Consider the following 121,896-nt stretch of genomic DNA (forward strand, 5'->3'; position numbering starts at 1 on the left):
GCAGTTTGGGAGCGACACATAGTGCCTCTGTTGGCCCCCTTCAAGGTCTCGTATCAGAGGAAATGATAAGGTGGAGATGGTTCCTCTGTACTGCTCTGTGTCAGTGGCAGGCTAACGGCCCTGTGGCGTGTGTGTGTGTGTGTGTGTGTGCGTGCATGCAGTACTTGCGTGCGTGTGTGTGTGAGGTGATGTTTTGGGTGATATTAGAGCAGGGGAACCCCAGCAGGGGAACTACCTCCTTTATGTTTGTTTGGCTGGCTTGGCTGACTGACTGGCTGACTGGCTGTTATGCTGGATAGTTGGATGTCTGCCTGTCTGGCTGACTGGCTAATTGGCTGGCTGGCTTACTGACTGGCTGGCTGATTAACTGATTGGCTCGCTGGCTGGCTGGCTTGTTGACTAGCTGGCTGAATGGGTTCTTTGCTGGCTAGTTGGCATCTGGCTGGCTGGTTTGCTGGCCTGCTGACTGACCGAGTGGAAGTTTGGTCGGCTGGTTGGATGTCCGGCTGACCGTCGTATCCACCGGAGCCCAGCCACGAGGACACAGGCGGAATATGAAGCAGCGCTCAGCAGCACTCTGCAACCACTGTCTGGTGGACAGTAACCCGCTGACCCAGTTAGCTACCAGTGAATGTTCTCACTAACATTAAGGGGGCGTTATGCATTCAGTGGGGAATGTTGCAGTATACAGCTTATGACTGTTTAACTGTATGAGTCTGGCTGGTTCCTCCTGTACATCTTGTTCTGCATTGGAAGGTGTCTGGGGTTAGCTGACGTGTAATTCATTTGACATCCAACAAGCTCTGGTGTTGGGGGTTTCATAGCCGACTTTGAACCTTAAAATTATTAACATCTTCACCGAACAGTTGCACAGGTTGGATTTACGGACATTAAAGCTGCCGGAAAGAAATAGCACGTCACTTGAGAAGGCCTTGAATGGCTGTGAAGAGCATGACGGACAGAAGCCGTATTGAGGAAGTGATAAGAAGAAAATGGGTCCAGATCTTTCTGTTTCAAATAGCTCCGCCACGCCACACTGTTGGCAGACAGAGACGGTTGGCTGGGGTGCCCCACACATGAACATGCCAAACAGTGTTAGAACCAAAGGATATAACACTCCGATCAGCAGTAATCCTTTCAATTCAAGCTTGTTCATGTTCGAATGTTCAGTCTCAGTCATTACGCACGATGCAGCCAAGCTGGCCGGCTCCACCCTTCACCAGCATTCCCCCTCGCCCAGTCCAAGTCTTGACCGTGTAAAATGTCTAGTTTTTTCTTTTCACTCTCCCCACTCACGACTGGACGTCTTATGGCGTGTACAGATACTGTGGATGGAGAGCTCGTCTTTCTGTGCCCTGCTTCTGCTATTCCTCTCCATTATTTTGGTTTTATGACATTTCAGAGCCAGCTGGCTGTGGCAGAAAGAAGAAGGGAAATAATCTCCTTATTGCTGCATGTGTTTTTGTGTGCCTGTGTGAGAGAGTGTGTTATGTACGCTGTCGTGGTATTTGCTTTCCACACGGGCTGAGTGGGATCATTATGGGATGTTCATGAGGCTTCCAACGCTAATTGGTGTTCCACTGAATACAGAAAATAACTCTTGAAAAATATGACTTCAGGCGATAGAAACGTAATTAGGAAGTTTGCCACTGTAAGCAGGAGCTCAGATCTGGTCCTGGCTGGTCGGTAGGAGTACAGGCCAGATATGCTTAACAAGAATAAACTCAGCATGATGTTTTCTGCCGTGAGAAACATGTTTTGAAATGTATTCAAAAGAAGAAAGAAAAAAAATACATAGTTTAACAGACATTATCTGTTTATTGTTAATCACTTTAATAGCATGTGTTAGTTATATTGGATTAGAAGGATTAAACCTGAGCTGCTGTAAGTTCGTTTTTTCTATTGGCAGTATTGAGCCATTAAATTCTATAAATGTCATGCAGAAAATCCTTTAAGGCCTTCATTCCAATTTATATAATTGGTTCATTTTAACTTCCCAATGTATTCTCCTAATCTGCAGTAATAATTGTGGACTAAAGATCATTTTAGGAATATAGTAAGGCATCATTACAACGCTGTCTCGATGTAAACATGATAAAGAATGAGCCATTCATTTTTGTACAAATAGGCAACATACTCAAGTAGTTTCTTGAAGAAAATGTGTATAAATTCAAATGAAATAAAGTATTTTAACATTTGACAGTTTTCTCTGTTTGTAGTATGTATTATACAGCATTTTCTCTATTTAGCTGCAGTACGGTATACTACTTCAAATGGCAAACTGACCTTTGCAAGAATGGTCACTTTTGATTTAACATTATCATCTGTCACCACCATGCATTTTCTCATGTTCATGTGAAGGGGTTTCTTTTCTTATACATTTGATCTTCTGGTGAATAAGACAGTTCAAAGGTCATCCTTTCATCTTAACTGGCCACGATCTTCATCCCTTGGCAATTTTCTTCAGGGCCCTTGTAAACAGTGGTTCAATACAATATTTCTAAAATATATCTGATGTGCGTCTCAGAGCTCTTTACAATTCTAAATAGGAGACTAAACGAGTTGAGAGGAAATTTCTAGTCACGTTTTGGGACTGGCTCATTTACGGCGATCAGTGTCTGGCTTTTAAGATGTATTTTTCTTTTCAGAGACGGCTTTAGCTTCTGTGTCCAGCGCCTGTCACAACGTCTTACTGCCCAGACCTCGGTGCCCTGTCACGACAGGGGGACTCACTCACAGTGCTGTAAATGAAATGCAATCTCATTCATAATGTAAGGTGATGCTGGCGGAGGACGGCACGGGTCCGGGAGCGCTGGAGGATAGCGCGGTGAGAGTGACACTGGACAGGACAGGCCCTCTGAGGGGGTCCAGGCGTGGCCCCCTCTCCGCCACGCTCGGATGGAGCCTCCACTCCTCTCCCCACAACCACCAGCTCATTGTCCCCTTCGGAGTGGCACCGAGGCCGGGGCAGTATGCCGAGTGGGGGGAGAGGCGGGCTGGGTGGTCTTGATGAAAGGGGGTGGGGGGGGGTGGTGTTGGGTGTTGTGTTAAAGGGGGAGGGGGCGATGGTTTGGAGGGGTGGGAGGACGAGAGGTTAGGGGAGGAGGGCGAGGGGAGTTTAATCCAAAGTCAGACCATGTCTGGCTGGCTAGGACCTGCTGGGGACGGTGGCAAGCTCGACATTCAGCCTCTCGGATTCTGACAGAACAAGTGTTGCATGAGATGTGAAGGATGGTGCTGGTCCGTCTCAAGACCCCTGGAGCAGGTGTTCCTCATCCAACCAGCCTTTGGCTGCAGCGGAGCGTGTTTGCACGGGTGTATGTTTGTGTGTGCGCACGTGGATGTGTGTGTGTGTGCGTGCGTGTGTGTGTATGTGTGTGTGAAGCCCCCTCCGATCCCCTTGGTGGTCCTGGGAGACAAAGCCAGCCCTGGACCAGACCCAAGCTCTAACATGTACCTGAGAGGCTGAGGAGATGTTGCTAATGATAATGGATGCCACCCTATTAACCATGAAACTGCTAATGGGACAGAACATGCCCTGATTGTTTGGGGAACGAGGAGTGGGGTCTCTACCAAAAATAGGCCACGGTAAAATATGAAACGCCCTGGTGGTCGAAAATATGTCCCCGTTTCCCGCTTGTTACAAGTGATTTAATTCTGTTTTCCAGACAATTTGTTCTAGTGGACTGTGGACAATTGGCTTATCGGTTGTGAAGGACGTTGTGATCCTGAACCCGTAACATCTGCCCTTTTTTTGGTATCCAGTGTGTTTCCATAGCAAAGTTAACTATAAAAACTGAAAGAGATATTATGGATGAACAATCTCTAAATTTCAGTGACAAAACCTTCAGTGGGGTTAGCTGAGGTTGTGACTGATCCCTGGCCAGTAGCACTGCCCGTAGTCACACCCTACATCCCTTACAAAGTCCACTGTTTCATAACAACCAGAGCCTGATGCGATTTCCTCAAAACTAGAGTACCGTGTAGAGAAAAAGTCATTTGCCACGCTGCCTCTCTTTTCCTGAAAACTCTTTGAATTCTCGGGCTAACCTTCCAGTCCATTACAGCTCATTGCGAGATCCGGAGAGGAGGGGAGAATAACTGTATCGCCTGATGACAGGTCATCCATCCCCTGCGGTCTCAGGACGCTTCCTACCGGAGAGCAGCGGCGACGAGGAGCAGAGCAGACCAAAGGTAATAGCTGCATGCCCTGGAACACAACGTGGAAAATGTGACTCAGGAAGCCGTCCTAAATGTTTTTTGAGGCCCTGTCGTAGACCGCTCTCGTCACCATCATCTGTGTCAAGTTAATGGGATGTCGGAGCTTTTGCAATCCATCCCAATTTGTGCAGTGGTGCCATCTCTGCGTGGAGGAAGTATAAGAGGTTGTTTCGTGAAGCTACAATCAGCACAATCAATGGAAGTCTGTGAGGAGAACTAGCATGTTAGCGATTTTCACAGACTTTCAGTCGCTTACACCAGCTAACAATATTGCTAATGCTACAGTGCCACTTCCTTTTGTGCGCAGATGCTTAAACATAACATCCACAGCTTCACCTAACTGTGGTGGTCAATAAAATGCCTCATTTCCACAATCTCTAAATATCCACTTGAAGGCAGAATAGGTGGTTTTCATTAAAGAGCATTCGGGTCTTAAATGACTTGGCTTCTACTGATTTGAGCTGTCTGTTTCTGACAGTTGCCTGGTTTTAATTCTTATATCATAAAATGTTTACCTAACCTGTTCATATATGCTTCTAGTTTAAATGAAGAAAGACCCACATGAAATAGGTTTACTAAATAATGTGTATTCTAACCATTATCACATATGCTCGTTACGTTCGATGGAAATGTATGTAAACATTATGTAGATTTTATGCATTCTGTCAAAACAGTATATTGTCTATTACTATTCTGTCATTACGGTATATATTGTCTGCCACTACTCTGTCATTACGGTATATATTGTCTACCACTATTCTGTCATTACGGTATATATTGTCTACCACTATTCTGTCAATACAGTATATATTGTCTACCACTATTCTGTCGTTACGGTATATATTGTCTACCACTATTTTGTAATTTCAGTATGTAAGGTGTATACTGTCGGCTACTTACAGTACTTGTGCATAGCAAATGAAGGCGATCAAGACTCCATTATGAGAGACGGGACTAATTATACACAACAAATTACAATTTTTCATAACAAGGCATTTTGATTTGATAGCCTATATTTTGGTCCTGTTTGACATGATGATGTCCAGCAGCAAGTGATTTCTCTGAAGATGGTGAGCTTGTTAAAGGCTCACAACTATCTCCTCAGGAAAACAGTATTATCACAGCCAGAAAGCACAATTGGAGGATTTTCCTTTTTATTATTTCGAAAAATAATGCAGAAAATATGTTGACCCATAGCAGCAGATATGGTGTAATTATCATGTTCTTGAAAGTGTCTTAAAGGAACGGTATGGACAGTAGAACTTAAGAGTTGATCACAAAATATAAAAATCCATTAAATGACATGAAAACGGGATCAAAAGAAGTGTCCGGGATGGATTTTCTTTTTTCGAAATGGGCCGGAATAATTTAAATTCTTCAGTATTACAGTCAAATCCCTGACTAATTTATTACTAAGAGGAAGAAATATGAAAGTTTCTCAAATTAACTCTCTCCTCTCCCCCCTGTCAGATTGGTGAGGACAAGGATAGCATGGCAACAATGCAAGGTGTACGGAGAGGAGATAATAACACTAACAAGCGTGGCTTAGGTGGGGAGGTCGGGAAACTCCTGGGACTCTGCCTCGGTGACAACCAATGTTCCCGAAAAGCAGCAGGAAGACTGGCTCGCCGGAAACTTTTCCCCCCTAATAGACACAAATGGCTTTACTCTCCCCTTTATGAGCCATTTTGTCTCGGCTTCCCAGGAAGCGCAGGTCCTCTGTGACAGCTTCTATTGGAATCTGAAGGACCGCTCAGGTCAGGCGACAGGGAGCGAAAAGATGCAGTATACCATCTCCATATAGGAGAACAGATTCTCTCTGCAGAGGGACGTGTGGTATTCCCACAGTAATGCTTTCTGAAATAGATGTATGGTGTGCTGTATGCCGCTGATGGAGGGATGTAAAACTGGAGGTGGAGAAGTGGTGATTTAATTTATTTTTTTATTTATTTTTTTAGATGGGGAGAGAGGTTGAATAAGAAATTGTTTGGAAGGGAGTACCAAGTAAAGTCTTCTGGGATACCTAGGACTTCTGGTCATTACTGTGCCACCGCGAGGAAAGAGTGAGGAGAGGACATGGGCATTCTGTAGTTAACAAAATGCAACCTCAGGGACAAAGCTGGCAGTCACACCAGTGACTCTTCGAAGAGTTAAAACCTTTCTCTTGTTTGCTCCTGACAAGAGCCGTCTGAAGAACTCTCATCTACCGTCATGACATTTGTAGGGTCCCTGGAGGGGGCCCCATGTCATACCTGGTTTAGAGTATTAGCTTGGACCCACTGGTGCAGAGGCTAATTATTCATTTCTCCCGCCGTCCCATCTGTTTAGCCGGGCAGGGCTGAGGCGTCAGAGAGAGGGGGACCGTAGCGAGGCCGGGAGAGCGGGCACGGGCGGGTACCCGGCAGGACTGTCGGAGCAGGAGGGGGTGAAAGCACCGGGCACTGTGGGGAGCATGCTGACTCCTCGCTCCTCCGGTCCGGCTCCTCTGACACTGTCTGCTGACTCCTCGCTCCTCCGGTCCAGCTCCTCTGACACGATATGCTGGCTCTTCGCTCCTCCGGTCCAGCTCCTCAGACACTGTCCGCTGGCGACACCCCAAAGCAAGCCCCGTGCTGAACCCCAAATTGTCAGGCGCCAGAAACAATGTGTTGCCCCTGGGTCTCTGAACTCCTCTTGTTATCTTCTCTGATGTATTGTATATCCCTTTACTACACAGAGAGAGAGAGAGAGAGAGAGAATGAGACAGATTGGTAGATAGGAAGAAAAGGAGAGAATGAAAGACAAAGGGAGAGAAAAAGAAAAATGAGAGAAGAAATGAAAGAGAGAATGGAGAAAAAGAGATGAATTAGAATTTAAGAGAAGACAACAGAAGACCCGGTAAGAAGCAACCGCGGCCTCTTCTAACGGGCAAGGCCACATGTCAGGCAAACTAACAGTGGTAAACAATCAGGGCTTACCGTGTGGAAAATGAACCAACAGTTATCTACGCTACTATTGGACTGTGCAGTCATGGCCTCCTGGCTCGCTAATATGAATAAATTACAGAACTTGGCAAAACCTGTCCCATCTATTTTTATTGACCCTTGAAGGCGCCAAAATGAAGGCTCACAATCTGTGTGTAAACATTAAAGACAGGTCATGACATGGACATTAACTTTTAATTTATTTAACGTTTTGTGATGTTGCAATAAACTGCTATTTCAACTCTGCAGGACCGGTATTTTTCCGAACATTATTTGTATTCATTTAAATGTAATCCACCAAAAACTGTGCTTTGCTATCTAGCTATTTTTATAGGTCTATCTATCTTTGTAGGTCTGGAGAGAATTGGTGACCCATGTTAGGTTTTTCTCCAGCCCCCTCAAGGTCCAGTCGGTTTGAGTGGCAAAGCCTTGACAAAGAACCTCACCAGCAAATAAATAAATGAGAAAAAAGAACGAGCAGGATGGAATAAAGGAAGAACCTGGCAGAGGGCCGGGCTGAAGCCAATCAGTCAGGCAGTCAGTCATGCACTTCCTCAATCAGTTCCCATTTACCCGGCCAGTCCAAGGCCTGCTCGCCTTCTGTCCATCACCATCATCACGTCCACTTCTCTGACCTGCCAGCACTCCCTCCTCCATTTATCCTCCTCCAGCGGTCGGACGGATGGAGGCTGAACTGAGGATGGAGCGGCCACACACACACATAAATATACGCATGGATGAAAATAATGGACACTCACTCAGACTCTCCAGCCAACCGTACTGAAATACTGCAGCAGACCACTAGATCGCTGAGGCTTGTTATAGTGCTTTCTTGTAGCGGAGTCCTTATATCTCACTTCCATCGCCAGTAATATTGTTTTATGCTGCCTTTGGAACGATGCCACCAGTTAACCCAAATAACACCATAGTTCCAAATAGGTAACAATTGTTCCAAATAGGTAACAATTATACTCACAACCTTTGGATTATTTTCTTTCTAATATGGCACATCTGTTCAAATGGTTAGGAAGTTTCACACCTACCTCAGAAACACGTAATGTGCCTGTGTGAGATCTGGCCTTCTCTCCTGGTGATCAAGTTGAGAACTCAGAAAAGGAACTTCAAAGGCGTTTTGTGTGAAGGGGCGGGGGGGGGGGGGGGATCGGGCAAATCCCTGCAACGAGACACACACCTGTCATTCATTTGCATCCCAGACAATGAATTATGAGAATTATTCCTCAGTTTGAAAAAATCATAAAATATTAATTCTAAGGGCATAAGAAATGATAAATTATATATAACACACTGACGTGTTTAAGAAATGTGCTGTATTATAATATAATTTGCATGGGGAGACTTTACTTTAGTGTCTAATGATGAGCGAGCCCATAACTGCGCCAGGCGTCTTTCATGAAGGACCGAGTCGGAGTTGTGTTTCCTTTTGTTCCCCCTGAAGAACGACTGTGTCTCCTCGGCGTCTCATTAATGTTTAAAAGGAATCTGTTTTAATTGTCAGCCTTTTGACAGGTTGATGGAGGCGAGGTGGAAATTAAGTTTTCTCCACCATGCATAATGCAATTTGGGAACCCATTGTTATTTTGAAAGAGCGACCGATGAGGTGAGGAACCGGTGAATAGGATCTTACACCGTCAGTAACTTTGAAATTCGCCGTACGTGGCGTGATTATAGTGGGGGGGGGGGGTTGATTGTGTTAGCGCACAGGCTGCATCCTCTAATCAAAAGATCTCTGAATCGACATGCCTGTGCCAAAGTGACATGGGACTTGACCAGAGTTTTACCAAAATCCAACACTTGGTCACCTTTAATGACCAGAAAGGGATGTGATGTTATTCCTTTTCTTTTCAATAAATATTTTTTTTTTTGTATTTCCAAATAAATAAACATTAAATATGCTGCCAAAATAAAAAGGAAGATGATAAACAGGAAATACAGACAGACAGTTAACAGGAAAAACACAAAGTAGATGAATAGAAAATACATCAGGAAAAATAAATAGACAACATACACAGACAAATGATACCCAGGATTCTGTCTACGGACAGACGATTAACAGGACATACAGACAATATGTGGACTCGGAGCGTGTGGGAAAACCACTTCTCCAAATCCCTAATCAAACTTGAAGTCGATGTCATGGCACCTTTAGGTCAGTCCATGTGCAGGAATAATCGGGTCTCACTGTGGTGCTGTGAAGACGTCAAACCAGAGGCACCCTTTTGATTTTTAACTGTTGACAAGATTCTGTGGAGTCTAATTCGCGCTTATGCCCTTGTCTCATCACAGAAAGTCTCAGCAGGCCTGGCAGAGTTGAAGATAGAGGTGTTCTGTCCGATGCACGTCTCGCCAAGCCGTCCTGGTTCTTATCATGCTGCTCGCTCAACCAGCAGGTGCTCCGCAGCGCCGGTGGGCTTCCACCAGCCAACAACCGGGATTGAGTTTTCAGACATCGACCTGGCCGGCGAGGAGGCAAGGCAACCCGTGGCTAACACCAACCACACCAACCCCGGATGATGCTGGGACAATTTGCATCAAGGCCCCTGGGCGTTTTCGGTTTACCACGCGCCAAGGTTTTTAAAGTCAATTCACATCTGTCACGTGGTTGCGGTGACGGCAGTTTCATGAATACTTTAATATGTTTCCTCAGATTTTGGTTTTGCATCCGTAGATTTCAAGAGCAAGTCGACATGAATCACATCGAAAGCGCAAACGATGAACAATGAACAGTGAACCCTTTCCCAGTCTTAACATGCGGTGGTGACTCTGCAAAAGGTGTCGACAGGAATAGGCAACCTCATGAACTCTGATTGGTTTTAACACAAGTGTTTACACTGCAAAGTGCACACAGTGATAGAGAAAGACAGAACCATGTGCACCAAACACCAGATCCGTGGAAAATCGCTGCTGGAAAAAATGTTGGCTCAAATTAAGAACTGGTCTGATGACTCTGCTTTCTGACGCACTCGAGAAAGTACCCCATCATTGCATCTCTCAGTTGAAGTCCTGTGGCTACAAGCATCACTATAAACAGTCTGCTACATCTAAAGTGTAGAAGGACCTGCACCTCATCCTTTTGACTCGGACTGGGGCTGTGTACCAATCGAATAGTCCCAGTTCAAACCACCCACGATTTCAAAGTGCGACGCTGCATCTCTCTCAGTCGAGATGCCGTGCACAGGTGAGCCAGCCTCGACTCACCTGTTTTTAAACGTAATATCGTCTCCCTCCAGGAGACGGCAGAGACCAGAGGCCTGCGGGGAGAGGAACACACACCCGCGCCGGGCCAGACGGGCCGACTTGGAGAGGGGGTCTCCCTGCCTGCGTTTCACTGTGTTTCACTTTCCCTTCAAAGTCGTACCTCACATGCATGCCTTAGGCGCCAGCACTCAGTCTCCCCCGCCTCCTCTTATCTCTTCTGACTTCTTGGGCTCCACTTGTTTATGAATGATTAATAAACGACAGATCCGTTTTAACAGCACAATGTGGGCGCCGGTTTGGCCGTGTCACTCTTGACATCGATGCCACAGGGAGGTGTGTCACCCCACCTCGCCCTGTCTCCCGCTCCCCAACCCCCCCCCCCCCCCAGAGCCCCGCTCCGCATCTTCTGTGCCAGCCCGTCTTCGGGTGATACTGTGATGATGTTCGGATGAATCACAGAATCCGGTGTAGCTAGCGCTTCCGCGGTTATTTTTAAAGGCTTAGTTACACCGTTCTTCAAAGCGGAGGTTTGAGGTCAAGCCAATCTGTGCCCAAGCAAAGACATGTTTTTCCTGTATTTCAGATCCACGATTACCTGATTCTTAGGAGTAGGGCGTAGGCTTTTTTTTTTCTAGAGTTTCCCATAGGAAAAGAGTTGCATTCCAAGTCAAGGCACTAGCTGTGTAAACACAGATATTTTCTGGTTTGTTTAGCATTTAGCAACACAGACAACGTACATCACCGCAGTAATAAGTGCTATTTTTCAACGTGAGAAAATGCATTTGATTGAAGGCTCTATATAAGCAGAGTCATACGACTGCACTCTACTGCTGTGTTCACAACAGCATACAGCCACACAGAAATCAGAGACACATCAACGGATGGCCTACTTCCTTCATTCCCCTCAACTCCAGTAGTTGGACTGCTAGCTGACAGAGCAGACAGGCACAGAGAGAGAGAGGGAGGGAGAGAGAGAGAAACTGGGAGAGCAAGAGGGAGAGAGGGAGAGAGACAGGGCTGACAGGCAAAGAGAGAGAGAGAGAGAGAGGCAAAACAAGGGAGAGAGGGAGACAGCAGCAAGAGAAGGAGAGTGAAAGAGAGAGGGAGACAGAGAGAGAGAGAGAGCATGAAGAGGGGAGGGAGAGAGCAAGACAGACAGACTGACAGACTGGAGGGAGGGAGTGGGAGGGAAAGAGAGAGACAGACAGACATAGAGAGAAAGAGAGAGAGAGAGAGAGAGAGACAGGAAAGAGGGAGAGTGAAAGAGAGAGAGATCAGCAGAGTGCAGCCGCCCCTTCTTCTCCTTGGTGTTTTTAATCACTTTGTTGTGAGATCAAATGAACTTGACAGACCAGGCTATCGGAACATTGCCTCTCTAAGGCGTAGTTTGCCTGCTCCCTCCCCCGGGGAACTCTGCAGGGCACTGACAGCTAATTGTTAATTGTTGGAGGGGCAACCTGGCAAAACGCAGCCTGTCTGCCTGCCCGCGCGTCAACGCTATAAGCCCGCGCGGCAGCCGTCCCTCCTCTTCTGCGCGTCCCCTGTTTTCCGCCGCACGACACAAACGCGACGAGGCCACGGCCGTGGGACACGTTTGTTGTCGATTGTCACCGCAAAATGTTATTAAAACACGAGGCCTCTCCAGTCGGCGTGTATTTTTAACCGTGTTAATGCATTTCCGGCATGTCAGCGGATGACAGCTCCGCTACAGGGCCTACCAGCTAGTCAGCCACGGGGGAAATTTACATGCATTTGAATTCGCCCTGCCAAGCACTGCCATCTCGGCCTGACAGTCCATTTAAGTAGGTGATAAGTTAATCTGCACTGCAACTGTGGAGAGGTTACAGTACTGAAGTCCTGAACCTCTTTGTGTGAATCATTTTGCCCGGGTTCCTGTGAAAAGACTGCTGATCACTTCTGTGATTGACGCCCACTCTTCTCTTTAAAAACATCAATATTAAGGGAGCCCGGACATCCTTGGAGCAGAACAGAGCAGAGTACATACCCATGTCTAGTACGGTATTACAACTACATTGTAAAATAAGAAGCAGGCACTAACATTACAACCCAAACTGAACCAATGGGGGCACTGGAGCAGTAAAGACGTACGTTGTGGGGGATGCTTTCAGTAACTCAGGTATTTTATCCAATTTAGGAACAAAGTAGACTCCAAGTTCTCTTGATGTGGACAATGAAACTCACTATAATTGCCTGTAACTTATAAATTGGTTTGAGTTAAAAGTGTTGTATGAAATACATAAATAATTATTATATATATATATATATAATCATTGTTTTTATTATTATTATTGTATTCTCTGTATTGTTGTGTACAACTCCAAGCTCTTTGTAGTGTTGTGTACAACTCCAAGCTCTTTGTAGTGTTGTATACAGGATACATTTTAGTTGTAGTGCTTTTGAGCAAGCCACTAAACCCCAATTTGTCTGGATATGAACATCTGCTAAATTACTCGAATATTCAGTTCAATGCAGTGCTCTGCACAGTTTAATTATCTGCAGTGATCTGCACAGTTTAATTATCTGCAGTGCTCTGCACAGTTTAATTATCTGCATTGTTCTGCACGGTTCCACCCGTTCCGCAGTGTCCTTCGCAACTCCACTCTCCGCAGTGTTCCATTGTTTCGTTTGGGTCCCTTTCCCCCTGCACCTCTGCTAACACCAGCTGACATTTCTGATACACAGAATGGTCATTATGACAAAATACCCAGAATGCTTCTGGGGTCCCAAGAGGTCCTATCCAGGCCCCATCACCTTCTTCCTTGTACACTGTCCCCGATGTCTCCCCATACAATGCATTAGGGCTCTGCTGAGAAGTAGTGTACAGCCTAAAAAATAGGCTGCCATTTGGGAAACAGTGTCCGTGTCAGAAAATCGACGTCACACAGTCCCGAAACCTCATTTACCCTTTAGGGTCAAGGTTCAACCAGAATTAGACCCCTCCGAGGTGGGGTGGAACCACTCTGTGTATGACCTCTGACCCCTGCGGTTGACATACGTAGCATAACATCATATGATGGAGACAAATCTGATGTTGCGTTGTGGTAGCCCGTTGACGAAGCCATGCCAGCATGTCAGATAACGCGTAAACATACTGAGACACACACACACACACACACACCCACACACGCACCCGCGCACAAACAGAGTTTGCTTTTAGGTCACTGTTTGTTTAGAAAGGAAGAGCCCGGCCTAGCAAGCACACAGCATATCTGCTAAACCGTGACCCTCTGCTCATGTCACAGTCTGCAGTCACAGGAAAGGTGGAGGGAGAGTTAATCGTTATCTCATAGTTATAAACCTAAATATTACGCTCAAGTTAACACACATATACATACACACACACACAAACTAATCAGACACACACATATACTGTACATGCACAACAACAACACACACATACGCATTTGCTCTTGCTTGTTGAGGACTTTTTTGGGACAGCAAGGTATTTCCATTGAAAATCCTGTCTTCTCCAACCACGAACCCAAAAACAAACCCTAACACTAACCCTGATTCTGATCATTACTCTTAGTCTAAAACTCATCAGAACCCATAGCTTTACCTAAAAATTCTTAAAAATGAGGACTGGCAAAATACCAGGCATGATTTACCATGGTTACCATAAACAGACATCTGGTTCTCACTGTTCCTCACAAGTATAGTTACACACACACACAAACACACACACACACGTAGACACACACACACACACAGTTTCACTTAGAAACATACAAATGTGTACCGACACATGCACAAAGTCACACACATCCACAGCTACACATCCACAGACTCATTGGCTAACACACACACACACACAAACACACGCATACATATGTCTTCGGCTTTCAGTGTTTTGTGTCTCATCCCCTCCCCAATTGGGACACACCAGCAGTGTAATCTTTCAGTCAAATTACATTAGAACTGCGTTCCAAATGGCCCCCCGGTTCCCCATAGTACTGAGTCAAATGCAACACGCTACTTAAGGAGTAGGATGCCATTTGGGAAGCACACTAACTGTTTACTCCATTTACAATGGCACAGCTGTCGAGTCTTGGGGGCCACTAGTTTTAGCTCAAGGCAGGGATCACTGCTCCTGATCCTAAGCACTATAGCTGCTTATTGCTGGGGCCATTCACGTTCACATGGATGGGAGGGACGTTGCTGTTAAGAGCCTGGGGTTACACCTAGCTTATGAATGTTTAATATGTTTAGAGAGCCAACGAACTCACTGCACACACTGCAGATGTGTTGAACACACCGTTCCGTCCACAGGATCTATAAGCCCACAAACAAACAGTAGTAGTAGGCGTTGTAATTGCAGCAGTAGTGGTAGTAGTGGCAGGATCAATCAATCAAATCTATTTCACATAGCCCTTTTCACATCAGCACAGAGTGCGTGTCACAGAGTGCTTGTACGAATACCCCACCTGAAACCCCAAAGGGCAAGCAGCAACGCAGGGTTTATGCACAGACTCCTAGAGAGATACCAGCAGTAACAGTAGTAGTACTATAAGTATCATTATTATTATTAGTAGTAATAGTGGTAGTGCTAGAAGCGGAAGTAGTAGTAGTAGTAGAAATAGTAGTAGTAGTGGTAGTAGTAGTAGCAGTAGTTCTAGTGGTAGTGGTAGTAGTAGTAGTAATAGTAGTAGTAGTAGAAATAGTAGTAGTAGTGGTAGTAGTAGTAGTAGCAGTAGTTCTAGTGGTAGTGGTAGTAGTAGTAGTAATAGTAGTAGTAGTAGAAATAGTAGTAGTAGTAGTGGTAGTGGTAATAGTAGTGGTAGTAGTAGTAGTAGTATTAATAGTAGTAGTGATATTAGTGGTAGTAGTAGTGGTAGTAGTAGTAGTAGTTTTAGTAATATTGGTAATAGAAGTAGTATGATTAGTATTTGCAGTATGTGTAATAGTGGTATGTACCAATCCATGTTTACATCAAAAATTCAGTTCAAACTGTGATTGGCTACAGGCTGTGTATCTGATTAGCATCAATATCCTGGACGTGTCACACTCTAATTGTTAGATAAACACATTCTGGGCTCTAAGTTCAGAAGGTGAAATCAGACTGACTCAGATGGTTTTCAACACCTTGTTTCCCATGATGGAACCAAGCTCACCATACAGGGATTGGGATCTACATATGTAGACTCTGTATTTGATCAGCTGGTTGCATGAAGGCTGTTCTTCAATGCTTGATACAGATCAGGGTGACTGGAATGGTTTGTCGGTGTGTGTGTGTCTGTGTATGTGTGTGTGTGTGTGTGTGTGTGTGGGTGTTGTGTGTACAGAGTGTGTGTGTGGGTGTATATGTGTGCGTGTGGTGTGTGTGTGGTGTGTGTGGTGTGTGTGTTGTGTGTGTTGTGTGTGTGTGTGTGTGTGTGTGTGTGTGCGCGCATGTGTGGGTGTGTGTGTGTGGTGTGTGTAAGAATAGAGGGCGTGTGGGGGCAGCAGTGGGGGGTGGTGGGAGGGTGTCTGTGTCATGTCTGATACCGTATCCATCATGGTTCTGGAGGTGTGGGGTTGAAGGATTCCACTGGGACGCCCTGACCCCGAAATAGTGTGGGGTCAATGGGGGGCAAGTAGAGCAAAGACACCCCCCTAACACCCCCAATGCCAACAGTCCTTCAGACATACAGGGTCAAATCCTTTACTTCGCTTAACAAATCAAAGACAGCCTTTATCACAGAGATGCAACATGACTGGTCCAAGATTAAGACGCTTTGGACTGATAGGAACGCATGGGAAACACACTGCTCATTTACCTTAACTGGTCCTCTAAAGTGAGTGAGAGGTGAGGGGAAAGAACAATATCTGTCTCCCTTTTTGGACGTGGAGTAAAACATAGAGGGACCCACACGAGAGACATCTCGCCGCAATAAAACAAACGTGGACTTGCGCTGTTGGTGTTTTTCAAGCCCTTGTCAATGTACAGATTGAACAAAAAAGCTGTTTCAGGGTAACAGCCTTTTCCCCTCTCATTCAATAAATGTCTCTGAAACACTTGATGGACAGGCCACCTCGTGAGAGGGAACATTTCATCTTTCTGGAGTTAAAGTCCTATTTGGTTCAACTGCTGGGGTTATGGTTGGTGAAGAGCATGGAGGCAGCCCAAATAGTACCCTATTCCCTGAGTAGTTCACTACTTTTTACCAACGCCCTTGTGTCTCTGTGCACTAAGTGCACTACTGTATAGGGTATAGGGTTGAAGGTTGCCATTTATGACACAGGCATTGGGTGTTGCTGCCTGGCCTGGCCGTTTACCACTCCACTGCCCCGGTGAGACAAATACTGTCTTCCACATAAACGGCACACTGTTCCCTATGTAGCGCACTACTTTTGACCAGAGTTTTGTATGCCCTGTCTAGAAAAAAGCACACGGTTTGGGACTCAAGCAGAGACAGAAACGTGAAAAGAAATCAATTAGGAGTAACAAGCAGCAAAGCCTCAGGAAAATAAGACAGAAATCATCCACTAGACTGAAGTAGAAAGACTTAAGTCGTTCATCACAGTGCAGCAAAGACTGAAATCCTCCTCTGAAACACATCCTCGATAGTGTAGCAGAAAGACAGAAATCCTCCTCGATAGTGTAGCAGAAAGACAGAAATCATTCTTGATTGTGCAGCAGAAAGATAGAAATCATCCTCAATAGTGTAGCAGAAAGACAGATATCATCTTTGATAGTGCAGCAGAAAGAAAGAAATCATGCTCAATAGTGTAGCAGAAAGACAGAATTCATCCTTGATAATGCAACACATAGACAAAAATCATCCTCGATAGTGCAACAGAAAGACTGAAACACAGCCTCGATAGTGCAACAGAAAGACAGAAATCATCCATGATAGTGTAGCAGAATGACGGAAATCATCCTTGATAATGAAGCAAAAAGATAGAAATCATCCTTGACAATGCAGGTGCAAGACTGAAATCATCCTCAATAGTGCAGCAGAAAGACTGATATCTTCCTTGATAGAGCAGCAGAAAGACTGATATCTTCCTTGATAGAGCAGCAGAAAGACTGATATCTTCCTTGATAGAGCAGCAGGAGGATTGAAATAATCCACTGTAGTGCCGCAGAAACAGTGAAATCATCCTTAATTAATAGTGCATCAGAAAGACTGAAACCATCTGCTATAGTGGAACAGAAAGACTGAAATCATTCACGGTAGTTGAGAGGAAAAACCGAAAACAGGAGAGAAGTAATTCACTATCAAGGAGCAAAGATTGAAATCATCTACTATAGTGGAACAGAAAGATTAAATCATCCACTATAATGTATCAGAAAGACTCAAAACAGGAGAGTAGTGATCTACTATAGTGAAGTGAAATTACAGAAAATTGGGCAGCTGCATTGCTTCTCACAAATGCCAAAAGTATCTTAATACAGTATCTGTTATAGCTTCAGGAACAACTGTATACACATGCAACCGGAAGCAGAGAAGAGAGGAGAGGACTGGAGAGAAGATAGGGGAGGAGAAGAGAGGACAGGAGAGGACAGGAACAGCGAAGATAGGGGAGGAGAATAGAGGACAGGGGAGAAGAGAGGAAGGAAAAGAGAGGACAGGAGAGGACAGGAACGGAGAAGAGAGGAGAGTAGACCTAGTAAGCATCTCTGTCTCTGTGACCGTACAGAGTCCAGAGAGGAACGACATGTAAGGTAATTGATGTTGTTTTTCATGGGTCAGTGTTCAGCCAAAATGTAACTGATGTATAATTACATATTAATTAACCTCTGATAGCCTCTGGAATGATTCTGGCTCCTCTTCTGGGACACTGAACTGGGAGGTCTGTCCATCCAGCCTCCTGGGCTTCCTCTCTGTGCAGGGACAACGTGTGTATTTGTGTGTGTGTGTGTGTGTGTGTGTCTGTCAGTGTGTGTTTGCATAATTGCACATTCCCAGACATGTGTTGAGGAGCACCAGAGGTTCTTGAACCAGCCATCCTGACCACTGGTCCCAAAGGACACTTCACTCCCCCCTGCTGGCCGCCGTTCGAAGGACAGCCTCTCCTCTGTCCTCTGGAGGCAGGAGGCAGATGTAAGCACGAACCTATAGACGTCTGGACACAACGCCAGCGTCCTCCACACACACAGACACACACTCTGGTCTGAAGAAGTGCATCACATAAGGACTAGAGCGCCACTAGGGAAGCATGCAGGGTAAACAGAGGAGGATTGTGTCCAGTATGAGGGATGGCAGAGCTGAGGAGGTGGAGGTGGGGAGGCGCAGCTGAGGAGGTGGAGGTGGGGAGGCGGAGCTGAGGGAGGTGGAGGTGGGGAGGCGGAGCTGAGGGAGGTGGAGGTGGGGAGGCGGAGCTGAGGAGGTGGAGGTGGGGAGGCGGAGCTGAGGAGGTGGAGGTGGGGAGGCGGTGCTGAGGGAGGCGGAGCTGAGGGAGGCGGAGCTGGTGCACAGTCAGGATTAATTCATTGAGAGAACAGAGTGGGCAGAGTCAGAAAATAGGATATCACATGTGGGGTGGCGGCTGTTAGGCACAAAATCAGGAAGTAAAACTTGCCATCTATCGTTTAGGGGCTTTTTAATTTCCCTATACTTGGTGTCATTCTTTACAGCCAGATGTATCTGTAGCCTAGAGATATGAGTATTGTGTTCCCCCTGAGTAACTTACCAATTACCTTTGTTTTAGTGCAATATTAACATATCAGTGAAAAATGCAACATTGCTATGAAATGTCAAAAAACACTGCTGCAGCCAGAGAGCACAGAAGACAATATACTCTTCAACCTCTATTTTAAAAAGTGAGACGAAAAACAAAATCAAGAGAAATAGTGAGATCAAAAGACAGAGAGGAAAGGAGAAAGAGAGAAAAAGAGCAAATGAAAGACGGAGAGAGAGTACAGAGAGAGACAGAGAGACAGAGAGAGAAAGAGAGTGACTGGAGCCGACACAGAGACTACAGACAGCTTCCTTCATTTGCCACTGTGACGTCTCAAGTGCACGGCCTCCCCCAGGGCCCGAGGCAGGCAGGCCAGGCGGCCACCGCGACCAACCCCCCAGGGCCGGTAATCTTCTGCTCTGCGTTGGGCAGTCAACAGCAGACAGACATAACACCATTAGCCTGGGCTCCACCAGCGCTCATTAGAACTGATCAATGCAGGGACGGACGCCACTGACACAGGCACACCTCCTGCCGGAGAGGGCCCCCGTAGAAGGGTCCCTTAAACCTCCCACTTCAAGGTTCCCCCGGTCCAGCGAGCCCCAGGATTTGGACATAGTATCAGGAGGAATTGAGAGAAAAGGGGGCTTAGCGTGTGATATACTGAAATATCATTGGCTTTGAATGGATGCGCGGAGGAAAGATCTTAGGAAGCCTTGTTCTGTTAATTGTCTGTGAAGGATGAGAGAGTGGAAAAAAGAGAGAGAGAAATGGATCAAGAATGATAAAATATTAGGGGGCGTACGCCAGCATGGGCACATACTGTAATGAAGTGTTTGGTCAGCTGAGTGATACTTATAAGATGTGTGATATTATTTCACACAAACTAATTAAATATGAGCAAAAGATTTGGAGGATAAAGAGGCCCTTCAAGAGATAATTCATTCTTAGCCATGACATTTTCTTTCTGATTACGAGGCTACAGTGTATGTAGTTCCCTGACAGAGCCCATTCAGCACCGCCGAAGTGAAATCGTTAAGACGCTTGTTAAAACCAGGAGACAGAGTCTGTAGTTCTCGCTTGTGTGCAGCAATGATGTGAGCATCCCTCCTCTTTCACAGGGAGTCTTTTAATCTCTGCCGAACAAAATGAAGAGGCACAACGTTTCCCAATTTATTTGCTTTTAAATTGGAGCTTTGGAGAAATCGGGAAAGAACGGGGGGGGGTGGGGGGAATAAAAGGAGCAAAAAAGAGAGAGAGAGAAAGAGAGAGAAAGAGAGAGAGAGAGAGAGAGAGAAAAAACTGACCTGCTGTTCCATGCGTTTGTAGCTGGAAGGTAAAGCCTGCTTATATTGAAGCAAAGTTCTGAAAATAAGCAAAGAACAGATTTATTGATTTTCGTTGGAGTCTGGGTGTAGAAAAAAGAAGGAATAAAGAAGTGCTCTTTGCCCGATATGTCCAAATGACATCCCCCGAGAGCTGCCTAATGGTGGGGGAGGGGAGGGGAGAAGGGGCAGGTGCCTAGCCCGTCTCATGGATAGAACTGCCCTTAGGCTAGGGCTAATGGTATTGGCTGAGCCCACTATAAGAAGCTCTTTTCTAATAGCCAACTTTGTGTGTGCCAGAAGACAGACAGTTATTGATTGGTCCAAATGCCCTTGAGTTGGCAACATCTGAAATGAAAATCCACCAGGCTAGCACAAACTTTCTGCCAGTTATGTTTCTGGAATGCGATGAAAAAGAAGGGGTTCATGCGGAGGGGTTAGGTGGGGGGTACAAAAAGACACGTCTGCTTTTGCTTCTGTAATACCTCCTTTTGTTTAAGTGTGTCTCTCTCACATGTGGATTGTGAGGACAATTACTATATTTCGCTCTGGCAATCACATCACACTAACAGGGAGCCGTCTCTTGAAAGTACTAATCATCTTATTGACATTGAACTCAGTGTCACTCAATATCTTTTGTCTGTATTTTGTATCATTGATAGATCCATAGAAGCAGACAGTTAAAAAAAAAGAAGGAATGTGTCTAGTAAATGAAAACCAAACACACACATTCCTTCTTACTCGATTCCGGGTTTGATGTTATTCAAGTAGGACAAGCTCAAATAACACTTCTTATGTTGTGATTCTGAACATAATGTCGTTATCCAGTGATGCTAAGCTACAGTACATGAATACCAACATTTACTTCTTTGTTGATCAGAAGCAACCACAGAGAATGCAAAGGAGCCCGCTAAATGACATTGATTCAAGCTCTAAATAGGACTTTAAATTGTATCCGTCACGGACACCTGATACGAGTACAACAAGCGTAACATCAGTACAGCATTTAAAAGGACGAAACAAATTTCTCCCATTTAAGGCAATTTATCTTTGAGGAATACCACAGGGCAAACATTGCAATCCAAATTAATCAGCAGTTGGGTTTCGCCGCTTAGAATTCTAGATTAGGCGGAGCATGTCCAGTGACTGGGACCCACACACCAATCACACTGCACCTGGGGAGAACCCCGGTTTTCACCAAATAAAAAAAAGACATATGAAAAAGAAAAGCGTTAAAAAAAAAAAGAAAACAACACGGAGCCAACAAATAGTTTTTTCCTATTTTTTTTTTTTTCAAAAGCCAGTCACAACTCACAAAGACCTTCATCCCCTCAGTGAGTTCAACATCAAACCAGCGACTCCGCTGAAAGTTGCATTTTGTGCCCATCGTTAAATACGAGATCTAATGCTGTTTATTTCTGTACTTTTCTCATTCACGTTTTTTGAAGGGGAATCCAGGCAGACTCCTGACTGGTTACAGAGCCTTTGTTTCAGCGAATTATCTGAAGTTGCTTTTCTAGATTTGTATGGCATCTCCAACTATCCTCTCCTCCAGCAGTTTCTTTTCATTTTAAATTTCTTTCATTCACCCTTTCCCTTCTCATCTTACTTCAATAAAGTACCCCAAATAAAAGTAAAACTACCACAAAGCATGACCTTAAAATCAGTGTTGAAAAGCTCCCATTCATTTATAGACTCCTCTGACACTACCAGTCAAAGAACATTGTCGGGATCGAAGATCCTCATCATTATTTTAAAGACAAGAGTCATACACACTGTATTCACCTCCTCATTACCATAAGCCAGCAATGTTGGTCAAGGCTGACAGAACCCGGGGAAGCGCAAGGTTGCGACCACACCATTAAAATGCGATTCCCAGGCAGAAAGGTGATGATATCATGATACCCAAGGTGAATCGGAACATGAATAGGTAACTATGAATAGATTATGACAGGTGACCTATGAACTTCTCTTGTCGAGACATCACTGGAATAACAAAACCAAGGAAATTAAACAAATTGTATTCAGGTGTGAGTTAGGGTTAGGGTACAGTATGTTGTCCCGGACAGTGATAAACGTGATGTTAACCGGATGATAAGAAAACACTGCATGACTTGTCTTGTATATGTTTGTTAATTCATTTTTCGGAATTGGTCAGGGTGGCATGTTACCGAGTATGGATTTATTGAGGTAATCACCTTCTATGACAAAAAAATTTTTTTGGTCCTGTGATTGGACGTCACTTGTGCTTCTTCTATATGGTTTTAATTGTTTTACTTAGATCTATTGATGCATGGCTCTATAATCTCCAGAGTGTTCCGTAATTAAATACTGAGTCCAAACAAATGTTGAAACCGCACAGAGAATGGAAGGCTAACAAAAATTATGATGAATGCTAATGTAGAGAGAGAAAGAAAGAAAGTAAGGGACAATGATAAAAAAAGAGACAGAATGAGAGAAAGAAACACAGAGAGGAAGGGGAAAAATATAAGAGATATGGATAGAGTGAATGAGGCTGTTGCAGTTCAAAGACCACACATATACAATCAGATTACAGCAAGTCAGATTAAGCCAGCAGACAGTGCCGAACTGTAGGTAGATAGAACAGTAAAACCCTTTTCTTATCCATGGTAATCCATTTTGAATATGATCAACAGGACAGAAACAATGAGATCAGCTTGCTTTGAATGGGGATTCTTGTTCCATGACCAACGAATTGGATTTCCTGTTATAAACACATGCTCATAATTTTGCACAATTTTAGAATATATTTAAACAAGAGTAATATTCCATATTTGACTAAGAGATCATTTTTAATCAACCATGATTGTACAGAGGATGTTTTCTTATATTCGTGTGTAGACACTCCTGTGATCACATACTTCTCTCAATACATTCAAAACATATATTTCATATATTTTCTGTTATATATTTTATTGTATTTGGTCTGACTTGATTTTAATGAGACACTGATAAACACACTTGCTAATATCATAATTTGAATATAATTATTTTTTGAGAGATGTAAAATATTTGTTGAATATGTAAAAGACTGAAGACAACTGTTTTAACTGCTGTTAACTGTCAAGGTTATTTCTGTATGATTTTCTCTGTCTCACAGCGAGAAGCGGTTAAACAAGAAAGAATATTGTTAGAATTACCATGTCACACATCTACACAGAGACCATGAAAAGACTGTAACCTCCCAAAGAGAAAGGGCAGCACACTCTTTTACACGCTTAGTGCTTTTCAAGAACGAGTTAAGGAAAAGGTGGGGCGGAATAGTAAGACGAAAGAGGAAAAACTAGTATTCTCTTGGCGATTTAAAGTAAAAATCCTTCAGTGGCGAAAGTGGGCAATACATCGTTTAAATGTAGGCATACTAGGACGTTTACTGTACCCTGATTTGGTTTGCACTAAGATGTTACGGCGCGTTGCAAGGGCCTCTGGGAGAGGGATTTTCCGCTCAGCCTCATTTTACAATGCTTTGCATTTGGAGCACTGCGTGCTAGCCCCGGCCACGCCACCCCTCCTACTACTCCTCCTGATCAAATATCGGACATCTATCTTCTTGAGGAAGCAGAGTAGAGCTATATGCTTTTACTCAACCATACGTGTGTATTTTCATGAGTCTAACAGCTCAGCCAAAAGGGGAGTCATTGTAAAAGTAGTCAACTCGGTCCCAATCAGTGGGGGGTTGGACTGGAGTGTCCAGGGATTGGAGAGAGTCAGAAACACCATTTAGCACTTTGCTGACCTTGAGCCCACCTTTTTTTTTTTCTTTTCTAATGTCCTTGTGGAGCAAAAAAAAAAAAAGAAATCCAGTCATTTTTGAGTCATTTTCCAGCCCCTCAGGAGGATAACGAACTGGAATGACGAGCGGCACTATCAAACCATACTCCGCTCTCTGTACAAGAACGAATGGCTGAAAGAACTAAGCTTGGTGAAGAAGCAGCATGTTTTTAGAGGTTTAATAATTTTGTAACTACAAGTCCTGAATGGAAAAACGGTTGTTGTTAGTGGTCGGAGAGCACATGTAGAAATGAAAAACATTATTCTAGGACCATATAAATACATGCTCTGAAACATTATATTAAAAAAAAATGCTAGAACCTATGACGTGTTCAAAAGAGGTGACACAAAGATATGTCAAAAAGGATGTACCAGGTGAAATAAATGTAAATAATACACCAATAAATTGGTAGGTATAAAAAGTTATACGAGCAATCAAAAACTCTTCAAAAGATATCCATAAATATATCATCAAAATGTAGGGGCGGAAGCATGACTACTCAGAAATGTCAACAATCTACCATTAACCATTATAATAAAACCAACATTAACCATTACCCTGAACCTTATTCCAAACCTAAACATAACTCAAACCTTAGCATGCAATGCTTGTCCACAGACAGTTTGTTGAAAGTTTGTTGATTCCTTACAATCCATAGAACATTAGCAGATGGAAATTGGTCGTCATTTTCCTTTGAAAATACTGAAACATATGTGTGTTACTGTCATTGGTGGAAAGGGAACCTCATGGAGCAGCTTGAAAAGTGATCATGTAGATACGGTTTTCATTGGAGCGGTACCATTTTAAAAGAAAGCATTTAACTAAGGAAACGCCATTTGCTCTACCCTCTGATGTGGGGAACTGGTTCGTCCGATTAGGATTAAACGCCCTTTCCCTGCCTGGCGCTAGACTTTGCTGCTTTCTTCACTGGTGGAGCCACTGGGCTCTCCTTCGCAATAGGAGTAAATGAGTCTGCACCTGTTTCAGAACTCAGATAATATACCTCTGGGGGATCGGCGTTGGGCGTAGGAATAGAAAGTACAAAGAATAAACAGAATATTACAGCGTAGCTACCTCCTGCAAGACAAAGTTGTTCTCAGCTCTAGGGAACATCTCTGTTTTGCACAACACCCAGCACAATATCCTGTCTAAAACAGAGAGAGATTACTGAATTCTGCCGTAGATTCTACATACACTGCAGTACAGCAACTTACAGACACACCCGTTGAATTCTAACAACTCAACTGTAGTCATATAAATATAAACCTTTTGGCCTCTCATTATTTTCCAAAATAGCATATACGTGATGTTTAGACATGACATGCTTCCCTCTCTAGGGAAGCTCACTGCAGAAATGGATCCCTGTACATAGGAGATATGAAGCCATCTCAGGACGACTACTGTAGTTCTAGCCAGTCCATTAACAGTACTTACTTGTAGTTCTAGTCAGTATTACCAGCACTTTATTGTAGTTCTAGCCAGTCCATTAGCAGTACTTTACTGTAGATAGAGCCAGTCCATTAGCAGTACGTTACTGACTAGAGTCATGGTAGAGACATGCTCCACCTCTGTGCATAAACAAATGGCTGAAAAACCTATGATTTTTTGATGAAAAAAAAAAACATTCTACAAAAACATTGCTGTTTGACTGAAAGCATTAAATGGCAAAAACACTGTATATCAGCGACACTAACACCACCTTCTCAGTGGGAACCCCCTGTAGAAGCTCAATGCACATTGGAGAAATCCAACCATTCCTGAACTTAACTGTATAGTCCATTAACATGGGATATACTTCACGAGATTCCAATTACGAAGGTTAGGTTTTGCACTTAAATGGCCCTTTAGTCAATTCAGGCCTCCTAAGGGCTCCTAAGCTGCGGGTCTTTGTGTGAGTGAGGGGGATATGAGGTCCTAGCTAGCTGCAACATATATACATTAGATGGGATAAGCAGATTCAGCCTCCAGGGAGAAGCTTTTAAAATGTGCCAGCACTTATCAGAACCTGTATCTGCACACACATGCACACACACACACGCACACACACGCACACACACACACGCTCACACACTTGCTTACACGAACACGCACTGGAGCACACCCTGACACACACACACACACATATATCCAAACACACCACACACGCCTCTCTCTCTCTCTCTCCCTCTCTCTCTATCTATCTCCCTCTCTCTCTCCCCCTCTCTCTCTCCCTCTCTCTCTCTCTCTCCCTCTCTTTCAGACAAAGCCTCTGCTCCGGAGTCTTTATCGGACACAATCAGCCATTAGGCCTGGTGTTCGGGCCTTTCATGTTGAAGTCTCTTAGAGCTGCGCGGCCTCATGCGATCAGGGTCAGATGTTCATCTGACGTTCAGGTCAAGTGCCGATGTCGAGGCATTGAGATCAGAGACGGTCCCCGTGACCTGGTTAGTGGTTCTGGCGCCCCCAGTACCTGGGCATTCATCCCACCCGCTTTCCTTTCCCCCCTATCGTGTCTCCGCCCCCCCTCGGTACGGCTTAATGTAGTCCGCCTTATTAAAACCTTCCTACTCTCACACGCTTGCGTTGTCTGACGGGCAGGAATGTTATTGCAACAAAACTGACAGTCAAATTAAGACACAGCGTCGGTACTTGACTGACAGGATTAAGGTTGGGACGATTGTTTTTAATCTCTCCCTTCTGTTGGAGCGGTGCAGAGCCTTCACCATTACGACACAATGTTTAATAGTGTGTCACACTGTTCAGATCACACGCATCAGGTCATATATTAAAAGGCAGTATTACTCTCATTAAATTCCCTTCAGTGTCTGTGCATCCAAAGACTAGGACTAAGAACTCTCAAAATGACATGTGCTATGACTGGAACCCTTATTCCAGGTCAGACACTTCATTGATTATCAATATTTCATTATGCTACGAGGATAGGCCATGCTTTCAGTTATAGACAGAGGGAGATGCACCATCTATGGTCAATAACCGAGCAGGAAAGGCAATATGAGAAGCTATTTATATATGTTTAAAGAAGGCTAGCTAGCAGAGGAGAGTCTACAACCAAATGAAGGATCAATGTGTTTAGTAAGCTACTTTAACTAGCACTTATACCAAAGATCTCCAGACAATCGGAACTCACTGTAAAATTCAACAAAATTCCTACAAACAAAAACATTTTATAGAAAATGACAGACTCCATTAACTTCTTGTCAGTCAGAAATACATCTCTTCAATGTCTGGTCCAACCAGACAGATGCGGCTTCAACGTCTTCTTTAACAGTACAACTTCTCTTCAATGTCTTTTCAAACAGAGGGATGTCTCTTCAATGTCTTTTCAACCAGAGGGATGTCTCCTCAACGTCTGGCCAACCAGACAGATGCGTCTTCAACGTCTTCTTTAACAGTACAACTTCTCTTCAATGTCTTTTCAACCAGAGGGATGTCTCCTCAACGTCTGGCCAACCAGACAGATGCGTCTTCAACGTCTTCTTTAACAGTACAACTTCTCTTCAATGTCTTTTCAACCAGAAGGACATCTCTTCAGTGTCTTGTGCTGAATGGGTTTCTTGCGGGGGGGGTTGTGGTGGATCACAGAAACAGTGAACATTTGAAGAAGGTATAGTACATCAAACACATTTGTCTTATATGCTTCATGACTATATAACTGTAACTGCAAAATCAAGATTTTTTTAAAATTATATTTAGATATAATCGGTTTAGACAAAATTGCATAATTTTTTATTTTTCCGTTGCTTCGTTTCTATCTTGCTTCAACTGAAATGGAAAAGGCACAAATCATTACCCAAAAACATTCAGTTCATTGGCAGAACCACCGTCCATTTGGAAATAGTTCAGCCCAATCCGTCTTTCTTCTTGGCTAGCACGACAGCGTCAGACACCTCCGCCCTGTTTCATTTAGGAGGAAGAAAGGACGTGGCGTGCTGGTGTGACGCTGTCCCTCAGATCAGCGGAGAGGAAAACGCCCGCGTCCTAAATTACATAACACTTTCAAAACACAGCACTGGGCAACTGTTGACCGTAGCAGCACAGGCCCTGGTCAAAGGTAGGGCACTACCAAGAAGAAATGGTGCCATTAGAGACTCATGCCAGCGCAGGGTTCACACGCAGAATGCCACCCAGCAAGTCGGGAGATGAAACAACTTCCTAATTCATTTCCAAAATGTATTGTGTCATCATCGGTACTTTTGACCAGTCGCCTTTATATGTACAGGGGAGGGGTATGTGTGTGGGGGGGGGGGGGGGGGTGCTTGGGTGGATTGTCGACCCCCTCCCTGCCGCCACCCGGCCCTGACATCAGAACGCAGCCCGGCCCCCCTCTCAACTCAGAACCCTTCTTCTTACACAGAGCATTATCACGCTAGCCTCTAATTATCCAATTAAACAGGGGAGTCAGTCGCGCGCGTTGCCTTGAAGTTGTGCTGATGAGCAGGGAGGACTGAGGCAGTGCTGCCCTCCCCACAGCTAACCGCACCCCAGACCTGCTGCTATGGCAGAGCAGCCGGAGTCCGGCTTGATCAAAAGCTGCCTACGCGGGAACAGAGAAGGAAGCGGGAGGGAGGCCGGGGGGGAGGAGGGGGGAGGCGGGGGGAGACGTGGGTACAGGCACGGTCCCCCACTGATGACATGCTCTGATGATGAAGGTCAGTCAAAACGGTGCCGTCGGGGGCTGCGGTTTAACTTCTTTTTTTTCCTTTTTTTTTTTGGCCTCCCTCAAAGTGAAAGGTGTCCCTGCTAAGTCCAAGCTCCTGCTAGCTGCGCAGTGGCCCCAGTAAATCAGGACCCTGCTAAGTCCGGCCCGCTTGGACTTTCTACAGTAATGAACTTGATCTGACAACGACAGCATCACCTCCCGCGGTTGAACTCAAACGAGGGAAATCAAGCCATCAAGGGCAGGCTGGCCGGATGTCCCTGTGTTACGGGAACAGGAACTGAGAAGGCCAAGATGTTTGGCTGTCCGGCATCTTCCTGGGCTGTGAGCATACTGACATGAGAAAGAGGGACAGGGATTATACTGACACGAGAGAGAAGGACAGGGATTATACTGACACGAGAGAGGGACAGGGATTATACTGACACGAGAGAGAAGGACTGGGATTATACTGACATGAGAGAGAGGGACAGGGATTATACTGACACGAGAGAGAGGGACAGGGATTATACTGACATGATAGAGAAGGACAGGGATTATACTGACATGAGAGAGAAGGACAGGGATTATACTGACATGAGAGAGAAGGACAGGGATTATACTGACATGAGAGAGAGGGACAGGGATTATACTGACACGAGAGAGAAGGACAGGGATTATACTGACACGAGAGAGAGGGACAGGGATTATACTGACATTTGAGAGAAGGACAGGGATTATACTGACATGAGAGAGAAGGACAGGGATTATACTGACACGAGAGAGAAGGACAGGGATTATACTGACACGAGAGAGAGGGACAGGGATTATACTGACACGAGAGAGAGGGACAGGGATTATACTGACATGAGAGAGAGGGACAGGGATTATACTGACATGAGAGAGAGGGACAGGGATTATACTGACATGAGAGAGAGAGGGACAGGGATTATACTGACATGAGAGAGGGACAGGAATTATACTGACATGAGAGAGGGACAGGGATTATACTGACATGAGAGAGGGACAGGGATTATACTGACACGAGAGAGGGACAGGGATTATACTGACATGAGAGAGAGGGACAGGGATTATACTGACATGAGAGAGAGGGACAGGGATTATACTGACATGAGAGAGAGGGACAGGGATTATACTGACATGAGAGAGAGGGACAGGGAGAGAGCGAGCGAGTTTAAGAGCAAAATGAGTGAGAGAGACAGGGACACAGAACAGAATATAGACACTGTATAGTGACATGAATGCATTGAGCCTTTGAAAGTTGAAGGACATCAGTCAACCTGTCCAAATGTTATTTCCATTTCCCTTATTCTGTATTCACTGTCGATCTGTCTATATACCTGCCTGTCCATCTGAATACCTGTCTATCTGTATACCTGCCTGTCTATCTGAATACCTGTTTGTCTGTCTATATACCTGCCTGTCTATCTGAATACATGTCTGTCTATATACCTTCCTGTCTATCTGAATACCTGTCTGTCTGTCTGTCCACATACCTGCCTATCTGTTTGTGACCTGGCTCTGTAGAGACTGCATGTTCAGTTGTAGAATATGTTTTGGCCTCAGTAATTCTCCCACTTGTTCTGAAAAGCCTGACATATCCCAACAGTGGGATCATCCAGACAAGACTAGCAGGTGGAGATGGAAGAAAGGCAAGCCCTCTGAGAGATGGAGAGGGCCTGAGCTCAGGCTCCTGGATGGGGCCGCAGCACGGCCACTTCGGGGCTCGAGGAACATGTCCCTGGTTCTCCCTGGCTCTCCCTGGACGGACATAATGAGTTTTATCAAGGTTTAAACCGCACAGCTCTCTGTCCCTCTCTCTCTCTCTCTGTCCCTATCGCTCTCCTTCTCTCTCTCTCTCTCGCTCTCTCTCTGTACAGTATGTCTCTCAGGTGATCAGAGAAAAGGGAGTTGGGGCTCTCCACACCGGACTCATTCCACCTCACAATAGAGCAAAGAATAATAGGAGCAATGGCCCCCTGTGCCTCAAACACTCTCCCTCTCTCTGACTCTCCCTCTCTCTGACTCTCCCTCTCTCTCTTACTCAGTTTATCTCCTCTCACTCTCTTTCTCAGTGTGTGACTCTTATTCTCTCTCTCCCCTCTCTCCCCTCTCTTTCCCCTTTCTCTCTCTCTCTCTCTATTTCCCTGGGTCTCTTTCATTTTCTGTATCCCTTTGGTCTCTCGCCTTGGCTCCCACCTGAGTGACTCCCTCAGTGACTATGGAGACACAGCAATTTGGAGCTCTGTTTCTGAAGCAGTAGGCCAGATCTTTCCGTCTCTCCGGGCCCCTCGCTATCATCCAGCCCCGGATGAGGACGTTCGGATGGTATTCATGTGGGGCAGAGACACGTCGAGCACTCAGGCCGTGCGAGAGACGGCCCCACTTAAATACGTCTCACTACATTTATGAATGTGTGATTATATAACGCTACTTCAGAAGGGGGCCTTACATAAGCCAGGGATAATTTAGATATGCAAATGCACTGGCCCCAAAACGAAAGAGGCCAGGGAAAGGTAAGGCCGGGGGGAGTCGGATGAGCTCGGCTCCTCTCAGCCCCGGCAGCCAATGAGCGAGCCACTCACCAACAAAATAGGCTTCATAGCCCTTAACTGCCTGTGACTGAAATACGTAGCAGAAAGCTCATCAAAATCAGGGCATGCTCATCTATATTTTAGATTTACTTGTTCTCCCGACAACTTCCACAGCTCACTGCCTGATCTCCGAATACAAAGAGCTCACACGCTGCTAATCTCACAAAGAACTCGAGTGGTATAAAACTGTACCGAACCCATCAAAGTTTGGACACACCTACATGGAGATGGAAACTTCCACTTCAGACACACGTTATTACCGAGGTTCACAAATGAATAGGTGGCCTTTACATGTTTGTTAAAATCATTTTCCACCGCCATATACAGTATGAATGCAGGGCATTGTTTCATTAAGCACATTATATAAGCAATAATAGTTATTTCACATCCAAAAATGACAGTTATATTTAGGAGACAGCGGTAAGCTGTCGTCTAAAACCCAGCGGGCATCCAATCTACGAACACACAAACAAACAAGAAAACGTCGATAAACAATTAGCGTCATTACGTGGCAGTGAACAGATTTTCTTTGGGAGGAAAGCTGCGTGCGACCTTTGCGATGACCTTTTGTGCGAGCATTAAACAAACGCCCACACGTCTTTGTTCTCCCGTAGACGTTAGCAAACACTTCCCGGACCCATGTGCTGCATGGGGCGTGCGGTTCTGAAGCTAAAGGTGCACGCGTTGAGAGATCGCACCGACGCAGCACCGGCCCGGCGCTTTCACACGACACTCCCACGTTCTATGCCGGCCGTGTCATATTTCCACCTGACCTGGGGAATATTTCGGCAATGCAATGCAACGAAATGTTTAGAGATACGGAGAGCACAACATTGAACATTCCTGGAGGTTGGCCAAACCCCAAATCTGTCTCCGTGTGCAGGAATCTCTGCCTGGGACGTGGTGTTCCCGACCAGCCAATAACCACCCTGCCTGTTAGGAGGATCTGGAACACGTTCTGTTCTGACTCCACTCTGGCGTTACAGTGCACGTTAAAAGTGCACGCTGAAAGCTATTCTTTCAATTATACTGTGTTCAGTCTAAGTGCTCGTTCCGCCGCAGACACAGGGTCTGTTGCTGAAGACTAAAATTGAAGTGTATTCCCTTTCACAGTATTAAACGCAGCTGGGCTTGTGTTTGTTGTTTTGCAGTAAAACTATAACCACACCTCACATCGTTTTAATACGACATCATAATATATCGCGATGCTTTAGCTGAAGTTGCAACATACGGTAAATCCACTGAATTTATACATTTATTAGACGTTTCCCTGGTATCAGTGCATCATTACCCTGTTCATCAAATCAAGTGTGTTTCTGTATAACAAAAACAGGTCTCTGTGATGTTGCCTGGTAGTTTAAACACAGCTTAATACTGCCACCCTGTGGTAGGCAGGTTTATTACACACGTTGGACGGTGAGTGGAGAATTTATCCAAAATTATGTCCAATTCAGATAATAAAAAATTCTGAGAATTTGGTACTGAAGAATTTGTTATGTCCGATTTAAAATGGCCATATAGACAATTGTGAGGAATATTAAAATCAATTGTTATGAAAGACAAAGTGTAACATATGATTCTAATTTGATAATCTAATAAGAGTCAAATGTCAAATACCGGGCACTTTTAATTGTCCTCTTCCACACACACACACACACACACAGATAAACAAAGACGTACACGTGTGGCAAAAGTGTGTTTGTGTGAAATGGATGCATGCTATTTTCATACCCCACCTAACGTGCCCTTGTCAGTTTCAGAAGGCCTGATGTACGCACGTGAAATGTAATCATTAGATACATTTCCATCAATACATTTTCACAGCTATTGTATCTTATTGACTTAGGGTGTCCGCGGTATATATACACAACTACTGTTCATTTAGAACTTCAAATGTGATTCCACACCAACACCACCAGAACCTGCTACAGTTTACTGATGAATACAACCCAATGTGCTATACTAGTGAACTGTTGTGTACTGGAGAATAATACCCAATGTGGTGTGTACTAGTTGACTTTGGGGTATTGTAGAATACTTTCATGACTAAGATTTACCAAAGTCTGCATAAGCATTGCAGTTCATGACAGGAGAAATAGTACAGTATTTGGACCAGTAAACCATTGTCTTTTTCTTCAAGTGGCCCTTCAGAAAGACATACGGCCAGACCCTTAGAAAGAAATAAAGGCAGGTCAAATCTAAAGACACAGGAAAAGGGTGGTTTAAAACATCCCCGGCTCGCCTTCGTCAAGTATGAGAAGTCCAGGCTGAAAAGTCACAGCAGACACTCCCCGCTGGGACTGAATCAAATATGAAACACAACAGTTAGAGTCCAAACAAGTTAATAGAACGTCCTTTTGGAGCCCTATCCACTAAAGCAATAGTAACTACGACAACCTTCTCAAAGGCTAAAATGTCCCAGTGGTCAAACACTCAATAAAGATTTGGCTACTTAAGAAGGTCGAAACAGCAAGCCGTTTAGTGCCCTGCCACATACCCGGCCAGAACGCTGCTTTGGGCATCAGTCTTATGGGGCATAACTCGATTTCTCCCGATGGCTGTTCCACGGGTGCCACGGTTGTGTGTGATCCAGTGATTTGCTTAGGCTAATTCAAAACGTAAATGGGACCGGGTGCGATGTGTCTTCATCACCTGACACCTAGGCACCAGTGTCCCCAATCCACTGCTCCACCTTCATGTCCTGGCGAAGGGGAGGGCTGATTTTCAGGTCTGGATGGATGGTGCAGGATTGCGTTAGGCTAGGTTAGGGGAGACTCAGGGGATCCACTGATGTTTTAAGCAGACGTTCTCCTGGAATGTCAGCACAGCTTGTAGGAGAAGACCGTGATAAACAATCACGTCTTCGACTTCAACACGGATCTTTGAGGTCATTACGTTCTCCATTGTTTTGTTAGCTTTGCTCTCTCTGTAATTTATCTATACATTTTATTTGTATAAATTCTGCTTCAGTGTTATCCCTCATAAAGTATAGTGTATGCGCTGTAGCGTTTGAAATGATCAAATACTTTACATGAACCACTCACAATCAAGATCTGCTTTGATCAAAAATCGGTTCCCATTTTTCTTTTTTTTTTACCCACTGAAATCTGATCATATTCAACATGTCAGTCAATTGCAACACGGACGGACTAGGTCCCAAATTAGTGAATGGTTTTGGTAATTAAAAGTTATTTCATGGCATAATGAGTCAATCATTTTCATACTACATATTTAATTCAGTGGGCAACAGGGTCCTTAAGGACATCACTGCCTTTCCTTGTCTGTTAACTGTCAGCTTTGAAAATAATAAAAAATAATAAAAAAAATCTGTCAAAGTTTGGAATGAGTGACTGCCTGGCTTCAAACATGGGCCCTAATTAAAGATGAAAGCGTCGTGTTGGCTGCTGAGTCCTTCTGACTGACTGATGGAGGGACACACGTCTCCTTCCACCATCCACTTCTCAATCAACGTGGCTGCTGATACTCACTCTGACGACGGAGCAGCAGAGGCCTTTCAAATGGAATCAGCATCACCTTTCATTTGATTTCTAAATCATCTGAACTTCCCGTCGTTAGGAGGGTTTCCCGTGGTTACGGACAGAAAGCCCCGGTTTTTTATTTTTTGGGGGGGGGGGTTCCGGCAAGTTGGTGACTTTCATGTTGATTGGAAATGTAATTTTGTCTTTGATCACGCAGATTAACTCAAAGCATTTGGCATTCGTACGACCTATTATAGAACATTTTAACAACTTCCTTAGTTTTCCCCCGAAAATGTGGATTCTGCATTTCCCCTTTATTCTCTTCTGATTCCAGGAATACTCCAAATTTTATTTTGGAAAAACCAAGGTGTATTTTGTCAATCCCCAGATTTTTTTTTTTTTTTTTTACCAAATCTCCTTTCACATGAACATTTACCTTAAGACAAGTCACAAAGCCTGTGAACAAAGAGGCAACTCCTATGTTCTTGTAGTGCCAGCCTTTAGTTGTACAGTATTCCTTTTGAAGTCTCACCACTCACTGTCTGGCAAATAACTAAGGCATTTTTATTTTGTTTGTTTGTTGCGCTTTGACTGACAAGCTTTGTTTGGTGTTTGTCAACTAAGCAATTGAGCCTGTAGTGCTGCGATTACAAGCTTACATCAAAGTTCCTTTTCCAGGCGGCATCCAGTGGCCTGCGAAGTCCCCGTAGACCTATCTGCTCTGACAGCACTCCACTCTGCTTTGCTCTGTTCCTACCCTGGTATGTGACAGTATGTGAGCACTGGGAGAGGAGAGTGAGAGCAAGAGGGGGGGTGGGGGGTGAAAAGAGAAAGGGGGAGAGAGAGAGAAAGGGAAAGTAAAGAAAGAAAGGTGAGGGGGAGAGAGAAGGGGATGGAGAGGGCACCAAGGGGGGGAGACAGGGAGGGAAAGGTGGGGAGAGAAGCCGAGATAGGGACAGAGAGAGATACCAATAGAGAGTGAGGGAGAGAGAGAGAGACACGGAGAGAGAGAGAAAGACAGGTGGACAGAGAGAAAGGGGGAGAGAGAGGGAAGAGAGAGACAGAGAGAGAGGTGTGGGAGAGGGAGACAATAAAAGACAGGGGAGATAAAGACAGAGAGAGAGGTGGGGGAGAGACACACTAAGAGACAGGGGAGAGAAGTGGGAGACAGGGACGAGAGGTGGGAGACAGGGACAACCACTAAGAGACAGGGGAGAGAGAGACAGCCAGAGGAGATCTACAGGTTCTACTCCATGGCCCAAAAGAATTACTGTTGTAGGCTTATTTGCGGGCTGCCATGCGCAGGAAGATAAACTTGATGAGGGCTTCTGCCAGACTTTTTTTTTCCCAGAGCCTTCCAACCCGACACTACTAATCTGGTCATCCCCAATCATCTCCTCTAGTAACAGCCTTCAACTCATGTCGCTAAAGCCCCCATATCTCTCCCAGGCCCAGGACCCTTGTGTTCCAACAATGCCCTCTCAGGCAGCCGCTTGGATTTCATCCTACGACACTGCCTGTGCGCTCTGTCTCTGCATGCTGCTCTGTCCAAGAGAGGAGTGCAGTGAAGCCCGGTCATTATACATGTGGAATAGAGCGATTATAGGCACAGGATTTCCATGAACTATCGGTGGCCCGAAACCCTACTCTGTAGTGGTTGGAATTTTCAAGACAAAAAGCTCATAGGAATTGGAATCAGGCCAGAGATGCTGAATGAGAGGAAACCTGCCACTGAGAAAAAGGAAATGGATGAGGACATAAACCGACGGCAACGATCCTGCCAATAAGATAACAGATCCAATTAAATGTCTAAACAGACATTAGGTGGCACTTCAGTGAAATTTAACTTTTCGCCGCTCAACTCATGTTTTAACGTTTTCAGCAAACCATGTTTCATTCTTCGTTTTATTTAGCATTGAAATACTATGAGAAGACTCAGACAATAGTCACTTTTTTCCCGTCATAGACAGAGACTGAGCCAGGGGAATAGAGTCCCCTCTAAAGTCTAACTGGCTGCTGTCTCTCTCCTTCCCTCTGTCAAGTCGAGTCCTCATATCTAATTTGAATGCTAATTATTTTGGTCAGTTTATAAACTATAGATCAACCTGATGTCATATTTTTTTTTTCCCCCACAGTGAACCAAGAAGAAGACTCCTGTGGGGTTTTGAATCACCTTGCCTTCCAAACCAGTCTCTTTCTTTCATTATCCAACAGATGACCTATCTGATATTCCTCTCTATCACCAGCTTATTTCTTGTTGCCAACCATCAGGAGAAAAAAAGAGCACCAAGTCTTTTTTATCTTCATTCTGCTGCTGCTTCTATCCTGTTTTCTTTCTTCCTTTCGTTTCTTTTTTTTTTTCAAAGATCGCTTGCCAATTGCTTTCTCTGGTGTACCCCAGAGGAGCGGGGCGTGTGTCTTCAGAACTGACAATTCTCACTTCTTTCATTGTGTTTTTTTCTTCTTTTTTTCTCTTCATTTCTATAAAATGAAAACATTGCATTAAGTCATTGGTAGTATGTGTAGTCTTTGCCCAGACTTTCACTGAGACAGAAATGATTAAAAAATATGTATTCTAGATAAAATCTGATTAACTAGAGTTGTTTGGCATAACATACAATTATACAGCTACGGAAACGTACTGGAATTCAGTTTTTTTCTATTAGAATTTTTTCATCACATGTGATGTTAAAGACTATATTTTGTTTCATAATTTTTTTACAAATAGTTAATGCCAAATAAAAACTGATTTTTTTTCTTACTACTCTTAGTCCTTAAAAGGACTTTATCCTTTCAAAGGAAAAAAAGAAGAGTTGAGATCCTTTTCATACTACATAATTAAAGTGCAACCTTTCTCCCCCTGCACATGAGGCACTCCAGAACAACAACACCACAAAGAGCATCTGTAATCGGCAGCTCCAGCCTTAGAGGGAGGTCTTCAGAGACACCCCCTTTCTGCTAATACCATTATCTCGGCTTCCCTGTGTCGAGGAACGTAAACACAACAAAAAAAGTCATTAGGTGGCCATTGTTCGCGATAATTACGGGCAAGACTTCGTGATAAGTACCGGCACTGCCGCGTGATCAAGTATAATTCAAGTCCGGGCGACAGAGTAACACATCAGCGAAGGTAAAGTGGGGACTGTAGGAAGTGAGTTGTTTCTTTACGACACGTGGACACCTCGTAATATTAGCTGCGCGTTTCATGTGTCGACAGACGAGACTGGGTTTCGTTTATCCCTGCATACTTATAGATGACACTCACGGCGTCCATACCCTGGCTGTCGGCATCCCTCTTTGTCCTGTCCATGCCAATTCAGCTGATTGTCTCTCATCCGCATTGGCAGTTTCTAAAGAAAGGTCTGCACCCAATTTGTATTGAGTATTTATTAAAATTCATGCTAGCCTCTGCACTTCTGCGTACGGGTGGGAAACAGGAGAAGAAGAAAAAAAAAAGCTGGTAAAAAAGTTAATTGTTTACCGTAATTCTCATGCAGATGAGGCCCTCGCGTATAGGAGTCCCTGATCTTCAATTATTTAAAATACATAAATGAACACTATAGAATGCAGCGTGGGACTCAGTGGCTAGTAAAGAATTAGGCAGAGTTTAATTTGTGGTAAACAAAGTAAGGGTATACACGGTCTCCCAGGAAAAGCTACGGTTGAACTAATTGGGAAAATATACACACATACAAGAGACGATTTGTGGTTAAGCCATAGAATTAAATAAAAACCGTAATGAGCAAAGATCTGGTTTCATGGGAACAGATATATAACATTACTGAACATGCAATCTGTAGATCGGAATAAACAGTAAAGCTATATATGCTTCCTAATCGCTTTGGGAAAACGTGTGGAACCAGGAATTCAACTTCACAAAATTAACTAAATGATGCTGTAAATTATAAATGTATAAAATAATAATCTTATTTCAGCACACGAATATATCAGGCTGTACTAGAGGTGACAACGTTGAAACAGTCAATTGTACTCCCACAAGAAGTCTTAGCCTGAGTCATTCACTTCCCCCAATGCACAATTCTATTACTTATACTTGAAACATTATCTACAGGGCTCTGGCAGAAACAAGTACTCATTTTCACGGTAGCACCCTGCAGTTTGTAAATACTGAAATTAAAATGTCCCCTAAAGAAAACAGTCAGAGAACTGTGGGCAAACAGAGAGACAAAATGCCAAAGTTGAAACAAGAGGCAAAACCCCCATGATTCACAGCAGAGAGGAATAGGTTGGTGGCTCCCTCTCCACTGAACTCAATCCATCAGAGCCTCCTAACAATCAGTGCTGAAACTGATCAATTAAGCGGAGTTGATTCAAAAGCAGTTTCTATTACCACGGACACGTTGACTAGAATTGAAATGAAAGAGTATCTTAGGCTGGAATTAATTCAAAACCACCATAGCAATGTTTACACAGTGTATATAGAATATTAATCCCATGAACACACGTCTGCTCCTGAAAAGTGAGAGCAGACCTGTGACACGGGTATCCATTGGTAGTAGTGTAGATGTTACGCAGTACCCAAGACCAGTCTGGCAGTAGTTGTAGGTTTTTCTACAGTACCCAAGACCAGTCTGGCAGTAGTTGTAGGTTTTTCTACAGTACCCAAGACCAGTCTGGCAGTAGTTGTAGGTTTTTCTACAGTAACCAAGACAGGTCGGTGAGTTTATTAGACCATTGGAAATACATCTGCTGTGTAAATACTGCTATGCTGCACTCCTTAACCATTCCCCAGTAGTTAGAAGAAGCTCACGTATGTAATTTAAGGTGGTGCAAATCTTAATCGTCATACTGATGGCAGTATTACTTGTTCAAGCAGGTATTTCATAATCAGCCTGATACCATGTTTTAGTAGAATGGCACTAAAAACGAGTTTCCTAAATTATGCCCTATCCCCTACATAGTGCCCTAATTCTGACCAGGGTTCATAGGGGTCTGGTCACAAGTAGGGCACTACATGGGATGCGGTTTCATTTTAGGACAGAACCATGTCTGTAGATTTACCTTAGAAAAGGATCAGATTGTAGGATTGCGAGTCGAACGTTACTAAACAGGGACATCTACTGGTTCATATAAATCATGAAGAAACTACTGACATAATTAATCCTTTCTTTCCCACTAGATGGCAGTGCCGAGTCAAGCACTTGAATACACGCACAAGTAAATAACGGAGCAAAACGTGTTTTTCAATGATTTTAATATTGCAACCCAGCTCTTAAAAGACATTGAGAATTTAGAGACGGACATTGAAAGGAAAACAAAAGACTAATAGGTCTGACCTAAAACTTTGTCAATAAACAGTTGTAAAAAGAGGCAGAGAGAATTAATTTGGGCAATTCCTCCAGATTGGAAAGAGACAGTTTGCATCTCACAAAACTACCAGAAATATTCCAACAATCAGACGTAGCTCTGTCTTCCAATATGTCAAAGGGGGTTTCTGAGAGGAGGGCAGCTCTTTGTGGTGACTGGAGCGGAATTAATGGAATTGAATTTAACACTGTAGGACCGTGTGTGTGATGTATTATACACCAGTCCACTTCCCTTCCAGGCATTACTATGAGCCCATCCTTCCCAGTTAAGGTCCCACCTTTTGCGTGTAAGGGACATTGTACCTTTTTTTAAGGTACATTTGATATGGTTAGTGTTTCCTGATGTTGCATCTACCGACAAAATATGTCAACAGGTTTTGAGAGAAAAGGCGAGTGGGCCGCTGGTCTGTCGGAACTCAGGTAATTTAAGAGACGAATTAGGGTGCCCGATATTGAAGCACAGCTGATGGTTGAGGTAATGCTCCGCTGGGGCACCCAGCCCCCACCTGATCTATACTTTTAAAACTATGGCAACGGTGAAATGCAGTGCTATTATATTTCAGTCTTAGAGGGCTGAAACATTTCCGCTTTTAATACTCTCCGTCAAATAATGGACTGATTCGGACTTACTGGGACAACAGGTGAGTGCAGTCACTACTACCAGGAAGGCAAACATCAGACGTTTCATCGGACCAGAGTTGAATTGCCATGATGTCATGAGGACATGCGCAGAAGGTGAGAGCGGGGCTAGCATGTAAACTATAACACAGTGGACGAAATACTAATTTATTTTATTGGGATTAATATATTGCCTATATTTTGAGGAGCGTTACTTAAAATGAAACGATCATTTGTGCTTCTTTATACTATTTAGTGTTCAAATGCATTTAAATCAATCTAATGTTAATTTAGATGTATTCACGTCTTTTAATCCTATGACATTGTCCCTGTTGAATCGAGATAATTATTTTTAATTACTTAATTGATTTTGGCACAACGACATCTTACGGATTGCACCATTTAAGATGTATCTACTGCTTAAAAGCAATACAAAATATATACACATTGTGAATGTAACTTTTCAGTTTAAAACATTATTTGACATGTAATACGTAATGTCCTTTGGCCGTATGTTCGGCAATGTACGTTTGCCTCAGAACGTGCAGTCACTTTAGCAAAGCATTTGCCTTAGTAAAAGTTGACCATAGGCAAATCGTAGTATTGATGTAGCAGGACTAGCGTATTACTTGTGTGTTGTTGTTATTATATGTGCAGGTTACATTTCACCACTGGAGTAAAGTGGTCCCTGAATGGCTCAGTAGATCAGAGTCCTTGCAACACCAAGATTGCGGGCTCAAAATCCCAGGGTCTTCCACACCAAACATCAATGTGTGAATTTACGATAAATCGCATTGGATTAAAACATTTGTGGATTATGTTTATCATGTTTAATGGAAACTAACTACTTCTTAATATTTTTGTTAAAATGTCAGTCTTTAATAAGGGTTTAACTTGATATCCATGCTTTGCATATTTTGGTATTTTCCACAATGTGGGCGGAGCTATGCACTTGTTATATTTGCATTGTAAAGACCTTCATATTTGAAATGGGTTATTTCCAACGAAATTACAGACGATATCACCTCTAATCACAGATAGAAGTCATTAATAAATGTCAGAAGTTAGTTTTACATAAATAAAATATTTTAACATTCACATAACGTTCTCAGAATGCAGTTATGGAAGGTCTGCAACAATACATAAATACTTTTACAATAGCTACATTTTCAAAAATATTACAAGTGTGGCAAATCAAAAATAAACAGTTTGAATAAACATGGTTTTAGCAAAAGTACAGTATCATACAAAAAAAATGGAATGAAGAGAGCACAGTTAAAATAATACTTGAATTTCATGACAAAATAATTATTATACATGATGTGAAATATACATTATTTTTCTCAATTTTGGCATTAAAAAATGTTGTCTATCAACGTACAGTATAGAATGAAGGATGGATTTGTAGTTACGGTGAGGACAAGTGCATAGCAAAATAGAAGATCATTTAATCCTGTTAAGGACAGGATGCTGTTAACACAAATCCAGACCAACTGGCATTTAAAAAACAACATTGAACAAAAATATGTTTAAGGCAAATATTCCGTCATTTAAAATTGGCATAGTCTGAGAAAATGTCAACAAAATCTTGTACCACCCGATAGCAAAAGTCATATTGTTCCTGTAGAAAGAGTTAGAAGAATGTTTAATTTAACTTAATTTGGTTTCAGTGGAATATGTTTAAAATGGCTTTCATGGAACAACGTTGTGTGAAACATTCAGATTTGTGCAAAATTACTCACCACGGTCTGAACCATGTGTGGCCTCTGCATTCGTAAACTCTTCACAGTTTGGAAGACGTCCAGTAGGCCTTCGGCCTTGACCCTCTCCAGGATATTGCTCAGTGCAATGAACGTACCGGTCCGCCCTGCGCCAGCACTACCAGGGCAAACCAAAATACCCACACAGGGTCACTTCTGTGACACTTCCCTTTCACCTAAGTCAACAGTAAGGTTTTAGCTAACAACGTTTTTGTAGGTTCGGTAGGTAGAGTTGTGTGGCTACCTGCAGTGTACGATGATGGGATGGTTTCCTGATTGCTGTTGTTGTCTCTGCACCGATGCGATGATGTCGATCATTCCTCTCCCCTCGGCGGGGATGCCGATCTCTGGCCAGCCGTGGAAGTGAAAGTGCCTGACGAGCCGTGTCTGCTTGTCCTGACAAGGGTTTTGCAAAAAAAATATCATGTGTTGTGTTTGAGATGCACATTTATATTCGGAGCATTGTTTAATGCTTAACGCTTAACGATTAGCAATTCGCTGACAGGATGAGTTTCGATGAACAAACCTATCTACTGTGAACAGTCACAGATTTACTTACGCAAGTAAGAGCAAAGCTGAACTATCAACTAAAATATCTTTACGTCCTTTGTGGTGTCAGGGCGTGTCCAACTCACCGGGCCGAAGGTGAGTACCAGGTCTCGTAGGCTGAAAGTGTCACACATGGTGTCCCCCTTAATCTCCACAGTGTAGTTTCCATAAGTCACAGAGCCTTCTGATGGCCAGTACTGGAAACACTTATCCTGCCGGCCGAAAAAACACACACAGAAAACCAAAACTGAAAGATTTGTCGAAAAAGGGCTGACTGACTGTACATAACCATCATAAAACATGTGTTGGACATTTTCAACAACATAAATAGTGTGAGTGGTCCAGCTTGGGTTCTTGATTGCTGAGGCAACGAGACGATAGTAGAAGAAGATATTAAGTAGGTAGCTGGTAGATTATTAGCTAGGAGGGAGGAATCAGCCTGAGGGAGTGAGTGAGGGAGAGGAGAGTCTACGTGAGGGAGGGAGAGTCTACCTGAGGGAGTGAGGGAGGGAGAGGAGAGTCTACCTGAGGGAGTGAGGGAGGGAGAGTCTTATCTGAGGGAGGGAGAGGGAGCCTACCTGCTCTCTTTCCTGTAGTTCAGTGAGCATGACGATGGAGTGACACTTCCATTCCCAGGCCATCCTCCAGAAGTCCTCCACAGTGTGAGACAGAGGGCCCTGGGTGGCTATGAAGTAGTCCTTCTGCCGGTAGCCCTGAAGTTCACACAGTCGTTATAGTAACGGTCGTCACAATGTCAACAGCTGTTATAATATTAACAGTCATTTTATGAACAGTTATTGTCATGTCAACAGTCAGTAAAATACCAACCACATTAAACAGTAGAGGTACCACTTCCTTGACAGCAGTTTGCCCTTCCACAACGGTTGCCTTTCCTGAACTAATGCAATTACTTTCCAGATTTCTTCATTATTTTCTTTTTCTGGCACTGACTTTGCTGATAGCTACTTTATTGAGTAAGGTACTTAGTATTATTGGCTACTGTAGGTGTCCCACTGAGCTATCTTAAGATTTATGCACTAACTGGAGGTCTGCTGCATGATGAAAATGTTAAAGGAAATCACTGTAGTATCATTATGAACAGGTAGAAAATAAAGTGCCAGCTTACATCTATAAAAGATGCATTGATGTAGTCCGTGAACTCCTGGCCTCTTCTCATGGAGAGAATCACTCGGTTGAAGTCGTCTGAAAAAGAGATTCCAGCTCAACATTCATATTCATGGTAGCTAACTACAAGGACAGTGTGAACAGTACTATCAATCACATTCAACGGAGAATGCTTTGAAGACAGCGCCGCTGAATATGGGGAGAAGGAATTGGATCATCTGTGATGCTGTCACTGGTGATTTATGAATAGATCTGCCATATTAGATGACAAAAAAAAAAAAAAACTTCTTAAATAGCAGCCTATTCCCTATATAGTGCCCTGCTTTCGTCTATAACCCTGTAGTCGCTGGTCAAAAGAAGTGCACTAAATAGGGAATAGGGCGCCATTTTGTGAATCGGCCTAAAATGTTCATCCAGATCCATTTCCCAAAGACTACTTGCGGGCAGAGAGCAACGAGAACGCATCACTCAACCCAGAAAACAGCAACACAATGAGCGAGCAATCAGATACCGATGACAAGATGTCTGACTAGAAGGTGTCTCAATGGCACTTCCATGTATCAGGGTTTAAATATATGAATACCAAATATGAGTAGGTGTATATACAAGTCTATTTCTGCATTAATGCAATTGAGGGTGTGGATTTTGGTGAGAGAAACAAGTTATTTAATAATAACTCTTGGATATGAGCACAGTATAATCTGTCATAGCGCCAGGAATACGACATGACCTAATTTAGCAAATGTACTAGCTAAACAGATCCGTTTATGATGCGTTTTAACCATAGAAATATAATAAACACAACCGTCTTGGAACCTCTGAACCTGGCAATTATGGTATCACGATGTGAGTGGGGACACTTTCATTACAATCCTGTGGTCCCAATGTTTCCCAGTGTTACTTACATGGAATGATCTGAAGGACCCGGTTTTTCTTCATGTTGGCAGGCAGATTTCCTGTTCTCATGTTCTCTTTCATTATCCGCATGTTGGTCAGTTTCTGAAGAGGAGCAGACAGGCATTAGACTGTTAATTTACATGTAAGACATTAGATTTTGAACAGTATCACACTTTGGCTGTGCTATCTTTATATGTCTTGGCCAATGACTTGTATGTCAGTGTGAATTCTAAAAACAACACAAGCTTCCTCATATTTTCTGGATGTCAGAGAGTTAGCAACCCGGGTCTCACTTTAAACTCCTCCTCCAGTCCCACTCTGTCAAAAGGGGCGTTGGTGTTGTGTAGTTTCTGCAGGTGTCCTTCCAGAGATGACACATCCAGCTCTGTGTCTCCGTAGAGGAAGTATTCCAACAGGGCCTGGTAGATGAATGAGTACTGCATCTGAATGAAAGACACACACACACACACATCTTTACTCCATATACTGAAGATGAATTGTCACTTTTTGCCACAGCCCTTCTTGAAACCCAGCGTGGCGTTCCACAGGGATTGATTTACTATACTATTTAGACCACCATACTAAAAGTGATTACAATGCTTACTGGATAATTGCTTTGTATTAATAGCAGGTTAAGAAAGATGACACTAGTACTAGTAACAGAAACCGATGTAAGGGGCCACTCACATCCGTCTGCACAAGCTGTGAGCGCTGGTCTCGTATCTTGGACACAAAACCAAAGACGTCTGTCTTTTGCTCCTGGTGCATCATATCTATCATGCCGTCAATCACGATGAAGGTCCCTGTCCGCCCCACACCAGCACTGCAGAGACATACCACAGACAGAGGCCGGGGGACAGAGTTGTACAAGGAGACAGAGTTGTACAAGGAGTTCCATCAAGCATCCGACAATATTAGCAAGACTGATCTGTCTTCAGAGAAAGGTGCTCAGGTAACATTTTATTTTTATAAAGTAATCCATCCACCGTCTCTCTCCGGTGTAAAAAATACCTGCAGTGGACTACGATGGGACCAGCAAAGGAAGGGTTGACGTTTTTGACCTTCTTGAGGAACTTGAGCATGCCGATGGGGGAGAAGGGGACCCCGAAGTCAGGCCAGCTGGTGAAGTGGAGCTGAGTGACCAGCCGCGAGGGCTTGCTGCCATCCGTAGCCTGCTACATGAAAAGACATGTTACCGCCTACTACTGCCATGGGCAGAATGGCCATTTGGCATGTCTGGAAGATGACAGACGGGCCGGTCCTTTATTTGCACAATTATAACTTAGAATTGTTTTGTTGATAAAGTAGACCTTGATAAAACAACACGGCTAAGTGGGGGGAAAATAAGCCATAAGCTGTGAAATAAGCTTTTTGTCCTCATTCGCACACGGACACAGCAAGAGTGTATAGAGTCAGCTCCTTTGTGATGGAAATTAACCTAGCCAATAATGTTACCCATAGACTGCCACTGTTCACCAATCATGTTTTATGTTTCTATAGCCTGTTGAAATCTACTCCTATACCCACAGCACTGCGACACAACAAGTTCACAGTGCACCTTTGATGTTTACGGGCAGTGCTTTAGTGGGTCCCGTAGGCTACATGTATTTACCGTGAAATATGAACCGTATGCCTTTGATGTACCACAGAAGAAGTGAATCCCTGTAGGATAGGCTTGCGCATACTTTCAAAACAAAAGGGCTGATTCTTCATTGTCAACCAAGTCCAACGCCCTGCTAATAGCTAGCATTGCTGTTTCAGTAGAACGTCCATGTAGCATTGTCATGTCACAACTTACATATTGTATGCAGAACTTGCGAATGGTGTAGTCCACAAGCACAGTAAAGTCTTCCACTGCCACACGAACATTGCCATAGGTCCAGCAGCCTTGGTCAGGCCAGTACTGGTAGCACTTATCCTAGTGGGAAACAGAAAGTTAGACAGGAACACAAAAGCCTTTAGTTTATTTAGCTCTGAGAAGACGTCCAAGAAAGCCATGATGCTCTCTGTCACTCTGCTCACACAAGCCAGGAAAAGCTTCCTCTGGCTGACAACCACAGTTAACTTGCAGATGCCCAACCCACCACCAGGTGTCACTAGATCGCAAAGTGACATGCAACCGAGATGAAGCTGGGCCTCCGTGAGACTCCGCAACGTTTGGTCCGGTGCAGTAACAGAACAGAACCCAATTACCGGTGATACAGTTGCACTGCAATGCTGAGCCTTGGTGGACTTCGGCTACACACAGGAGGTCCTATGGGAATTTATTCTAAACGTCGTCTTTAAGTAGGGGGGTGGCTGGTTAACTGTAGATTGTTAAGTCTACAGTTCATAGGTCAAACTGGAAAACATTCAATAACTTTATCTAAATTGTTTACAAGACGTGAAAAATATCGTAGTAATACATTATATTAGTTCATACACAGGGTAAATCTGTCTTAACTTCTTGGATCCCCCTGAGCCTTCAAAGTGCACAGAGTGAGAAGGGCTCCCTCCATGCGTGTTTTGAATGCATTATCGTCCTAAAGGTGACTTGTAAGACACTGAGCGCATTGGAGAATCTCAGGGCTTAATCTGCCAGCCAGCCAGTCAATCAGAATTAGCCTGTCTAAAACCACTTAATGAGAGTTTGCTGACTAATTATGATAAAGCCTTAGAGGGCTTCATTAGCCATTATTTAATCATTGATTCCGAGCTGCACAAAAGCTGATTTTAATCTCTTTCCTTTCTGTTTTTATTGATCTCTGCAGGGTACGTTTTCTTACTACACCCCACCCCCTCTGTCTCTCTCTCTCGCTATTGTTCTCTGCCCTCTCTCTCTCCTTTTTCTCTTTCCCTCTTGTTTTCTCTCTAAGGTGAATCTCATTGAAACTGCTGGGAGACCATATGGAGCCAGTTGACCTATAATGTTTAACGACAGGATGGGATGTGAGATGAGGCCTAAATGACTAGACTATGGAAGCCTACATTTCCAAGCCTTCTGGAAACTATTTTGTAACTAGTTCATATATTATGTATTGTCTTTACATTCGATTTATTTATTTGTTGTCTGACTTTTCTGTTTGTTCTGTGTATTTGTTGTGGCAAAAACATTTTCTCAAGTCAATAAAATAAATGTTTACCCATAATTTACAAGGTAATCACGACAGAGAAGACATTATCTTTCATAGCAACAACCAGGGAGCAATTAGAGTTAACTGCTTGCCCAGGGCCAGGACAACAGATCCTCCACAACCTACTCAGGGATTCAATCAAGCAACCATTCGTTTACTGGTCAGATGCTGTAATTTTTAGGCAACTGGGATTTGGCCAATAGATTCCGATTTAGGGTCTGATCAAACATGACTAACTTAGCATTCTACATGAGAGTCTAGGGATGTTTGCACTCTTCACCAAGCCTTTCTGCCTCAACCACGAATGAGCTAGCAGGCGCCAGACCCACCACTAGGAGTCTCCAGAGCACGACGGAAACAAGTCAGTCCTAACCCCTACCCCCGCCCTCCACAGATTCCCCAGGCACTGTCAAAGTTTTAAATGTTAGTGTCGAAATGACAGGCCAAAAGCCTCTTTAAGCCTTTAATAAATGACACGTATGTATCCTGGAGGGCAGGATAATCCCTGTAACAACAGTGATGAAATTACAGATGGAATACGGATGAAAAAGGACGTGTTTCTGGGGCTATTTCGGGAAAAAAAGCAAAGTGTACAGTTTTCAAACCCCGAGCGGTGAGAGGTTCTTGTTAGATTAATACACATTGTCGTGGTTTACTTCTTTTCTCTCTTTGAGGTTTGTCAGCATGACGATTGTTGCCGACTTCTGTTCCCATATCATCCTCCAGAAGTCTGCCACGGTCTCTTCCTTAGGACCTGGAAGACAACAGCCCATTACATTAGTTACCCATGACAGTCCGGTGGGATATAATGCCCCACCCCAAAGGTAGCGTTAACTCATTTGTTTGTCTGATTTCATATGGAGGATATGAGTGAGATGTTAATCAGGCGAACGCCAAAGCAGAACATTAATAGCTTCACCTTGTGCTGCAATGAATTTGCTTTGTCCCGTGTAGCCCTGAAAACAATGAAAACGCAGTGATTAGCAGAAAAAATTTTCAGTCAGCAAAATAGCCATCCTAACCCCAGTATGTGATGCGAGTATTCAGCCCTGTAATAAGACATACACGCCACAGATGGCAGCTTACATCAATATATGAAGCGTTGATATAGTCTGAACAGGGGTTTCCATCCAGTGGTGTCAACACCACACGGGAATGGTCATCTGCTCAGAAGATAAGCACAGTTTAGGACATCACAGAGAACTAGTGGGATAATAACTGGGCAACAATTCAACAGTTTCAATCCATTTTGAGAGCATGGTGAAAACAAGTCAATAATTGTTGTTAAAGCAAATTGTTTAAAGACAGTTAGGTTTTTAATTGAAATAATTATTGTTTGGTTATAAAAATGCCAGCGTTTACAGAAGACTGAAAAGTGACAGATCCTAGTATAGACAAAGAGGAACTCTAACTGTCAAAAGGAAGAAGAACACACAGAAACTAAACAGTATGGATCGTAGTTGTTTGGTGCCACTACAATCGACTACGTGGACATTTATAGGAAGTCACACATCACTTTATCTGAAAATAACTGAATAATGACACACACATGAAGTGCTAAATATATATGTCCATATATAGATATTTTAAGGTCGGTTTCACAAGCACAGATTAAACCTAGTCTATGACTCAAAAATTAAGTTCAATAGAAAACTCTTCTTTTTTTCCCCCCTAAACTTAATCTGTGTCTGTGAAACCAGCCCATAGTGTTTGACTCCAAATGTATATCTTCTATCATACAGTTTTAGAATGATCCTCTGTCATATAAATCTAGATGGAATAAGGTCTGGCCCCTCACATGGAAGGATGTTGGGATATCTGTTCTTGTCTTTGTTGTCTTCCCTGTTGGCTTCCTCACACGTCCCCTGGGTATATCCTCCGGGCAACGACTGAAAACAAGGCAGAACACACCATGGTCAGTCAGTCAGTCTGTGAACGTACCAGTCAAGTGAGCCAGTCAGTCAGTCAGCTACCCAGACTCCACGTGTTTAAGACAGTGGGTACAAGCAGACACGCCGCCGTCACTTCCCGACCGCCTGTACCTTTCAACAGCTCACAGTAAACACACGTAAAACAGAACGTCAGGCGAATGAAAACAAACGCCGACAGACTATTGAGCACGCTGCCGTCTGCTGCCCTAGATTGGTGACCTGTAGGGGCTTCGTGTGGCGCCCACTTCCTCTAAGTGGAAAAGTCCCCCGATCAGAGTTTACACCAATTCTGAATCATGAACTCATGGTTGAATCGGGACTTCCAAACAGGCCCTGAATCACAAACAGCAGATAGAACACGGGGAACGTGTGGGTGAGTCAGAGTGTGACACACCATCCCTCGCTGTGGTTAACACTGCTATTATTAAAGCCTGCCAATCACTGACGAACCTGCGCTGCGGTCAACAACACCCTATTACAGCTGAAGTGACAGTAACAGTCACAGCCGAGGCGGAGAAATAGATATTAGCAGTAATAATAGTAGTATTAGTAGTGACAGTGTGGGTAATAGTTGTTGTAGCAGTAATATTATAATAGTAGGGGAAGTAGTAATAGTTGTTGTAGCAGTAGTATTATAATAGTAGGGGAAGTAGTAATAGTTGTTGTAGCAGTAGTATTATAATAGTAGGGGAAGTAGTAATACTTGTTGTAGCAGTAGTATTATAATAGTAGGGGAAATAGTAATATTTGTTGTAGCAGTAGTATTATAATAGTAGGGGAAGTAGTAATAGTTGTTGTAGCAGTAGTATTATAGTAATGGGTATAGTAGTAATACTTTATTTCAGTTGTTATTTTGTCTGAAATACCTGACCTCTACCAGTTGACCTGAGGTGTCTCATCATACTATAGGCTTCTCTAGATAATGCATTTTCTGTTAGCATATATGCGTTATTGCTAATTTCAACACTCACACAGAGGCACTGACATGGAGTGATTTTGGGATCTTACCTGAAATCCTGTGTGTTTTAGTGTCTTCAAACACAACAACAGAGGATCCAGCATGTTATTTCAACGACTAAAGCTGAACCTATTTCAACGTTTTATCCCTAGAAATGGATGTGGATTTTCTGGACAGTTGGTGGATCGCCACACTCCGTTAACACACGGATAAAATCAATGCCTCAGTCTGACTGCGGCTTAACTCCTTACATTGAACTCTTCCCTGAAGAGTTTGCAGTCGTCCGCTGATCGTATCCTCGTTTCCTCCTCAAGACAGTCAACAGGGATAGGGATGTAGGTTTTAGATGTAGAAGGCGATCTGGGGAGCAACACCACGGTCTGCTGTTCTGTAGGGGAGAAACGGGGGACAGAGGACAGGTTCAGTTTATTTATCTAGAAGGGTGGTGTGAGAGAGGAGAGACAGAAAGTGGGGGAGAGAGAGGGAGGGAGAGAGAGAAGAGGGGGAGACCATGAGAAAAAGAGAGAGAAGACGGATGGAGATTAGATTCGATTCAACTTTATTGCCATTGAACAGTACGAGTTACAGTACCACGAAACGCAGTTAGCATCAAACCATGATGCTATGATGTATGTACAAGTGGGAAATGAATAGGTGAGCGTTGAGGCAAATGCAAGTACAAATAGCAATTCTGACTGTGAAACCAAGCAAGTTGGAGGTGTAAGGTAATGTAGTGTGTACCACTGAAATGTGGGGATTCCAGCGATGAGGTTTCCGGGGTAGACATGTGCATGTTTCAACCGATAAATATAAGTACAACGGCAATAGTAAGAGCAGGGAGCTCGAGATGTGGGGGGGCGGGGGGGGGGGGGCGCGAAAGTGAGAAGATGGGTTCACTTCAGTCACTAAGCATGAAGAGGAAGTGGTGAAACCATCATGTAAAGAGGTTGACAGGCACAGAGTGAAGAGAAGCACAACAGATGAAAAAAAAAAGATTTATATTTTTAAAGTTGTTTTTACAGCTTATGATAATTTTCCTACTGAAAGGTAATTTATACTCAGGTTGATGATAATAAACAGAGACATCCACTACATATAAACAAAGCTCTATTAAATTCGGGGGTGGCTTATGAACGTGCAAAACACATTAGCCAAAGTTTAATGGTAGAAACTGCATATCTCAACACTGCTCAGTGTTGCCGAGTTTTCATTGATCACCACTGAACGTCAATAGTAAGAAGGCAGGCACAGTCCTCTGCCAACAGAACCCAGACAAAGACCAGACCCACAGTTCAGAACAGTCCACAGCCAACAGAACCCAGACAAAGCCCGAACCCACACTTCAAAACAGACAACTCCAGAAGCTTCCCTTGCTTTTCTTAGAATCAGGAATTGGAGGGAAAAAAAATCAAGATTCCAAGTTCTGTGTTAGTGACATGAGCATCCTGTGACCTCAACATTTGCTGAGTTCCTCTCAACTCCACAACGCATAACAAAATCAAGCAGAGGCGGTAATTCTTTAAATCTCACAGTGAATGTTTTATGAAACTTAAATAAGCCACACCGACCGACTTCCCCCTGTGCGTGCAGACGGCGACTCGACACGGGCTGGCAGCAGGAAAATTACACCCACAGTCGAGACGTGGCGGCGTTTAAAAAAACGGGAGCGACCTTAACACCAATCCAATTAGTAAACCTGTCTCCACCCCTGTATACCTGACCTGATAAGGAGGGCGTGTTTGAGTCCTCTGAGATGTCAATGATGTCACCTGCACATCACGGGGATGAGTGGACAAACAGAGCGTCACATGCGAAGACTCACCGTCCTCTGTTAGCGTACATGGCAGGATGTTAAGTTGTTCACGAGCAGTGGAAATTCTGAGGCGTCTTTCTCAGAGTGTATTTTAATCATTCTGAATGAGAGCATCTGCGATGATACTAAGTAGACCATTAAAAAGTAGGACTTTTGTTTGTGAAAAACCCACTGTGAGTTGGAGTAGCGTGTCATAGTGAAGTGAAGGCTACTGAATGATGAACTACGTTATGACGAACTGGAGACCCTTTCTGGACCGCTCAGTAGAGCATGGCTCTGAAAATACTAGGGTTGTGGGTTCGATTCCACGGAGAGCCAGGGCCAAACAAATAGATAAATGAAAACTCATTAACTGTCTGGATAAGAGTGTCTGCTAAATGACTTGAATGTAAATACAATGGTACAATTGTTGAGCCCGGGTATCTATTTCATGCTTCACATGAAGTGTATTTATTACATTATACGGAACAGTACACACCAAAACACCTGAAGACGGAGAAATACAACATAACAGAGGTGGGATTCCAGCCGAGCCGCAGAGGACCAAATCTGCCTGGATGTCTACGTTCAAAATCTCCGACTAAAACACAGAAAGGGTTACCTTGTTCTTCCAGGAGGCCATTTGGTATCTTCTTGTCGACTGTGGTGACGACTGCCTTTCTCTGGTTTTTTAACCTGTCAGGTAGAGGAAGACAGAGAAACAGAGGCACAGAAATAGAGAGAGCAAATGGCAGAATGAAAGACAGAAAGCGATAGAGATAGACAGAGTGGGAGGAAGACGAAAAGGAGACAGAACAAGACAGATGAAAGGGCAAAGAAGACAAAAGAATCATTTCCGTTTCACAGACAAATTCACTCCAAGAACATCCTTTCAAGTTCCTAGCACTAAAAATTTAAAGTTACCTATGTTACTGTAACTGACTAAACGTTATAACTAAGTAGCAACACAAGTCCATAAGAAACAAAGTACTCAAACAGGCCAGTGCCATACCATCTGAAGCTGGAAAAGGTGTTCTTTCTCATTAGAGTCCAGGGTAGGCTTGGATCACAGAATAGTCAGTAGCATACAGCTACTGCTTGTAAGCATACAGCCTGTCTGTCTAGCTTTCAGTTTTACTGTTGCCAGCATGAGGCGTGAGCAATAGCTAGCAGTTCACTTCCTGGCTGGAGCTCCTCCTCCTGCTGGTGATTGAGGAAAGGAAGAATGACATCACCTTGGCCCTGGCCCTCAGTTGCTCTGTGTTGTAGCCCACACACACACACACTAACCCTGACCTGTCCTAAACACACACACAAACACACACCCCCCGCCCTGTGACTGTGGTACCTGAGGAAGTACCACGCCAGAAGAATGCTGATGACGATCAGCACAGACAGAACCAACACGATGGGCAGGACATGGTGGTTCTCTGCTGCTGTGTCTTCTGGAGACCAGGAAAAGAACAAGAATTACATGCCAATAAGCTCTCCATACTTCCCCTCCTCTTACACGTCCCGAAGTGGGAAGGAACTGACCGGCACATGCCACCTCCCTCGAGACCTCAAGCCCACCACGTCAATGAAATGTAGGGAACAAATGCACCCTTCGGTGGGAAGGGAAGGTCACTGGGACGCACTCATAGAGAGACAGCAAACAGAGAGACAGGAAGAGGCCAGCGATGGAACACAGGGTTAGATTAGGGCAACAGGCGGCCAGACCACAACGGTCTGTTCTGGTAGTTGTGTTTCTGTGCAGTGACGGCGGTTAGGGGTGGGGGTGTGTGTGTGTGTGGGGGGGGGGGGGGGGGGGGGGGCTCACCGAAAATGTTTTCCATTGGACAAACTGAGTTATTAGTTCAGACGATACCTGGGTGTTGTCAGGTTTTTAACGCGTGTTGCCCTAATGAACGCAGCCCGGCCGCGGAGGATGATGGCTGTGATTTACGGTTGGCCGGCAACCAGGCCCCTTTATTACGGACTGGCCAGACGCGCCATGTTATATCTGAGTTCAGCAAAATGAGTTCAGCAAAATGCATAAGGTTTGGCCACCTATTCCCTACAAAGTGCACTGCTTTTGATGAAGGGCTCTGGGCAAAAGTGGTGAACTATATTGGGACCAGGGTGCCATTTGGGACAAGTGTTTGGTCTAGTTAGAAAAGTATTGGGTTAATATAGACTTGGGAGGGAGGTGGGGGGGGGGGTCTGGCCCTCTGCTGTGACATTCACGGTCAGCCAAACGGCACCTTTGCCTGTCTACAAATGACAACAACACGCTGAATGACTGCCCCAGTAATCCCACTTAAGCCCCACCCTGATCCCGTAATCACAAAGAACGAGTGCTAAACAGTGCCTTGGCAGGCCGCTGTGCGTGTTTCGCAATGCACAAATTATACGTTAGTTTAGGAGTCATGAAAATATTTTGGACACAGAAACGGTTGTTAAGAGTCAGGGGGAACGTGAGTCGCGTCTGTTCTGGATTGGCGTCCTGTGTTCTTGGCCTGCTGCACACGCATGTTTTTGTATCATTCCCCATGAAACAATCACATATACTGGACTTACCATTGGTATCGTTTCCACTGGAAGAGTAATTTGTTGCTATCGTGGTTGCCACCAAAAACAGGACTGGGAACATTGTGGCTGTTGAGAGAAATGAACAGACAGACAGACAGAGAGACAGACAGAGAGGCATTAGGAGAGGTGGTAAGACAAAAGAGGTGATCGGAATGGTCAGAAACTATTACTGAAGAAAATGAGAGCCACCAAATTGGACTGCCTATTTTCTGGACTGGAATAATGATGGAGGTTTTAAAACAGGCAGGCATTGTTCTGTGTTCCAAAACAGCTGTCCTTCCCGAACAACTACTGACCTGTAGGTGTCAGCCCGGCCATCATGAAACCCAGTCCTGTGCCCCATCTCAAAACCAACAGTGACACCTCCCTTAACCCACTGCAGTTTGCCTACAGGCAGCGGTGTCAACATGGGCCTGAACCACGTCCTCCATCACCTAGACAACCCAAAGACACGCAAGGACACTGTAGGTGGACTTTGGTTCTACGTTAGGCACCATCATCACCCAGACGCGCAGTAAAACAGAAAACCCGTCCAACTGAACACGCCCAGCTTCTTCTGCCAGTGGACACTTCCTGACCAACAGGTCAAAACAAAAATCATCCATCAGCGCCATTTCATCCTTCAAGCACCCGGAGCGGAACGGCACAGTGTGTGATCCCACCTCATCTCTAGGCCCTCTACACCAACGGAACCTCAAACCACTCATCCGTCAGGCCACTTACGTTTACGGATGAGGTCCCTGACAGCCATGAGTCCCTCTGTCGTGGATCGCTTGTCCAGCCAGGGGCCAGGAGCCATGGAAATAACCTAAAGAAACTCTACACAGACCAAACTGGGGAGGTTGTTGGGTAGTACTTTAATCTGAGGGTCCCAAAAAATTTTCTGTAGATGCGTTACAGATTAGCTACTAACTTTCGGTAACATTTGAAATATCTACTAACCTTTACCCTAACGTTAACCTTTACCCTAACGTTAACCTTTACCCTAACGTTAACCTTTACCCTAACCTTAACCTTAACCCTTATTCTAAACCTAATCCTAAACTTAGCAAGCAGTTGCTTATCAACAATATAACAAGGGTCGGTCGGTCGAGAAATTCGCTCTTCTTGGCCGGCTCCACTTAGGGGGTCCGCCAAAACACCATGTAATCTTTGGGCAACGTGTCGCCACTACGGATTACTCATTCTCCCCATATATTAATAATGACGGATTATTGCTAAAATCTCCCCGTATTTTCCACCACCTACAACTCAGCTCCCATCGACACCCACTGTCGGAAGCTGTACTGATCATAATGTATGCTTTTTCATCAGAGACTCAACCTGCTTGCCCACCAAACTTCCTCTCCCTGATTGACTCAGATTTAAAGTTCATGCTGTAAATAATAGATGCCTGGTGGTGGCCAGGCTACTCACGGTCATTCAACACCTCTCCCCCCGCCCACCTTTTTGAAGGTCCAATCCCAATGTCCACACTCACAGACTCTGAGGCGTGTTTTCGCTAAGTCTGTGAGGGCTTAGGGCTGTCCCACTGTCGAATTGTCAAGTGCGCGAGGGCTCTTTCCCAGACATTTTGAGCCCTTTATGCACCTTTTCATAAGACCGCAGGAGAGGAATGACAAGAATGACAAGGAACGCAAGACTTGCCCACAGTTCATAGCGTTGTGATGTGAAACACGGGGGTTACCAGGGGAAGCCAGGATGCGAGAGAAAAATACAGGAAAAACCTGCCTTGTAAGGAAAGAACGGTAAACTACACTACATTAACAAGGATTTAAGATGGCACATAGAACACATTAAACATTGTAATGTACATTCTATCTGCTTCCTCCTATACATTGTCAATCAGACATCAACTCTTTAGTTGCACTTCTTATATTGCTCTCAGAATAATGATTCAAAAAATGGTATATATATATATATTGAGATCTGGGGCTATTCATACAAGATCTGCGGCTCTAGGCCCGGACGCCCAGGCCTGACGATGCCCCTGATGAAAAGCTAGGCTCTTAAAAGACGTGGACCGCAGTACACTGAAATGTAGTCGCTGGCTGATAATAAATTGTGATGTAATACCGTGACTGTCCACTTGGTGGCATAGTAGACTAACAGAACAAACACCAGTGAGCCGTTTCACTGCTTCCGCTATTGAAAGCATTAGTTAAACTTGGGATGTATTAAAAGAAATAAATCCATATTTTTACAAAAGATCTATCTGTAATGAATACTCAAATGCTGAACTCATGCATATGAGTTATCCAATAAACACATTTGTTTTTTGGTACATACAGTTTTTCTATATACAGTTCCAGAAAGAAATAAGAGAACACTGCACCTTTTTCTTTCCAAAAAAGTCTAAAAGAAAGGTTTTGAGTGAGGAACAGAAGGGTTAAAATTAAGAGACCACTGCAAATTGAACACTTCTGTTCCTCACTCAAAACTTTCCTTTTCAACTTTTTTTGGAAACGAAAGAAAAAGGTGCAGTGGTCTCTTAATTTTTCCCAGAGCTGTATGTATTTGCATATGTTTATTATCAAGGTATTAAATTATTCTTCCTTTCCGATTATAAATTACAACAGAATATGAAAGCTGTGCGCTCCTGAACAGATTAACACACATTCCCCACCACGGTTTTGAAAAACAAAGTTAAGCGGCTAGGCTTTGCCCTGGTCGCTTAACAACATTGAATAATTTTCTGCACACAGCTCCACACCGAGCCAGATAGGAAGCGGGTCGCACTAATCCCCAGCTGACTGGGATCCCAAGGCATTGGCTGTCTGGCTGGCTGGGGACGCCCGCCGGGAAGAGGGAGGGACCGGGGGGGGGGGGGGGTTCTGTAACCAGGCGTGAGATAAGCCGTGTTACCGGAGCATGGCGTGGGAGCAATCCCAGCAGTCCCTCTTCCATCGCTACGGTCACTTTGCACTCATTTATACCACCACTGCCACCATCCAACTGGAGTCCGGCCTGGACTGAGACACTGGAGGAATCCCAGCAGTCCCATCTCCCTCCACCAGGCTCCTGTAAGTCTGAAGCCAGCGGGCCCCATCTGGACTCTCGTCTGTCCCCGTGGCCCCAAGGTGCCTCTGACACAGATGCCAAAGATGTAGCACCTTGCCCGCTATCGACACGCTAAGCGCCTGTTTGCCGACTGACTACACCCCCGGAGGGCTCGGTCAGAAGAGAAACCCGCGGAGGATCCCGGAGATTCTTTGCCAGCGTTTGAGGTTCTCACGCCTCGACGAGAAGGAAGCAGGGACAGTGTGACAGCGTTACCCCTGTGCACACTGACTGAAACTCTGCGGGCCAAAGAAGTGTGAACTATAGGAAGCCAGAGTAGATTGTCAAATTGTGTGTATGTGTGTGTGTGTGTGTGTGTGTGTCAGGACAACCCAGATGATTTCTGTGTACTGAAGTGTCACCATTACCACATGTTGAACACAAGTACCCAGCCCTTTTCCTACCCCACTCCTCCCCCTGCCCTCCCCCACTACTCCCCCTGCCCTCCCCCACTACTCCCACATGCTGTGTTTCATGGGGCCTGTCATTGCTGCATAGGATCTGGGTCCATGGTATTTCCTGGGTGCATTAATAAAAGCTGACATTTCTCTCACTTCTCCCCCACTCCAGTCTTTCCCTTGTCCATCCCCTCGAGGGCTGGACATGGCAGACCCAAACTAATTCACCCAAATTGTTATGCAGGGTGAAATCAGCAAGCAGTTGTGTGACCGTCTTCACGTGTGTTTGCATGTGTCCAGATATCACAGCCACACCCAAATACCTCGACTTGGCTCAGTCTATCAAACGGACCTCATCAGTGGCATCATGGGATATGAGGACCATGTCTCTCATCACCAGCGGCATCATGGGATATGAGTGCCATGTCTCTTGTCTCCCTCTGCGTCATGGGATATGAATGACCTGGTTAAAAGACATCCCTATCCTCCATAATGACACATTGTATTCCACAGCTGTGGGGATGGATACTATCTAGCCCGGTAATATGGCAGGCATGGAGGCTTTCTCTGTTTGCCTTCCCTCACATTGATTGGCTCCTCGTTGTGCAGTGTGTCTGTCTACTACGTGCAGCTGCTTGTTGCGGAGGACTGAGAAAGAGCCTAAAGGACGGGTAAGGTCAATTGGGTCCAACATAACAGAGCTGGAAATTTACGCGCACTACACGACACGTGTCTCTGTAGTAAACCAAACACTTGTTTTGGTGACAGGGTTGAGAGGGAAGAATGTGTGTTCTAGAGGTCGGACTTCAGTCGGCCTTGTGACCTAACCAACATGTCACAGCAGTAGTGGGGAACTGAAAGTCCAGCATTCCTCAGCTGTGTCTTTGTGGATTCAGGATATAGCTAGTGCTCTAGTATCCAGACAATAGGGCGCCATTTGGGACGTACAGTGAGAGAGACCATTCCTTTTCCTCTACTGGTGACAGCAACGCCATTAAAATCCTCTCAGGGCAAATGCACCCGAATAAATGGAGAGGAATGACAAGAAAAAAGTGAGAGAGAGTGAGTGAGAGTGAGAGAGACGGAGGTGGAGGGCTAGATTGGTTATAGCCAGGCATTGACTTCACGGTGAGAAGCCACAGGAGTTTCTTACACTTACATCACCAGGATGGAGGGTTTGACTCCCAAAGGGAGCCAGTATGAAAATATGTGGAGGAGAACAGCTGCTTAACCCCTTCAATTCAGAAGGATCATGGTGACAACAAGGTTTTCCTCAAGTCGTGGCAAAGGTGTTGTGACATTACATCAAGGCCCCTGTAGGTGTCCGTGGTGAATGCCTGCCCCACAACCCAGGCGTCAGGACCCGAGGCAGTGACGCTGTGTGGATTTGAGTCGGCTGAACATTTCTTGTTAGTTATCCCAGCAGATGTTAGTTTTACAGGTTTCGGTTATCTAACATGACTGTTGCTTTAGTGTAGAAGGTTGTTTCAGCGTTTTAAGTGTGCACAAAATGTAAGCAAAATATTTACTGTGTTAGCAATGATCCCTGTACAAGGTCGTGCTAGCTACAGTACCTAGCTTGCTATTATGTTTCTAAACCCAGAGGAGCTGACCGGAAGATTTGCTGGGACAGTCCTACTGTATGCAAAACAATGTGTTACATACAAAACTGGAATACTCAACCAGCGCGGGATGCCATCTTGAATTCTGAGGGAACAGCCCCTTCATAAACAGCTTTTGGTGCTGCTACATCAAAGCACTGTTTCCAGACACTGGTCTGTCACACAAGAGAGGGAGTGTTTAAGGACGGCGAAAGAGAGAGAGAGAGAGAGAGAGAGAGAGAGAGAGAGAGAAAAGTACAAGAGGCAGCATACCTTTACTTCAGGCTTGCTACATTGCAAATATGAACAACTTATTATAACTTTAATTGCAGTGCCGTAAAAGGTAACATTTCACATGTGCATTTTAGGCGTTCGGCAGACAGTCTCACCCACGGTGATTTTACACATTTTAGGTAACAACAAAGCCCAGGGAGAAAATGAAAACATTTGCAACTACTTAAATACCATAACCTCTAAGCTAACTGCTGCTAGACTACTGCCTCTTGATAACAAATCATCACTGAAGCTCATGCATTAGTGCAATCATTCACATTTGAATGTGATTGGCTGATTCAGAAGATGAGGCGTTTATTCAACCTGGGTGGAGTTTGTGGTGCAGCAGGGCCTCCTGGGCTCCTTTCAGGGCTTCTTTGTCCTCTTCTGAAATGTATCTCACCCCCTTAGGTACCAAGCTACTTGCTTGCCTGTGCTGCGAGCCTCCAGACTGCTGTTATGAGTGTGTGTGAGTGTGTGTGAGTGTGCGTGTTTTACAGCACCACGCTACACGGTTCACTTCCTGTCGACATGGTGGTTCAGACACCATGGTGAATTAATGACTGCCTTGCTCCTTTCGGCTATTGTTGAGTGTGCAATCAGCAGCAAATTATAGACCCAGATGTCAGAAAAGGACAAGAGTCTTGTTACATGACAGATCAAACAGAATCCAGCCACGGTATTACAGCAAAACCATTGCATCAGTGTATTACAATATAGAGAAGCCAGTCTTATCCTTGTCCATTCCATTTTCTTGGGACACAAAGAGCCAACGTCCCTAAACAAGCGCATCCCAAATCACCTCCTACGCAAAAAGCCCCCGGTCAAATGAAGTGCATTAAAGAGGGAAGAGGATGGCATTTGGAACGGCTGCCCTTGTCTACTTGAATACGCCAGCTGTAGAGGAGTCTTTCAGGAAGTGCAGAAAGAGGCAGATCTGCCCCAAGGCTGGATGAACACGTTCGTAGGTAGGCAAACGGAAGAATGGATGGACTTCTCCTAGGAACTAAGTGCAAGATTGCATTAAAGCATCGTGAAGCTGAGTAGGAACACGAGAGACTGATGTATGGAGCGCTTTAAGACACAGCGTAGTCACATTTAACAGTCATTTGTCAGAGGCAATTGCCCGTGAATCTTAATTTAAATGTTTCCTTTCATTCGTTGGATCAGTTATTTTTTGGTGTTTCTTAGTGTCTAATTGTACATTTTAGAGATAGGTAGGCCTCGTTTGAAGCCACAACAAATGTGTTTTGACTGACATACAGTATGAGACCAGATCCCAAGGTCACAGGGAATTCCATGTACAGAATGTCTCCTCCAGCTTCCCCTTCCTTGGGAAAGGAGAACAACAGCAGAGCACAGGGGCTTTATGGTGGATTTGTTTGAGTAACGAACAATGTTTTAAACCTCCATTTTGGGTCTGGATGTGAAACATGACACTGCACTGCAGGTGCGTAATCTGTAAGTAGAATCAGTATCATACAGTATCTCAGCTAGTCATGTAATTTACAGTTTGAAGTTGAGGGGTACAGGGGTACAGGATAACATGGGGCGCATATTGAACATACAGTACATGACGCAGTACACCACTCAACGTTTGGGCTGGACAGCGGCAAAAATCGCAGACCGCACGTTTAATGTCCTGCCTTATGTTGTGTCTTGTAGTCGTGATCATGGAACACAAACAGAAGGTTCTGGGAGTCAAGGCCTGCTCACAGAAAACAACTGTCTCTGCAGATAGGTAGACTGGACCGTTGTACCAAATGTGTTCCTGTTCACACGGTTCTGAGCGGCTCAGTTGCCCGGCCCTCACCTAGCGGGGGGGTGTGACTTGAAGCACTTAATCAACACGTCTCTGGAGCGCCCCGTTTGTCGATGGTGTAAATGTACCGGCCTGTTAGGGTTAGTTAGTGTCATGTCATGTTATACGCTTTTTTTGCAGAATCCACGGAGAGCAGCTGGAGCTGGGGGATCCTCGCCTGCTCCTGTCTGTCCATGCGGAGTGTCCAGCCTTCAGGGAGACGGAGCAGCAGAGAGGAGGTGAGCAGACCTGGGTGGGCTCACCTCCTCTCACAAACACACACACACACACACACACAGTCCAATGGGAAGTGAAGTGTCCATCTGTTGTTGTCACAGTGTGATAACTAAGAATTCCAAACTGTTCCACCCCTACCAAAACACACCAAAACACACCACCCCCCGGTGTTGAAGCTCTGTGCTTTGGACGTGACCTTGGTACAATGTGAAGAAAACCAACCAATCGCTTTTCTCCTCTCACTGCCATGCCGTCTGTGTTCCTCCTGCTACCTGCTGGAGTGTCCTCATTAATCATGCCGGGTTACCGGCTGGGCCCTGCGCCCTACGCCCTACGCAGTGCCATCACCCATGGGGCCCTGTACCTGTAGGGACCGACGGGGTCTCTGAGACACGGACGCCGTGGGCTGCCTGTCAGCTTGGCTTCACGGCTCCTTGCTCAGCAGTGTTTCAGAACGCAACGTAGACAAGTTCTAACGTGGATCCCCTTTGGTCTTGTCCTGGACCCGTCCCGAGCTCGTACCTCATCGTCCTGCCCCGCAGCTCAGCTCGGGTCTGGCCATTGGTCTGTGCCTCGCTGACCTGGCGGCTGTGGTCATTACTCACGACGCGGTCTGCCGAAACACAGACGGAGCCTGAACCAGAAGGCAGCTTCAGTTTGAGACGAGGGGCTGGTTCAACACTAACCTGTCAGGTGAAAGGAGCTCCCCTCTCCCAGACCAGTCCCTCTCTCTCCGGGCCTCTGTGAAACAATGCCAGGAAACCCACTGTTGTTAACATCAAACCAGCTTTCTCTCACACATTAAGTGTGTGGTCAGCGACGCTTCCTGTCTCACTTTGCTGACTATAAGATTTAAAAAACCTGGCAATGTGAAGCGATGTACAAGTCCTTAAATGACTGACAACCTGTTAAGCACACACACACACACACACACACACACAACAGATTGTGGTTCTGCAGGGTATCAGAGTGCTGGACTACAGCCACAGACGCATGCGCGTGCACACACACACACACATTCCTCTTCCTCCACTAACCAATGAATTGAAAGGATTTGCTATGATAGATAAGAAGGTTTCCTGTAGCACGCATCATTTCCTGGTGTACAGGAAGAGTGTAATCAGGCAGCACATCAGCCTGGTCATGTCAGAACTCTGAGAAACATCTGTTTGACATCAGAACCCACTTACGGAGCCATGTTAAATACACCAAATGCCAGTCACTCACTTTCCCTGGCAAAATAGGCCCCTAATAACAAATGTTCCCCCTCGTGTTGGAGCACAGCATCTATTTAATCCTCCTGTCCTTGTCCCTCTCACTCCATCTCTCCTCCTCCCTCTCTCTCTCTCTCTCTCTCTCTCCCCATCTCTCTCACTCCATGGCTTTCCCTTTCCTCGTTCTCCCTCTGGTCCTCCATCTGACAGATTAGATCCCATTCTGACGCTGGATGGATTAATATGACAGATATAACACTAAGCTAAAATAACTCATGGGAGAAAGACGTTGGTCTTTAGTGGCAGATTTCTGTTGATCCCTCGTGAAAAGTCTCCAGGCGTCACCACTTCTGCCCCCCCCCTTCCTTCCTTCCTTCCTTCCTTCCTCATATATCACTCTCTCTTCCTCTACAGTATCGCCGTCTCCATCACCCCTTTCTCACACTCTTCCTCCACCTCTGCCTCGATCACTCGGTCCGTCTCTTTTTGTTATTTCTGCCTCCATCAATCCATCTCTCTCATTCTCCATCACCCCCCCCCCCCTCCCCCCCTCATCACTCCCTACCTGTTTGGTGCAAAGTGCGGGTAATCACAGTGTATGGGCGGATAATGACAAGTGTCAGGCGAGCTGGTTTAGTCACTTTCCCCACAGCTGCTGAGCATTAGGCTCCTCGTTGACAGCCTCCGATGCATCCCAGGGTCCCCGCTGTAATTGCTCAGACTCTGAATAATTGAAACCGGTGGAGGGGAGAATCCCCGAGGAGGACAAGACGGATGGCTTGTTGCGGCGAAGGATGATTGGCAGGTCTTGTGTGTGTGGGGGGGGGGGGGGGGGGGGGGGAGATGGAGAGAACGAGAGAGAGAAGCGGCGGAACTCACGAGGCGATGGACAGATAGCTGCGTGGCTTAAAGTGTGATAAGAGATTGCCACCACCAACATCCACCCAAGGTTATCTGGAATGCTGCTATTGACACACCCAGACCAGATCAATATCTGACCTGACACGCACCCCCCCAATCGGCCTTGGTCATTTGGTCAGTTCTGCGCATTCTAACCATGTAGCCGGGTGGAATGTCGTACCCTCCGAGGAATGGGAGGGGCTGGCGATGTGGGCTGCCACACTAGCCATGCTGGCATCATGCCAGGCTTTAGCTGGCCCGGTGCCTTGTCTAGAACGGTTTGTGTGAGGCCCGAAGCGTAGATCTGTGGAGATCAGGACAGATTTAGAGCCCCCGGTGTTTTCTAGAAGAGATATTAACAGAGACTCCAGGATAACCATTGCAGCTGGTACACACCAAGTGAAGCTAAGACACACACACACACACACACACACAGACACAAACACAGACACATACTAAACAGCACCGAAGCCAAAGCAGGCAGACCCAGGCCTAAATGGACATGTGGAGAGTAAGTATAAACCACATGTAAATATTGCACCAGTTCTTCAGTACTATTTAACTGAAATTCAGTGGTATGTCAATAATGTTTCATTAAGTTTTCATTACCAGTTCAGTAGTATTTCAACAGATTTTCACCAGTTTGTAGTAAGCTGTAAACTGTCCTACTTTAAAGTATGCTTGTAGTATTTCACTATCATTGCGTATGTTGTTTGAAGTGGCACGCCTTTTGTATTTCAGCAGTTTTTCCAGTAGGTTTGACTACCATTTCAGTAACGTTGATGTATTTCAGTAAACATTTCAGTATTATTAGTGTTACACCCTGGTGGAAACAGGTCAGACGCAAACAGCTGACATTTCCTAGTCAACAGGATGCTTTGGTAACATGGAGACGGTCTGGTCTTAATTGGTTAACATGCAATTACTTAAAAATCTGGCTCTTCCATCCTCCTTTTCTCTCTTTCCATCTCCCTGTATGGCTGTCTGTTGTTCTGTCTGTCTCTCCCACTCGGTTTCTCTCTCTCACACTGCCTCCAACCCACTCTCTCTCTCTCTCTCTCTCTCTCTCTCTCTCTCTCTCTCTCTCTCCGCCTCTCGGTCTCTCACTGCCTCTGCCGGCGTCTCACGGTCTCTCATTCTCTCTCTCCCTCTCTGACCATCTTCCCATGTGCTGTGTCGTCTGCTTGGATAACCGCAATACGACGGAACACCACTGTGTTACCATTGAGGCCCTAAGGATCCTCCACCAGAACTGGACCGGCCCACCCCTTTGATTGATAACAGTTATTAAAAGAATGCTGGTGTTCTCACACTAAACAATGGAGGCTACAGTACATTCATAAGCTATGACACTGCGTAGGCTTAAGAAGCTGACATAACTGTACCCAGAGACCCCCCCCCCCCCCCCCCCCCCCCACTGACGGGTCATATTCTCCTATCCTCTGGTACCTGCAGAGCCCGGTAGGAGATCCACACTGTTACATTAACATTGTATAACCCCGTAGTCTGGGTCATTTGGGCTTCGGCACAAGTCTTTAGGAACATTGGTTGTTCTCTGGCTCCACACTGAGAGGTATTGTTCTCCTCTGCGCAGCTAAGGCGTTCACACACTCATGCCTGCGCGTGCTCACACACACACACACACACACACACACACACAGGGTAGTTCCATTGTGTGGATCAGTCACTTGACAAACCCACTGACCCCGTTCTGAGGGGAAGCACTACATCCACTCCTCACTCAGAGACAAAAGACCCAGAGAGTGAGAGACAGAGAGTGAGAGACAGAGAGTGAGAGACGAGAGACAGAAAAGCAGAGCGAGAGATTCACATTGATTAGATGATTCCAGTATGTTTTTAACGTAAAATGTCACAGTGTGCCACAGCCGAAAGATCTGTGACCCAACGCCATGAGGAAAGGAGAAACCAATGCAACATAAACATATTTAACTAAACCATTAGTCATCTATTCTTCTAACGTTTTTACTTCAAGTTTTTCAGTTGTAAAGTTATTTTGGTTTTCACTGTTGCTGTTTATCATATTTCCTATGTCAACTAGCCAAAAAAAGCCCTTTAAATTGAAATGTAATCGACTGAGAGAGTTAAAGACAAATAAAGAGAAAGGGGGGAGTGAGAGATTATAGCACAATCCAATCAATGTACTGTAATCACAGCAGCAAGACGTGTGGCTCATTGTGATGGACAAACAACATTGGAAACATAACCAGCATGTCTGTATCGATATTTTGCCCTATAAATGTTCACATGAATACAATAATGTGCATAGATAATCATCTAACATTTAAAATACCTTTATCCTTATCAAAACCTTTCTTGGAATTTTAGATTGTTCTGCTGTAGCTCCAAGAACGTCCATTCTAGGTAAGCAAAGCTGGCCTACCGCAAACAAAGAACTGTCTTCTATGGTTGTGAGGTCCAGGGCCACTCTACCAACCAAGAATTCACTAAACGGGACAGACAACCATTTAGGATTCTAGACAGCCAGAATCCTGCCGAAGTATCTGATGTAAAAAACAGTCTTAGTCAGAACAATCAACCATTTAGAGAAGTCAGAACAATCTATACAGGCAGAACACTCAGAACACAGTCAGTACCATCTAAACAGGCAGAACAGTCAGAACACAGTCAGTACCATCTAAACAGGCAGAACAGTCAGAACACAGTCAGTACCATCTAAACAGGCAGAACAGTCAGAACACAGTCAGTACCATCTAAACAGGCAGAACAGTCAGAACACAGTCAGTACCATCTAAACAGGCAGAACAGTTGGAACATTCAAAACAGCCCAAACAGTCAGAACACAGTCAGTACCATCTAAAGAGTGAAAGCAGTCAGAACAGTCTAACCAGGCAGAACAGTCTGCCAGTAAATCTCAGTCTGAATGCATCTTTGTCGAGGGGCATCTGTCCAGTCAAATATACTCTAAGTCCATCTGTGTGATGCACTGAGCCAGAATTAATATTTTATTCAGATTAAAGTGAAAGGTCTAGTCAGTGAAAGCTGCACTAGATTTAACAGGATTTGAGGAATACTGAAGAGTCAGGGTGATACACAGTGTTAAGACACAGCTTTCTCTTTCCGCTTTTCTCCACAGCGTAGTGTTTTTTCTCCCAGATTCAACTCCGCAAAGAAAGCAAGGACAGGATGCGTGGGCACAACAAGCCTCTAGCTGAAGAACATTTTCAAAACATTTCTGAAGTTTCGGTGCAGATTGCCTTATCTTAACTTGAGACAGATTCTCACAGGAAAACACCATCCCATAACAAAAGGAAATGTAGGTATCGTTTGATTATAATTTATTTTCTCATCAAGGTGTTTTGTCAGGGGAAATCAAGTGTGACAATTTTAATTGCAAGTGTCAAAGTTTAAACAACTTTTGAATCACTACAAGTTAATAGTAACTGTTCACCGCTCAGTAAGAACCCGGCAAAAATATACAACAAGATATGACTTACAGAATGTCCATACAGAATGTCCTCTATCATCTATCATCGCTGGGAAGGTGTCCTTCAAAAGCTACATGTCCTTCATCTAGGTCAAGCAATGTATGGCAAGGAGTGTGTTTCTGCGTGTGTGTGTGTGTGTGTGTGTGTGTGTGTCTGTGTGTTCTGCAATGTAAGCACATGCTGTCTGCCATCTGGCTGTTAGATAGACTGTTTCTTTTCCTGTTCTTTTTTTCCCTCCCTCCCTCCGTCAAGAATTCATTATAACTCTCATTAAGAAATTCATCAGCTTTGCATCGAAAGATAGATTCTGGAAAAGGTTTGGCTAATCAACAGTCAAATTAATCAGCAGCTAAATATGGTTCATGCGATGAGGCCAGGTCCCCCGTTCTGAGCAAACGAACGCTCGGGCTCACAGAGAAATATCACACACACACGTGAGACCCTCTGGCATAAAACTGGGGCCGCCCAGTAAACTGATTCAACAGACATACTAACAGACACAAACACACACACACACACACACACAGACAAACACACAAACACTAACAGAGAAAAAAATATTTAGGGTAAAATCTATTTAAAGCAGTGTCTTCAACCAAATACTACATTTTCTCCTCAGAGTAAATCACACTTTCAAACTTAATTCCTGAGCCTCTTTGCTTGTGACGGACAAGTTTAATAATATCTGCAAGGGGAATCTGTCTGTAAACCCGTGAAATGTCATAAAATGTCAACGCACTGAGAAGGTACTGGGAATGTAAATAGGAAGCCAATAGGCACATGTGGACCCACAAAATAAAACCAGTTCTTAGTCTCTTAGATGGTCTTAGTCTCTCAGATGTTCTCATTGAACTACATAGATTTTTTGATTTGTAAATGTCGAGCATTCTGCTGGTTAGGCTAGACAGACACCACGCCTACATGTCCTTGACAATCCTGTTGTGCAAAGGCTTAAAAATAAAGTGTTGTTTTTATGTCAGACTTCATTTGCCCAAAAAGAAATGTCCTAACCCATGTATTACGATCTCTTGAACAATTCACATTCTGTTGTTGTTAATGCACTGTGAAATTTTTTAATGCACTGTAAAAATGTGCACTGTAAAGATTTGCACTGTAAAAATGTGTTTAAAATGTTTGATTCAATTACGGTTGAGTTTTCAACAGAGCAAATTAACAAATTACCATGTCATTTGATAAAGGATCATATGTTGTTATTATTATAATTATTATTATCACTCTTTTTTCAAACTCAAAAATACATTTAATCAACCCATACACATCATCCACATCCACATCCACACACACACATCATCCACATCATCCACATCCACATCATCCACATCCACACACACACACACACACACACATCATACACATCCACACACACACACACACACACACATCATACACATCCACACACACACATCATACACATCCACACACACAATTTACACACAGACACATTTTCTCTCACACATATTGCACATTCACACATACTGCACACACACTCTAAACACATGGTCCACCCTAGTATATGAATACACACACAGACACACACACGCCATACCCACAGACCTCAGCCTTCCTCTTTCTTCTTCTTGCTGTCATGTCAATGTTCTCTATAAAGACCAGGGAAACTCATTTGTGTAAAACTAACTGCCTACTAGTTTAAATGACCATGTAGAACTAACTGCCTACCAGTTTAAATGACCATGTAAAACTAACTGCCTACCAGTTTAAATGACCATGTAGAACTAACTGCCTACCAGTTTAAATGACCATGTAGAACTAACTGCCTACCAGTTTAAATGACCATGTAAAACAAACTGACTACTAGTTAAATGACCATGTAGAACTAACTGACTACTAGTTTAAATGATCATGTAAAACAAACTGACTACTAGTTTAAATGATCATGTAGAACTAACTGACTACTAGTTTAAATGACCATGTAGAACTAACTGACTACTAGTTTAAATGACCATGAGCCACACAGATTGATAGAAGACCAACAGATGACCAACTCAAATAAGATCGGGGCGCACTTTATTTTGCGGAGTAGGATGTCTTGAAGGCAAAAGCCAGTCAAAAACACTTGGCAGCAGAATGGCAGTCACCTCTTCTGAACCCAGATCAGTCGGTGCACCTGCCTACTCCATTTCCGTGCTGACCACTAAAGTCTCATAATGAGTTATCCAGGAAGCAGAAATTGACTTGCCAACAGAGGTTTTCATAGCTTGAAGTTTGCTGTGAATGTGTATATCTAACCAAAGTGTTTTGGGCCGGTGCCTCCGGCCAGTTCCTTGCCGTGGCAGCGTGTTCTGTACCTGGACTGGTGTGGATTCACAGCGTGCTGGTTCTTTGGGCTTCTCCTCTCAGATCCATAACAGCCTGTTGGTGTCCTGGCTCGATCCAGGCTCCGGTCACATTGCTCCTGGGAGTCCCGTAGGTCTTCAGAGGGATGTTCTGGTGCTCGGCCCGTGGAAGGGATGGCAGTCCTGTCTCTCGGACCAGGGAGGAGACAGGCTCAGTGGGCCGTGTCCAGTTCCCAGTGTCGTGTGTGTGTGTGTGTGTGTGTGTGTGTTGGAGCCAAGCAGCAACTCTCTCAGTTCTTCACATCCGGCTCTCCAGGCCCGCTCTGTCTATATACCCACAGCACACTGCTGCTAAAGGTATACTCCACACCTTTATTAGAGAGGTAGAAGAGAGACAGAGAGAGAGAGAGAGAGAGAGAAGTGTCAGACATCTAATTACGTGGGAATTATAGGAGAACAATGCCACTGGAGGCAGGGTTCAAAGAACCCTAAGCGAGGTGGCAGGAAAGAAAATCCTGCAATAAGTACATTTGCCATCCTATACAGACACTTTATGAGGGTTGATATGGTTCTGAAGCGATATTTTAGTAATGGATGTCTACCCCTACCTGGGATTTCTGTCACGTCACCCAGAGGCTACACCGCTTCGGTGGTAACAAGCAAAAAACTATCGGTGTAGGTTTGCAATTAGGCACATACAGTTCCACAAAGAGGGAATATTCAAAGAAGAAAATATGTTATGTAAATAAGAAGGACCCCAGTGGTGCTAATGAAGCATAGTTGCGTTAATGAGGCGTGACGGCCATGATGTCCATTGCGTTGGGTGTGTCACTGATTACATTCGCTGAGCTGTTAGTGGCTTTGACGCCCTGTATCATAATCTAGAGCTAGCAGGTTTGAGATGATAGCTTTTTCATCCAGTGGGGTTTTTAAATGCGATCCTGTATAAGACATGTACACACAAACACGCAGACACACACTCACACACCCACACGTATCTATAGGGAGAAACTGTGGTTTTGTAATATGCTTTCCGTATAATTCCATGGGGGGGAGGGGGGGGGTTGGGTAAAAGGGAGGGGGGGGCACCATGTATCCACCTGGGAAGGACACTGTGCCAAGCAAAGAATCCAAAAAAGGAGTGCGAGTGTATTCCAAGGTTCCATGGTTACTATGGTGACGCAGTTGTCTGGTCTGTAGCTATGGGGAAGTGCTGGGGGGTTTGACTGCTGTGAAGGTTTTTCCTTCTCCATATGCTGTTACCATAAACAACCAAGATCATTAGAAACAAAGACTACAAAGATTACATTATACATGAAAATTATAAATACTAAGCTTTATTGTTTATAAGATAAAGCTAAAATGTTATTTAAATGCTATATATTAACAGAGTTGGTTAAGGGAAAAAATGGTTTATAGAATTGGAAAACCCATTGGGAAGGCCCTTGACTTCTGCACTATGACATATCCACTATGATATCTGCAATATGACATATCCACTATGATATCTGTACTATGACATAACGACTATGAGGTCTGCACTATGACAAATCCACTATGATATATCCACTATGACATATTCACTATGAGGTCTGCACTATGACATATCCACTATCAGGTCTGCCCTATGACATATCCACTATGATATCTGCACTATGACATAACGACTATGAGGTCTGCACTATGACAAATCCACTATGATATATCCACTATGACATATTCACTATGAGGTCTGCACTATGACATATCCACTATCAGGTCTGCACTATGACATATCCACTATAATATCTGTACTAGGACTTCTGTACTATGACATTTGCACTATGACCTCTGCACTATGAATATTTAGTATATGTGTGTCTCCTTTTAGGATTTCCATGACAACATAAGTAATAGCTGAAATAAAAGATATTAAAAGATTTAACTCACACAGCTCTGTTCCAGACCAATAAGCTCACATTGCAGGTGTGAAAATGGTACAACATAAAAAATGCAGGACATCATCATTGCATCGCATGCAAATATTTACACATCACACAGTGGATGCCCATGGATTTGAAAGGCATTCCAAGACGCTATTTACATTCAAACGTGATTTCACACTGTATCATAGCGCATGATAAGTGAGTGTGTCAGAGCAGAGCCAACATATTCCCCGCCTGGATAACGAATCCCTTGAAAGTCCTCTCAACCGATACCATGAGATAACGAGATTTATTTAGATTTTTGACATCACAACCTCCTGGCTAACGCAGAAATCTAGAGCTGATCACTGTGCTCTACAACAAGCACACTCAGACAGACACACATAGACATTACACACACACACACACACACACACACACACACACACACACACACACACACACACACACACACACACACATAGACATTACACACACACACACAGACAGACACACATAGACATTACACACACACACACACACACACACACAGACAGACAGACACTCACATCACACTTCATGCTTTATAGTGTTTCCAGGATCAGAGAAAAAAAAAAAAACAAGGAGAGTACAGAAGAGATGAGAGCAGAACAGAACAAAAGAAAGAAAAAAGAGAGAAGAGTGGAATGGAAAGGAGCAGAAAAGGAGGGAATAGAGCGAAACAGAAGAGAACAGAATAGAGCAGAACAGAATAGAACAGAGCAAAACAGAGCAGAGGAAAACAGAGCAGAAAGCGCTCACCTTTACAGAGAATATGAAAGGGACCAGAACACAGACTGCCGACAGGGAGACCCTCGTTAAATCACGTTTTGTCCCCTTATATGTGTGGAACATTCCCAAATCCCATTATAAGGGTCACCAAGCTCGCCTCCTCACTGTCATTTCTCCCGCTCTCACACTATACATGCGTGGCCGCGTGGGGAGAGTAGTCCTGGTTCAGGGAGCTCCCACAGCGTAGCTACAAGGCTCCATTAACCCAGTCTGACGTGACCCAGCCGCACGCCACAGACTGAAGAGCAGACCAGAGCCCTGTTTTCAGAACACCAACAGGACAGAAAGGAGATATCTAATCTGGAAAAAATTTGATAATCGCAAACAAAATATCGGAGTTATCTAAAGCAACACTTTTTCGTTTTTTCCTTTATTAAAATCCCAAATGGCTTCACCCTCTCTGAACACACGCCTTGGTTTTGCTGTCATTTAAGCCACATTGTATTAGTGTGGCGAGGAGCGAACCCACTGGGACACGGGAGTGCCCCAAATGACTACCTATTCCCCACATTAAAAGTAGTGCACGAAGTAGGGGATGGGGTTCCGTTTGGGGCACGCCCAAGCCATCAAGGCCACGTTGAAGTGTATTAAAAGCCACTCACTCTCATGAGGTCTGCCGAGTTAGCGGTGCGAGTCAGCAGAGTAGCTCCCTCAGACCTGGATACAGGGCCAGGAAGGGCTGGGTCCTGAACTGACATGACCTCCCATCATCTTTATAAATCATCACAATGTATCACAATGGAATGAAATAGACTGCAACGGTTGCTGTCAGACACAATCCTCTTTGCCACAAACAGCCGCAATTCTCAACTTACAATTCTCAAACATCAGAAGTTGTTTTCAATTCATTTCCTAGAGCCTGGAGGCAAGATTAATGTCATATCCATTTATGGATGCTTAGCACAAATGTACATAGGCAAAATTTTAGTAACACGGTTTTCAACCCGACAGCCGTTATCGTACACTTTCAGTACAGGAAAAGGCATTGCAATCTTTCTGAATAGCGTTGAAAAGCACGATGTTACTGAGTCGCAGATTCTGCCAGGGACATTCACAAAGTCGGGATTAATACCACAGCACAGTGAATAACCTTTACAAAGAATTATGTTGTTGGCAATTAAATGTATATGTAACTGCCTGAATGTCAGCAATAGTAAACCACCCCAGAGCCCACTGCTGGCAAACTTCTGAAGGTAACCAGCGTCCTGGACCATTTCTGGATCGGAGCCCAGAAGATATTGCAAGAGGTGTTGCCATGAAACGCCCCGCTGGGTGGTGAAGGAGATGAGGTTATCCGTGAATATGTAGTGTTTTGAGAACCTCGGGCTGTTAGAAAGGCACATTAACATTGTATAGGCCTAAAACATGATAAATAAACACAATCTATGAAGCGTGAAAGTACACATGTGAGTAGTGTACGAGAGACGCATGGTTGAGTTTAAACGGTGTAGCTGTTGTTGTGCGCTAAATCAAAAATACTATTGAACAGATGAAAAAACTAAATGCCGCTCCTGGAGAGAGAGCCTGGACTGGGCACCATGAACTTTTGTCTTCCAGTCAATCCCAACCACAGGGACCACTCGTCACCTAAACGACCCAATCAGCTCCACCTGCCTGACCCAACGCTGCCTCACCCAACACTGCCTCACCAACCATGATGTTCTAATTGTCCCCCACTAACACACCACATTAAGTTTTGGACTTTTGTTTTAGAGGAGAGTTCAATGGAGAGTTTCTGCCAAGAAAAGAAACTCTACCAGAGGCAGTGTCTTAGACTGGGCACCACGAAGGATCTCTCTGGTCAGATCTCTCTCTGGTCAGATCTCTCTCTCTGGTCAGATCTCTCTCTCTGGTCAGATCTCTCTCTCTGGTCAGATCTCACTATGGTCAGATCTCACTATGGTCAGATCTCTCTGGCAGGCTGTTGTGTTTTAACTGTGGAGGTCCTGAGGGAACCATCAACCAACCACAGCAGGGGACGCATTATCGACGCACTGATGCATCCATTCTAACAGACTGATGTCTCCATTCTAACAGGCTGATGTCTCCATTCTAACAGGCTGATGTATCCATTCTAACAGGCTGATGTATCCATTCTAACAGGCTGATGTATCCATTCTAACAGGCTGATGCATCCATTCTAACAGGCTGATGCATCCATTCTAACAGGCTGATGTATCCATTCTAACAGGCTGATGCATCCATTCTAACAGGCTGATGTATCCATTCTAACAGGCTGATGTATCCATTCTAACAGGCTGATGCATCCATTCTAACAGGCTGATGTATCCATTCTAACAGGCTGATGTATCCATTCTAACAGGCTGATGTATCCATTCTAACAGGCTGATGTATCCATTCTAACAGGCTGATGTATCCATTCTAACAGGCTGATGAATCCATTCTAACAGGCTGCTGGTCTCCATTCTAACAGGCTGCTGGTTTCCATTCTAACAGGCTGCTGGTCTCCATTCTAACAGGCTGCTGGTTTCCATTCTAACAGGCTGCTGGTTTCCATTCTAACAGGCTGCTGATTTCCATTCTAACAGGCTGATGTCTCCTTTCTAACAGGCTGATGTCTCCTTTCTAACAGGCTGATGTCTCCTTTCTAACAGGCTGATGTCTCCTTTCTAACAGACTGATGTATCCATTCTAACAGGCTGATGTCTCCATTCTAACAGGCTGATGTATCCATTCTAACAGGCTGATGTATCCATTCTAACAGGCTGATGTATCCATTCTAACAGACTGATGTATCCATTCTAACAGACTGATGTATCCATTCTAACAGACTGATGTATCCATTCTAACAGACTGATGTATCCATTCTAACAGACTGATGTATCCATTCTAACAGACTGATGTATCCATTCTAACAGACTGATGTATCCATTCTAACAGACTGATGTATCCATTCTAACAGACTGATGTATCCATTCTAACAGACTGATGTATCCATTCTAACAGACTGATGTATCCATTCTAACAGACTGATGTATCCATTCTAACAGACTGATGTATCCATTCTAACAGAATGATGGTCTCCATTCTAACAGAATGATGGTCTCCATTCTAACAGACATCCATTCTGAGATAATTACATTGAGGTGGGACTCCACAACACCCTTCAGATTAAGTGTCATTCCTTTAGAGACTGAACGATCAGATATATGATCTTATAACATAATATGCAGAGTGTCAGATGTTTTCATCCAACAAAGTACTGTAGTAGTACTGTATTAACGGTTGTTCCTCAGCCACATACATCAACAACTGAGCCACTGTTCTAAACCACTGCTCAACTTCGGCTCAGCCACAACATAGACCAGTGTCTCCCAATCCTGGTCCTCTGGACCCAAAGGGGTGCACGTCTTAATTTTTGCCCAGGCACTCACACACCTGATTGAAATTAAACACTTGATGACAGGTTGATTATGTCAATCAAGTGTGTAACTGGTAGGGCAACGTTTGAATCAGGTGTGTGAGGAATAGGGCAAAAACAGAAACCTGCATTGTTTGGGGTTCCCAGGACTGGGAATGGGAAACACAGACACAGACACATAAGATGTCTTGCTGTTAAGATTAGTCTGCCAAATAACATTTCAACTTGTGATGAACATAACAAACAGGCTCTTGTTAAATATTTTATGACACCCCTTTGATGAGAGAAAAGCAACAAAACGGTAACAGACTTTTAATGATTCACAGTCTGCTAGGCTGCCTGTCCTTTCCTCTCCTGGAGGACAACACGGCAGGACGTCCTCTCCTCTCCTGGAGGGAAACAACAAGGCAGGACGTCCTGTCCTCTCCTGGAAGACAACAACACGGCAGAACGTCCTCTCCTCTCCTGGAGGACAAGAACACGGCAGGAGCGGAGGACCGACAAGCCTCAGTCGGCCTTTAAATCCGTACCCCCTTGTGAAGAGCACTAAGTTGGATCAGGGGCCATGGCAAGACGTTAGGAAACAGGGTGTCCTTTGGGAACTGCCAGGTCTCATTCTGATTAATGGTGTTTAGGGAATACCCGCAGGGAGAACAGGATGAGTCCTAGGTGAAAACCGCCAGCCTGAATTATAATAAATGAGTCGCATGGAACCAAATGCAGGTGTATGCTGTTTTATGTTTCTATATTTAGATGAGTCCCTACTGAGCTGTCTATGCAATGTTTGAGCTCAATGTAAGAGAAAGGGACGAAGGCTGCAGGATGTGTAAATGCGAAGTAGTCCCTATTTAGGTAGCCGTATGCATGGCTCCTAAGCAAGCGAAAGAAGTACAGTACAGTCCATAGCATGTTATTTGGCAAATAGATATAAGAGTAAAAGTGTAGCCTACAGGGAACTGCAACTGAAGAGGACGGTTTCCTGGATAGGTTTGGATTGAAGACCCTCCCCCAGCAACTGAGTCTCCATCTTGGATCTAAGCATCCAGGTCAGCCTGGATCAGTGATTGGCCAGTGGCCAGAATAAGCAGGGTGCGTATAATGTGATATCAGTCCACTCCCAAATCTGGCAGCTGTTGTTGAATTCATTTTCATAGAGAGCCAGACGGCTCCTATAGCCAAATCTTTCTCTTCTGTCACGAACACAAACACAGAGACAAAGACAAAGACACACACAGAAAACATACAAACTAAACTCTCTCTTTGTCTGTCTGTTCATTGCTCGCTCTCCATCTTTTGCTTTACCTCACAGTTTTTCTAGCGCTTTCACTCTCTCACGCTCTTTCTTGCCCCCACTCACTTTCACTCTCTCTCACTCTTTTTCACTCTCAAAACCCCGTTTAATTTCATCCTCAGAGAGATGGCGTAGACTGGCATTGTGTCGTCAGTGGCATTATTAACAGAGCGGATAAATGAATCCAGTGGTTGAATCCAGATCTTGGACGTGTTCTAAAAGACTCATACATCATGCATGAGTCATCACAATGGAAATGATGAAAGTCAAGAACCACTGAATAATCAAAGACAGGAGAGAACAGTCACACACACGACAAACAGTTGCTTTTGCAGCGTCGGTCTGCAATCAGTTGCTCTGGGGTCCACACCGCTGTGGAGAAAGTGTAGCGGCAGAAGGAATTATGGGAGTGTCACCGAGGACCCCGACAACCGTTTACAGGAGCACCCCGGAGAACCCGGGAATCCCGACATTTCGTCCACACGCTGCTGCGGAAACGTTCCTACCGCCGTGCTGGTCTTCAGTTTGCCAGGCCGACGGCGTCCCCCCACTGCTGTTATACAGGACGGAGCGCACCCAACCCAAAGGCCATCTCACGGTTAAACCAATCGACCGTGCACCCTAATATGCACCGTAGCTGTTCGGCACACCGGACCTCCATCACGCACTATCCCCGCGGGCGCGCACACTCGCTCACAACACTCAAAACACACGCATGCACTCACGCACACCATTTTAATACGTTTAATTTTTTAAGCCGTTATGCTTATCCAAAGCAACTTAATCCATTATTGATTGCATACATTTACTACCTATATACTGTACACATGTATTCTTTTTTTTTATAGGGGGGGGGAGTGGAAATGAATGAGCCAACAAGGATTTAATGGCCTGATTGGGACTGTAGCCAGGACACTGGCCACTCACTTCATTCATAGACGTTTTCAACAACATTTCGTTTATAGTGCTTTCAAACATTTAAGTACAAGATTGTATGTGATGAAGCCTGAAATTGTAAGAAATCCCTTTTTATTACTTTTACTTCAATCTATGGAGGAATGGTAAGATAAAAAATTTAAAAAAGAGTCATAAATGTGCAGCACAAATTTTTAAATGATGAATAATATTTGGAATGAGTTATTTACTGCAGAGATTTTTGTTACCTATTCAAAATTATAACCACGATTGATAGTGAGTAAAATTCTGATGTGGAACTACTGTATTTGCGCATTTTTTACAAAACTAAAAACAGCCTATAATATAACATGCAAAATGCCTTTATGCTCTTTTTAACTTGTGTGTCATATTTATTTAGAATTGTAGATATCATGTTATTTCATTTTGCCCTGTTGTAATTTACTATACAGGATATTTGTTTTGTTCCACTGGCTTTGGCAATAAAAACAAATGTTTCACAAGCCAGTGAAGGCCGTTAAATTGAAAATGAAAATCAAGAGGGTGTGTTTGAGTATCTGACTACAGCCCAAGGCTATGTCTGATGTCTTGTCTTCACATCATCTTTCCACGTCTCCTCCACAAATCACATTTACATATCAAGAAGCATACAAATATCTATCACACGCACATGCACACACACGTGCATGCACACACACACACACGCACACAGACAAACACTTCCACAAACACACACACTAGTTTTGGCAGACACTGTGTCTGTTGGGGAGAAGAGGACTGATGAGTAAACTGAAAACCCCTGTGTGACTGTTGGAGAAGGCAGATGATTCCAACACCACAAGCTAGCCCACCCAACTGGTGCAATGGTGTGGACTGTAAAGGTGAGATTTCCACCACACTATTCTAATGACATAGGGACACCGTCGGATATGAAACTAACATGCTGGGATCATATGACGAAGTCACATGAACCGATTCCTCCTGCTCAGAGAACCACACTGTGGAGCTGACATGGCTGTTTAGTAAAACTCTGACAAAGACAAAGGACGTTACTGTACAAAAGTCTTATGCACCTGAAAGTCAAATTAAGACCATTTATTTGGGTAGTAAGTATTGTAATAAGGATATATGTATATACTTTCAGGTGCCTAAGACTTTAGCACAGTACTGTGTTAACGTCAGGTGTAAGGCCCTGGGTTTAAATAAGGACTTTTTCTTAAAACTGGACCCGATAGGGTCCTTCCCCAACAGCATTGGGGAAGGACTCTTTATTTTTGTTGCACTGACTCAGAAGACTCAGACGACTCAGTGTCCAAAAAGCAGGAAGAGAAACAATTGAGATCATATCCTGTGTTAAGCAGAGGGCTTGTGGCTTGGCAGAGAGGAGAGCAGGGAAGGGAGGGCGCTATAAAATAGGAACCCAACTGTGAGAACAAAAGAGCAGACTGAGAGAGTGCGTGTGTTCTTGTGTACATGTGTGTGTGTGTGCTTGTATATATATGTGTGTGTTTGTACACTAATGTGGAAAAGTCTTAGGCACCTGAAAGTCAAACTAAGGCCATTTATTTAGGTAGTAAGTGTTTAATTAAATATGGGAAAGTGTTTAAGTTACACATATACACACACACACACACACTGTGTGTGTGTGTATAAATTCCAACAATAAAATATACAGTTACAGAAAAAACTAAGAGACCACTGCACCTTTTTCATTCCTTTCCAAAAAGGTTGAAAAGGAAAGTTTTGAGTGAGGATCAGAAGCGTTCAATTTGCAGTGGTCTCTTATTTTAACCCTTCTGTTCCTCACTCAAAACCTCACTCAACACACTTTCGACTCTTTTGAAAAGGAAGATTTTTTATATATATATAGCTCTGGAAAAAATTAACCACTGCACCTTTTTCTTTTCTTTCCATTCCAAAATAGTGTATTATATATATATATATATATATATATATAAGTTTTTTTTACAAATAAACACTTATTATCCAAATAAATGACTTTACTTTGACATTCAGGTGCCTAAGACTTTAGCACAGTACCATAGGTGTATATAGCCTTCCTAAAGCACTGGGAGATGAAAGAACACATCTGCTCTCACTTGCTCATGAAAACCAGATCACTTTCAGTACGGCCAATAGACACGGTCATGAAGCTTAATGTATGGGGCTATATATACCCTCTGATGTTCAGCTGAATGACACGTTACCAACCACATGAGAACATATTTCCTATCTCTCAGTCTCATAATCTCCAGTCAGAAACACAGCCCGAAATACGGCCAGAAATACAGTCAAAAATGCAGCAAGAAACGCAGCAAGAAATACGGCCAAAAATGCAGCAAGAAACGCAACAAGAAACACAGCCATAAATGCAGCAAGAAACGCAGCAAGAAATATAGCCAAAAACGCAGCAAGATATGCAACCAAAAATGCAGCAAGAAATGCATCAAGAAATGCAACCAGAAATGCAGCAAGTGGTTTGAAAATAACCACTGTTCATGTGTGCCAATGTCTGAGTTTAACAGGAAGTGGCAGCTCATAGGAAGGACATCCTGAAAAGTGGCCACAGCGGAGTGATGCAGTCCGACTGAGGGGCTAAAATAATGCTTCCAGATTCTGTGAACAAATTCAGAGTTCATCACTATCAGTAGTGTTTATTCATTATGACATTTTAGTCGCTTAGCTGAAGCTTTTATCCAAAGCAACTTACATTATTATATTAAATGTAGTTCCAATTGTACTTCACAAATGTCTTTATGATCCTAGATTTGTTCTCCAACATTATAACCACACACTATCACCAATATTGATGTTGAAATGCATGTGGGCAACATTGAAGGCCATTTTCCCTTCAAAACCAAAATCTGGGATTGACAAGGTGGAGTGGGCGAGCCCTGCTAGAAGTAATGTCTGTAACAGGATACCCAGTTATTTCCTGTAAACTCCTGAAAAAGTGTAACTGGATCCTCTGGACGCCCAACTCGACACCATCCCCATCCAATAAGAAAATCCGAAATGCTTAAGTTAAGGTTAGGTATAGGGTTAAGGGTTAGTAGTGGCACTTACGTTCATTCCAAGCATTCCACTGATTGTGGCTACAGTGCACGCTACAACAGGATGTGGGTGCTTCTCAGACAACACAACAATGTGGGAGCGCTACAAAAGGAGCCCAAACTGCACCCTACGCCCATTAGGGCTCCGATCAAAAGCAGTGGCCCTTCCACACTTCAGGTTGGCATTTAGGGGACACACCTATCGCAGACCCTTCATCTCCAACTGCATAAATATCGCCACAAACCATCGCAGCACCGAGCGTGGCTCTCTTCTCGTGTGAGTTAACAATCTAGCGATCAGACAGTCAGCCACTTAAAACTCCCCTTTCAGGAAGTAGTCCTGTAAATATACTGTATACGTTGTAAATATAGACCCGGTATGGTGCAGGGGAGGAAACTGATGCAGCCATCCATGCACACTGCATCCTATTCCCTTATCTAGTGCACTACTTTTTACCAGGGACTGTGTGCTTCCGGACCTGGAGCGGTGTCCCAAATGATACAGAACGACACTAAACGTGTCACATGGCACGAGGTGACGTCAGAGAGGCTGGCGAGAAAGACATGGATACTTCTACGGAACAATCCAATGCATCTCCAAAAATACAAGTTACGCTGAAATTTCATCTCTGTCCAGTCCTGGCACACACACACACACACACACACATTTGTTGAATTGTGCTGTAAAAGATGCACTCAGCAGTTTTCAGCCACTGGTTGTAACAGTGCCTATGTCGAGCCAAAAGGGGTCCCCAAAAAAGTGTGTACTCTATCATTATGTGCCTCAGTGACCCCCACGTCACCAAGCTACCAAACTCATGGGTCCCATGTTATCCACTCATGGGTCCCTCCTCAACCACCAATTCTCTCCTGCTCCACCCTACCTTCCACCCTACCTTCCACCCTACCTTCCACCCTACCTTCCACCCTACCTTCCACCCTACCTTCCACCCTAACTTCCACCCTAACTTCCACCCTAACTTCCACCCTACCTTCCACCCTAACTTCCACTGATGGATGGAGAGACTCTCCCCCACAGGAAGAACTGGATACATTTCTCTTTATCTTTCCTTCCTTTCACATTTGAATATTTAAACTTGAGTAATAAACAAGATTTTTTTTGTTTGTTGCTATACTATGCAAAACAGTAACAATGTTTCTCTATATAATTTTGACTAAGTACCTTTTTTGAGTATTTTACAGCTTCCATATGGGCTTTCTGTCCTGCCTTTATGTCTGGCTTCCCATCTGTTTGCATGTCTGCCTATCTGTCTTCCTGCTCATATAATTGTCTGACGGTCTGTTTTTCAGCCTGCTTGCCTGCCAGTCTGTCTGTTGGTCTACTTGTCTGTCTGTCTGTCAGCCAGGGATAAAAAATAAGAAAGCGTTCGGAGTGGAAGAACGCTGCTGTGGAAGAACACCGTTTTATAGTCATGTAATTTACTGACACGATACGTTACGCCCAGCTGAACAAACACAGTGCCAGCCCAGGCCAGCCCACAGACACGCACGCCTTCAGTAGGACCGTCTCAACACGCAACACAGACCAGGCATGTGATTACGAGCGCCGCGTTGAGCAGCTCTGGCCTGCCGACGACAATCGGAGGGGGAACGACAGAAGGTGGCAATACAACCACACTGCTAATGCATGGCATGTGTGTGATGTGTTCTCATCACAGATGTTGTGGACTGGGGCAGAATGATCTCAGGGAGCGTCGCACCAACGCCCCCCAAAGGGAAAATGCCAGCAGGTGCCGGAACATTCTGGAGGCAGGCAGCAGGGCCCGTCCATTCGCGCGCACAGCTGCCACCCATCAGGACCTCGTATGGACAAATATAAAAGGGCCCCAGAGAAGCAACTTGGGGCCGAAGAAGAGGCCAAAGAGAGGAAGAAGACGAAGGGTGTGATGCCAACCATAACAGCCCCCGAAGCTGCCCTGCCTCAGCAAGAAGAGGAAGAGGAGGAGGAAGACATTCCAGAGACGAAGGGGCAGGGGCCACCTGAAGCTTGAACGACCGCTTTAATCCCCACATCCTCCTGTTTGTTTTCTTTTGGTCAATAAAGCGGAACACTTACCCAATGTTTATTTCCTGTCTCTCTCCTTGTTACATTTTGTATATGACTATGAATCTGTGTGTATGTATACAAAGCAGTTAAACGTCCTCAGGGCAGACAAGGAGACAGGGACAGAACAATGGGAACCCTCAGTCATCCTCCTTTCCATCTCACTCCAAAGGTCAGAATGTGAGGAATTAGACGTCCATCGTTAATTCACAATGAGGATTATGTAAATCCTGAGCCGGCTGGGCTACCTCCATAGCCTGGATTACCACTGTAGCGCCCGACTCTGCTAGCGGCAGCAGCGCAACAGGGAGGGACAATGACAAAGGAGATGTGTGTTCCCCTGCCCTACCGACTGCAGGAACAATAGAGCTCTCATCGCTACCAGGGTCAGGAGGAGTAAATAGGCAAGAGATGGCGGGCCTAAGCCCAAAGGAGGAAACCACAGATTCCCTTGCAATCTCATGCAGAATCAGGGGTTCAGGGGTCACGTCTAAGGTTCGAGGCATGCTTAAAGGGTGTGTGCCATCTTACTGTTTTAACTTGAATCTTCCTAAAAACGCCATTAAACATGCAGTCAATAAGTTAGCTGCTGCCTCGGCCGGGCGTATCTCAATCCACATTGACAAATGAACAAACAAACGGGAGGGTCGCTGTTTAACAGCTTGATGTCGGCTGGTTCAAAGCCCTGAAGGCAGTCCAAGATGACATGAGATCTAAATTGCACAACACAGCTGCATAGCAGCTGTTTCCACATCGCTCAGAGCCTTTGGCTCAAAGCAGTGTGACCCCAGGGCGTGTTATCTATGAGTAGAGTTCCCTTTATGTGACCCCAGGGCGTGTTATCTATGAGTAGGCTTCCCTTTATGTGACCCCAGGGCGTGTTATCTATGAGTAGAATTCCCTTTATGTGACCCCAGGGCGTGTTATCTATGAGTAGAGTTCCCTTTATGTGACCCCAGGGCGTGTTATCTATGAGTAGAGTTCCCTTTATGTGACCCCAGGGCGTGTTATCTATGAGTAGAGTTCCCTTTATGTGACCCCAGGGCGTGTTATCTATGAGTAGAGTTCCCTTTATGTGACCCCAGTGCGTGTTATCTATGAGTAGAGTTCCCTTCATGTGACCCCAGGGCGTGTTATCTATGAGTAGAGTTCCCTTTATGTGACCCCAGGGCGTGTTATCTATGAGTAGGCTTCCCTTTATGTGACCCCAGGGCGTGTTATCTATGAGTAGAGTTCCCTTCATGTGACCCCAGGGCGTGTTATCTATGAGTAGGCTTCCCTTTATGTGACCCCAGGGCGTGTTATCTATGAGTAGGCTTCCCTTTATGTGACCCCAGGGCGTGTTATCTATGAGTAGAGTTCCCTTTATGTGACCCCAGGGCGTGTTATCTATGAGTAGAGTTCCCTTTATGTGACCCCAGGGCGTGTTATCTATGAGTAGAGTTCCCTTTATGTGACCCCAGTGCGTGTTATCTATGAGTAGAGTTCCCTTTATGTGACCCCAGTGCGTGTTATCTTGGCATCAACAGTCCCATTAACAGCCTTGTCATTCTCCCCGTCTCCGTAGCTTTCCCATGGTCCTCGATTTTACAGAAACCTACAATGCCCACACGTCTCAGACACGTGAAAATGACACATTGTCTGTCAGCGGACATGCACATGTAACAGTTGCATAGAGACAGACATGGAAACAGATTATTCAGTAGATTGTTCCACTTGACCTGAAGTTAATACGTCGGTTGGTATCAATGTCAGTCCCACTCATGTTTAATACTTCTTAGACAGCATAATTAGCACATAGCTAGTTTTGCTCCCAGGAGATAGATTCAGAATTAATAAAGATATTGTAATACAAAAGTTCTCAATTGAGTTTTTTTCTGTTTCATGCATTAAAAAACAAGCGGTTCCTATGAATAACAATCAACGTTATAATTAGAAATGGGATATCATGGTGTTGAACTCCCACAAACTAACATTGGACTGCCAATCTCTGTTAGTGGTTTGTCTGTTTAGCAAATTATGTTTGTGAAAGCTGAAAGAGCTTGCCTTTTTCCTTCAAAGGAGTATGAGAGGCTCAGCAGATGAAAATAACTTATAGGGAGTGAGATGGAGAGAGTGATAGAATGAGTGAGAGAGCGAGAGTGAAAGGAAAGACAATGCCAGAGAGAAAGAGAGACTAGCATTGCTCATCATTCTTTCACACAGCACAAAAACAAATGACATTGTTTGTAAGATTCCTGTGTAGGGTATTGCCCACTTTTGATCCGTGATCAATGAAACCAGAAAGTCAGGGGAGAATGTCTTTATTAGCACGGGTAATCAAGATGTTACCTTCTGTAGTTGTTAAAGCATTCTCAATGGGAATACGGTTAACACAGCCTTTAATGCCAGAATACAGAGGTGGACAAAACAATGGTCCTTTAGACAACCTGATATCCTCAGACCCTGACAGTCTGTACATCATCCAATCACATACAGTATGTGTGTAATCCTATATTTTAGCCTTTAATGGTATTATATCAGAGTACACTCAGTCTATCCAGGGGTCTCATGACAGTCACATACCGGTTAATAGTTCGTGATTACACACACACACACACACACACACACACACACACACACACACACACACACACACACACACACACACACACAGCATTGTGTTCTGTAGACAAATGTGTAGAACTGAAATGCACATAAGTTATTAGAAAAATGCATACTTTGATTACTTATAATGACCATAATATCACATGAAGAACATGTAATGTCTCGATCCTCATGTCTCATTTATCAAACCCATCATGTCTCGATCCTCATGTCTCATTTATCAAACCCATCATGTCTCGATCCTCATGTCTCATTTATCAAACCCATCATGTCTCGATCCTCATGTCTCATTTATCAAACCCATCATGTCTCGATCCTCATGTCTCATTTATCAAACCCATCATGTCTCGATCCTCATGTCTCATTTATCAAACCCATCATGTCTCGATCCTCATGTCTCATTTATCAAACCCATCATGTCTCGATCCTCATGTCTCATTTATCAAACCCATCATGTCTCGATCCTCATGTCTCATTTATCAAACCCATCATGTCTCGATCCTCATGTCTCATTTATCAAACCCATCATGTCTCACTCTGTTCATCTACTTCTATGGCCTTGTGGCTTTAGTATACCACCTCAACTAACTTTCATGTCAACAATCAAGTCTGTAGCTATCGCGGATGCTTCGAATATGTGGTTAACAAGTAAATAATATTGTATAAGATTCTTGAATATTAAACAGTTCTGGAAAACTGTAAGAGATCACTGCACCCTTTTCTTTCCTTTCCAAAAAGGTTGAAAAGGAAAGTTTTGAGTGAGGAACAGAAGCGTTCAATTTACAGTGGTCTCTTAATTTTAACCCATCTGTTCCTCACTCAAAACCTTCCTTTTCAACTTTTTTGGAAAGTAAAGAAAAAGGTGCAGTCGTCTCTTAAGTTTTTCCGGAGCAGTACATTTCCCCTGAACCCCCAACCATATAATCAAGAGATTTCACACACTGACACCTCAGAGTAATTCAACATTATCCCTAATAAACATAATCCATTCATCTAATCCAACAGTGTTAGAAAAAGTTGTGCTAGCTGGCCAAGCTGGCACTGCTAAAAAGAACTGGCACCACCAGCCAGTAAGAGGAAAGGCTGGGGCACGGAACGCGCCATTAGAGTTAACAACGCTTTGGGCGTTAGAGCATCAAACAATGTTTGTAAGCCAATAAGAAGCTACCGCTCCCAGCCTTATTGAATGGTGTGTGAAGGCATTTTGGGTTGTACATTATGTGTCTGTAATATGAATCAATTGCCTGTTCTGTTCAGTTCCTCTTTAAACGCTGCAGGGCTCGAATTTGGGCCAGTTTGCTACAGCAGGCAAAACAATCCTGGAGGAACAGGAAATGTGAATTATAATGTGGATCGTGATTAATGGACCTTTTTGTGTGGATAGATACATTTCACGTTAGGGCAAATCAAGTGTGACATTATTAGGTGTAATTCAAAAAAAGAGAGATGGGAGAGACAGAGAGGGGGAATGAGAGAGTAAGAGAGACAGAAAGAGAGGCCTGTGTTTATTCTTAAAGTGACAAACGGGAAGTTGACCAAAGAAAGAGGAGGGAAGGTAAGAACATGAGGTAAAGGATAAAAAAAGATTGATCGGTTTCCTTCCCCAATGCACAGTGGTGTACTGCGAAGAGAAAATATGGTAGAAAATCCTTTTAAATCCAGACAGCTTCCAAAGTTCAGGGGTGAGTCTGTTCACAATTTAATGTTTGTGTGTGGGTGTGTGTGTGTGTGTGGTTCCAGAGGATACTAGAATAACCAGGAGATACTACTTGATACCTAAGGCACAAAAGGATACCAGATATAAGGTGGAGGCAGCAGGATATTACCTTTAGACCCAGGAGACAAACTACACAGACACAGTGTGTTGTGAAAGCATTATGACTTAGAGTCTCTGTTCTGCATTCATGGATCGGATGTGCAGGCGCAATGATCAGCATTTTAATGACTGAACAGGGACAGAACAGGGACTGAACTCAGAACAGATTCTGGAAGACAAAGTGTCAATGCTGACACATTCTAATAGAATTCCATCAAGCTAACATACTGCTTCCCTCGCTTCGGTTAATCACAAAGCTCAGTCTCTAACACTAGCAATGAGATTTCTAGCAGCGATTTATGCTGATCAGCAAGAAATAAATTCAACGCAGCGTGTTTCAATGGCAGATCCATTTGAACAGTAAGTAGCTTAGCATGCAAGGTGCCCTCACAAGGTGCTGGGCTGTAAGGAGTGTCAATCTGTCCGGGCCAGATAAGATTACAAGCCTGTGGTCCAAGCTGGATCCAATGGACAAACCGATACAGTACAACTGAAACAAGATGGCTGAAGAGTTAACATGAGACGTGCACAATTACTCCTATAGTAAATATACTGAATGCAGTGTGTTCCGCTGAAAGTGCTTACGATGGATGTACTGTTTGTTGCTCTACCGGCACAATGATTGTATTTTGAGATGTAGGCGGTCACCTAGTTGACTGTGTTGAGACGAACGCTGGCAATTCTTTAATTATTATTATCGTTATATAGGGCTGTGGCAGTTATTACATTGCATATTAAACATGGAAACATGTTTTGCTACGTAAGGAAGGCTGTTTCAAACAACTAGGCTATAAAATAGGTGAAACGTCACAAGCAGAGTCTTATTGTCGTTGTTTTGCGGTTGCGTTTTGTGAACAGCTGTCGTTAACAACATTGATTTAATGGTAGTTCCAATGGCGAACTGCAAATTGAAAGAGGTAAGGCCAATCATTTGGAGGAAGCAAATAGACGGATTTGCTCCCAAAAGGTGGCACTCAAAAGCGCAAACGTAAATAATCTGAAGAATCATCTCCGAATCCACCATGTGTATTTTTACAGTATTATTAGGCTTACACCATAATAGTGGCATAACATTTACAATTACATTTTTCATCACAATTATTTGTGCGACGATTAATCGGCAACTAAAATGTCACAATCGTGACACAGCCCCATCGTTATTTCATATACTTTATATTTCAGTCAGAGACACAATCACAACATCTCTGTGTAACTGGGCATGGCACATGCTAATAAGGATGCTTCAAAGACTTAGAAGTCTTTTGACAAACTCAAGCGTAAGCCACACGTTTCTATGAATTGTAGCAGGACCATGTATGCTAGGAACTCAGTCTCTACACCAGAAGAAAGCTTTCTGAGATTCTGCTGAAAACACCAACATATGGTACACCTTTGCACGTGAAAGACAGCCAGACAAGCTTCACTATATATTTCCCTTGATCCTGTGGGAATCAAGGACCTCTTTGGCACAGCCCACCATGGTCTCAACGGTGGAGGTGTACTGTAGCTTAGCTTCAACACACACACACACACACACACACACACACACACACACACACACACACACACACACACACACACACACACACACACACACACACACACACACACACACACACACACACACACACACACACACACACACACACACACACACACACACACACACACACACACACACACAACCCCTCTTCCCCCTCTCTCTCTTTCTGCCTCTCTCTTTCACTTCCTGACTCTCTCCTCTTCCCCATCTCTCTCTCTGCCTCTCTCTGTCCCTTGCTCTTTCTTTATATCTGTCCGTGTCTGACTCTCTCTGATTCAATTCCATATATGACGTTATTGGCACAATATACATATTGTCAAAGCATTCTCTGGGAATAATTATTGATGGAATTTATAAAATAATCAAAGAAATTATAATAATAATCAAAATTGTCAACAGGACAATTAGTAGAATAATCAAGAAAAAATATATATAATAATAATAATACTCTCCAATAATTTTGAGGACCAAAACTAACTGAGTAAGGTCTAATTGTCTCGTTTAATCTCTCTCTCTCAAATTCAAATGGGCTTTCTTGGCATGGGTTACAACTGACCAATATTTCCAAACCATTTTACATTTTATGTGACGATAATCATAAGATATAACCCTAACCCTAACCCTATAATCACATATAATTAATGTGTGTGTGTAGTTTGTGTATCTAGGTTTATGTTGTTTGTGTGTGCAGGATTATTGGGTCTCTATGGGTGTGGCACAATGGGTCTTCTTACCCAATATGCATTGTACTTTTTCGTCTTCAGTCCCAGTTCAGAAATCTCTATGTCATTTTTCAGTCTGGGGGAAGAAAGTCTCCCTCCCTCTCTCCCTCCCTCCCTCTCTCCCTCCCTCCCTCTCTCTCTCTCTCTCTCTCCCTCCCTCCCGTTGAACATTAACCAGCTATAATGTGCACATCTATACTTTCACCTTGTATTCCTTCTGTCTGTGACATATTGTTATTTATTAGTATTAAAGGTGTATTGTATTTATTAGTATTAAAGGTGTATTGTATTTATTAGTATTAAAGGTTAATCAGAGCCAATGTCCACATTAACAAGGACGGCGAGGCGAACTCGACCAATCAGGTGGGAGAGACAGATATAGGCCGGCCAGAATGCGGTGTTCTCGGTTTCATCCTCGGTGACAGGAGACAACATACGTGGGTCTTCTTCAGGCCGGCCTCACATTAGATACTAGATTGTCTCTCTGCCATGCAGTAACCAGAAGACTTGACTGTAGGGAAACACTCCAGCATCCGTTTTGAGTCTCTGTCTGAAACGTCTCCGATGGGAATGTTAATGCTTGGAATGTTGATGAAATGGCTTGATGATCTCTGTGGGTAATGTGCATCTGGTCAGAGAGAAGGACATATCAGCTGTATGAAAAGGACTTATCAGCCTCAGGAGTTCAGCTCTCTATTGTACACGGCCTACCCCTCAGGCTGTCACAGCTAAATGTGACCTCCACTATGGGCCTATGATGTTGACTATTCTGGACAAACCATGCTAGTTTTTGTGATTGGCAAACATCTGAAATACTGTTCATTGCTCCACAAAAGGACATCAGGAATTCTTCATCAATGCACAGTTGCCCTATTAAAAACCAAATTGACGATGGCTAACGAGACATTGCAGACCGGAGACAAAGACCCTTATTTCCATTTGATCTGATTTTGGCAAGGTCTAAATAATCAATTACAATGTGAAGGAAAATGTGTATCTATTTACTTATTTGATTACATTGTCAGTCTCATTCTTGCCCATTTCTTTTCTTGCTTACATCACTCCTTATTTTAAATCACTGAGCATCGTCAAGATATTTGTATAGTCGCAAATGAGTTACTAATTTCTATGAAATATTACCCTACTACATTGGCAGACAGGCAGGCAGGCAGATAGTCAGACAAGCAGGTTTGGTTGAGGTCCCATTTTTCTGTCTTTCCTCCTTTCTGTACTCCAAAAGCAGCAATGGATCTGATGTTCTCTGAATGGAAGACAACAAGCATGGTCCCTAACTGTCTCCTTCTCATCCAAACTGCCTCATTGCACGCGTGCGCGCACACACGCACGCACAAGCCCGCACACACACACACACACACACACACACACACACACAGACAAAAGTGTCTGCTCTGTGAGGCGTGTTCCTTCCCAGGGGAGGGACGAGGCGGAGAAGAGATTTAACGATGGCAGCTTCATTCCTGTCCCCCAGCCCTGCCTACATATCTTATAATGTTCGACACTCCAACCGCTCCACAAAGCTGATATGAGAACAGAAACACAGAAGGCCTGCAGAGGATGGCTTTACACAGATTCACATGCAGGGGAAGAAGGATTTCCGAGAATAAATGTCTGTTAATTGTCTAGCTAGAGGATGTGAGAATAATTATGAAACGTTGCCAAAGAATTCGTCTGTACAATTATGATGCCGGTGGTAAAAATCTATTTTAGTGGTCACTATTGGTCAGGAACTGGAATCTGTATGTCTGTAAGCTTTCCCCACTAACCTAACGCTACAGTAGAATCTCCTCTTATGTTCACTTTGGCATTTACTGAAAACAGTGGTTTTATTTTACATTTTTGCTAGTAATTGATTATATCCTGCCATCATTGTTTGAGGCATAGTTCAATCATTTGTTAATAAATCTATCTGATGCACTTAACCAGACACAGATAAGAACAATGTAGGTAGTTGAAGGTGGTTTACTGAAGCACTTGCTAACCAGGACGGTAGCTGGTCCTGTAATTCCAGTTATTGCTCCAGCTAACCAACCACAGCATAATACATAATGTCACACAAATTCACAGTCGGGGTGGGTTCTTGATAAAAGTTAGCAAACATATTTTTTAAGAGGATATGTGAATTTGCTTTCATGTTCTAAATTCACGGAAACATCTTTGGTGTGGTGCCAAATTAGTCATAATGATTGTGTGTGTAATGAATGCAGGAAGGCCCAGTTTGTTAAATACATCCCTGTCTGTCTCCAATGCATATTTTTCCTCCTATTCAGTCCCAGATGTTCAGAGAGAGGAGAGCAGAGAGGCATTAGACAAGTGGTAGTTAAAGAACACACAAATACACGCTCAACAGGACAAAATGGAGATCTATGACCCTCCTCAGTTCCTGTCCATCAGCTGGCTGATTCAGACTAGAGACAGATCAGATCATTATGAGGAAGAATCATCCATTCCTATTAAGACCAGAGGCAGATCGTTTCATTATGAGGAAGAATCATCCAGTCTTATTAAGACCAGAGGTAGATCAGATCATTATGAAGAAGGCTGGCTGATTCAGAACGGAGACAGATCAGATCATTATGAGGAAGAATCATCCTGTCTTATGAAGACCAGAGGTAGATCAGATCATTATGAGGAAGTAGCCTGGCTGATTCAGAACGGAGACAGATCAGATCCTGTGTGTTTGTTTTTGGACCAATGTCGGTTTTTGCCTGTGATAAAAACTGCTCTACTTGCAACTACATAAAGACTGCATGACATTTGCAACAACCATGTGATCAAAGGTCATTCAGCTGTACATTTCTGCTGTTGCTCCTTATCGATGGCAACAGAACCTAGGCATCTTAAGCCTCACATAAATGTTTTTATTTTATAGTCTATATTGTTCTTTCATATGCATTTTGTGGTGGTCACCAAATAAATGTAAATGTGTTAACTGGGTTATAGTGAGTAATACATGGGTTTAGTGCAGAGGATTTCAAGGATTACAATTTTACAGTCAAGAGGTTTACTGTGTGTAGTAAAATTATATTCTTCTGCTCAATGTTATACGAAATACAATTAATTATTTTTAAAGGATCACATAAAGCATGTTTAGATGTAGATTTACCATTAAGTTTGCACTAGGGTCTAGTACGAGGACTAATCTGAATGGAAGACAAATCCGTAATGAGCAAATGCCGCGGACCCCAGTCTTCGGCTTTATACAGAGTGTATTTCATTTCTTGACATATTGTTCACCCAGTAAAGTTTGTGAACTTACGTACATGTACAATACAGTATAATCCTTTTGACATTTTAGTCATTTAGCAGGCCTACTTATCCAGAATTATTTTTAAAATACCAAGGTGGGACAGCCACACGAATAAGAGCATGTACACGTTACTTGACGACATAGCAATCAGCAAAGTTCATGCAAGGGGCTATTACTCTTTAAACGGGGGAATGTTTCAGAAGGTCTAGATGTAAATGCACAGGGACTCTGCTGTCCTAGCTTCAAGGGGAAGCTGGTTCCACTGCTGGAGGGTTAGGAGAGAGAAGAGCTTTCATGGGGCGAGCAGGGGGTTCTTCCTGTAGGGGTGAGTCGGTCAATAGATCAGAGGTAATCCTTTTCTGTACGGCACAGCGAGTGTTCTCCCATTTGCTAGAAACGGCAGAAGTCCGCAAATGTACCACAACAGACTTCATTCACCATCTTCCTTAAGCCGTTTGTGGCGGTTTTCATTGCCTTAAAAGAAGCAACGATGACATTAGTTGTACGTTTTCTCGTGTGATAAAGATAATGATGTGAGAAAGCAGGGATGGACCGCTGAAGGAAACCGTGAATCGATAGGATACTAGGAAAGAACTCCTGATCTGTGGACAGTGGAGTGTTGGAGAGGAGATGGACTGGGTTTACTGCTGACATTTTGAACAAGAGGGCTACAGAGGTTGTCTGCTGTTTTCTCCAGTTGGGTGGGGTGGGAGTGGACGGGCGGGAGGACAGAAATCGTTGAATAAACGGAAGAGGGAGGTGAGAAAGAGGATGATTGAATTGCCAGAAACGTGGGGGAAGTGGAGTAGAAGCTATGCAAAAATATTACAATAACTGTAAAATCCCTCATCATGCAAAACAGAGTCAAACCCCCGAAACAAAGTCCTGTCATTGAATGTAAATAATGTGGTATAACACAAAGTTATCCAAGGAAACAGAAGGCCACAGAGGGCTCTGTCATGCGCCAAGCTATACTACTGTCCATAACCATCTGTGTTTCCCTTCAGTGTTGTTCCGGTCCAGTAAACACACAAGGGACCACACTAAGGCCCATTTTACACCATGGCAGTTCTATTTAGATGAACAACACCAGTTGTGACATTTGTGTCAGATATCTTTTTTTTTAATTGTGTAAACAGCTGAAAATGTCAATAGTCACTGGGACACCTTGTGAGGTAACATGGAACCACAGCTTCAAAAACCTGCCACACCCCAAATGCCAGCAGATTTTGGAATTGCCTGGTTGAGTGTTTATTTTAACAGAGACGCTGACGCGCGGTAACATACTGTACGGTTTTATACACCACGAGGGTTTCACTTGTTTCTTTGGGACATAAAAACACCCTGGACTTAAGTATGAGTTCCATTTAAGTTGCGATTTATATCACAAGAAAAATCGACCCTTTATGTTTTCAGAGTTTAGCAGATGTGCTATTTCAACCACGTGCACTAGTGGCATGAACAACGTGCGCGCTGTACTGTAGCCTACCAGCGTGGGGCGTTTGAAAGATTCATTCCCAGCCAAGGCGATGTTTACCCGGGAAAATCCCCTAATTGAGTGACTGTTTTCTGCAGTATTTACATAGTTGTGTTCACATGCGTGGCGGCTTTGAAAGTCCGTTTGTCTTTCGTCTCGCCAAGACGTCAGATAAGATTACTCCATTATAGTCCGATAAAAGATGAAGAGTGGCAGAGGAAGACATACTCCCAGTGTTCCGTTACCACGGTAACGCCCTGACCCCTTAGAGCCGGGTCGCAACTTGTGGAAAGCGAGCAACAGCATTGCTAAGGCACTTGTCAATATACATACATTTATAACATTACGTAGCATATTCACACATTTTGTGTATTATGGTGTAATGGCAACATGATACATATCTTAGTAGCTGAAACTGAACACACAAGGAGTTTTTTTAATTTGAGGTTTCCAATAACAAAAATATTTTACAGAACGCTGTGTGTCACTATAGGTAGAATGTTTTTATTTTATCAGCTTTTGCTTGGTACCAGCCTGACAATGAAAGTGCCATAATTTTCAGTATTGTTCAACAGCATCAGTTGTTTGATACTCTAGCCAGTGTTTCCCAATCCCGGGCCTCGGGACCCAAAGGGGTGCACGTCTTTGTTTTTGCCCAAACACTCACACACCTGATTGAAATTAAACACTTGATGATAGGTTGATTATGTCAATCAAGTTTGTAACTGGTAGGGCAACATTTGAATCAGGTGTGTGAGTACTAGGGCAAAAACAAAAAGGTGCACTGTTTTGGGTCCCCGGGACCGGGATTGGGAAACACTGCGTCTAGCCCCAGATGTTATTTTGCTAAGCCCTGGGAGTTTTCCAGTGTAATGTTTGCTCTGCCCTGAGCTATGCAGGGGTGCTGTTTTAATGCGCAAAATACACCGGCCTGACGTGCCCTGGTTGAAGATTTAACCTTGGGTGTGCATACTGCAGAAAAGGACTGGCTATGACCACAATGCATTATACAAACACACACACACACACAGTCCTGATTACATCCTAAATGCATTCATCAGATGCTTGGCCTGACCTCCTGTAGCCTCCAGTATCATCAAGATGCAGGTCGTATCCTCTCTGTCCTCTCCAGGCTGCAGACTCAGCCCACTGCAGCACTGCATTCATTTACACACAGCCATCACATTCAACACTTCTGTAAAGACTACAGCCATCACATTCAATACTTCTGTAAAGACTACAGCCATCACATTCTGCATTCGGGACTACCAAGAGGCCAAAGACTACACAAATCACTATTCAACGCTTTTAAGGACTAAATCCATCACATTCAACAGTTCTATAAAGACTCCAGCCATCACATTCAACAATTATAAAGACTAAAGCCATCACATTCACCAGTCCAAGTGCTTATGCCATCACATTCAACAGTTCTAAACACTAAAGCATACAAAGGACCTACAGACTACAGAGTCAAGTGTCTGCCATGTGATCAGCTGGATCTCAAAGTGTGCTAGTTTCATAACCATGACTTTCTCCGGTGATATTGACAGTATCCACGAAAACACAAAATGGGTAGGTGTTTACTACCTTAAGCTCCTTCAAGTGTGATTGCAACACTGAACCTATATCTTAATTTCTTTGAAAGCTCAATGTAGTGTGTCACATGCGATGCAAAAATCGCTAGATGAGCTGGGGATATCACAGTTCTCTGGGTTGTAGTCCCTGAATCCCTGTGAACGTATGAAAAGGAAATTGGGTGCTTTGGTTTCCATAAATAATTCATTAGTGACGCCTCCTCCATCGCTCCCTGTCTCCAGCTTCTGAAGCAACACAACCAAGGCTTTATTATCCCGCGGTTTGCCTAAAAGATCCATTCTACGGTTGGGGTCAATTCCAATTGAAGGCAGTCAATTCAGAGAGTAATTTGAATACAAATCTATTTTAATTAAATACAAATGCATATTTTTTTTACATTTCTAGTTGAATTTCTGTTAACTTCCCAAACTGGCTGCATTCCACTGAAGCGGACGTCAGAACTCATTCATTCATTTTTCTCCCTCATCCTCCTCTCATTTCTCCTCCTCTCCTGCCCTTTTCCTCATTGCTTCTGCTTCTCTCCAATCCTCCACTAAGGACAAGGACACAGCCATGTCATTTTGATGAATTCATCTTCTATAGGACAGCGATATTCAATCTACCCTACATAGTCTGGAACCTGCAGGTTCTCTGTTTTACCTGATCATAAAACCCCCCCATCACATCAAAATCAGTCCCTGGTTTTAGGGGGGGGGGGGGGGGGGTATACAAAAATCCAGGCTCAGAGATAAATAAATGCTCTACTGGGAATACGGCCGCTGTAAAATACCTTTCATACATGGTACTAGTAGGACTTCAGACTGTGTTTTGTATCAGAGGCTTGTTAGTATTAGATTAGTAGAAGAACACCCGTTATTCACATTAGTAGAAGAACATAGGAACACATGGGTGGAAACATCTGAGGATACCAGTAACTTTGGGTTGACTCCCATTCTGCGTCAATATTTTATGGTCTAGTGGAAGGAGATGATCATTCTTACAATATCATCAGGATGAACTCACACACTTTTGCCCGCAATTCCACTGAGGCCGTTCGAAATCAAAAGCACCTTTCCCTTGTACAATACATACTTAAAAAATACACCCTTACTTTGAGAGACTTACTGATGTGTTTTCATCCGTGTGTTCAGGCTCACACGCAGGGTTATCAACAAAGGCCAGAGTGGATACACAACTGAATTAAATCCGTATTTATGGATGGATTCATTTAATCTTTCTTTACAAGCAAATATTTGCTCTTTCTATTCATTCAGGTGTACAGTAAGTGTGTGTGTGTGTGTGTGTGTGTGTGTGTGTGTGTGTGGAAGCAGGTCACAGCTGGTCTTACAGCCTGCAGTGTTGACTTTTCTTCCCTCTAAATGAGGCCAGAGCACAACGTAATCACAAAGTTAATCTGGTTCTGGGACGCACCCTGCTTTCAGTGACATAGCAGACAGGGACATAGCCAAATTGGGCTGACATGTTCTCTGGCCTGAAAACCCAGTTCGCTAACCCAGCCTCTCTCTCCTCTCTCTCCTCTCTCTCTCTCTGTGGTCCTCCCTCCATCTCTCTCTGTTCCAGCTTTCCATCTCCAGCTTTCCATCTCGTTCGCTTTCGCACCTTAACTCTTGCTCAACCAAAAAAATGTTATGTTTTCAAACAATAATAAGTGTGAAAGATAATGGTTTTGCAGGGGTTACAGTGCTGGTAGGGTGGGCTACTAAGCATGCAACCATGCAACCATGCAACCATGCAACCTTAGTAGCTCGGGTCGGTTTGATTGGTTTGTTTTCGTTTTAGATTGTAATTACAGTGTGTGACCACTGCTGTTGGTGGCGCTGTTCCTGTTCAGTGGCCTAATTTCTATCCCATAATCAAAAAAGTGAGATCAATGAAGACATCTTCTAAAGTCATAGATGCAAAAAAATATTTATTTTTTTGGTCTATTCAATTGTTCCAAATACTATCAGAAATAAATAAAAGAAATGTCAATGTTCAGCACAATACACTAATTTGCATAAAATCTGTTTTGGCTATTTGGCCAAGATATCTTGTCTACAATACAATGAATATTATAATTTTTCATGGACTGCGGGAAGAATCCTTTGCCACTAGTCATGTCATGACATGCCTTTTCCATGAGCAGTAGGAGGGTGAAATGCTCATGGGAATGGTGGTCATAGACCTTCGATCTCCAAAATAAAAAGGAGATTATGTGAACAGGTCTAGAGTCAGGAATCAGGGATTGGCCAGAAACCATTCCTGAATCACCTCTGAATGGTGAAACCAAACATTATCCCACACAATGTCATGGAGGAACTCACTAAGGTGTGCAGCCACGGAGTTGTAAGACCCAAGAAGTGGGTTGAGTTGTGGCTCGGTAGAAGCCTGTTTTATCTTAAGATGTACTTGTCATGGTTCACAGCAGTTCAGTGTGTTGATCCTATTCAGGGGCTCTCTGATTTATTTCTCTGCCTTGCTGTCTATCCTGATCAGTGATGATTTGGTCTATGGTGTTAAATCCTTGCCAGTTTTTGATACTACTATGGATGGCAATCATGTCCTGTTTATGACAGTATTGTACATAGGCAATGCAGTGGTCTTTTGTGGCTCACACTACCAACACCAAGGTTGTGGGTTTGAATCCCACAGAGGTCACATGCAAATATATTGCCTTAGGGTGGTGATTCTGTACATTTACATTTGAACATAGTATGGTTGAGTGATGATCAATTACAAACAATGAGCATAGAAAAGAAAATCTTGTGAAAACATAACTTTGTATGAGCAAAATGTATTTCAGTGTGAAACCTTTCTTTCTAGATGATCTGTTGTGTTTTCTGTAGTAAGAGTGGTGAACAATTACCAGATAGTCCGAGTAGCACCAAAGCGTCTAAAAATAAATCTGTAACATCCTTTGGTACCTACACTGACATGCATTTTTTGGTGGGAAGAATTGTGGAGAAAAAAAATGAAACCATAGCATTTTTGACAAGTTCTCAAATGATGTACCATATCTCCAGTCTCTACTGATTTTTAATAACATTGTGTACATGACTCATTGGCAAAACAAAATGTGAGATGTCATGAGATGAAAATCGTCTTAAACAATGTTCTTCGACACATGCATGTTTCCATTTCCACCCAACGGTCAGAGCCGTGTAAAATGTACCATTAAAACCCATGAGAATGTCCAGCATGGCAGTGCAACTTTCTTTCACATTACTTCTCACTTTTTCCTGGGATTTCCTCTGAAATATGAGTGGGAAGACCCTTGACTGCATTGACTATTCTCCTAATAAAACCACAACAGTCCAGTATCCTGAAGGGCTGCTGCTGTTAAAAGTCAGTTTGGTCGATTGATAAAATGATCTGTTTCCCCCCCCCCCAACTGCCTTGAATGGGAAACTCCTTTCCACTACTGAAATCTCTTCTTCTGCCTTCCATAGCCACCCCCCACACACCCACACACCCACCCACCCACGCACGCACACACTCTGACTAAGTATTCATTAAACCACTCTATGTGACCCCCCACCATATGTTTGCCTATGCCGTTACCTCAGTGTGAATAAACAGAAAGAAACTGCTGTTACTTCTAACGAGTGGTTGACAAGTTCTGTTGTCTTTTAGCACATACACCTTGGCCCCTCCCTCCCCCCCTCCCCCCCCTCCCTCCCAATCTCGGCACGGCCGTTTCCTCAGGCCGGCGGCCTTGCGGAGACTTAAAATGCAGCTGACGGAAAAACAAACAATAAATAGTCGCTCAGACATGAGGAACGTGCACATGAAGCACACACCAGTCTAACACGCGGTCCTTCTAATCAGCTGGATCCAGTGCGTTTGGTTTCCTCCGCACTGTGGGACAGTGAGCGTCGGTTAGCTTGTGTGTTCCGTAACGGAAACCAAAGTGTGAGCCGCTGAACGTATTAGTGTACCCAGAAAGAGACGCCTCCCCTGGGTTTGGTTATCGTGGCCCGTCTCCTCTCCCAGACGGTGACACACCCCAGGTCCGGTTTGCTTCCTCTCCCCTGAGTTCTGACCCCCAGTTGAATCTGGTATTTACACATCTGAAGGGCCTGGAGAGGTATCAGCAGTGTGTCAGGGAGAGCTCCCACCACAACGCCGACGACTTGCAGGCGCAGAGCTACGCAGCATTACGGCTCAGGCACACCAGGAGCATTTGCACTACTTAGTAACTCTGAACAGTGTGCCGGCAGTAATATACAAACCGATTGTTCATGTAGAATCAAGCAGAACTTTTGGCAGCGAGTGGTATGGCAGATGAACATTGCACTCCCTTCAGGGCAAAGGGATGGGTCAGGGAGGAAATTGGGACCGGTTGCTTCTGTGTGAGGAGGGGGGAAAGCTCTCTATGAAGGGGACATTGTAGGGGGTTTTCCTGTCAAGGGGCCTCCAACAGGAAGCAGGAAGCATCACGGTTACTGTAAGTGCTCACTAACTCCTGTTCTGATCAAGTCCCAAATGGCGTCCTATTCCCTTTACAGTCACTAATAGATGCAGTCAGGTAAAAAAAAAAAAAGAGCACTAGGAAGAAGAATTTTGGACACATCTTTGCTTTCCTTGGTCTCAATCTGTTTCTGTTCTTCGGTAGCCGGAGGCCTGGAACTTTAATTAAGTTTTTGCCAAAAAAGAATTCATAGCCTAGTACAGCACATTCTCATCTCAGTTGACTTACTACAAGTTATCATAGCAGTATCACACCAATCATTCAACGATCTAAAATTCACACTGAGACACAAGCACAAACAGGCCCATAGTTGCAACACAGTTCTCACATGCAAAGACTGGGGTTGAGCAATTACCATTAAGGTGAGAGAGGAACAAATGGTTTTGGTAGTGTGGATTCTTGTGATATACTCCACCTACAGTTTTCTTCAAGCACCCACCGTTCAAATCCATCTTTCTTTGGAATGTCCTTGCTTGTGTTAGCTTGATGTTCTACATCCAAACCCCGCTCAAATTCGCAGAATGTTTTATTTCTTGTTACTCTCTACACTTTTCTGACGTAAATTGTGGGCCAGGGAAGGCGTTAGCCCTGTAATTGACGTGCCATAACAGCGAGTTACTTGTTTCTTTCCCCTAACTGGAAGTGGAGAAGCTTCAAGTAGAGCTGTAGCTGTACCTACATTATGACTCAGCTCACCACGATCATCCTCTATGCCGAAACAAAGCCAATCTGTCTAGTCCTGCTTAGCCACCCAGCTAGCGGGGAGGCAGGAAGAGCTGCCTCTAGGTTTTCAACCAGAGGTACAGAAGCTACACCCTAATTGGAGGCAGCAGCAACAAGAATTAGCAACAAGAATTATGAAATATAATGTATATATTTTTTTAAAGTATGAGTTAATACAAGACAAGTTCTTGGGTACCATAGAAAAACCTGCATCTACTGCCAGGCTGGTCTTGAATTCTGTATAAAATAACAACTACTGCCAAACCTTTAAAGGTATATTTTTACAGAACATGATATGGAAAGTAAAGACACTGTCCAAATGCAGGATGTGTACTTGGGAAAAGTGTAAAAATTGTCTTGGTGGATTTGAATCAATGAGTCACTGGTCTCTTTGCCTCAACAGAAACACCCAACATATACCAATCTTTCCCTGAAAAGGACCTCACTACATGTAATGCACGACTTATCTCGAATGGATTATACTTTTTTGCAACATTTTGTATGCACAGCAGGAAATGCTAACTTAGTAGTGTATTTCAATGTTGTTGTTTTTTATGTATTTCTTTATTTTTGTACTGAATTTATCCAAAAGAAAAAAACATAAAATCCTCAAACAAAATTTGTTATTGTCTCCCAGTCACTGCTACTGAGAAGCATCCCCATAGCATGATGCTCCCACCACCATGCTTCACTGTAAGGATGGCGTTACCCAGATGATGGTTGGTACCTTTTCACAAGACATAGCACTTGGTTTTCTGGCCAAAGCTTTAGCATTTTTTTAAAAGCCATTCCCTACCCTTCAACACAATAATATCTTGGTGTTCTACAGAGTTCCTTGGATGTTGTGGCTTGATTATTGTTCTGACATGTACAGTGAAGTGTGGGACCTTGTAGAGGTAAGTGTGTGCCATTCTAAATCAATCAAGGGAATTCACCACAGATGGACTCCAATTAAGCTCTAGAGACATCAGATCAAAACAAACAGGATGCATCTGAGCACAATTTTGAGTGTCGTTGTAGTGGGTCTGAATACTTACATACATTAGATAGTTCAGTGTTTAATTTTCAATAAACTGACAATTAATTATGCTTTGTCATTATGTGGTATTGTGTGTAGATAGAAATAAAAAATATACATTTAATCATTTACACATTAACTGGAGATAGTTATGTGTATAAGTGCCAGAAATGTGATGCAGCACCATGAGACAATGGCTGTCACACCCAACACTGTGCCCCCAGACCAAAGGACGTGGAAAAGGCGTTGACAAGACCTATTCTTCCACGAAAATACGTTGAATAGACGTAGAAAATACGTCTTTCGGATGATTTTACTCAACGGTAATAATTCCCCCTAATCTTCTCACTACTACAGCGCAACGGAAGGTTACAGGCTACAGGGTATGCATGCAATGTCGACGGTGTTTACTATATCAATTATCATTCGCTTTCGGTGAATCCTTCTAGACGGGATGACTGTGGGGTGTGAACAGGGCGAGCTCAGGTGAATGTGGGTGTTGAATGGCACTTCAAGGCCCATAAAAGCAGTATCTAATAAGCAATGTAGGCCTATATTACTGAAGCCAGAACTGAATCATGAGTGAAGCAACCGGATGTAAAACAATATGTATTAGTAGTGCATATTGTTTTGAAATTGAAAGTGACCGTAATCATATTTAAATGTTAAAATGCGCGCGCACTCACACGACTACCAAGAGCTGACTGAAAAGCATGTCTCAACTGGCGCTCGGTCTCTACTGTTGCAGACAGTAGCCTCAAGAAACATATTGAGCAACCCACAACCGTCAGGAAATAGAAGCATATTAACGCTTGCAACAAATAAAAGGAATTCATAAACTGTGCGGAGGAAATAAGGAATCAATTAGCGGGTTGTAATGGATGATAAAGCTCAAAACGTTCGGTAAAGCTTTGCTCCACTAACCTACAATGAGTATGTTTTGATATCAACTCATAGCACGGTAGCACCCCTCACTATCAGTTGAATTTAACAATCGATGTAGCCTATCTGTGCTGTTGCCAATGAATTACAATTATTATAATGACAGAAAAAATGGCACTGTTAGGCAAAATACTTGTAACATACTGTTGGATTCTTTATCAATAATCTAGTATCGATTTTATAACGTGAACGAACGCAACGAGACGGTAATTTTTATTTATTTATTTATTGGACAATTCAGATGTCAACCTTGTCTAATTTTGCATGAAAAATAATAAGCCATTACGAGAAAAAATGATCACAGTCAACACGGAATCATTCAACATCCAATTCTCTTACCGTGGCGGTTTCACCATAAAATCCAGTATATCCGTCGAGCGGGAGATATCCTACAGATAGTCATATACCGTAACCAAGACGGTAAATTTCAGTCTGACCTGCCCATCATGGCAAAAGCACTGAATGTTGTTTATCTGAACATAACTGTGCTGTCAGCGAATACCCCCGCTCCTCCACTCCCCACTCTCCCCACTCGCATTCCTTGCTTTCCACCGTATACCGAGAGGCGAGAGCCGCCTGGCGCATTGCTATATTACAACATGGGCACAATGACACCCTGGAGGCTGGACGGTATAGCCGACATCAGAGCCGGAGAGATGTTTCTCTTTGTATTTTGCCTGAAAAATAAGAATTTATTGTGCAGCAAGCACCACCCACAAATTTTGACATGAAAGCAATAAAAAAAAACATGATTTTGTATATTGTATATTTGTATATTGTCAAAAAGCCCAAAATATTTGAATTACATTTTCATTCCCTCATTTGTACACGCCTCTTCTATGACCTCACAGGTGCTCTCCCAGGTCTGTCACCACAAAAAATTCAGACTGCACCTACCCGGATTTAAACCTGGGATTTAGGCTAACCCTGACAGAATTTAAACCTGGGATTTAGGCTATACCTACTAGAATTTAAACCTGGGATTTAGGCTAACCCTGACAGAATTTAAACCTGGGATTTAGGCTATACCTAATAGAATTTAAACCTGGGATTTAGGCTAACCCTACCAGAATATAAACCTGGGATTTAGGCTAACCCTACCAGAATTTAAACTTGGGTGTGGCGACTGTTCAGCACACACCTTAATCTTTGAGGTCACATATTTAAGCAGCGCCTCACAATGTCTGAGCCTATTCAGGACGTTGTTGGGCGTTTCCTAGAGTTGCCACAACAGCATCTGCTCATCTCACTGTCCAAACCTAGAGTGGGTGGGTTTATAACCAACTGGTATAAGTTTACAGTATGTGTGTGTTGTGTATCCATGACTCAAACGCTGATCGCGGATCACTGCAGTAGGAAGAGTAAATCATTAATCCGCTTTGTTCATGACATCATTTAGACCAGGCTGTTTCTATCTTGAGTGGGACTTTGGATCTGTGTGGGGAAGGACACACTATAATGGACGGCAAAGGGTGGAGGATAAACAGTATAATGGAGAACCAGGAAACTGTCAGTCCGTACTGTCGGTCGTCCGGGGTGTGGCATGAAATTCTGGGCCCTGTACATAGGTGGTCGCTGAGGGCCCCTCCCCTCTTTATTCAAGAGTCAAACATTTTCGAGGGCCCCTCTACACGTTAGGGCCCTTAGTACCCCTTATCCCCCCCGGTTTGATGCCACAGCCGGTCGTAATCTGTTTGACCTGTAACTGTAACAACTGTATTGTCTATGAATCAACACCGTGCCAGTGCAGTATTGTGGAGGCATTTAGCACCTGTACTGTTGACACGGGAACGAAAGTGCACCCTGTAGACGTTGGCACGGTAACGACGCCTCCTGACAGTGTATCTCTCCCGTTTATGACGTTTGGGAATGCGCAGTCAACTCCCTGACAACCACCCGGAGCGAAGTTCATCCTCTTAATCGACAGGTTTTATGACCTTTCCACTCACAGCTACACCTCTTCTCCCAGGGCTCACTAACTCCTTTCCTGTCGCTTGGGACCGACGAGAGCAGACAGCCGTGGTCTACCCTGCTATTGAAGCCAAACTGTAGCATTGCAGACGCAGCAAAGGTGGTTGACTTCTCTATCCGAGACAATGCCGTCCATCAAGAAGATTCTGCACTTCCTTGGGAGTGCAGGGGTCACCGCAGCATCAGTGGGGGTGTTAGGATACGGGATGTCGACCCAGTGGGCCTTTTCCGAAATGGCTTGCTCTGAAACTGCAGGCAATTTCACCAATGGCAGTGCGACTGTACAATACCAGCTTTTCAGTGGGGAAATAATGAGAGGTTCATGTCCGGTGTTTGGAGCCGAAAAAGATTTTAAAGGTAGATTTTTTTTATTATTACATTACTGCCTGCTCTCGAAAGAGGCCTCCATTTACTGTATTTTTATACATTATATCCAGAACAATATGACTTTGTGCCACTTTGATCATATTTTGGTTGGAGGATAATTAGCTTAAACGTGCCAATTCATGTGGTATTTCATGATTTTAACCAAAAACCAATAAGAAAATCCCTGTATGAACTTCAAGGAAAACTGTCAGTTTGTCACATCTGTAATTTTCCCCGCAGTCAGTTTTGTCCAATACCTACGCAGTTCCCCATTAGGCATCACTATAGAATTTCACAAATCCCTTACTCTACCTCGGAGTGTCCATGGAGTATTTGAACATATTTTAATAAGATTTAATGCCGTCGAAATAGTGGATGTATCACTTTAAATCTTCAGTAAATATTGAGACCAGGGCCGGTCCTAGGCATAAGCGACATAATCGGCCACTTAGGGCCCCTGACTGCCAGGGGGCCCCAGATTGCTAGTGTGCCCAGGACCACAAAAGACTAGGGCCGCCACTGATTGAGACAGTTGTAAAAAAAAGTTCCGATTCGGTCAGGTACAAGAATTACGGCAATCATAGCACACGTGAACGAAATGAAAACGGCACCAGATTACACAGTATCAGCAGATACCGGAAGCCATATTGACAGTGAAAAAGTGGCACTGGTGCATACCGAAACAATAACGTAGGAACGTTGAGACTTGATCGTGGAACAAAAGTACCTTGGACTATCTGGCCCCTAATCTGACATTTTTTTTTTCCCCCTAGTGTTGGAGAAGTTGGCAGAGACAGGCGGAGCACCTCAGATTCTCCACGCTGTGGTCATTGGTCTCCTGGCCATGTGTCTTCTCTGCTCAGCCGGCAGTATTCTCATCACGCTGTACAACAGTGTCAGCAATCCCTATGAGACCTATATGGGTCCCATTGGTGTCTACACGTGCAACTCTGTTAGTGGTAAGACACTTTAAAATCACATTGAATCGGTCAATGCAAAATCACAAGAACTTGAACAAAGAACACAGGGGAAATTATAATGGTTAGAACAGGGTTAGTGTTAACTCAATAAGCATGGTCAGTAACAGGGTTAGTGTTAACTCCCTAAGCCTGGTCAGTAACAGGGTTAGTGTTAACTCCCTAAGCCTGGTCAGTAACAGAGTTAGTGTTATCTCCCTAAGCCTGGTCAGTAACAGGGTTAGTGTTAACTCCCTAAGCCTGGTCAGTAACAGGGTTAGTGTTAACTCCCTAAGCCTGGTCAGTAACAGAGTTAGTGTTATCTCCCTAAGCCTGGTCAGTAACAGGGTTAGTGTTAACTCCCTAAGCCTGGTCAGTAACAGGGTTAGTGTTAACTCACCCGACATGTTCTTCTCCCAGCATGCATCTGTCTCATGGTTCTGATCCTGTATGCGGTGAACGTCCAGGTGACCAGCATGGCTGAAGACCTGGTCAAGAATGACATCGGAGCCAGTTCGGCCGTCTACCTGACGGACAAGACCTCAGAGTTCCAGGTGGGCTACTTCCTGCTGCTTCCCTACATGGGGCTGAACCTGCTGGCCATCCTGATAATTTACCTGTATGAGCATGCAGCCTACACGCACAGAAAAAACCAGCAGAGACCCACGGAGGACGCCCCCAAGGAGATCATGATGTATTAGAGGCCAGCCAATCTGGAAACACATTAAAATTCAAAAATAACTTTTGACCAATCAGATCGGCTCTACAGAGAAGACCTGGTGCGAAAAATATCTCACGTGGTTGGTTGGGATATAAATTAATGGGAAAAAACAGGTTGGAATTGGGCTGCTTGCCTTAGCGCAGCTCAAGTCGCCATCATCATCAGCTATTTATCTTCTCTATCAGGCAGTGTAATATTGTGCGCAGGAAACAAAGACTTAATTCACTTAGGCGTGCCCAGTTATTTCTTTCCACTAATTGCCTTTCTACAATGTTATTTTGGCTTGAATAAAATAAATACACTGTAATCCCAGTTAGGAAGGGTTATGCTGTATGCAGGAAACTAAAGACCAAGATTGGGTGTGTTGCTTTAAGTACTTCCTGTATGGCCAACCTGGTCTCAGAAGGATGACGTAGACTATTTAACGTACATTTTAGGCAGGGGATTTCGTAAGATATATTACGTGCAGTAAAATAACATTAGAATCAGAATTGAGAAAAAGAAAAGCAGCAACCATGGTTTGAAACCGGCGACCTTCCGCATCCTAGACAGGCGCACTACCCACTACTCCAGTGAGGAATCTGTAATTTGTCTTGGCGTGTGGTGTTGTCACAACATAAACATATGTTTGAAGTGATTTTCTTTGTAATCCTAACCCAACCATAACCCTAAACATAACCCCAGTGCTGTGATACCTAACTTTAACCCAAACCCTAACCTGAACCCGAAAGCTGTGAGACTAAACCCAAACCAAACCTTAACCTAACCATTTTTGTTTCCTAACCATAGCCCAAACCTTAACCCCGGTGCTGTGAGATCTAACGTTAACCCTAACCCGAGTGCTGTGATGCATAACGTTAATGTAACGTGAACGATAAAATGTTTTTATAAAATATATTCTAGCGACCTTGCTATTGCTGTTACTCATCCTAAATTCCCATGTCTAGTGTGGGGTAGTGTGTAAGGCGACTGCCTTCTTATCCAAACATCGCCAGTTTGAAACACAGATAAAACATTTAGTTAACAAATCGTCTTTCATAGCGTTCGTAAATATCATACGTTTGTCTGGCGTTGGTATGTTATTTGACGTTTTAATAGTGCTCGTAACATTTGATACGTAAGATATGTTACGTTTGAATAATTTCGTAATTTATTTTATATGTTTTGTTGGCACATTGTAATGTAACCTAACGTAAAGTCACATCATTTACGAAATCGGGTGCCATGGATTTTTGTAAAATAGTCTACGTAGGTTCCTGAGACCAGGTTGCAACGGCCGGCCCTGTCACGTGTGCTATGGCACTAGCACACTTTATAGGGTTTTATAATTAATATCAGATTACACATTCTACTTTCAACCAAAATAATTGTTACATTTTACCCATCCTTTCTGTTTATATATATATATATATAAATGTATATATATAGAGACAGTATTTATGAATTTCTGACATTAAACAAACATCTTTGACCTAAAAGACTTACAATACAATTACACTACCTGCTTAATCTGTTCTTAACAAATGTGTAAAATACAATGCATTTACCAATGTCCATTTCATAAAGTGGAATATAAATGAAATGTTTGTATTATTTATTTATTCAAATATAATACATATAATTTTTCTTAAATGCTTCAACAGTGACACATTTTCACAAGTCAATTCACTCAAACCTAGACTTTTACTACATCAAGTCACATATACCCAGACTTTTATTATGCAAAATCAGACATCCAGTAGGCTTTCCCCGGGTTTTCTAGTGGTGTGACCGGTAGACAACATATACACAATCTCTACGCAAATGTTGACTGAGTAGTTGTGTGTGTTGGGATTGTTGTCCTGGATGAAATGTGCCTGCCATGTCAAGGTAGTCATTCAGCTACCCATTGGCCTCGTCAGTCCACTTCTTCACCACATTTCTGACAGGCTTTTTAGTTTCTATCTGTATGCATAAAATGTGTGAGTTCCTCAGAGTGGAGCGTCATTTGGGTGACATCAAAATGACAAAGTCATCAGCCGTATATTCTACAATTCTACCATGTAGGTGGTTTAGAAAAGGTCTGAGGTGAAATGGCTGCCAAATTGCTCCATTCTGATGTTTAGGGCTCTATGACATCAGCCTATCTACTGTTCTGTTATCTATGGCTTTATCAGAGGAAGAGACCGGCAGTGAAGCAGGTTCTGAATAACAGATCTTGTAGCCTGCAGGAAATATTCTTACTCAGAATGAACAAATTTCTATCTGAAAAGATCTGAATTGAGTGGCCAAACAACACACATTTGTATGTACAGTGTGTTAATTTTTACTATGTGTGAATTGCATTTTTGTGGTTCTGTCCCTAGGGGCCAAAGCCACCGCAATGTCCATTACAACACAGCCTGTTCCAAAGGGAGAGTCAATATGACTCACTGCTGCCCTCTGGCGGTGAAACTGAGCGTTGTTCCAACCAGTTTACTTCCCTTGGTAGTAGAAACAAAAAACACAACAACAATTGTTTCTATTTATGTATAATGTTTTATAATAGAGAAATGATAAGTAGCTTCCTGTATTCAGACCCCCCCAGGAAATGTGTCATTGATGGGCGGCCAGTCTCATCACACGGTCATTTTCCCATGACTGGAAATGACAGGAAATGACTGGGAATGACTGGGAAACCGAAATGCGGAAAGACGTATTGTTTCCTAAAGCTGTGTCATTCCACAAGCTGGGACACAGAGACCATGGAGAGATCTTAAAAGTTCACTTGGGCATTTAATCTCAAAGGGTGCCCTCTTCCTCTAGTCTGGGCATTTACTTTTCATCAACAGCCTTGTTAAACGTCAGAATATATTTGTGCCTCCCATTGGAAGATATGGAACGTATGTATTTCAATTCAAACTCGTAGTCAGTAACATTGTGTTGGCCAGATGTAACACAGCAGGTGATGGTGAGACAGTTTTCAGTGTGAGACCAGATCAAAAGACATCTCTCACAGCTGTGATTCGCACAGCCGTGTTGAAGGAAGATAAAAGAGAAGGTGTCCTATTACCCATGATCCTCCTGTCTCGTCGCCATCACTCAGGGTTTTGGTCTGTCGGTACATGCTCATCCTTTCCAGCGTCCCTCATCCACAACGCTCCCTTTACCTCTCAACGACCCGCGACGCCTTCCAACACCCATCAAAGGAACCACTTCTCCTTGAGGAGCTCAGACCCTCAGGAGTGGGGCAGGTAGTGTTTGGAAAGAAGCCTGGGTACACTGTCGTGTTAAAACAATTTGGCAGTGGTCCTGTGGGGCTCAGTTATTAGAGCAAGGTCCTTGACTCCCAATGGGATCAAGTGTAAAAAAAGAAATGATGAAAATGTATGGACTCTGGGTAAGGGTGTCTCCTCAATTATGTAAAAATAGAAATGATAAAGTATGCAGTATGTGTTGATAAGCTGTGTGCATGCTTCATGATGAATGCTTATTAAAATGTTTCACAATGATGAATTCACGACCATGCTAACTGCTCAGCAGGGACAGGCTTAGATTGTGGCTAATGTAATGTTTAAAGGTTGACTTGGGCTTTAGGCTAAGATTTCGGTGATGTCAAAGTTGTGTTGCCTGTATGACCTATGACCTGCCATTAGGTGAGTACATGGGCTTGATTATTTCTGAGAGGTGCATGCTGAGTATACCTCAGCTCGACGTCCTTTCATGTGGATTCGCCCAATAGGAAGCCAGCATATTGTAATCAGTATAAATGCACGGCAATCTGGGATCAATGCTACAACTCGCTTGTAGATTCCTGAACCCTTTGATTTGTCTTAAATCATTTGTAGACAACCAAGAAGTTTTTCACAATGTTACTTACCAGCGTCTGCCTGCGGACCCAGTGTCTCCCTCTGTCTCCTTGTCCCTCTGTCTCTTTGTCTCTCTGTCTCCTTGTCAGGTTAGAAAGTGACTAATTTCCTCTGAAGAATGTGTGACTTGTTTTGCACTTATGGAACCAACTATGTCCATCCGTTTCAATCCACACAATTCCTGTTGCCTGCTCGTGCAGGGTCAATGTCCTACTGCGTGAAACTGGCAGACATTACGATTACAGCGTGACAACTGTGGACAAATGTCCCTGTCCTCCGGATAGTCGCCATCTTTTAGATAACAGCTTCGTATTGCGTCGGGCAAACAGTGACTGAATGAAACCAGGAGGACATCAGCGATGATCTCTTCCTGCTCCGTCTCCTCCGGCCAGGTCAGATAAGGCAGGGGATCAGTGAAGACCCCGGAGACCCGCTCACTCCTCCTGTGTGATAGGATTAGAGCCAGGACTATGGGACCTGTGAAACCCTATCTGCCCCCGGTACCACCTTACCTGCCCTGTGATCCAGACACCGATCTGTGGCTGCAGGGCTGGGGGGGGGGGGGGGGGGTGAGAACGGGGGGAGGCAGGACAGGGCAAGGGATGCCCCGTATATAAACCCCCCCGGGGAACATGATCTGAGGGGTGTACAGGTGTGGTGTGGAGGACGGAACTTCCTCTTCCTCATGGGCTCACTGGCACCCGGCTACAGGGGTGCATCGGTGCGGTGCAGCGCTATATGTGTCAGGTGTTTACACACAGCTTACAGGCTTATATCGCTCACAAGGCCAGCGGTCGCCCTCAGCTAGGTGATGTCCTGATCCTCTGCTGCCTGTTCATCATAATCCTAATCTCCCATCTCAGTGTTCCCCCCCCGTTCACCCGGAAGTGTGTGAGCACAGGGCCAAGTGTTGGCGTGCGCGCGTGTGTTTGTGTTTGTGTGGGTGGGTGTGTGTGTATCTGTGTGTGTGTTGTCCACATAGCAATGTGTTGCCCTGTCCCACTCCATGCCTTAGATAATGGGTTACCAGACAGTGCGTTTGGAATCACAGAACATCATGTATTCTGGACATCCTGGTTTGAGGAGTTAACTAGGTAAGCATAAGCTTTACGGGTCATATGTACCTAGTCTGAGGTCGCTGGGGAAGTTTTGACGTTTGTTGTGGAAATTTCTATGCACAATGTATTCTAACTGAGTAAAGGACTGAGTCTCACTGTTAAGATAGGTACAGGAATGTGTGGGCCTACCATTTTCATAGAACTATTTGGAATTTAGAAATTGCCATCATACGTTATGCTCTGGTTGTGCAGTTTTACACCATCAGCTGTTAAAAGCTGGATAATCTGTCATGTCCTTTGGCAAAAAGTTGAATGAGAGACTAGCCCATTGATATTTAAGCATCTGAGGTGATGAACAGAACCCAAACTGCAATGAGTCAGGGACCAACTGAGACTGAGTTGAATCACAACATGTTATTGACCATGTTAGGGGATTGAGGATCAATCATTCGGATGTTGCCTGCAGTCATTATGTTCCTCTTGATCGCCCCCACTGTCTTAATGAAGAGTTTGCATTTGACCAGTTACATGGACACACAATGGCTGCTAAAGTGGCAGAAGTGCATGATCCCCTATTTTAGTGGTGGATAAAACCTACGCTGAGATCCCTCTACGTTCTTTTGTACAGGATACATTCTGGACGCTAACACATCTCAAAAATGGCACTAATTTATTTTCTCACACTCTGTCAGACCACATGATATCGGAAAGGTATCAGTGTCATCAATCTTAATTTGTCTGCAAGGACTGAGTTGGGGGGGGGGGGGTGGGGGCGTAGGAGAGGGAGGGGAACCTTTGGGTAATTGCTAGCCTTGAGTTCCATTAAGGTGTCATTCCTCTGTTAACAACAGATAAGATCTTCTTCTCCAGAATCACCTGCAGCCATTTCTACACTTTAGCCGGTCCCCCTCGTACACATTTCCAAAGGGTGACGGGAGGAAAGAGACAATTTCAGATTTTTTTGACTTTGGTTATTTATTTATTTTTATTATTATTTTCCACTTGCTCTGACAATGTAAGAAAAATGTTTCCTGTGCCCATAAAGTCCTTTAACTTGGAATAAAAGTGGGACATAGAAATGTGGAGAAATTGGACCCCGACTAGCAGGACAGCGGTGTGTGACTGACACAATGGCCAGGGCAGGAAGTGACACGTTGAGAAACATTGTCTCAGTGTCAGGGATGGATCACTCTCAGTCTCTCTGTCTGTCGCTGTTCTTTCACTGTCTGTCAGTCTATCTGTCTGTCTCTGTCTCTCTGCCTGTCTGTCTGTATACCAGAATCTGACTGTCGGAATCTCTGCCTGTCTGTCTTTGTGGTGGAGTATCACTGTCTGGTGGTATTTAGTAGTGAAGATGAGGTCCATCCAATGACACAACAAGGTGGATGGATGGATGGATGGATGGGGGGAAGGACTTTCCCTAGCTTGCACCCAGTTAACTGACAGGCCCTGTGATGAATGTCCACTTGACTGACAGCTGTAATAGATGCTGTAGGATAGGACAAGGAGGATCAGTTAACCTTATTGACATGGCTGATGGTCTTGTTACTGCAGAGGTTTTTCAGTCCCCAGTGGAAGGTTCTCCTCATTATGTTCCGTAGACAGTTAGTAAATCAACCCATGTACATGATAGATGTAGTTAACGTCCAGGTACAGTAGGACATGCAAAATCCCACCTGTATTATAAGTTGCACATTCTGTACACTAGGTGGCAGCATATAGTAATCAGAACCCACTGTAATTGGAGCAAATCAATACGATATTGCAGGGGAAGTATGTTTGCCTCCTGCAAGGAAATAGGGTATAAAGCTAATCCAGTGTACTTACTAAACTATTTAATTTATTTTTAGATAACCTTTATTTAACTGGTGATGACAAATTCTAGCAAGAGACTCCACTGGAAATGGGGAACTGAAATATAATCTTTACAAATGGACAATCGACAAACAGAAGAAACAAAACACACAGGCAACAGTGTGTGTGTGTGTGTGTGTAGTGTATGGGTGTGTGTGTGTGTGAGTACATATGGGCATTTGTGTGGCGTGTGCGTGTAAAGTAGCACGATGTGATGTGTGGTAACTACAAACATCTGTATGTCTCAACAACCAGTCTGTTTGTCATTTCAACTCTTCTAGGGACACCAGGTCCTGGAGTTTTAAATTGGCCTGGAGGGAATTCAAAGACCAGGGGGACAGTTCACATATTTTAGACTATTGTCATCAAACATGATTGGGATCCTGGATACAGCAGTAACGAAAGGGCTGTATGATACCCAGTCTATATCTTTTAGTATCACCATAATCCAACAGATGAACCACCTTGGTCCAAATGTTCAACTTCTTCCTTAGACAGATGACTGTCCTGTTTGATAATCTGCCTGTCCTGTTTTATAATCTACCTATCCTGTTTTATAATCTGCCTGTCCTGTTTTATAATCTGCCTGTCTTGTTTTATAATCTGCCTGTCCTGTTTATAATCTGCCTGTCCTGTTTTATAATCTACCTGTCCTGTTTTATAGTCTACCTGTCCTGTTTTACAATCTACCTGTCCTGTTTTATAATCTGCCTGTCTTGTTTTATAATCTGCCTGTCCTGTTTATAATCTACCTGTCCTGTTTTATAATCTACCTGTCCTGTTTTATAATCTGCCTGTCCTGTTTTAAAATCTACCTGTCCTGTTTTATAATCTACCTGTCCTGTTTTATAATCTACCTGTCCTGTTTTATTATCTACCTGTCCTGTTTATAATCCACACATCCTGTTTATAATCTACCAATCCTGTTTATAATCTACCTGTCCTGTTTCATAATCTACCTGTCTTGTTTTATAATCTACCTGTCCTGTTCATGATCTATCCTTCCTGTTTATAATCTACACATACTGTTTCATTATCTACCCGTCTTGTTTATAATCTACACATCCTGTTTTTAATCTACACATCCTGTTTCATAATCTACCCGTCCTGTTTTATTATTTACCTGTCCTGTTTATAATCCACACATCCTGTTTATAATCTATCCATCCTGTTTATAATCTACCTGTCCTGTTTCATAATCTACCTGTCCTGTTTAAAATCTACCTGTCCTGTTTATTATCTACCCTTCCTGTTCATAATCTACCTGTCCTGTTTCATAATCTACCCGTCCTGTTTATAATCCACACATACTGTTTTATAATGTACCCATTCTGTTCATAATCTACACAACCTGTTTTATAATCTACACAACCTGTTTCATAATCTACCCGTCCTGTTTATAATCTACCTGTCCTGTTTCATAATCTACCCGTCCTGTTTATAATCTACCTGTCCTGTTTCATAATCTACCCGTCCTGTTTATAATCTACCTGTCCTGTTTCATAATCTACCCGTCATGTTTATAATCTGCCTGTCCTGTTTATAATCTATCTGTCCTGTTTATAATCTACCTGTCCTGTTTTATAATCTACCTGTCCGGTTTTATAATCTACCCATCCTGTTTTATAATCTAAATGTTCTGTTTTATAATCTACCCGTCCGGTTTTATAATCTACCCATCCTGTTTTATAATCTAAATGTTCTGTTGTCGAGACGAAAGTCTAGATGGTTTAAGCTTGGATGGAATGAATCGTCTTAGACAGCTCCATAGATCATAGTACAAACCGTAACTGAGACAATGATTCACACACACAAACACACACACACACAAAACACACACACACTCCAACACTGAGCTGCTCCTCAGTCCATATGGTCATAAAACTACTACAGATTCCAAAGTCTGCTCCAAGGGACAGCTCATATAAATGATGGTGTATTTTATATTCTCCTCTTGGTAGGGGGAGGGATAACAACTTTGTAGGTAGTCAACTCATTTTACCAAGTAAATTAAAATGTCTCCTCAGAAAACAAAAATCACATGAATCCAAACGTCAACTTAGTGTTTAAATGAAACTGTAATCTTAGGGCTTGTCTGAAACTCTATTTTCTTCTTTGCTAGAGTGATGATTTAGATATGTGGTCTATATATATTCCAGCCTTTGTAGAGCCTGTGATCACTATAAACACTGCATGTGTCAGTGGAAAATACTTAATGTATACATTTACCTAAATGAACCTACATAGAATGTTAATCCCACTATAGCCTACTTCCTTTGTACACATTGCATGGAGCTCTTAGTTTGACTGAATTATGTCTGGCCAGTAGACATTTTAGAAGGATCCCATTGCTTTATAAAAATCCTTCCAACCTCTCAAGCAAGCGCTGTGTCATCAGTTCCTATTGTGTGTTCGTGTGCGTGTGCGTGCGTGTAAGTGTGTGTATGCGTGTGTATGTGTGTGTGGGCGTGTGTGTGTGTGTGTGTGTATGTCAGATGAGTTGAGGCAAAAGAAAGATGCATCAAGTGTCCTCCTGTTGGAACGCTATGGAGGGATTATGGGATTTGCAGTCTCCTGTCATGAACATGTCAGTCAACATCACCACAGACCAAAAGAGCAATTTACGACTTCGCTGAGGCTACGAGGGAACCTGGGGGCCGTGTCATCATGAAGAGCCTGTAAATCCATCATCTGTCAGGGCGAAGTCGTGCGACTCCACACCGACACCTTGAGGTACAGGAGAAGAATAGTGAATATAAAAGGCCGATTTGTGACACGACACACTACAAATTACTGGAGCTCCTCGATACCTCTGAGGATATCCTCCCGGGAATGCTTGCGGTAACCTGATACGGCAACACGTTCCTTCTCTTCATGACAGTGGTAGCAGGCGAAGATGAGTAGCAGTGCGTTGGTTTTAGGTCATGTGCAGCAAGACGCCTAGGCTGGCATTATAAAAAAAATAAAAAATAAAGTTGTTTTGTTCTTCTCCTATCAACCCTGAAGTTGATATCAGGTTTCTTAAGCTCTGAGATATGGGTGTGGAACAACAGCGTTTCTCACAGTCCTTGTCCTCATCTGCTGCAGATGTGTTGCCATGGTGCCTCACTGTCTCAAGGCATGTTGGGAGTTCTAGGGGTGCATCACCCAATTGAACCCCAGTCACTAAGTCACACTGCCCGCCCCTTCGCAGTGGTTATGGCCAATGAAAGTGTCTGACACCACATGGAAACAAACTGGACGGGTAAACCCCTGCGTCCTGTCTCCCAGCATGTCCATGGGCCATAAAGACAATACCAGAAAGAGCACAATGAATACAGAGACAGAAAGACAGGGAGAAACAACAAGAGACAGTGAGGATAAGAGAGTGATACGAAGAGACGGAGAAAGAGAGACAGGCAGAGAGGCAGAAAAGACGGAGAGAGAGATTGAGAGAATAAGAGGGGGATAGAGAGAGAGAGGTAGATCACTAGACCTCCCTGTCTTGATCCTCTGTGCCAATCCATCTGCTCCTAATTGGAGATGTGTCAGCGAGTGGAAAGGGGGGTGTAAAGGAGGGGGGGGGTGAATGGATCACCTTGCCAGATCCGCCATGAAGGCCTCCGCTCAAAGCACTTAGAGCTCCAGCCCAAATCAACATGCAAGGAGGCAGGGGGCCGTGGGGTGGGGGAGTGTGGGGGAGTGTGTGTGTGTGTGTGTGTGGGGGGGGGGGGGGGGGGGTCACAAACTGTGGGCTCCTGAATTCACAAACTATTAGAAATGTTTCCAAATCATCTCTGAGCTTGCTTATATTTTTCTAAAGCCGTATTTAAGCAGGTAAGCTGTAACATTCATATCATATGGTTAACTGGCTTGCTCAGGTACAACTTTTTATTCACCTTGCCGTTTTTCGGGATTCAATCTAGTAATATATTAGAGGAACACATGCTTTAACCAATTGCCCATCTGCCACTAAGTGAAGTTAGTTGAGCACATTCACTACCATCCATAATGTTTGAAATATTTAAACTGGTTTTGAAGCCCATGTCTGGTTGGGAGAGGCCCAGGACTGGTTGAGTGAGGCCCAGGACTGGTTGGGAGAGGTCCAGATCTGGTTGGGAGAGGTCCAGGTCTGATTGGGAGAGGTCCAGGTCTGGTTGGGAGAGACCCAGGTCTGGTTGGGAGAGGCCCAGATCTGGTTGAGAGAGGCCCAGATCTGGTTGGGAGAGGTCCAGGTCTGGTTGAGAGAGGTCCAGGTCTGGTTGAGAGAGGCCCAGGTCTGGTTGAGAGAAGCCGAGGTCTGGTTGAGAGAAGCCCAGGTCTGGTTGAGAGAAGCCCAGGTCTGGTTGGGAGAGGTCCAGGTCTGGTTGGGAGAGGTCCAGGTCTGGTTGAGAGAAGCCCAGGTCTGGTTGGGAGAGGTCCAGGTCTGGTTGGGAGAGGTCCAGGTCTGGTTGAGAGAAGCCCAGGTCTGGTTGAGAGAAGCCCAGGTCTGGTTGAGAGAAGCCCAGGTCTGGTTGAGTATGGTCTGGTTGAGGACTCCTTCAGCCCCCCGGGCAGCACTCAGGACCTGTCCTGGCCCCCATTGTCATCTGGCAGCCTGTCGTCTCTCACCCGCTCCTCTCCCACCGCCTGGAGGAAACTCACTTCCTCCACCTCACATTCCTCCTCTGTCCATTACCCTCGGGAGGAGAGGGGGCAGGAGGGAGGGTGAAGAGGGAGGAAAGAGGAGTTCCGCCGAGAGAAGAGGCCTTCCAGTTCGACTCATGGGCAGATGCCGAAGTGCCGGGGCTTGGTGAATAACCACAGGCCCAGTTATCCGGCGGCAGGAGAGTCTGTACCACACAACTGGTAAATGAGTCCTAGTGGTTACATGAAATGTGTGGGCTGGTGGAGTCCTGTGGCCTGGGCCTCTGACCGCTGGGTAATGAATGCCTCAGCAGGGTCAGATTCCAGCCCAGTCCTATCTCAGACTCTTCATGCTCTAACTTTCTACCTTCTGCACGTGCCCTTGGAGATATCTCTAACGCACAGGACTTGAGAATGTCATCGTGTTGACCTGTTTAAACACAGGGAGAGTACAGTGGAGAGTACAGTGGAGAGTACAGTGGAGAGTACAGTGGAGAGCACAGTGGAGAGCACAGTGGAGAGCACAGTGGAGAGTACAGTGTCTGTCTGTGTGTCTGCCTGCCTCTGTGTCTGTCTGTCTGTTTGTCTCTGTGTCTGTCTGTCTGTCTCTGTGTCTCTCTGTCTGTCTCTGTGTCTGTCTGTCGGTGTGTCAGTCTGTCTATCTTCCTGTCTGTCTGTCTGCGTTTCAGTTCGTCTGTCTTTCTGGGATACCAAGAGTGATGACTAGTGCCCCACACTGAGTGGAATAGCAAATATGTCATCATCATGTGAGGGGGGACACTGGTGGGCCGGGTCGGGGGGGGGGGGGGGGGGGGGGGGGCATGTCAGGGTGATGTATGTGGTGCTGTAACACTACCTCTGAGGAGACCTGGAGGGGGGGCTCTACATCCCCGACTCGCCAGCCAGCCTCTCAGATCCCAGAGCCAGAGAGATAGGGGCCGCATGTAAACATTTTAAACATGTCAGTGACTTTCCTGACAGGCCATTTATCATCATCACCAAACTGAAGAGCTGGTCCCTGTCCTGACTCATCCTCATCAATGACCCTTTTCTCATTTTCAAGGTTCACACGTTGAGCATTTTACTCAACCGTTTCTCACATAAAACGGTGGATTTAACAGTATTTTGAAGGTGCAGTGTGTATGGGGCGGGGAGGATTTGAATCTTCCAGCAAAAACTCTCTCCTTTAACTTTGCCCATTGTCTGTAAATAACGCATAACCTCCCTGAAAATAGGCATTGAAGCAAAAATGAATGCATCTTTTTTTCTTTCTGTTTGTGTTTAGGCAGGTTTGGATTTGTTTCAGACCATTTATTTGAGAGTGCTGAACTACATAACTTGTTCAATCCAATCCTTTTGTCTTTGGTATTCTGCCCGTCTAATTCATACGGTTTAGATGATATACTTTTAATGTGTCTGCAAAAGGATCTGTTCTTGCAATTTGTAATTTATCAAATTTGAGAATATTGCTATGTGTCTCAACATCTCCCAGTGTTAAGTTATTGCTTGATTTAGGAAGTACAATTTCATAGGAGCTTCCGCAGCACTGGCTTGAGAGGCCTATAGAAAGTCTGTCAGTGGTGTTATGTTAATGGGAATGGGTTTGGAAATGATTCCAGAAGAAAAGCCAAAGAAACACTTGAGAGTCCTGAAGGAATGTGCAGCCTGAGGATGCAGAGGCCGTGGGTTCTCCCCCCCTTGCTGTCCACTGCTCTCCACTCACCTTGCTCTTCCTTTTACTCCTCGTCTCCTCACTCCCCCTTCGAGCTATACGGGGAGGTTTTCCGAGCTTGATTGACAGCTTGCTGGCGTTTCAATTTCTGTGGATCTTCCTACAATCATTTTACACTTTGTTCTTCTCACATTATGGCATTGTTTTTCAAAAGGTTTCAAGCAGGTACCCTTCTCTTTGCAACAACAAAGTGGTGTTCCTTACGGGTTTCTATGGCAAAAAGCTGAGTAAAGAGTGTGAAGAAATGGTCTGCTCAGATCTGGAGAAAGTTCATGGTGACCTTCATAAGTCACATTATTGTATGCATCAAAAGTCCAACAATGGATGTAGAAACTAAGGTTCCCCTCTTTTAAAATCAATACTGACATGACTTCAGCAGGACATTTGGCGATGTACGTTGTGGCATTTATTCACAGTACA

General features: G+C 44.0%; 2 protein-coding genes across 5 annotated transcripts; one reads left to right on the forward strand and one right to left on the reverse strand.

Annotated features, from left to right (window-relative positions):
* Positions 1 to 40,071: 40,071 nt before the first annotated feature.
* ptprea (protein tyrosine phosphatase receptor type Ea) lies at positions 40,072 to 104,904 on the reverse strand. 4 transcript variants are annotated; one of them, XM_010868658.5, is made up of 21 exons: positions 104,726 to 104,904; positions 70,793 to 71,150; positions 55,503 to 55,580; positions 54,292 to 54,388; positions 53,566 to 53,639; positions 51,403 to 51,539; positions 50,061 to 50,151; positions 49,349 to 49,425; positions 49,182 to 49,218; positions 48,919 to 49,016; positions 46,948 to 47,067; positions 46,161 to 46,321; positions 45,837 to 45,972; positions 45,443 to 45,592; positions 45,158 to 45,251; positions 44,254 to 44,330; positions 43,706 to 43,840; positions 43,214 to 43,339; positions 42,823 to 42,974; positions 42,561 to 42,696; positions 40,072 to 42,439 (listed from the first exon to the last, which is right to left on the reverse strand). In XM_010868658.5, exons 3-21 carry the CDS (start codon positions 55,573 to 55,575, stop codon positions 42,365 to 42,367), a joined length of 2,046 nt encoding a protein of 681 aa, XP_010866960.2. In that variant the 5' UTR covers positions 55,576 to 55,580; positions 70,793 to 71,150; positions 104,726 to 104,904; the 3' UTR covers positions 40,072 to 42,364. The 4 variants fall into 4 exon arrangements, with proteins under 4 accessions (XP_010866960.2, XP_010866953.2, XP_034148780.1 ...); XM_010868651.5 differs by having other exon boundaries at positions 46,161 to 46,324; positions 104,726 to 104,903; XM_034292889.1 differs by lacking the exon at positions 70,793 to 71,150 and having other exon boundaries at positions 46,161 to 46,324; positions 104,726 to 104,903.
* Positions 104,905 to 106,338: 1,434 nt separating this feature from the next.
* LOC105009247 (clarin-3) lies at positions 106,339 to 109,576 on the forward strand. The gene is made up of 3 exons (XM_010868676.4): positions 106,339 to 106,714; positions 107,497 to 107,682; positions 108,100 to 109,576. The coding sequence occupies exons 1-3, from the start codon at positions 106,483 to 106,485 to the stop codon at positions 108,378 to 108,380; spliced, it is 699 nt and encodes a 232-aa protein (XP_010866978.1). The 5' UTR covers positions 106,339 to 106,482; the 3' UTR covers positions 108,381 to 109,576.
* The last annotated feature ends 12,320 nt before the right edge of the window (positions 109,577 to 121,896 follow it).

Source organism: Esox lucius, chromosome 6, assembly GCF_011004845.1.
Source record: "Esox lucius isolate fEsoLuc1 chromosome 6, fEsoLuc1.pri, whole genome shotgun sequence".
Lineage (NCBI taxonomy): Eukaryota > Metazoa > Chordata > Actinopteri > Esociformes > Esocidae > Esox > Esox lucius.

Bases quoted from the DNA above. Each gene is read 5' to 3' on its own strand.
- LOC105009247 (XM_010868676.4), top strand. From the start codon at position 106,483: ATGCCGTCCATCAAGAAGATTCTGCACTTCCTTGGGAGTGCAGGGGTC. The intron at 106,715-107,496 runs GTAGATTTTTTT...TTTTCCCCCTAG, and splicing joins AGCCGAAAAAGATTTTAAAG to TGTTGGAGAAGTTGGCAGAG. The intron at 107,683-108,099 runs GTAAGACACTTT...TTCTTCTCCCAG, and splicing joins CACGTGCAACTCTGTTAGTG to CATGCATCTGTCTCATGGTT.
- ptprea (XM_034292889.1), bottom strand. From the start codon at position 55,575: ATGTTCCCAGTCCTGTTTTTGGTGGCAACCACGATAGCAACAAATTAC. The intron at 45,252-45,442 runs GTGAGACCCGGG...GCTCCTCTTCAG, and splicing joins GACTGGAGGAGGAGTTTAAA to AAACTGACCAACATGCGGAT. The intron at 42,440-42,560 runs GTGAGTAATTTT...CTCTTTCTACAG, and splicing joins CACACATGGTTCAGACCGTG to GAACAATATGACTTTTGCTA.